Source organism: Molossus molossus, unplaced genomic scaffold (genome assembly GCF_014108415.1).
Source record: "Molossus molossus isolate mMolMol1 unplaced genomic scaffold, mMolMol1.p scaffold_m16_p_21, whole genome shotgun sequence".
Taxonomy (NCBI): Eukaryota; Metazoa; Chordata; class Mammalia; order Chiroptera; family Molossidae; genus Molossus; species Molossus molossus.
In genome coordinates this window covers 16,125,510-16,267,893 of record NW_023425357.1, presented here as the reverse complement: position 1 = coordinate 16,267,893, position 142,384 = coordinate 16,125,510, and the positions used below count along the sequence as shown (strand labels likewise).

General features: G+C 46.6%; 3 protein-coding genes, 1 non-coding gene and 1 pseudogene across 6 annotated transcripts; 3 read left to right on the top strand and 2 right to left on the bottom strand.

Moving 5' to 3' along the window:
• Positions 1 to 24,644: 24,644 nt before the first annotated feature.
• On the top strand, positions 24,645 to 94,014 carry GARRE1 (granule associated Rac and RHOG effector 1). Of its 3 annotated transcripts, none has more exons than XM_036274422.1 (16): positions 24,645 to 24,745; positions 26,414 to 26,528; positions 32,155 to 32,209; positions 40,857 to 41,092; positions 65,291 to 65,500; positions 72,225 to 72,365; positions 72,576 to 72,671; positions 72,797 to 72,958; positions 74,561 to 74,719; positions 76,823 to 76,920; positions 83,513 to 83,638; positions 84,750 to 85,783; positions 87,787 to 87,952; positions 89,024 to 89,161; positions 91,554 to 91,632; positions 92,570 to 94,014. In XM_036274422.1, the coding sequence occupies exons 3-16, from the start codon at positions 32,158 to 32,160 to the stop codon at positions 92,876 to 92,878; spliced, it is 3,006 nt and encodes a 1,001-aa protein (XP_036130315.1). In that variant the 5' UTR covers positions 24,645 to 24,745; positions 26,414 to 26,528; positions 32,155 to 32,157; the 3' UTR covers positions 92,879 to 94,014. The 3 variants fall into 3 exon arrangements, with proteins under 3 accessions (XP_036130315.1, XP_036130316.1, XP_036130314.1); XM_036274423.1 differs by having other exon boundaries at positions 24,649 to 24,749; XM_036274421.1 differs by lacking the exons at positions 24,645 to 24,745; positions 26,414 to 26,528; positions 32,155 to 32,209 and having other exon boundaries at positions 40,975 to 42,107; positions 92,570 to 94,012.
• On the bottom strand, positions 68,124 to 68,669 carry LOC118638744 (annotated as a pseudogene).
• LOC118639636 lies at positions 90,647 to 90,753 on the bottom strand. Its single transcript, XR_004961216.1, has one exon. It is a non-coding gene; the product is annotated as a U6 spliceosomal RNA (small nuclear RNA).
• Positions 94,015 to 103,104: 9,090 nt separating the features above from the next.
• Positions 103,105 to 126,327, top strand: GPI (glucose-6-phosphate isomerase). Its single transcript, XM_036274372.1, has 18 exons — positions 103,105 to 103,297; positions 104,317 to 104,407; positions 104,709 to 104,777; positions 106,141 to 106,260; positions 109,381 to 109,464; positions 109,596 to 109,742; positions 110,461 to 110,532; positions 111,014 to 111,058; positions 111,697 to 111,750; positions 121,653 to 121,713; positions 122,079 to 122,122; positions 122,251 to 122,403; positions 123,354 to 123,483; positions 123,621 to 123,697; positions 125,237 to 125,365; positions 125,589 to 125,664; positions 125,749 to 125,815; positions 125,913 to 126,327. The coding sequence occupies exons 1-18, from the start codon at positions 103,176 to 103,178 to the stop codon at positions 126,046 to 126,048; spliced, it is 1,677 nt and encodes a 558-aa protein (XP_036130265.1). The 5' UTR covers positions 103,105 to 103,175; the 3' UTR covers positions 126,049 to 126,327.
• A 3,321-nt stretch (positions 126,328 to 129,648) lies between these two features.
• Positions 129,649 to 140,623, top strand: PDCD2L (programmed cell death 2 like). The gene is given in 9 exon segments (XM_036275109.1): positions 129,649 to 129,669; positions 130,863 to 130,929; positions 130,932 to 130,981; positions 131,094 to 131,260; positions 131,405 to 131,465; positions 133,664 to 134,034; positions 135,930 to 136,040; positions 137,885 to 138,033; positions 140,454 to 140,623. Coding segments are annotated over 9 exon segments (1,128 nt in total). The 3' UTR covers positions 140,585 to 140,623.
• Positions 140,624 to 142,384: the final 1,761 nt, after the last annotated feature.

The window sequence follows — 142,384 nt, the reverse complement described above, 5'->3', positions numbered from 1 at the left end:
GCAAGACCTGTACTCGCAGGAGCCAGTCCCTGAGCAGGGCCTCTTCTCTCCGCAAGGCCTCGGTCCTGTCTAGGCCTCTGAGCCACAGGTCTAAAAATAAGTCACAGGGCTGTGAGCTAGCAGGGCAGCTGCACACCTCTGGTTCTGTGGCTAACTGCTTGCTATTGAGCAGTAGTGAGTCCAGATGTCCAGCACTGCCATTGCTCTGGGCAGCCTACAGATGTGGCTCGGCTTCCCACGAGGTCCCAGAGCTGCCCCAGATCTGGCACTGGTCTTATCTCTGGGCTGTGAATGATCAGAACGCCAGGCCTGTTCTCTGCAAGTGTCTAAAGGCTTCTTGACAAAGCAGGAAATGCCCAGCTTACCCATACTTAGTACAACCTCTCCCTGGATGTACCCCTGGGTCAGATGCCTCCCTGTGTGTCAACTCCAGACTGTCACTGGACTTGCTCTACAGCTTTCACCATCCTAGGTCACGACTCTGCTCAAAACATACCTGGTGTCTGGGCCAGCTTTTCTCTTCCAGCTGCTACTCGGTTGGCATATGGAAATCCTGTCTTTAAACTGCCATCGAACTGAGATGGGACTGTCCTGGTGTCTCTCCATAGCACAATCAGAAGATGGCTGGTTTTTCTTGACCCAGGAATGAAAAGGAGCCGTCAGACATGCTCATTTTTGCATTATTCCAACTTGAACTTACCTTCTCATTTAACTTACGGAGTCAGGGAAGTATAGAACCAATATTACTCAGTGCTAGGAATGTCTGTCACAGCCAACTATCAGAAAAGGGAGCCAGAGGACCTAAGAGACTTGGTGAAATACCTGACAATACCTCCACAACTGCCGGCATGCTCCCAAGGTGCCTCCTGGAGTAGGCTGATACCTTTTCACATTTGATTCCCCCACCACCACCACCACCACCAAATGAACAAACTGGTTGTGCACACAGTCTTCAGCCTTTCCAAAAGAAAAAGGAGACGAAGAAAAAAAAAATCAGCACATTAGGAATAGATGGAAATCTCCCTAATCTAATAGAGGATATTTACCCCAAAATGTACAGCCAACATGATGTGTAATGGTGAAATATTGAACTCTTTTCTCTTGAGACGGGTGTCAAATCTACAAACTACTATAGTTAAAAGTGAATTATCAACATATACAAAAATCACTTGTTACTTTAATTTTTCAATTTTTAAAATTTATTTTAGAGACAAACATTGATTGGTTGCCTCACACACATGCCCCGACCAGGGATCGAACCTGCAATCTGGGTATGTGTCCTGACCTGGAATCAAACCCACCCCCTTTTGGTGCATGAGATGACTCTCCAACCAACTGAGCCACACTGGCCAGGGCCAAAACTAACTTGTTTCAATGTACAAGCAAAAAGTAATTGGAAAATAAATAAAACAATTATTAAAAAGAAAATATTAATAAATTGGACTTCATTAAGACAAAAATTTGTTTATCAAAAAACAGCAAGAGGCCCTGGCCAGTTTGGCTCAGCGGTTAGAGCGTCGGCCTCCGGTCTGGAGAGACCCGGGTTCGGTTCCCGCTAAGGGCACGTACTTCGGTTGCAGTTTGTCCCCGGCCCTGGTTGGTTGTGCGGGTGGCAACCATTCGATGTGTCCCTTCACGTCGATGTTTCTCTCTCTCTCTCCCTTCCTCTCTCTCCCTCCCACTCTATCTGTACAAAAAATGGAAAAATATCCTCGGGTGAGGATAAAAAGAACAACAACAACAAAAAAAAACAGCAAGAGAATGAAAATGGGAGCCACAGCCTGGGAGAAGATATCTGCATTATGTAATATCAGCCATCAAAGGGCTCATAATCCAGAACATAGAACTAAAAATCAGTGTTTTAAAGAAAAAGGACCAAGAATTCAATTTTTAAAAATCTTTAACATAATAAGTGAGGATATTCAAATATCTAGTAAACATATGAGGTTCTTGACACTTTGTCATCAAGGAATGCAAATTAAAACCACAAAGCGACACCATTCTATCCCCACAAAAGTGACTGAAACTTTTCTAAGAGACTATACACGTGGGTGAGGAAGTGGAAGAACTGGAACTTAAACGGCAGGAGTGTGCACAGGTACAGTCACTTTGGGAAACCAGTGGGCAGTATCTACTAAAGCTAAATGACCCAGCATTTCCCTATTGGGTACATACCCGATAGAAGTGATTGGTTTATGTCCACCAAAAGGCTGGGCAAGAATGTTCATAGTAGTCAATAGCCAAAACCTGGAAATAATTTCGAATGTCCAGCAACAGTAGAATGAACAAATAGTGGTATGTGTATCAGTGGAATACAAGTGAAAAAAATATAAACTTGCTACAGACAGCATGATGAGTGAAAGAAGCCAGACACAAAAGAGTACATACCGTGGGATTCCATTTACAGGAAACTCAAAACTAGCCTATAACGATAGAGATGAAACAGTGATCCACCTTTGGGGGACGCAGGGCCGGCTAAATGAAGTATTTTATGTCTTGATTGGGGTAGAGGAGATAGTATGTCTGTATACATAAGTGAGAATTTCAAATGTGTACTTAAGATTTGTGTATTTTATGTAAATTAAATGTCAATATAAAAGATACATGGAAGGGGCCTTGATTCTCCATTGCTCGGCCCCTCCGGCATCACCCACAGACTCCTGAATGCCTTGCTAACTCCCTCTGCTTCTGCCCTCCCCACCCCAGTGCTACACAAACACACATTTTTGCATCCAACTCTTCAGTGATTTTGTTTCTCTTAAGAAAGAGTTCTGTCTTTTCCATCCCATCGTGTAGGAATGACCTGTTCCCTGGGGACTCCCTTAGCCTTCCCTCTGTGCCTAAAAGAAACCAAATCCTTTCTTGCCTCAGGGTCTTTGCACAGGGCAAGTATAGAGTTAGGGGTTCAGAGAAGGCTTCCTGGAGGAGGAGGCCCAGGAGGGTATGCTTTCAAACAACTTAAAGAGCCCCCCAACCTACAGAGAACAGACTGATGGTTGCCAGAGGGAAGGGGGGTCAGAGGATGGCAAAAAAGGGTGAAAGGATTGAGAAGTACAGACTGGTAGTTACAAAATAGTCACCGGGGTGTAAAGTACAGTATAAGAAATAGAGGCAATAATATTGTAATAACAAGCATGGTGTCCAGTGGGGACTGGAAATATCAGAGGGAACACTTTGTAAATAACCACTATGCTAGATGCCTGACACTAACAAAAAATAATATTAAATGTAAATTGTAATTGAAAAAAATAATCAAAAAAAAATTTTAAAAAGAGTTCTCCAACCAGGAGCCTGTTCCGGGAGGAGCTAAATCTGGGACAGCTTCTGGACTTGGGTCTTTTGGATGTGCCTGTGACTGCCTATGCAGATGCAGAAGCAGCTTGACTTGCTAAATTTATGAAATCAAAGGATTTCTGAGGCGTGATCTCATTTCTTCTTACTGATCTGATAGGCTTTATGGGAGGTGACGTTATACATTCAGGGTTCCTCCATACACACACACACACACACATATATTTAATATGTTTTTATTGATTTTTAGAGACAGAGGAAGGGAGAGAGTGATAGCAACATTGATGTGAGAGAGACACATCAATGGCTGCCTCCTGCACGCCCTCTACTGGGAATGGAGCCAAAAACCCAGGCAGATGCCCTGACCAGGAATCGAACCAGGACCTCTCAGTCCATGGGATGCTGCTCAATCCACTGAGCCACAGCGGCCGGGCTCCTCCACATATTTTAAGGCCACCTGGTCCCTTTCAATAAACCAGACTCCTTAGTGATTCTTCATTTTTTTGGTGCAAGTTTTATATAAACTTTATTGTTGCAAAATGGGTCCTACCAAGCAGGGCCTTATAAGCCAAAATAGGTGGTCCCAGGATATCACAATGAAGAAACCAAGAGGTCATGATTGCAGAAGAGGTCACTGTAACTGAAGGCCATGATCCAGGGGAGGCCGGCCAGGAATGCAGCAGACATGATCAGGACAGGTGGGGGTGGTCAGGTCACAGGGTGAGGGAGAGGACAGCCCCCTTCACTTCCACTTCTTGTGGCTCTCCGGGTGAGACAAGACCCAGCCCGCTAGCAAGAGGACACACAGGAAGCAGGAGGTGAGCCCAGTGGTGATGTCCATGGTGCTGAGCTGCTCCACGGGGGCTTGGAATGGACCTGGGCACGTGACACCAGGAGCCGCAGGGCCAGGCCAGCCAGGCCCCTCAGCAGGTGCGGTGTCAGTGCAGACATGACCGCTCAGAATGGACTGCAGACAGCTGCCAGTCGGAGCCCAAGGTCCTCCTTAGGGAATCTTTTTTATTTTTTTGCATTTATCTTCAGATAGAGTGGGAGGGAGAGCGGGAGAGAGAGAGAGAAACATCGACGTGACAAACACATTGAGTGGTTGCCACCCACACGACCCCAATCAGGGCTGAGGACAAACTGCAACCGAGGTGTGGGAACCGAACCCGGGTCTCTCTGGTCCACGGGCCAACGCTCTAACCGCTGACCCAAACCAGCAAGGTCCTTTGGGATTCTTCTAAGTGTTAGCTGGTAGGAAGCTCAGAGCAGGTAAGTGAAAGGGGGCTTTTCGTTCCATCGGCTCCTTCGAGCCTCCCTGTGACCTCAGAACTGGATGGTGTTGCACACTCGCTTGTTGCGCTGTACAGTGACCACCGTTCTTTTTCATTTCGACAGCAATGTTTCATGGTAGTGAAACCCCTGGCGGTTAGGAGCCAAATTTTAGTTGATAATTTCCTCAAATATTTCTGGTAACTTGGCTTAAAAATGTCATTTAGTTCTGCCCAGCTTCGCTCCTCAATGGGAGATACGAGTATTTGGCAGCAATGTGGGTTAGGGTTAGGGTTAAGGCACAACATTGTGGGGCAGCGAGGAGGCCAGAGGTCTGGGCCCTGAGCCCATCTCTCTCTGTGGAGTGAGTAGGTGGGGGAAGAAATCCTTTTCCCCACTCACCACTCTCACACACCCTCTGACCTAGCTGGACTCCTGGTCCCCGAATTCCACGTGGGAGGCAGCCAGCTGTGTGATGAAGGGGGAGTCTGTTGTGTGGGGTCCTGCCATCCAGCACCCATATCAAACATAAGTTGAGTGTCACAGACCTCTTTGGGAGGAAGTCCCGGCTCTGTGTCCAGTCCCCAAGGTTGTACAAGTCACCAACCAGTGCCACCATAAACTCAGCTAGGGGCAGCTCTACTTCCTGCTTTCTAGCAAGTGAAGACCCCAGTGGGATGCTGACTACACTATAACAGGGGCAGGCACCTGTAAACATCTCTGCTTGGAGCCATAGGGCAACTTCAGAGCTGTTGGGTTGGAGGACTCTGGCACAATGCATTGAAGCAATGAAGACCCAGCCCCTGAGGCCCTTCTTCCCACTGTACCCAGAGGGAACAGCCAGGCAGCAGGTGGCGGTCTGTAAGTTACTCCCAGGCATGAGAATGGCAGCCAAGGCATTCTAGAGGCCACAGTGTTCCTCTGTTAAGCCTAATAAGTCCCCTCTTGTTTCTGAGACAAGGTGTTGGAGTTACGACATTTCTATAACCAAAAGGAGATCACCTCAGGAGAGGGGACAGCATTCTGGTTTCTTCACCCAGATGACTTGAGAGCGTCTCTCATGCTCCTCTATCTTGGCCCCTGGAGAATTTGCAAATCTGAAGGATTACTCATATATTTAATTGTTCAGCCCTGGCCAGTTTGCTTAGCGGTTACGGCACCGGCCCGCGAACCAAAAAGGTGCGGGTTTGATTCCGGTCAAGGGCACATACCTCTGTTCTGGTTCGGTCCCTGGCCCTGGTTGGGGTCCTGCGGGAGGCAACCGGTTGATGTGTCTCTTGCACATCAATGTTTCTCTCTCTCTCCCCCTCCCACTCTATCTGAAGATAAATGGGAAAAAATATCCTCAGGTGAGGATTTTAAAAAAAAATTTAATTAGCCCTGGCCAGTTTTCTCAGTGGTTAGAGCATTGGCCTGAGGGCCAAAGAGTCTCAGGTTTGATTCTGGTCAAGGACATGTACCTTGGTTGTGTTTGTTCCTGGTCCAGGTTGTGCGGGAGACAACCAATCAATGTGTCTCTGTCACATCGATGTCTCCCCCCCCACACACACACTGTCTGAAAATAAATGGAAAAATATCCTCGGGTGAGAATTAAAAAAATAATAATAATAATTGTCAGAACTCCAACAAGTGTTCAAGTCCAAACTCTACATGACCACAGAACTGACTCACAATACTTGGGAGACACATCTTGCTAGACCAAGACCACAGCGTAGACACTCAGAGCTAGGGTGGTGCCGTGGCCAGGTCCACATACTTGAACTTGAGAAGAGCAGGGCCTTGGCTCTGTTGGCTGTGAAACAACTGGACCTGCCCTTGGCTTTCTGGGTAGCTGGACCTCAGGGCCTCAGCCCCATGGCTCTACCAACACCAGAACCTTGCCTAGTTCCCTCCCCAGCACACTGTTCCTTTCCTGGTCATAAGCTCTTGGAGCCCTGACAGGCCAGGGAGCCTGGAAAATATCCCTCTCCACTATGTGACCTTCACAGCTGACAAATGGTGGGCAGAGCCTCCAGGGTGGTCCCTGGTCCATCGGGCAGATCCCCATACATCGAAGTACCTCTGCTTCATGGAACTCTGAGAGCCCTCAGGGAGTCCCTTGGCAGCTCCTCCTGCCTGTATCTTACGTGTTCCCTAAGGGGGTACCAGGTTCCAGGGGAAGGAGCCCAAAGTCCTGCAGTCCAGCCCACACATCAGGGACCTCCCAGCCCCCTGGCCAGCCCCAAACCCTCAAAACAATCCATGGTAACCTGGGTGAGATAGAAGTGGATGTCTCTGCCTGGCAAGGGCCTCTTGGCCACAGCACAGCCCTTCCCAGCCAGTGGAGGGTGGAGTGGAGAAAGGATAACAGGATGCTCAAATAGTTACATTCAGGGGAGAGGGAGGGGCGAGGAGTGACTTCCTCAGGGAGACAGTCTGGAGACTGACTGAGGGAGAAGTTTCCTCTTCAGCACATGACCCACACTGCCCTCACCCCCTTTCCTGCCTGGGCCACACCGCCCCAGCTAAACCGGACTGGCCTCGCCCCAGCCTCTTCGCATTCAGCAGACAGACAGCTGCTCTGTGTGCAGACTGTCTGGCCAACCCTCTCCAGACTTTCTTCCAAATACTGCGGATTCTGGAATGCAGCTACACCTCCTGGGGCTCAGGGCCCATCTCGCAGTCTCCACATTCCGCCCCAGGGAGACCGATAAGGTAAAGAAGAGAAGTCACTCTCTTTCTAAACTCAGGCCTGTCGCCCCTCTTCCCCCTCCCCCAAGGGCACCGGGCTGTGAAAACTCCTCCGCTGAAGGCTCCTCTTTCAGACAGGCCCACGAAAAACCAGCGTGTGAAAGCCTGGCCTCGAAGCAAAGGTGCACAAGCTCACCACAGGAACTTTGCCTGCTTAAGAAAACCAGTTCTCGCCCTGGCTGGTTTGGCTCAGTGGTTAGAGCGTCGGCCCACAGACTGAAGAGTCACGGGTTTGATTCCGGTCAAGGGCACATACCTTGTTGGGGTGTGTCCCCGGCCCTGGCCACCCAGGTTGTGCACAGGCAGTCAGTTGATGTGTCCCTCTCATGTCGATGTTTCTCTCCCTCCCACTCTACCTGGAAAAAAAAAAGAAAAGGAGCCTTGGCCGGTGCTCAGCGGTTAGAGCACCAGCCTGCAGTCCAGACAGACCCGGGTTCGGTTCCCGCTAAGGGCATGTACCTCGGTTGCAGTTTGTCCCCGGCCCTGGTTGGGTCGTGAGGGTGGCAGCCACTCCATGTGTCCCTTTCACGTAGATGTTTCTCTCTCTCTCTCTCCCACCCTCCCTCCCACTCTATCTGAACAAAAAATATCGAAAAGTGTCCTCAGGTGAGGATTTAAAAAAAAAGGAAAGAAAACCAGTTCTCTAATCCCTTGTGAGCCTCTCTAGGTGGGATGTTTATATTCTGCAGCCATTCTGACATTAGGAATGGGAAGACCTCATGGCCATAGCAAACCTGCCTTAATTTTCTCAGTAAGAGGAGGCACCTCATGCCAAGGTCAAGGTGCACTGTGGCCCACCTCACTAATGCAGGGCTCTTCAGTCACCGAGGAGCTTCTGTCTTCTCGCGGGCAGTGACCCCCAAGACTCTCATCTCTTCCACAGGATCTGGCTCCAACTCTGCCTCTAACCAGATACACAGGGCGCCGGGTGGATTCAGGGAGCGACCCTGTTCCCTGCCCTGGGCCTTCTTGGCCTCCTAAGTGGCAAATTGAGGTGTTGGTCTGGGTATCTGGGGTGTCACCCCATCCCTGTGTGCTTCTAACCTCTCTGGAGACCACAGCTTGTCCCTGAAGACAAGAGCTCCAGGAGGGCCCAGCCCCCCATCTCCAGACTTTGTGGGCTCCAACCTCTTTTCTTGGCACTCTGGTACAAGAGAGCTTGGAATAGAGGTGACATGAAGTGACAACTGTCCCAAACCTGTGTGGTGGGCACATGGATGTTTTTCCTCCTCCTTCTCTATATCAATGTGTGTTTGATGGATGAAAACAAATAGTTCAAACCTCTAGGAGGTGGGCATGGTAACTGTAGATATGCTCACCGAGAAGACTTCGTAAATCCACAACACAAAATGTCCTCAGAGCTTCACAGAGGCCACCCAAGGTTGGCAGCGCTCACACTGAGCTCCAATAAGAACAGTATGTATGGCCGAATGGGCCTCTAGCACCTCCTGGCCCCGGACTGAAGTCTACAGAAGGGGCCCCAAGGGTGCCAAGCACAAGTAGTTTCTGGCATCGTACTCTGCAACCATGATGTTTGGAGTGAAGTGGGCAGCACTGGTTGGGAATGTGGGTCAGAGGAAGGGGTCCTCTTTATTTTTTGTTAATCCTCACCCAAGGATATTTTTCCATTGATTTTTGGATAGAATGGAAGGGGGAGGGAGGGAGAGAGAGAGAAACATTGATGTGAGAGAGACACATCGATTAGTCGCCTCCCACAGGTGCCCCTGACAGGGGCTGGGGATCAAACCTGCAACCCAGGTACGTGCCCTTGACCGGGAATCAAACCTGCGACCTGTTGGTCTGCAGCCGGATGCTCTAACCACTGAGCAACCTGCCAGGGTGGGAAGGGGGCCACTTTAAAGTCCCATTTGGTGTTTAACAGGTGCCTCTTGGCATGGACACTGGGTTTCCAGGGCCAGGAGCAGGAGCTAGGACCTCCAAATATGAGACCGGCTTGTCCTGAGATTGCAGGAGCCACAGTTGGTCAGAAGGCAGCCACCATCATCTCTGGTCCCTTTTCCAGCCTACACAAGTAACATGGCACCGGCACCCAGGACACTTCCTCCCAGCCAGCTGTTCTTGTTCACCCACATCCCTCCTCCCGAGGCGTGGATTCCACAGCCCACTGCACCAGTAACACTGCACCTTTCTGTCCCTCAGCCCCCAGGGGCATCCTTGCTCCACCTTTTTCGCTTTTACCTGAAAGCTGCTGGGGCAAGCCACTTCGTCAGAAAGAGGGTTCTGTTCTGAATTCATGGTTCTCAACCTGAGAACTTAGAAATTCTTCCACATTTCTCCTGTCAATTCACCTTTCTGCTTTCAGAACTTCCACTCTGCACACCTCTGTCCCCAAGCGCCCCTCACTCACTGCCAAGCGTTTTATTATTATGTTTTAGATAGGATTTGTGTTTTTCTTATTGTTTTTTTTTTTTTCCTTTATTGATTTTAGAGAGAGAGGAAGTGAGAGGGAAAGAGAGAAACATTGATGAGAGAGAACATTGATTGGCTGCCTTCTGCATGCCCCCGACTGGGGATCGGGCCCACAACCTGGGCATCTGTCCTGACCGGGAATTGAACCAGCAACCTCTTGGTGCATGAATCGATGCTCAACCACTGAGCCACATCAGCTGGACAATAATAATTTTTATTATTACTATTTTTTTATTATATTAATTTGAGAAAGAAAGAGAGATCGATTTGTTGTTCCACCTGTTTATGCACTCACTGGTTGACCTGTATGTGCCCTGACCGGGTATCAAACCTGCAACCCTGGCATATCCAGACGACGCTCTAACCAACCCAGCATTTCAGATCCCCCTCCAGCCTTTTCAGAATCTCACAAGATGAACCAGATCATCTCTCTCCTGTATACTTATTCTCTTTTTGTCAACCAGATCTTCCTCTCTGACACTAAAACATGTTTTTATCTCTTCCACCTGAAAAAACCAACCACCAAATAGCCTCCCCTCAATCTACACCCACCCGCAGCTCCTACCCACAGTTCAATGACCACCTAAGCGCCAGTGACATCCCCAACACTCTCCTAAACTCCAGATCCCCATCCCACTTAGTACCTCCTCTCTGATGTCATGCTCACAACGGCAGTCATAGCCTTTTTCCTTCTTTGACCCTTCCTAATGAGGTCTTCTGCAGGGGCTTCCCACCACTGTGTCACCACTACAATGGCTGGTTCCGGAAACTAGGAGGGACTGAGGATTCCCTCGCCTTCCTGACCCTCCATATCTATTTAACCATTGACTTTATTCCCCATTGCCACTACCACAGTCTGTGAGTGGCTTTCAAACTGAGGTTCACATACTCATCAGTAGAAGGCAATCTACTGGGAAACAGGAAGAAACTATTAGAACTCTTTTTTTTTTTTTTTATCCTCACCTGAGGACATTTTTTGCATTTATCTTCAGATAGAGCGGGAGGGAGAGAGGAAGAGAGAGAGAGAAACATCAACGTGAGAGAGATACATTGAGTGGCCGCCACCCACATGACCCCAACTGGGGCCCAGGACAAACTGCAACCAAGGTACGTGCCCTTAGCAGGAACCGAACCCGGGACTCTCTGGTCTGCGGGCTGACGCTCTAACTGCTGAGCCAAACTGGCCAGGGCTGTTCCACTTATTTATTTATTTATTTTTTTCCTCACCCGAGGACATTTTTCCATTTTTTGTTCAGATGGAGCGGGAGGGAGAGAGAGGAACAGAGAGAGAGAGAAACATCGATGTGAAGGGACACATCGAGTGGCTGCCACCCGCACGACCAACCAGGGCCGGGGACAAACTGCAACCGAGGTACGTGCCCTTAGCGGGAACGAACCCAGGTCTCTCGGGACCGCAGGCCGACGCTCTAACCGCTGAACCAAACCGGCCAGGGCTGTTCCACTTATTGATGCAGTCATTAGTTGATTATGTTTTTAATATTTTTTATTGATTATTTTAGAGAGTAAGGGAGAGGGAGAAACATCCATGTGAGAGAAAAACATCAATCAGTTGCCTCCTACAAGCTCCTGCATGCTCCCTACCAGGGATGGAGTCTGCAACCCAGCAAGTGCCCTGACCAGGAGTCAAACCGGCAACCTTTTGGTGCACAGGATGACACCCATCCAACTGAGCCACACTGGCCAGGGCCATTGGTTGATTCTTGTATGTGCCCTGACTGGGAATCGTAAACACAATCTTGGTGTATCAGGATGATGCTCTAACCAACTGAGCTACCCAGCCAGGGCCTATAACTCATATGTACTTAAAAAAAATATTTTAAAATTATTTTTATGTATGTTTCATAATGCAAATAGCATATTAGTGAATATATATAATTTATAAATAAAACCTAGGTGATAGTCAAACTTTTATCTGATGGATGTTCAAGAACAACAAATGTGGAGATTCTGGTCTAAATCAGGATCACCTTTTGCTTGGACAATCGAAATAGCCTCCTGACTGATCTCTACCTTTATTATTATTTTTTTTAATCCTCACCCGAGGACATTTTTCCATCTTTTGTTCAGATAGAGTGGGAGGGAGGGAGGGAGGGAGGAAGGGAGGGAGAGAGAAAGAGAGAGAGAGAAACATCGATGTGAAAGGGTCACATCGAGTGGCTGCCTCCCTCACAACCCAACCAGGGCCGGGGACAAACTGCAACCGAGGTCATGCCCTAGCAGGAACCGTACCCGGGTCTCTCTGGACCACAGGCCAACGTTCTAACCACTGAGCCAAACTGGCCAGGGCTCTACCTCTATTGATTGGTTGAGGTAACAAAATATACATAAAATGTACAATGTAACCATTTTTAAATGTATAGTTTTGTACATTCACCTTGTTGTGCAACCATCACCACATCCATCTCCAGGACTTTCTCATCTTCCCAACCTGAAACTCTGTCCCCATGAAAGACACCTCCCCAGTCTTCCCTACTTGGCCACTCCCATCTTACTTTCTGTCTCTATAATCTTGACTATTCTGGGTTCTTCATATAAGTAGAATTATAGAATTTCTTTTTGTGACTGGCTTATTTCACTTCTGTCTTCACTGTTTATTAATTTTAGTATATGTCAGAATGTCTTTCCCTTTTTTTTTCTTTATTGATTTTTTTTTAGAGCGAGAGGAAGGGAGAGGGAGAGAGACAGAAATGTCAATGAGAGACACCATCAACTGGCCACCTCCTGCACAGCCCCCACCAGGGATTGGGCCCACAACCTGGGCATGAGCCCTGACCAGGAATGGAACCAACCTCTGACTTCTTGGTGCATGGGTCGACACTCAACCACTCTGCCACACTGGCCAGACAGAATGTCCTTCCTTTTTAAGGCTGAATAGTATTCCGTTGTGTGGATATACCACATTTTGTTTATCCATTCATCCATCGGTGAACACTTGGATTGCTTCTTCATTTTTTACTATGAATAACGCTATGAACATGGGCATCCAAATCTACATCCACTCTTGCCTCCCACAATATAGCCCGAGCAATCCCTTTAAATCCACAAGTATGGTAAAAATCACCCCTTCCTTAAAACTCAGTTTTCCAATGCTTTCAGGTAAGACCTCCCCACTCTACTTCCTTGAATCCAATGCCCTTGAAGACACCTGCCGCTTCTCCTGCGGAAATGCCCTTTTCTCCCAGCTTCTCCAAGTTTTTCTTCTTCTTCTTCTTCCCTTTAAGACCTCAACTCCTGCTCATTTTCTGGGAGAAGAAATTCGTGATCACCCGCCTTCTCTAGGTCAGGGGCCACTCTCCCTCCCTCTTCCACTTTCCCCTCCTACCACTTATCACAATTGGCACTATGTCATCGTGCGTATTTTTGACAATTTTATTGTTTCCACCACCAGAGAATACATCAATGAGGGTGAGGGCATTCTCTGGTCTTACAGCGCCCGTCAGGGCTTGGCATCTAGTAAGCGCTCAGTATTTCAGTAATGAATTGCAATAATAATAAATCCTGGAGGACGCAGCTGACCCCTCCCACCCGGAGGCCGAGCCACAGGGCAGGGCGGGGGTGGCCCTGCAGGCTCAGGTCACCTGTCCTCGTTCCCCGGCCTGGCTGTCCCACGTGAAGGTCCTCGGCCCCTAGAGAAAGAGGTTAGGGGTCACCTCCGTCCGGCTCGCGCAAGCCGGCTGCTGCTTGGAGGGGCTGGGTCCGCAGCCACACCGGCGTCCGCCGGGGCCGGGGGCGGGGCCGGCCACGAGACGTCACTTCCGGTGTACACAGCCGGTCCGGGCGGTGCGCTGGGGGCCGGGGCGCGTCGCAGGTGAGGAGCGGGCGCGAGCGGGCACCTGGCGCGGGCGGGAAGGGCTGGGGGGTGGCCGGGGCTGGAAGCTGGACGAGCTCGCAGGGCACCGAGCCGTAGGCGCCCGCCCCTTGCCCGTCCGCTGCGGAGGACGCCGGGTTCTGGGGGCGCTGGCCGGGCGGACGGAAGCCCGGAGGGGCCTCCTGGCTCGTGCCCGGGCCCGGCGGAGCGGCGGGGACCCCGAGGACGCGGGGCCAGAGGGGCGGGGGTAGGAGCTCACTAGGGCCGGCGCTGAGACCGGCTCCCGAGAGCCCTCGGAGCGGTCGGCGGCCTGTGGGAGGCCGGGTCCGCCGGGGCTGGCTGGGGACGTGGCCCTCACGCCGCCCCGCGGCTGCCCGGCCGGCTGCGCGCACCTTCCCCGCGGGGCCGGGGCCGGGCCGCCCAAGAAGACCATTTTCCGGCCTGGTTGAGCCCGCTGCGCAGTCGGGCTGGGGGAGGTTCCGCGGGGACCCCGGGAGGACCGGGGCCGAGGAGGATGAAGGACTCACGCGCGTGCGGCGAGCGCAGGGTCAGGGGTGTGTCTCCCTGCTCCGCGCGGGGCGAGGGAAGAAGCACGCCTGCTCGGCATGATAAGAATTTTGTTTATAGTCCCTATAAAATGTGCCAGCAAAACACTCAGCTTGGGGAGGGGGCGATTTGAAAATAGCTCGTCCCCCCCTTCCACCGTTATAAAAGCAATTCTCTCCTCACATGCAAGGCAACACAAAAAGTATTGTGACAGTACTTTTTAAAATGACAGCCATCCGCCAGCCTACCGCTTGGTGACAACCATTGCTAACATTTTGGTGATATCGATAAATACAGACATGTTTTATCATTTTTACGTACTTAATAGTATACCGTTGCATATCGTAAATTTAACCAAGTCCTACAGATTAATGTTTAGATTGTTCCCAGCTCGTCACAAGATAGACAGTTCTGCCAAAAAGATTTGTCTGGTGGTTGTTGTAGGATAAATTTACATCATGGAAAAGGTGACATCCATTTAAAAAATACGTAGTATTTTTTTTTCTTTCCATTAGTGACATGTTTGAAAAATTCTCCTCCATCCCAATGTTTTAAAAATTCCGTCGTGTTTACTTCTCATTTGACAGGCTCTTGTTTGTTGGTTTGCTTCGTTGTTTTTTAACTTTTAGCCATTTAATCTACTTAAAGTTTGGTTTTGGTTTAAGATATGAAATATTTTCCAAATGGGTTAGTTGTCCTGATTTTATTGAAAAGTTTTAACTGCTATTTTATCATAGAGACCAAAAGTTCTGAATATGGTTTTGTAAAAGGAGTATTTACAAATTTGATATTTCGATTTTGTGTACATTGTTTTTAAATTCCATTCACAGTATTTTTAAAAACCATCTTCTTTTACAAGTCCAGGAAACATTTCATGTTTGACATTTTTTTCTTCTCTTTCTCTTTTAAAGTAAAAAAGTTTAGTTTATTGCTGTTTCATTTGCTTTCTTGCTGACAAGATAACAAACCATATGAAGAGTTCAGGTTTGTTGTGGCAACTTTTCAGTCTGGCATTTGAGATTCTAATCTTCCTCTATTTTTGCACACGAACACGTAGGTTAGCATTGGAGACCAAGATAGAAAAGTTCTCAGATTCCCTTGGCAAGCCTAGATTTTTCAATCTAAAATTATCTCTGGATTTTTGGAAGACAGCATGTTTTAAGCATCTTCTTTAAAAAAATTTAAACAAGTTGCACATGATTCTTTTGAAAATTTTACTAAGTGTTTATTCTGTTGAAAACCTGAAATCTAATACACCAGCTTTATGTTAAGTGGGTCTTCCAAGTCTATAGGAAAATAATTGTATCTGAGAGTTAGTAGTCTGGGGCATCAGATGGGTTGGGTGTCCACTGTCTCCCTTTCTCCCTCCTGTGACTTTGTCCTTAGTGGAAAATGCTGACCTTCCTAGGTAGACAGTGTTGGCGTGAACAAGGAATTGCTTTATTTTGGAGTTACGTAAAAAGCACGATGCCATTTTATCTTAGTGTAAGTTCACAGAGAGCCTGAATGTGTCAGGGGTTGTTGTTCAGATGTCTTTATCTCTATTGAAACTGCCCTCTTGAGGGCCCCCTCATTGCTAGATGCAGTGGCTGCTGCTTACTCATTTCCCTTGACCTTGACCATAAATATTTGGCATGGTAAGCCATACTTTCTTGCTGTTATGAATCTCCTCTTGGTTGGCCTTCTTGACTTGGAGCTGTTGTGGTCATTTTTTTAACTTTGTGCTGGCGCTTTTTCACTTGTCTCTGCTGCTTCTCTTCTTCCCACATTTGCCTGGGAGCATTTTCTAAGGCTTAGCTTCGTGTCTCTACCCCTGTCCTTCCCACTCATTCAGTATGTGACTTCTAGGTAGAGATACACTTCACCCCCTCACCCTGCCTCCACTTAGTAACCCCAACTCAGACTTTGCTACAGGTGATTTCTTTATCTCCCTCTAACTGACCCTGGACACGTTCCTGAGGCTATACTTTCTCCAGGTGATGGAGCCCTTCATTGCTTCCCAAGGTGGCCTGTCTTTCATGACTCTAAGATTCCTTTTGCATTTATCTTCAGATAGAGCAGGCACGAGAGAGGGAGGAAGAGAGAGAAACATTGATGTGAGAGAGACACATCGACCTAGTTGCTGCCCACACGACCCCAACGGGCTGGGAATGAACTGCAACCAAGGTACGTGCCCTTAGTGGGAACTGAACCCGGGCCTTTTTAGTCTGCAGGCCAACGCTCTAACCGCTGAGCCAAACCGGCCAGGGCTCTAAGATTCCCTGCCCCCTTCATTGATTCTAGAGAGAGAGGAAGTGAGAGGGAGAGAGAGATAGAAACATCGATGAGAGAGAACATTGATTGGCCCCTCACTGGGGATTGGGCCCACAACCTGGGCATGTGTCCTGATCAGGAATTGAACCGGCGACCTCTTGGTGCATGGGTCGATGCTCAACCACTGAGCCACACCAGCCAGACTCTAAGATTCTTATTAGCTGACATATCACATCTCTTCTTCCTTCTTGATTTGGGTTATATTTGCCATATGCTTTCTATTCCTACAACTTGATTTAAACTTTGTACTTTTGCTCAGGGACTTCAGACATAATCTGTTTCCACCCTGGATGAGAATGATGAAATCCAATGAATTTAGTTAGCTTATGTTCATGAAGTTTTTGCGGTATAGGCTAGTTACTGTACTAGAAGATTGGAATTCAGAGCCATAAGGTTCATCCTGTGGAAGAAAACCGAGTAAGTGATTGCCATAAAGCATCATAAATGTGTATGCATAAGCTTAACCAGGTTTTAGAGATCTTGCTGTTTCATTCACTGCTGTTATCTCTAGGGCCTATAGAACACAATGTTCTGGGAACAATGACGTTTTTGTTGAATGAATGAATCGGTGATCATCCAAGAATGAAATCAGAATAAATGTTACACAAAACAGCTATCTATAGAAAAGATATAAGCCAAGAGACATTTTGTAAATGTAGTTTGAAGAATTTCAGGAAAAACTTAAGTTCAACCAAAATGACCCAGTTATAACCCCAGGAAAGCATGATTGGAATGTGTTGTAGCCTGAATGCTTAAACTTAATTTTGTGTCCTCAGAAGAAAGACTGTTTTTTAGAAGGAGGGAATTGGGATGGTGGGTCCAAGGGAGGAATTGGGTGATATGTCTGTAGCACTGTCTGGGGGCCTTGAGCAGAGCAGCTGTGTGTAGTTCCCCACTGGGCCTCTGCACTGCCAGATGGGTGCATCCCTGTTGATGCCTTTAGCCAGGAGAATTTTTCCTTTGTTTTGCTTCCATGCTGCTAATACCCTTTGATTAGAAGATGGCTTCACATGAAGATTTCCTGCCAAGGAGAGAATGTGAGTTGTTGATACCTTTGCATCTAGACAGATTGAGTCATGTCCCAGTCTTGGGATGTTGGCTAATCTGTTTCCCCATCTGTAGAATGGGGATAATAGTAACACCTTCCTCTTTGCTGCCTTGGCACCTTCTAAGTGCTCAGTAAGTAATAGCTCTTATCAGTATTTATAAACTTAGTATCTGGCCTTCTGGTTAATACATCAGTCATCTTTGAGCTTAGACAGCCTGCATCAATCCCCCTGAGCCTGGGTGCACTGACAAAGCTAAGCACCATATGGTGGAAGGCATGACAGATAGGCTCTTCCCAAACTGATCATCCAGAGAATCCAGCTGCGGTTGTTAGGGAAGACTTTCCTGGAGAAGATTGTGCTTGAGCTGAGTAGTGTGGGGAAAAGTGAGTCCAGCACACTTAGGCTGGGCAACAGCAGGTAATGCAGGTATAGATGTGAGCAAGCATGAGGTATGTGAGCTGCAGGAGATTTAGGGTAAAGGGTCTACAGGCACGAATAGAGAAGTAGAGGGAAATGAGATTGGAGAAAAAAGTGGGACCAGCTCTTGAAGAAATAATAGCAAGATCTAACTTATTGGACACTAACAGTGGCTCAGGTGCAATATTAATCTCTTAGAATCACTGTGCTAGTCAGGTTTTGTGCTAAGTGCTTTGTGTATATTACCTTGGCCCTGGCTGGTTTGGTTCAGCAGGTAAAGCATCAGCCCACGGACAGAAGGGTCACGGGTTCGATTTCCAGTCAAGGGCACGTACCTGGGTTGCACATGCGACCCCCAACCCCAGTTGGGGTCGTGTGGGAGTTAACCAGTTGATGTGTCTCTCTCACATTGACATTTCTCTCTCACATCAATGTTTCTCTCCCCCCATCTTCACTCTGTCTAAAAAAAATCAATGAAAAAATATCCCTGGGTGAGGATTAACAACAGCAGCAAAAAAAAAAAAGTGTATATTACCTTATTTAGTCCTCATAACAATCCTATGATATAGATACTTACATAGGAGAAGTGACATATTGAATGTCACCTAGTAGGTCTCTGTTGATTTATCATGCACATTTCTGAAAGGCTAACCTTTGATGTCTATTGTACACTTAAAAGCCTTTATGTGACTCCTATTTCCTGATGAAGCCCAAGCCCACCAAGATCCTCTGACTTCATGAAACCATTTTGAGTAGAAATGTGAAAATACATGTATCTTAAAATTGAATAAAACAGCATGGGTGCAGATATGCACCAAGCTCAGAGAAGTATCATTCAGTGAGAAAGGCAAGATGCAAAACAATATGTATATGTACCCATTTGTATAAATAAAAAAGAAAGGAAACAAAGAGACCCGAAATAGGTTTCTAAGTGCAAAAAATTATGGAATAAAAAAAAGAAACAGTGGTTACCTTTGGAATAAGGCCCCAGAAAGCTAGGTTGTTAGACTGACCTAGCTTGCCTGCCTTCCTTCCTGCCTGCCTGCCTGCCTGCCTTCCTTCCTTCCTTCCTTCCTTCCTTCCTTCCTTCCTTCCTGTTAATCCTCATCCAAGGATATTTTTTCCATTTAGAGAGAGAGAGAGAGAGAGAGAGAGAGAGAGAGAGAGAGAAACATCAATGTGAGAGAGACACACCAATTGGTTGCCTCCTGCATGTGCCCTTACCAGGGGCCAGGGATTGAACCTATAACCCAGGTATGTATCCTTGATCAGAAATCGAACCCAAGACACTATAGTTTACGGGCTGACACTCTAACCACTGAGCCAAATCAGTTAGGGCCTGACCTAGCTTTACTTGTGTACTCTTGTACAGAATGAATATTTTCATTCTGTATGTGTATTGCATTTCAGTTAATAATTAATTAAAATTAAAATGTCTGCTATGTAGATAGCAGTCATTTAGAGAGAAACTGTAACATGGAGGTTAAGAGCAAGGACTTGATCCATATTGCTTGGGTTCGAGTCCTGCCTCTGCCATTCACTAGTCACTAACCTCTAAATTACAACCTTTCTTTACCTCATTTGACCCTCTCTGGAAATGAGGAGGTAATAGTACCTACCTCCTGGGGTATAGTGAGGCTTAAATGAGTTAAGTCTTTAGAACAGTTCCTAACAGATGTGATTTTGCTGTTGTTAGTGGTGGTGGTGGTGGTATGTCCCCGTCTGTGCACTGCAGTGACTGTGAAGATGGGTCCAGCCTCTGTTTCTGTGTGTTTACAATTCATTCGGAAGGGGAAGGCATGCGAAGCTAAAAGGAGCAATGGCAGTGGGGGCTGCAGGAGCTCAGGAAAGGCTCCATGTGGACTGAAGGGGCCCAAGATGGTTTAATTGAAACAGTGGGTCTTAAATAAGAGTAACTTCTAGAAAAAGTTAAAGGAGAGAGAAGGGCACAGAGAGGCTTATTCCGAGGGTGATGTGTGTTCCAGATGGACTGAGGTAGAGGAACGAGACATGAAGGAGCCTTGAGGGAGAGTGAAATTGGGATGTGCTGTGCGATTTTGGGCCATCGTCATATGGCAGAGTTTTTCTTAGCATATATAAAACAGTGACTTATAAATGTAACATCTTAGGCTTGTGGAATGTGGCTTTACCTTGATCTTTCAGATGGTAGGTGTTTCTGTGTAATTTATTTAATGATTCCCTTAATGCAGGACATGTAGGTTAACTCCAGGTTGATGCTTGTAAGCAGTGCTGCCAGTGAGCATCCTTAATGCAGGCCCCCCTATTTCCTGAGTCTGTTTCTAGGATTCTTTCTGCCATTTTTTTGTAAACCATTTTTGACTATGTTCCTTGTGTCTGGGCCACTGTCAGAGATGTGCTTTTTCAAATTGGTAATTGCAAAGAATCATAATGGAAAAGACTCTGAGTATGGAACTAAAGCTGGAAAAAAATCTAGTTTTCTTATTAAAAATGATTTGAGGATTGGGTGCTAGTGAGATGGTAATTATGATTGGGGAACTTGGGAGTACTCGAGTCTTTTCCCATCCCGCTCCCAGGTCCCAGCGGTGGACGTGTGCGCCTGAGAACAGGCAGAGGAAAGCTGGCTTGGCTCCCAGGCTTGAGTACTTGCTGCAGCCTGTGGTAACCTAGGCAGGGAGAGGCGAAAGTGGTCCCTCTCACCTGCTCACAAGGACCTGCCTGCTCTGCCCCTGAGTCTCAAGGTGGAGAAAATGCATACACCTTAAGTAATTTTGTAATTCGAAGTGATCCTTCCTGGGCTGTGTCCCTGTTCTTCTAACCTGGGGCTGAAAGAGGAGGGAGTGATGGGCAGGGAAATGGGAGGAGCTGTCACCTCCTTCCCCTCTGGAGGACACCGGGCAGCATTCCTTTCAGTTTATTTCCAGGACTTTGGGAGTTGGGGCCAGAGCTGCAGGAAGGTAAGTACTATTTTTTGAAAGTTGTTGTAACGCCCTGGCCGGTTTGGCTCAGCGTTAAAGTGTCAGCCTGCGGTCCAGAGAGACCCGGGTTTGGTTCCCGCTAAGGGCACCTACCTCTGTTGCAGTTTGTCCCCGGTGGTCGTGCGGGTGGCAGCCACTCGATGGGTCCCTTTCACGTCGATGTTTCTCTCTCTCTTCCTCTCTCCCCCTCCCACTCTATCTGAACAAAAAATGGAAAATGTCCTCGGGTGAGGATTAAAAAAAAAAAGTTGTTGTAACTATGCAGTAGATTGGAGAAGAGGAGAGTTTATTATTTATTTTACTAATGGTAGGTCAAAATGAAGATTTTCAGTAGAAGATAAAATGCTGTCCTCTGACTAGTTCCTGGCTTCTTCAGAGAGGTAGCTTCCCTTTACTGAGTGAGACTCAGGATATGCCAAGTGCTGTCTTATGTGGATTTAATCCTCAGCACAGTACTGAAGAAATTGAGGCACAGGAGTTCACGTCACTTGCCTAAGGTCATAGAGTTATTAAGTGCTATTATTCAACTGACAATTACTGAGAGAGGAATTCTTATCTGGGTCAGTCTGACTCCCAGACCCATAACCATAACTACTGCACTCTGGCAGTTCCTGTTTCAACGAAATCTCTTTGTAGTGGAGCATTTTACCTACAAAATAAGAGCATAAGCATTTTCTCCTTTTTCTTCTGCTAAGGCTGTAAGTAAGCTCCTAGAGAGCAAGAATTGTGTCTCACTCACAACTGCACCCCCAGTGCCTGGAGCAGTGCTGTGCACATAGTAGGACCTCAGTAAATGCTCAAGTATGTGAAGACTTGTGGCCTAGATGAGTGACATCCTGGAAGCTAGTCTGGTGATCCACTGCAGGACTGCTCTCTACAGCTCTCTTCCCTGCCTGTGGGAGGGGTGGGGAGGAGACTCCTCAAATGTCCTCATTGCTAAATATTTGACCTGCTGGAATGTTTGTGGGGAAGAATGGACTCGGTAGCTGTTCTTTTTCAGACATGGGAATGCTTGCTGGGTATATAAAATGGGAGTCAGTGTTCCAGCCTGGAGGAGGGATCTGCTACAATTATCCATTGATAAAATTTTTATAGGTGCCTTGAATTTTCAGAAATGGTCCTGGATCTGAAGTGTATTTATCTAAAATTTATATAATTCCTCTCCATAGTAAGATAATTTCCAAGTTACCGTCTGATTTACCCATTTGTATATATGCTTCTTGATAAATACTTGTTTTTCCCATTTGAGGTTAAGTTTGGGTAGATTCCACGGTGCAAGTTGTTAAGAATGAGTAACACTATAGAATTTTAAGTTTTCTTTAAAAACTTTCTAATGGATACATTAGTTTTCACTAGTTCAGCTTGCTTTTTCAAATTTGGAAACTTTTTGGATAACTGGGCTAAAACTAGGCTGAAACAGAGCTGAATGAATCAAGGCTTTTTCATACTGGGACACACTAACAAAAATAAACTGCAGGTTTTTAATAGATGTAGATTTTTTGGAAATTATTTTTTAACAAATTGGGTTTGAAAAATTATGTCAGTGCTGCCCTGTCCAGTGTGGTTCAGTTGGTTGGGTGTCATCCTGTGCACCAAAAGTTGCTCATTTGATTCCTGGTCAGAGCACAAGCCTGGGTTGTGGGCTCGATCCCTGGTAGGGGGCATGCAGGAGGCAGCCAATCTATGTTCCACTCTCACATCAATGTTTCTCTTCTCCCTCTCGCTCAAACATCGATAAAAAATTTTTTTTAATTACATCAGTGCTTTGTGGTTTAAATTTTTTTTCTTTATTTATTTTTAGAGGGAGAGAAAGGGGGAGGAAGAGAGAGAAACATCGATGAGAGAGAACATCATTGGTCACCTCCTGCATGCCCCCCACTGGGGGTTTGGCCCACAACCTAGGCATGTGCCCTGACCAGGAATTGAACCAGCAACCTCTCGATGCATGGGTCAATGCTCAACCACTGAGCCACACCAGCCGGGCTGCTTTGTGGTTTTAAGAAATGATTTACTTTAAAGTAGTTATTTTCACTCCTTGATTTACACTAGAATTTCCATCAAGCAGCACAATTTATATTTGAGAATGTTTTCATCGTGCTTAGGTGCATTTGATGTGAAATGTTTTTTTCTTGATTGATTTTAGAGAGAAAGGGAGAGAGAGAGAAACATCAATGTGAGAACATCGATTAGCTCGCTCCTGCATGTCCCCCACTGGGGATCAGGCCCACAACCTGGGCATGTGCCCTGACCAGGAATCGAACCGGCAACTTCTTGGTGCATGGGTCAACACTCAACCACTGAGCCACACCAGCCAGGCTGATGTGAAAAATTTTTTTTAATCCTCATCCGAGGACATTTTTTTCTGTTTATCATTAGATAGAGTGGGAGGGAGGGAGAGGGAAGGGGGCAGGGGGAGAGAGAAACAGAGAATCATCAGTGTGAGAGAGACACTTCAACTGGTTGCTGTTTGCAGGACCCCAACCAGGGCCAGTGAGGAACTGAAACCAAGGTATGTGCCCTTGACCTTCTGGAATCGAACGCAAAACTCATTGTTCCAAGGGCCAACGCTCTAACTGCTGAGCCAAACCAGCCAGGGCTTAACCTGTATTGTTTTGAAACTAAATTTCAACTCTGTTGACTTGTGGTAAGAAATTTCTTTCCTTCTGCTTAAATGGAATTATCCATAATTTTTAGATGACCAGATCTGCTAATAATAACTTGCTTTGTTTTGTACAGGAATGTCGTCTTTTGTGGTGATAAGTTATTATAGAGCATGTGTCAACACAAAAGGCAGTCAGGTGTCACCGTGTGGAGGCAGACTAAAAGCTCCTTGACAGCCGGCCCTGTTAGCCTCTGTGTTCTGGATGCCTAAAGCTTTTAGGCCCAGTCACAGGGTTGACCGAGTTGGTGGGGGATGGGTATAGAAGCACCTTTATTTTAACTGTGATAGATTCAAGCTCTGATTAGAATTATTTAGAATTCTATGATTAAAAATTTTATTAGTGTTTTTTCTCTCTACTTGAGTTTTTATAGCTCAGTGTAGGATAACATGGGCTTTAGATTTTGTCAACTGATCAGTTATTTAGTAACTTTTTATTTTGTTTTGTCTTAACAGCAGTTTTAGTAGCTACTTCTTGACTAGAATGGAAAAAACTAGTTTAATCTTAGCTTCCTTAAAACTTTTTCATTGACAGTTTTTACATTGCTAGGACTTAATGTTTCAGGAGTTTACATGTGATTCTTTAAATTAACATGTTTTTAATGAATTAAATTAATTCCTTGGAAACTGTTTTTGTATAATGAGCTAGTGTCTGGTTTTGCACATATTTTTTGGGGGGGCAGTCTGGGCTTGGTGGACCCAGAAGGGTCACTTCCTTTCCTCTGGCCTTGGCTCTCCATGCCTGCCTTCCGCTTTGATGTTTTAATGATATCCTCCCTGTTCAGTGATTTGTGTTCAGGAAGCTGGGCAGTGATTACTTTTGTTTCTACTTTGCAAACTTCCTCCCCCACTTCCTATTTTTACTGAGCAACTACAGGAAATGAGGCAGTTTTTGGCTGGCTGCTGCTAAGCACTGATTTTAGGTGGGCGAGGACAAGGCCTTCAGGCCTGAGCCATTGAAAGCATTTTCCATCTTTGTCTTTTCACTACCTCCTTCCTGTAGGATCATAGGAGCACCATTGGGTTAATACGATGATATGTCCTCTTCAGCTTCGGGGTGGGAGGCAGGTGCTGCTCAGCTGGAGGACCAAGCTTCTGTGAAGTAGGTGAGGGGTTTTCCAGTGGTAACAGTAGGGGTGGGACATAGTGACCCTTTGGACCAGCTGCGGTTGTGTTGATACGATGATATGTCCTCTTCAGCTTCGGGGTGGGAGGCAGGTGCTGCTCAGCTGGAGGACCAAGCTTCTGTGAAGTAGGTGAGGGGTTTTCCAGTGGTAACAGTAGGGGTGGGACATAGTGACCCTTTGGACCAGCTGCGGTTGTAGGTGAACAGTGTGGCATGAGGAAAGGGTGTGTTGAAGGGACCTGTTGCGAGTAGGGCTAGAAAGGTGGATTGTGGTTACTTTGGGGGGCTTGACTGGCAGGCGTGGAGTGAACTGAGAAGGCACCCTCAGCCTTCCATGCTTGCTCTGCAGGGCTAGTTTCTTGGAAGCTGCACAGTGTGATGTGAAAGAGGGAATGAGAGGCATTTTAGGGTGAAATGGTAATGGCTAACTAATGTTTATGGCCGGACTCAATGTAAGGGATAGAAAGGTAAGGGAACAGAGATAATGACAACACCTTAGGTTTAGGCTCAGGACTGGCAGTAAATACAGCAGGAGGAGCTGGGGATGGAAGAATGACTAGGTAAATTTGAAGGACCTGAGGAGATGTTTTGAGTCTAGTCTTGGGAGAGAGAGGTCTTGGCTGGAGAGTTGAACTTGGGTATCATCAGCAATACAATGGATATGATCTTCTAAAGAGAGATCACTTTTCGTTGCTACAGTTCATCTTCTTGTCAATTTTAAGAAGCCTACAGCTTCATTTAAATAATCTCCTCAGAGTGAGAAACAGAATGTCTTTGGCTAGGTGTTTGACAAAGGTGGAATAGCACAGTAATGGAGCACTCAGCCTCTGGCGGCAGGCAGCCAGGCCCCAGATCCAGCTCTGTTGGTGACTACTACCTTATCCAAGTGGCATGAACTTGAAGGACGCACTTAACCTCTTTAGATGCCTCGCCTTCCTCCCAGGGTCATTGTGAGCATTAAATTAGGTAGCAGGTGTAAAATGCTTTGCACAATGCCTGGCACTTAGTACCCATTCAGTTAATGCCAGCTGGTTTTATTTTACAGTTCTAGTGAATATTAAAAATGAGATTATATATCTAAAGCTCGATTGTAGTCATTTAATGAATGGTTCATTTTGTTGAGAAGTACTTGTGTGAACATGGTCTGTCATCGGTCATTTTTTTTTTCTCTATATATAAAGTAGAACCTTCTATCTAGCATTTAACTGCTGCCTCTGTGGATGGGAAGGCTGACTGTGAATGCTGTATAGAAATAGCCATTAAATAATACTAAGAATGAACTAATCACTCACCAAATATCTGTTGAATGTTTGCAGTGTGCTTAGTACTTTCGAATATCTCAAATGAGCTCTGTGGTATTGGAGGCTGGAGGCGGCAGGGAACCTGGCAGTTGTAACACAGTATGCTACGGCAAAGATAATACTAAGACGGGAATAAAAACAGGGTGTTAGGAGAGCACATAGTTGCTCCTAACTGTCTTTGTCAAGGTGGCTTCCCAGAGGAGGGGCTGTCTGAGTTAGACGTCCAGAGAAGTGCGAGTAAGCCAGGAGAGCCTTCTAGGCAGAAGAATGAATGTGTAGATGGCGAGAGAGAGGCTGGCACAGCAAGAACCGCAGTGTGGGGCAGAGATTGGGAATGGAGGGTGTAAGAGAGGTGGGAAGTGGAGTGGAGAGCCATGAGGATTTTAAGCAGGAGAGTGGCATGATTAAACTGGCTCTGGAACAGTCACACAGCAACCAGAGGGGAGCAATCCGGGCATTTGGAAAAGCACTCAGGAGGCTCTCTGTAATTCAGGCAAGAGATGAAGATGGTCTGAACTTTGGATTGGCAGTGAAGATAGAAGGGAAAAGACCTGACAGATATTAAGAAGGCAGGAAGCATATGACTCAGTGATTAACTGGATGGAAAGGTGAGTGAGGAGTGGAGGATAACTCTCAGGTTTCTGGCTTGTTCAGGTAGGTAAGTGGTGATGCCATTCACTAAAACAGGGAAGGAACATGGAAAGACTGGAGAGAATTGGTTTGGACATTTGACTTGGAGACCTGTTTAGTAGGGATCTGGATATTTGGGATCTGGAGTACAGGAGAAAGATCTAGGTTAGAGAGGTAGACTGGGGAGCCCTGCCCAGGGAGAATATGTTGATCTTAGAAACAGACAGGGCACAGCACGGAGTTCTGAGTAACTTCAGGTCTGTCGGGGCGGGGGTGGCTCATAGAAGCAACTGAGAATGGCCAGAGGGGCAGGGGGAGAGCTAGGAGAACTACCATTTTTTCATATCACTCTTTTTAATGTGGTAACATAAAAGAGGAGCCAAAAAAGGAGAGTCCTAAGAAGAGAGAGAAGAACTGAATCTTTCAGGCATTTTCTCTTGCCTGGGTAGATATTTTTAATTTATGAATGTTGAGAATAAAAGTCTTGAAAGCATTTTTCCAGAGTGCATTTCTAAATATGGCTTGTGTCATTCTGAACTGCCAAAAAAACATAGAAAAGCTTGGGCTTTGAACTTCACTAATTTCCCTAAAGAATTTCCTGTAGTATCTCCACATAACCAAGGATAGATATTTAAGTTTACATTGTTGTGGACTAGAGAGGAAATACTTTCCTGTATTTTTTTTCTCTGAAGAGGGAATTGTTTGTGGAGTTGTTCATGTATTTTTTTAAATAGCAACTTTATTGAAATATAACTTACATATCATATAATTCACTTTAATTAAAGTGTATGATTAAATGATTTTTAGTATATTCACAAAGTTATACAACTACCATTACAATTAATTTCAGAACATTCCATTACTGTAAAAAAAAAAAGCAACCATATTCACTAGCAGTCATTCCTCAGTCTTCCTATCCACCCATCCCTATGCAGCTATTAATCTACTTTGTTTCAGTGGATTTGCCTATTCTAGACATTTCATATTAATGGAATCATACAATATGTAGCCTTTTGTATCTGACTTCCTTCACTTAGCATAATGTTTTCAATGCACAATTTATGTCATAGCATGTATCAGTACTTCATTCCTTTTTATGCCTGAGTAATATTATTCCGTTTTATGCCTATATTACATTTTGTTTATCTATTTATCTGTTGATAGACATTTCAGTTGTTTCCTCTTTTTTACTATTTTGGATACTGTTGCTCTGAACTTTCATAGACAGGTTTTTGGTAAACATACGTTTTTCATTTTTCTTGGGTCTGCACATAGTTGTGGAATTATTTAATCATACGGTAATTCTGTGTTTGACCTTTTAAGGTACTGCCAGACTGCTTTCCAAAGTATCTGCATCATTTTACATCCCCACAAGCAGTGTAGGAGGATTCCAGTTTCTCCACATCCTTGCTAACACTTGTTATTATCTGTCTTTTTTATTATCGCCATCCTAGTGGTTGTGAAGTGAAATCTTGTGGTTTCGATTTACATTTTCCTGATAACTAATGATGTACATCTTTACATGTGCTTGTTAGCCATTTTGTGTATCTTCTTTGAAGGGTTCATCTATATTTGATCATCAATTTTTGCAAGGTAAATTTAGTTGCAAAACCTGAAGCTGTAAAAGAACAGATGAACATATTTGACTAGAGAAATGAGGAGAGTGTTTATGTATTTGTGTGTGTGTGTGTGTGTGTAGTGAAAGATGCTGTAAGCATATAAAAGATAAAGGACAGGCTCCCCAGAGAAATAGCCAACACTCTCCACCCATGTCAAGCCAGAGCTTGAGAAACAGGGTGCCTGATGATCCTGTTATGTAGCTGTGACTTTGGAAGTAGAGACCATGATCTCTGCTTTCTTCCCCATAGCAGCTATCCTAAGGCCACAGTTACTGCAACCACTGCCAGGTTTTTGCAAACCAATGGCCTGACAAATAGAGAGGTAGCTCGCTTCATGGGTGAATGTAGGCTCATCCATACCAAAGCACGTATCAGAATTTCCTTCCCTTTTAGGCTAAATAATAGACCATTGCATGGTTATACCACATTTTGTTTATCCATTCATTCGTCGATGGATATCTGGCTTATTTCCACCTTTTGGCTACTTCTGCTATGAGCATTGGTGTACAAATAACTGTTCAAGTTCCTGCTTTCCTTTTGTGTGTATACTCAGGATTGGATTTGCTGGATTATGTGGTAATTATATATTTACTTTTTTTGAGGAACTGCCATACTGTTTTCCACAGTGACTCTACCTTTTTACATTCCCACCAGCAATGCAGAGGGTGCCAACTCTCTTTTTTTAAAAATTTTTTCCCCCTTTACTGATTTTAGAGAGAAAGGAGGGAAAGGGAGAGAGAGAGAGAAATATTGATGAGAGAGAACATTGATTGGCCACCTCCTGCATGTCCCACGCTAGAGATTTGGCCTACAACCTGGGCATGTGCCCTGACTGGGAATCGAACCGATCACTTGGTGCATGGGTCGATGCTCAACCACTGAGCCACAGCAGCCAGGCAAGAGTTCCAGTTTCTTCACGTCCTTGCCAATGTGTTATTTTCTGTTTTTGTTTTTTGTTTTGTTTTTATGATAGTGATCTTTTTTTTTTTTTTTCATGATAGCCATCTTCATGAAGTGGTATCTCATTGTGGTTTTGCATTGCATTTCCCAAATGAGTCACGATGTTAAGCATCTTTTCATGGGCTTATTGGCTATTTGTCTATTTCTATGGACACAGTTTTTTAAATATTTTTTTTCTTTATTGATTTTAGAGAGAGAGGAAGGGAGAGGGAGAGATGTAGAAACATCAATGAGAGAGAACATCGATCCACTGAGCCATACCAGCCGGGCATCTTTGGACACATTTTTATTCAAGTTCTTTACCAATTTTACAGTTGGACTTTTTTTTTTTTTTTTTTTTTTGATCCAGTAGCCTGTGATCATGAGTTATAGAAGTTCTGTATTTATTCTGGATATTAATTCCTTTTCAGATATATGATTTACAAATATTTCTCTCCCATTCTATGGGCTGCCTTTTCAGTCTGTTGATAGTGTTCTTTGATGTACAAAAGTTTTAAGTTTGATGAAGTCTAAATAGCCTATTTTTTCTTTTGTTGCCTGTGGTTTTTGTGTCATAGTCAATAAATCATTGTCAAGTCCCAACTCATTAATTTTTATATATTTAATGAATTTTTCTCCAGAAAAATTATTCTTTTTGATGCCTAAATTGTCCCATTATTGGCCATTAATAGAGCTTTTTCTTCAGGCTGACTCTGGGTCCCTTTGACATGAGCCTGGTAGTATTAGATGTGTTCCCTGCTTCTGGCCTGATAAGAATTCCTGGGCTTGCCCTGGCCGGTTTGGCTCAGCGGTGAGAGCATTGGCCTGCGGTCCAGAGAGACCTGTGTTCGGTTCCCGCTAAAGGCACGTACTTTGGTTGCAGTTTGTCCCCAGCCCTGGTTGGGTTGTGCGGGTGGCAGCCACTGGATGTGTCCCTTTCACGTCGATGTTTCTTTCTTTCTCTCTCTCTTCCTCTCTCTCCCTCCCACTCTATCTGAACAAAAAAAAAAAAGGAAAAATGTCCTCAGGTGAGGATTTAAAAAAAAAGAATTTCTGGGCTTATCTTTTTGTTTCTGGCCCTGGATCTAGAATCAGCCGTTTCTGTAAGGAGCTCTTGATTCCTTTCGGTGGAAAATCATATTGGGGCATTTGTTGCCATTGGAATGTGAATTCTAGGTCTTTTCTGTAAAGTAAGTATGTATTTTTTGGAAAGAAAAAGATAAATCATGATTTCAGGCTATTTCAAATTCAAATAAAGGATGGAAGTATTTTTATTTCTGTGATTTCATATCTATATCTCTTCTCCTTTGTTGACAATAACACCAGAGAGGTACAGTCCAAACACTGTTTATTTGAAATAAACCTTTTCTGTATGGTTATGCCACCTACTTGAGAGTTTGGGTTCATTTGTCTGTTTTTCATTTTTAGGGCTTTTTAAAATTTACTTTTGAAAAGTTATATACAATATTTACATGGTTCTAAAGATAAAACTGTAAACAAGGTAGATTGAGAGAAGTATGGCTTACTTCCCTGCTTTTGTTCCTGTTCATACCTCATAGAAAAACATTCTTACTGGTTTTTGGTTTATTCTTCCATTGCTTAATTTAAAAAAATATAACCGTGTGTATGTGTATCCCCTATAACCTGCTCCACTCCCATTTTATTTCTTTTTTTGTTTTTCATCTTGGCAACCATATTTCTTATTTCCAAGAATTCTTTCCTGATTTCTGCTTCCTTTATGATTTGCTTCCTTTGTGATTTTGCTTGCTTCTCAAATCTGTAGTCCTGGCCTGTCTGGCTTAACGGTTAGAGCATCAGCCCTCAGACCGAAGGGTCATGGGTTCGATTCCTGGGTTGCAGGTTTGATCCCCGACCAGGGTCAGGGATGAGCCGCAGCTGAGGTATGTGCCCTTGACCGGAATCGAACCCAGGACTCATTGGTCCGCTAGCCGACGCTCTAACTGCTGAGCCAAACTGGCCAGGGCTGTTTATTTTTTTATTATATACTTAAATTGAGCACTTTAGAAAATATAATTACAATTATTTCAAAATGCAGTCCCTGGATTCAATAAATATTCTCTATAATTACCTTCAATCAGTATGTAGACACTAAGCTAACAAATCAAATTAGTAATGATCTACTTTTCCTCTTAGTTGACCTTTTGGTCCTCTTGGCTTTTTCCAACTATCTGGCAATCCTTGTCAGTGAAGAACTGAGCTGATTCTGTAGATAACTGAAAAGAGGTTCCTGTTCTTCAAGGGTTCTCTTGCCTAAATAGGAGTTGGCTGATTCATTGACCAGAGTGAGAAGTATGGAGAAGATCTGGTAGATGAACCTATTTCCCACTGATTTCTGTACCTGCTCACTCAAAGCAGGGCATTTCTCCAGCTCTGCCAGGAAGAGGGGCTCTGCTCTGCCTTTCTGCCCACCTTTGACTCTGCATGTTCTGGGACGTGCCTAGCTGTCTCTGGTCTGTCTTATCAATCAATTAACTGCTTTCTCTCCATCTTCTAGAAAGTGGCCAGTATTAAAATAGACTCTATCCCTCACTCAGCCCTTCTTATTACTGTTGTGAACGTCTTTACTGTTATGCCATTGGGATTTAGGGAGGATGGGGAGGTAAGTACATGAGCCTATTTATTTAACCTGTCATCTAGACATGAGGCTACTTTGTGCTAACCATTGCTGTCAATGGGACTGCTTTTCAGTTTACTTTGTCTGTTGGCTTAATAACTGAAATGGATTTAAAATTTGTTCTCTGTGTTCACAAACTATAGCTATATTTCACTGAAACGTGATGCAGCCTGTCCTACGATACATAGACTTCTACTCAGTTCAGGGATTGGGTGACTTTACAAGACCATTCTTGTTTGTCAGTAACTTTTTTCTGGAAAAGCAGAGGTAACAAGGCCTTATTGTGTGGGAATGATAATAAGATCAAACATACAGTGCTTCATATGTGCCAGGCATGATTCTGAGTGCTTTATATGTATACATTTATTTAACTCAATAACAGTAGTTACTGTTATTATATCTATTTTACAGATAATGCAACTGAGGCACAGAGAGGTTAAAGAACTTGCCCAAGGTCACATAGCTGGTAAGTGGCAGAGCCAGGATCTCTCCCAGTTAGTCTGCCCCAAGGCCACCTTTTATCCACTATACTCTCTAAAGGGAAGCTCTTCAGATTTTCTCAGGATGACCACATTTTATATCTTATCAGTTATGGGTATAAGAAAACCCTCTTTACTTAAACTTATGTAACATGTTCTTTGAAATAGAAATTGCTGATAACTTGGATTGCAGAAAGAAATGTTTTATTTATTTATTTATTTATTTATTTATTTATTTATTTATTTTTCTTTATTGATTTTAGAGAGGAAGGGAGAGGGAGAGAGAGATGGAAACATTAACGAGAGAGAACATCGACTGGCTGCCTCCTGCATGCCCCCCCCTGGGGGTTTGGCCCACAACCAGGGCACGTGTCCTGATCAGGAATTGAACCGGCGACTTTTTGGTGCATGGGTCTACGCTCAACCACTGAGCCACGTGGCCGGGCAGAAAGGAATGTTTTAAATGATGTAATGAGGTCTGAATTCAGTTTTAATCTACTGAGAACTTTTTCAAATTATTGTGTTGCAAAACTGTAACGTCTACTGAAGTGTCCTTTTCTGCCATGTGTATGAGAATCTTAGGCAGCAGTAAAACTTACGCACATCTTTCAACCCTTTAGGCAGATACATATGGGGTGGGGGAAGCATTAAAAGTACAGTAAGACAAGATTTGAGAAGAATTTACTTTTTTTATTATTTATTTTTTTGTTAATCCTCACCTAAGGATATTTTCCATTGGTTTTTAGAGAGAATAGAAGGGGCAGGGGCGAAAGAGAAACATTGATGTGAGAGAGACACATCAATTGGTTGCTTCCCGTATGACCCCATCCAGGGCTGGGGATCAAACCAGATATGTGCCCTTGACTGGGAATCAAATCTGAAAATGCTTTGGTCCTTGGGTTGATGCTCTAACCGCTGAGCCTGGAGGAAAATCCCAGGCTTAACTGTGGGACATATGTGGTCTTCTTAGAAGCAATTATGATACAAACAGAAATTTTCGTTGAGTTGTCCAACCAGCCCCTTGGTTCTCAGAAATGGTCATTTATCACAGGGGCTAGGTGGTTCCCTTTCTGGATTCTTTTTTTTTTTTTAAATCCTCACTGGAAGATATTTTTTCATTGACTTTTAGGTAGAGTCAAAGGCAGGGAAGGGGGAAGAAAGAGAAAGAGAGAGAGAGAGACAGACAGACAGACATTGATTGGCTGCCTCCTACAGGACTCCGACCAGGGTCTGGGGATCAAACCAGGTACAGTTACGTGCCCTTGATGGGGAATTGAACTCTCTACCCTTTGGTCTGTGGGCCTACGCTCTAACCGCTGAGTAAAACCACCTAGGGCTCTTTCTGGATTCTTGAATGAATAGGAATATTAGTGAAATACCTGAGTTGCATTAAGTGGTGTTCATGTAGTCAGTGACTGTGCTCAGGTGCCCTCAATCCTTATCACTTTTAGCAGGTTTTCAACTGAGCATTTTGGTTCTCAAATCATAGCATGTATCCAAATCACCTGGGAAGCTTTAGAAAAACACATATTCTCTGCTTCTACCCCCAAAGATTGATTCTTTAGATTTGTATTGTATGCCAGGGATCTGCATTTTTATTTTTATTTTTTATCCTCACCCGAAGACTTTTTTGCATTTATCTTCAGATAGAGCGAGAGAGAGGGAGAAAGACAGAGAGAGAAACATTAATGTGAGAGAGACACATCAACTGGTTGCCACCTGCATGAACCCAACCAGGGCCAGGGACAAACTGCAACCAAGGTACATGCCCCTAGCGGGAACCGAACCCAGGTCTCTCTGGTCCGCGGGCTGATGCTCCAACCACTGAGCCAAACCGGCCAGGGCAGGAATCTGCATTTTTAAAAAATATATTTTTATAGATTTTTTAGAGAGAAAGGAAGGGAAGAGAGTGATAGAAATATCGATGTGAGAGGGAAACACTGATCGGCTGCCTCCTGCATGTCCCTCTTTTGGGGATTGAGCCCTCAATCCAGGCATGTGCCCTGACCAGGAATCCAACAGGGACCTCTCAGTCCAGGGGAGGATGCTCAATTCACTGAGCCACACCAGCCAGGCAGGAATCTGAATTTTAATAGTCTTCCCATTAAGTGTAGCATTCTGATTAAAATATCAGGGAAGGAAGTCCTTCAGCCATGATTGATTTTCATTGGCGTCTTTCTTTTCATCCTAGTTAAGATAAGGTTAATGTTAATATGGCATCTTGTGAAAAACTTGCTTAAAAAAGTTTCCATTCTGCCCTGGCCAGTGTGGCTCAGTTGGGTGGAGCGTCATCCAGTACACCAAAGGGTCAATGGGTTCAGTTCCCAGTCAGGACACATCTCCAGGTTGAGGCACATATGGGAGGAAACCAAACAACGTTTCTCTCTACGATCAATAAAAAAACATATCCTTGGGTGATCATTAAAAAAAAAGTTTCCATTTCGTAGTAACATGTTTACGGGCCATTATGACCACCCCTGTACACTGATAGGACGTATGGACAGACTTACTCCAGTACAGGTGCACTTTGGTCCTGGGCAATTCAATTCTGATGCTGATGGTCTAAGGACAACACCTTGAGAATTTATAGCTGAATAGGTTGTGAGTGGTATGGGTGTAAAAGGTCCCAAGTGTATTTCTCTTTGGTTCCCCTTAATGCATTAGCCTGAGCCTTAGGCCTCCACTTGGTTGTTTATGTGCTGGACCAACACTAGATGCAGAAAGTGAGACTCAGTTTTCATGAAGTCACCTGTTGCCTGCAGCTTGATGTAGGGGAAGGGAAGCACAGGGATTGTAGAGGGCAGGTGGTTCTTCATCTAGGGCTGCAGTGCCAAGAATGAATGGCAACTTTGAGGTTTTGGATATATATTTGACTAAGGAGTGTTCTTTCATCAATTTCTCAAAGGAATCTGTGACCGTTCCCTCCCCAGCGCCTTCATTCCTTCACTCTGCGTACATACACACAACAAAAAACCACGTCCTGGAGCAGCCGGTGTAAGTCATCTGGCCTCTGGAAAGTAGCTGTGGGGCCCTGGCCGGTTTGGCTCAGCGGTTAGAGCATCGGCCTGCGGTCCTGAGAGACCCGGGTTCGGTTCCCGCTAAGGGCACGTACCTCGGTTGCAGTTTGTCCCCGGCCCTGGTCGGTTGTGCGGGTGGCAACCACTCGATGTGTCCCTTCACATCGATGTTTCCCTCTCTCTCTCTGTTCCTCTCTCTCCCTCCCACTCTACCTGAACAAAAAATGGAAAAATGTCCTCGGGTGAGGATTAAAAAAAAAAGAAAGCAGCTGTGGGGACTTCACAGTATAATACAGCCTTTCCAGGGTGGAATCAGAATTGCTTTTACCATCTGATCAAAACTTTGCAACACACAGCTGAGCTGGGTGGACAGCTGTAGCCACCTGTAATGCGTTCTTATTATTCCGCATGTCTCCCTACATTCCGCAGCCTCTCTTGTAGTTACATTGGCACTGAGTGACTAAATCTGGCCAAAGGGCTTTGAGGGAAATGATGTGTGCCACTTTAGTGGGAAGCAGTAAAGAATGGGTATGAGTTTTTTTATGTTAAGGTGACTCTGGAAAGCAAGTTCCATTGATGTCTCTACAAATTGAAGAAGGGCTGCCAGACCCACATTGAACTTCATGTCAGCAAAAAATAAGTCTTTATTGGGTTAGGCCATTCGTTTAAGGATTTGTGACTGTATCTTAGCTTAATCTATATCCAGTCTGGGTAGTTCAGAACAGAACATTTATGTATGTGTTTGGAGTTCTGAGATTCAAGATACCCAAGTTTGATTTTGACACTGTGGTCTATGCAAGACATAGTATCTTGGGATCCCCACCCCACCCCCCATCTGTAAACTGAAGGACTTAAACTAGATAATCTTTAAGGGACAGGCTCTGGATAGCAGCATTCAAATACAGATTTCTAGTTGAATATGAAAAGGAGACTATGTCTGACATTAAAGGTATCCCTATGAAACTTATTTTTATGTACTTATTTTTATTTACGAAGGATTTATGTGCCCTTTGCTGTTAAATAAGAAGTTACATAAGGAAAATGGCAATGAAAGATGGAGATATAAGTCACGTACCTTAAGTGTTTTAGTATATTCAGAGTTGTGCAACCATTACCACTATCCAGCTTCAGAATCTTGTCATCATTCCAAAAAGAAACCCATTAGCAGTTACTCCCCATTCCATAAATTTACTTTCTGTTTCTGTGGCTTTGCCTATTCTGGACAATCCATGTCAGTGGGATCATATAATATATGTGGCTTCATGTGTCTGGCTTCTTAAAAGTAGAATTGCTTGCCCTGGCCTGGTAGCTCAGTTGGTTTGAGAGATGTCAGTATATGTCAAGGTTTCGGGTTCAATCCCCAGTCAGGGCACATTACAAGGAGCAACCATTGAACTCATAAATAAGTGGAACAACAAATCGATGTCTCTTCTGTCTGTTCTCTCTCCCCCCTCCCTCTCCCTTGTTTCTTCCCTCCCCCTTTCTCTCTCTCTCTCTCTCTCTCTCTCTCAAAAAACACAAAACAAGCCCTGGCAGGTTTGGCTCAGCAGTTAGAGCGTTGGCCTATGGTCCAGAGAGACCTGGGTTTGGTTCCCGCTAAGGGCACATACCTTGGTTGCAGTTTGTCCCCGGCCCTGGTTGGGTCGTGTGGGTGGCAACCACTCAATGTGTCCCTTTCACGTCAATGTTTCTCTCTCCCTCTCTCTCCCACTCTATCTGAACAAAATATGGAAAAATGTCCTCAGGTGAGGATTTAAAAAGTTAAAAAAAAAACCAAAAAGCCACAAAACAAAACTAAAAGGGTAGCCCTGGGTGGTTTTTCTCAGTGGTTAGAGCATCAGCCTTTAAACCAAAGGGTCTCAGGTTCGATTCCCAGTCAAGGGTATGTACCTGGGTTGCAAGTTCAATTTTCAGACCCGTTTGGGGTTATACAGGAGGCAACCAATCAATGTCTCTCTCTCACATCGATGTTTCTCCATCCCTCCCTCCCTTCCACTCTGTCTAAAAAAAAGTCAGTGGAAAAATATCCTCGATCGAAGATTAACAAAAAAACAAACAAAAAAAGGTAGAGTTGCTTGGTCATATGACAGTTCTCTGTTCAGCATTTTGAGGAACTGCCAAACTGCTTTTCACAGTGACGGCATCTTTTTTTTTTTTTTTTTTTTATCCTCGCCCAAGGATAAATATTTTTCCATTTTTTGTACAGATAGAGTGGGAGGGAGAGAGGAAGGGAGAGAGAGAGAGAAACATCGACGTGAAGGGACACATCGAGTGGCTGCCACCTGCACGACCAACCAGGACCGGGGACAAACTGCAACCGAAGTACGTGCCCTTAGTGGGAACCAAACCCGGGTCTCTCCGGACCGCAGGTCGATGCTCTAACCGCTGAGCCAAACCGGCCAGGGCATGACGGCATCATTTTGCTTTCCCACCAGCAATGTATGAAGGTCCAGTTTCTCCACATTCTTGCCCACACTTATCTTCTGTTCTGTTTTTTGTTTGTTTTTATTGTAGCCATTCTAGTGTTGTGTGAAATATGACTTATTGTGGTTTTGATTTGTATTTCCCTAGTGATTAATTGTGTTGAGCATTTTTCATTTATTAGACAGTTTATATGTTTGAAGAAATGTCTGTTCAGATCCTTTGCCCATCTTTTAATTGGGTCATTTGTCATTTTATTGTTGAATTTTAAGAGTTCTTTATATGTTCTGGATATATTGACAGATATACGATTTTTCAAATATTTTTGCCCATACTGTGGGTTGTATCTTCACCTTGATAATGACCGTTTTTTAAAAACAATATGTTTTTATTGATTTTTTTAGAGAGAGAGAGAAACATCGAAGTGAGAGAGAATCATTGATCAGCTGCTTCCTGCACACCTCCTGATGGGGATCGAGCCCACAACCTCGGCATGTTCCCTGACCGGAAATCGAACTGGGATGTCTCAGTCCATGGGATGATGCTCAGTCTACTTAGCCACACCGACCCAGCTATATATCTTTCTTTATGCCAGTACTTCACTATCTAGATTTCTTTAGCTTTATAGTAGGTTTTCCAATCAGGAAGTGTGAATCCTCCAACATATTTTTTTAATATTTGTTTGGTCATCTTGTGTCTCTTGCATTTTCATACAATTTTTAGGATTAGCATGTCCATTTCTATAAAAAAGGTGGTTCAGCCTGGCCGGTATGGCTCAATGGATTGAGTGTTGTCCCATGCAACAAGAGGTTACTGGTTCGATTCCTGATCAGGGCATGCCTGGATTGTGGGCTCAGTCCTTCAGTAGGGGCCGTGCAGGAGGCAGCTAGCTGATCAATGTTCTTATCGATGTTTCTGTTTCCTCTCTCTCTTTCTAAAAAATCAATTAAAAACATATATTTTAAAAAAGAAAAGAAAAAGAAGGTGGTTCAAATGTTGATAGAGTTAGATTACATTGAATTTGTAGATGAATTTGGTGAAGTGGTATATTTTTAATCATTCTAAGTTTTTCATTTAAATAAACTTTGGAAACATTTAAAGTAAAAAAAGTTTATGATGCTTCTTAAAAGATTAGGTAAGCCCTGGCCTATTTGGCTCAGCGGTTAGAGCGTTGGCCCATGGGCCAGAGAGTCCTGGGTTCAGTTCCCGCTCAGGGCACATACCTCAGTTGCAGTTTGCCCCTGGCCCTGATTGGGGTCGTGTGGGTGGCAACCACTCGATGTGTCTCTCTCACGTTGATGTTTCTCTTTCTCTCTTCTTCCCTCTCTCCTTCCCACTCTATCTGAAGATAAATGCAAAAATGTCCTTGGGTGAGGATAAAAAAATTAATTAAATAAATACATACATACAAAAAATAAAAGGTTTGGTAAGTAGCCCTGACCAGTTTTCTCAGTGGTTAGAGCGTTGGCCCAATGAGTCATGGGTTCAATTTCAGTCAAGGGCACATACCGGTTGTGGTTTGTCCCTGGTCCTAGTTGGGTCATGCAGGAGGCAACCAGTCGATGTGTCTCTCTCACATCAATGTTTTTGTCTCTCTGTCCCTCCCACTGTATCTGACAATAAATGGAAAAAATAGTCTCGCTGAGGATTTTTAAAAAAAGTTAGGTTAAGTATGTAGTTCGTACTTGGCCTTCTGGGACTGTCTGGCAGAGTAATGGGGGTGGACGCTCAGAGCTAGAGGCACTGGTGTAGAACACAGAACAAAGAGGAGTGCTAGGGGTTGCTCACGACTCCTTATGGCCAACTCAGGGCAATGGCTCTCCTTCACAGACCACACTGTTCATGTGAACAGCCTTCCTCCAGCATTCCTGCTGGGCACTTCTGTTGTGCATCAGTTTGTAAAGCCACTTTGATTATAATGGAGCACTTGGGTAAGGATAGATATGATTGCCTTATTGCCATGAATTTGAAAGAAAGAACACTTATGGACATATTCTTACAAGTAGCTGTTTGCTATGTTGTTTCTTGAAAAGTTTATGAGATTTTGAATAAAGACTCTTGAACACAGAGCTATAGCTGGGGGCCGGTTTAGTTTCATTTACATGCCAGCTGGCTTAGGGTTGCTATACTTTTAGAGTATGTTTGTATCCATAGCACTTTTCTCATCTCTTGCTCTTTAACATACTTACTTTACTAGGTTCCTTAATGCAATCACAGAACCGTAAAGGAGGCTGGTCATGTATGACTCGTATTTGTTTTTAAAATAAGGAAAACAGAAAGAAAGGAAAACCCGTTATCAATAAGTAGACCAACTATATGCAGACATCATACAAGTTGAAGTTTAATATAGACTAAATATGACACTCGGTAAATATATTTGAACTCTTGCTATGTTTAGGAAAACAGATAGTCCAGGCAAGTATGAACCCTGTTGTTAGCTGTGTGTGAATTACACCTGTTTTAGGTATCAGTAACTGCAAACAGAAATGCCCAGATATTGTTATTTGAACCTGTCCAGAGCCAGGGGTTTTATAGAAGTTACCCAAGAGTGTAAGACTGGCACACTGTGCCAGGCTTCCCTTTAAATATCCAGGGAGGAAATTGGTACTGGAGTGAGGACTAGAACAATCCTGTCTACAAACCTCCTGCCAGCCTCCCACCTCTCCAGGCTCTTTCTGTCTGCTTCACTTTGGTTCAGCAGGGTATGCTGATTAGATCCTGTGCCACCCTGCTTTAGGGCCTTTGCTGTGGTGGTCCTTTCACCTCATGAGTCCCACACATCCCTTTTGCACCGTCATAACCTGTCCTCCAGCTGAAGCCTACATCAAAATAACATTTTCTTCATAACAGCCTTCCTGATTTCTCTCAGCCTTTGCCCATCACTCCCTTTTCGAAATTCCCTTAAAGTTTTGTGGCTGCTGAATCCAGGCCCTGCTCCATGTGTCAGTTACTAGCCTTAGCTTTGGAATTATTGGTATGGAATCAAACATTTTTGGTTGCGTTATTTTCGTACAACTCAAGGAATTTTCTGGCAGTCATCATGTCATAGTTCAGATCTCACTCTTTAATAAGTTGTAATATGAGTTCTTATGCATTTGTAGCTCACCTTTGGATAATAGCATTTCAGAAGTTAATGTTCCAGGGTTACTCATTGTCCTTTAACTTTCCTAACATGATCTTATTTTTGCTCTTACAGGAAATGACTTAGAGGCCTTACAATTACATCTGTGCATTCTTACTTTGGACTTAACAATTGAGGGCCAACCCAGTCTGGAAGCACCTCTTACTAATGTTACAAAGAAACTGCTACCTCAGCAAACAAAAGGAAAGACGACTTATAATAACAAATGCCATTTTTTAAAAAAGAAAAATTTGTTTTCAGAAAATACTAAAGGAAATTGGAATTTTTTTGCATTCAAAAGAAGCTTTCAGGTAAATGGATTTGGCAGGCAGGCTCTGTCGAAATTCTGCAGAGGTTTGATCTTCCTTCTTGAGGACTTAGTGTGAAGTAATTCTGTATGGCTTTTAAATTGCTGTTGATCAGCTTGTGGGTTTTGGGGTTCTAACTTTTCTGGTATATTGAAGATACATTATATTACATTTTTAAAAGTTAAGTTATTTTTCTGCCATTGTAAATATAAGTATCAAAATATTCTTGCAAAGCAATTATAGGTAGGCCTTTTAAGAGAGTGGAATGCTAACAGTTCTTACACAGCACTTTGGACACAATTTTATTTTCTGTCAGAGGTCCTGGCTAAACTGAAAATATTAATTATATAAACCTGTTGTCCTCACATCTACATTGGATTACACGGTCACCTGCCTCATGGAAATGCCTTTTTTAAAACTTAGATTTTCAGAACTCCACTATTTTTATACCTAGCTACAGTCTTGGAAAAAAAGACTCAGAACCCTGACCGCTCACAGTCACTGGGACAATTCCCTCTCCCGCATGTATTGCTGCAGTGCCCAAGACAGTAAAATGGACTATAAGCGGCGCTTTCTGCTTGGCGGGTCCAAGCAGAAGGTGCAGCAGCACCAACAATACCCGATGCCCGAGCTGGGTCGAGCACTAAGTGCTCCCCTGGCATCTACAGCCACCACTGCCCCCTTGGGCAGCCTGACTGCTGCAGGCAGCTGCCACCATGCCATGCCCCACTCCACTCCCATCGCCGACATCCAGCAGGGCATCTCCAAGTACCTGGACGCCCTCAACGTCTTCTGCCGTGCCAGTACTTTCCTCACTGATCTCTTCAGCACCGTGTTCAGGAACTCTCACTACTCCAAGGCAGCCACGCAGCTCAAAGATGTGCAGGAGCATGTCATGGAAGCAGCCAGTCGGCTGACTTCAGCCATAAAGCCTGAGATCGCCAAGATGCTGATGGAACTCAGTGCCGGGGCCGCAAACTTGACAGATCAGAAGGAATTCAGTCTCCAGGACATTGAGGTAGTGTATCTTCTGTGTCATAATTCAGTAGGAAAATGTATTCCAAAGGTAAGTGATATCATTGTCTTAGTTTTTCCCCAAGTCACCGTAATGATGGTCTTTATCCTCTTTCTGTTGATACTCTCTCCTTGTAAAAAATTTGTGTATGACAGGTTCTGAATTGCTTTCATTTCAAATTAAGTAGGTTAAAAGATTATTAAACAAACAAATCAACTTCTATTTTATGTTCTTTAAATGTTCAAAGTGTAACTTAATTTCCAAATAACATACTGTTAAAAGTATAGGATGGCGACTGAGAATTCTAAATATGATTATGAGCTTTATTTGTAAATTGTCATTATATAGAACCATTGGTTTAATGTGTGAAGTTCCACACATGTTTAAATTATTTTTCCAGTTCTAAATTCACAGCTGTTCACAATTGGATACATTTGATTATTTTTCTTTGTTTGTTAATCCTCACCCGAGGGTATTTTTCCATTGATTTTTAGATAGAGTGGAAGAGAGTGGGAGAGACACATCGATTGGTTGCCTCCCACGTGACCCAACCAGGGCCGGGGATCGAACCTGCAACCCAGGTACATGCCCTTGACCAGGAATCGAACCCGAGACCCTTCATTCCCTAGGCTGATGCTCTAACTGCTGAGCCAAACCAGCCAGGGCTGATTCTTATTCAATACATTTCTCAGGGTATTTGATAGTTAATATGAAATTTCTCCCTCTTTCTAGGCTCTGGACTACAAATTTCATTCAGAATAAAGATGGCCTTTTCCTTCCTTCATTTAAGAAATGATTTATTTAACTGTGATCTGTTATATTATTGTCACTGCTAGATTTATTTTTTTATTGATATTTTTAGAGAGAGAGGAATGGGGGTAAGAGTGAGAGAGAGGAAAAAAAACATTGATATGTTGCCTCCTGTACACACCCCATATGGGGATCAAACCTGAAACCTAGGTATGTGCCCTGACCAAGAATCGAACCCATGACCTTTCAGTGTATGGGATGATGACTCCAACTAACTGAGCCACACCAGCCAGGGCGAGATTTTTTTTTTATCTGTACAGAGAGTTCTTCTGAGTTTGAGTTTCCCATTGTACATTTTAGCTGCACATTATAGCTTAGGTTCCTGGATGTTAGCAAGAGTGTCCTTTTCCCCATCCTGGGGCTGAATTTGATTTTAGGAAATCACTAGTCTTCTAAGGCAAATCTGAAGATGGAGTGAACTGAATAAGCTACCTTACACTGCATGTGGGTTTAGGGGGAAGAAAAGGGTAGACTGTTAAGTAATACAACTAATTTTTATTGTATTTAAAAGTGATTCTGAAGACATTTCCAAGAAGAATTTAAAATTATTTTTAAAAAGGTACAGTATTCTTGGTGTAAAGCAGGAGTCATCAGACTTTTTCTGTAGGGGGAAACTGTAAATCTTAGGCTTTGTGGGCCACATGTGGCCTCTGTTGTTGTTCTTCTTTTTCTCCTTCTTTCTCCTTTCCTTTAAAAATGTGAAAATTAGATTTACCTTGTGCCTGTCAATTGAATTGGATTTGGCCTATGGGCTGTAGTTTGCTGAACCTGCTAGTATAAATGTAAAACTTCCTTGGGTGGTTCTATTTTGAATCTATCTAAATATATTTATAATTTCTGATTATTTCTTTGTTCACATTTTATATCCAAGGAAATTATTATTTTGAACTGTTTTTAAAATGGCTTGTCATGGTTTAAAGTATTTTAAAAATTACACATGGAAAGTGTATTTTTTTTAATGTACTTCTCAAAAGACATTCAAGCAAAACTATTGCTTTACTCTCCCATCCCATCTTTTTTCCCATAAGTGACCGCCACTCAGCAGTTGGTGAGCCATTCCAGACTGTTGTCTCTGCATGCACAGATAAATATTTGTGTGTGTACAAATGCACAGCTTCAGCTATTGTTTGTTTTACAGGAAGAACCAAGTTGTTCAGCCAACAGTGTGCCTGGTCACTGCTTTGCAGAGATGTGACAAGAGCAGTTATGGACTGTTTGCCCCCTATTGAACAATATTAGATCCAGATTGTTACAGCTATCATCCTATAATGACATAAGCACTTTTATCTTTATTTAGAATTTTAGACAAGAGTGGTATGAAAAATAAGGAAGGCCTTTTTTAAAATAAATGATTCATTAGATCTTTTTAGGACAAATTAATCTTTTAAACTAACTATAAGAAGGAAAGCCTTTTAGTTTATTTTTAAATTTGTTTTTATTGAATTATTTATTTATTTATTTATTTTTGAGAGAGAGAGAGAGAGAGAGAAGAAGGGGAGAAAGAGAGAAACATCGATGTGTGAGAGAAACATCAACCGGCTGCAGCTTGGCCGAAGGCAGGCTTTCATTTTAACCTGAGCATTATTGGGCTCTTCAAGCCATGCCTCCAGGTGCTGGAGGAGACAGAGCTAACCTGCAAGGCCATTTGCCCTCCAACCTTTCAGGGCAAGTGCTATTGTTCCCCAAGTTAGGACAACTCAAGGATGAACCAGCCATGTGGAGTTGGGGGTTAGTAAACCACTGAGGCACAGTAGCACCTCCCTTGTCCCTTCTGCTTTCTGGGGGCCAGCATGGACCACTTGAGCTGAGAAGGGGACTATTTCATTGTTGTTGTGGTTTGGAATTTTGACTTAGCTTTCTCCACTGAAATGTGATTAGGGTAGCTGGAAGGCCACCATGTTGTTGTACATAATGGGTGAACAACATTGCAGAGTCTAGACTGGAAACTAAGTGCTGTTAATGGGTGTTAGAATCTATGAGTATATTTTAAGTCTCAAATAGTCGACCTCTAAGTTAATTCTGAAATGCGATTGCCAAGTGTAGGCCTACAGAGTTAACATTTTGCTTTTTCTACAGAGCAGTATTTGTTGTTTCTAGAATTTATGTCCTGCCACGGGCCAGTAAGGGTCTCCGAGTGCTCATCAACTCAGATGAACTGGCTAGGTATGGGATTTTTTCCTGTTGGTCTTTTTAGGGTTTTGTTAGCAAGGTACTGAGAGGGCTCTTTAACATTCATTCCTGGGGAAAGAAGTCAGTGACCTAACATTGCTGAATTTGACTGGCTAGTCAAGGACTACTCAGGAACTGAACCCAGGGCTGGGGGTACGAAAAGCCTTGAATTCAGTGTTCAAGTGCTTAACCATTTTATTTCATCTTTTTTTGTTTTCTCATGGATCTTTTTTTTTTTTTTCATCCTCACCCGAGGACATTTTTCTATTTTTTGTTCAGATAGAGCATGAGGGAAAGAGAGGAAGAGAGAGAGAGAAACATCGACATGAAGGGACACATCGAGTGGCTGCCACCCGCACGACCATCCAGGGCCGGGGACAAACTGCAACCGAGGTACGTGCCCTTAGCGGGAACCGAACCCGGGTCTCTCTGTACCGCAGGCCGACGCTCTAACCGCTGAGCCAAACCGGCCAGGGCTGGATCTTTTTTTTAAAATTCTTGCCCGAGGACATTTTTGCATTAATCTTCAGATAGAGCGGAGGGAGAGAGGGAGGAAGAGAGAGAGAGAAACATCCATGCAAGAGAGACACATCGACTGGTTGGCACCCACACGATCCCAACTGGAGCCGGGGACAAACTGCAACTGAGGTACATGCCCTTAGCGGGAACCGAACCTGGGATTCTCTGGTCCGTGTGCCGACTAACTGCTGAGCCAAACCTGCCAGGGCCCTCATGAGTCTTTTGAAAGTAAAGTGTTGTTTTTTTAATTTTTCTTTATTGATTTTTTAGAGAGAGAAGAAGGGATAAGGAGAGAGATAGAGACATTGATGAGAGAGAACATTGATTGGCCGCCTCCTGCATGCCCCCCACTGGGGATCAGGCCCACAACCTGGGCATGTGCCCTGACTGGGAATTGAAGTGACATCCTCCTGGTGCATGGGTTGATGCTCAGCCACTGAGCCACGTCAGCTAGGACAAATGCTTGACCATTTTAAACATAAGACAAAGTACCAGTCCCACTGTTCTGCCCTCTAGGTGCCCAAAGCATACTCCTAATGTGTCCTTATTTACAGCCAGGCTCGGGGTTGACAGATCCTGAACTGCAGTTGCCTGCTGTGTGCTCTAGGGTAAGGCTGGGTATCTGTGAGCCCTGTCATCTGACTTTGCTCCTATCCTGGGTGGTTCACCCTCAGTTTCACCGATTATGATGTTTCACTCGTTAACTAGTGCCTGTGACAGTTTGTCCTGGGGCATGGAGTCAGAAGATCTGGGTTTCAAATATAGCTCTGTTTTTTACTGACTGACTGGCCTTGAGCAAATCTAATGTCTCTAAGCCTCAGCTTGCCCATCTATAAAATAGAATTACCACCTACCTTCTAGAGCTCTTGTGAAGATCAGAAGCAACTGGTGTGTGTACCCAGATAGTTGTCATCATCATCATTTGTTATTATTGCTCTTAACATGGCTTGAAAGGTGCTATTAGCCCTTGTCTGAAGTGCAGAGCACAATGTGTACAAAACCAACATCAGAGAGGTGTGCAGATTATTCTTCTGACTGGAAATCTTTTAGGTAGGAAAAGCTACCACTCCTAGAACATCCGCTCTGCGCATTGCTTGCCTGGTTCCTGAAGTAGGCACTCCCTTTCTCCTCTGTTATCTTCTCTTTTGGTGCTGTAAGGTGGTGGTAGTATTACCTGTCTGATGGAACTGTCAGGACTTCTTCAGCATCAAAGCCTGAGAGAACCTCATCCACCAGTAGTTACTGCTCTGTTTGCCGTGCGTCTAGAACGGGGTGTGGGGAAAGGAGTGTGTGGGCGTGGGGGGAGTGGTTCATTGAGTACGCTTGCCGCTTGCCGTAGCTGAGAACCTTTGGACAAGTCCATTGACATTTTTCCTCACTGGATTTATGGAAAATGTGTAGTTTACATTGTATATGGACATTTTTGTCCAAAATGAGAAGTATGATCTCAGTCAAGTACTTCATGGGATTTCCTTTGTATAAATCTCACACTGTCAGTCCAGCCAAAATGTGAATTTGGGGAAAATATGCTTTCCCATATTGAATTTTTTTTCTTGTATAAAGCTTTGATATGCTACCCTATTGTTTTTTAAAGGTACACTGCCCGGGACCAGCTCTCTGTATATTTTCTTTTGGAGTCTAGAAGCATCTCCACTAGTCGTTTTTATTATTGTGTCAAGTCCAGTGTTCCTATAAAATGCCAGGCTAGCTTGATTGAGTGGCTGATTTCTCTTTGATTTTGTCTACCTCAGTTTCATTTGTCCTCAAAATATGTCATCCTGACTAAGGATCATTTTCAATTAAAACATGTAGTTCATGTTCAATAATTATAGACAACCCTGTAACTTGGTTTTTTATTTATTAGAAAGTCACACATGCCTACCTCTTTTTATAACTGTCTTTTATAATTGTCTCAAGTAAAACTACTTTTGCAGTGCAAATATAAGTAAAAGAGTCAAACGGAGCCCGGCTGTTGTGGCTCAGTGGATTGAGCGTCACCCCATGGACTGAGAGGTCCTGGTTCGATTCCTGGTCAGGGCACATGCCCGGGTTGCGGGTTTGATCCCCCAGTAGGGGTTATGCAGGAGGCAGCCAATCGATGTTTCTCTCTCACACATCGATGTTTCTCTGTCTCTTTGTCTTCCTCTCTCTATAAAGTCAATAAAAACATATTAAAAAAAAAAGAATCAGCCCTGGCCGGTTTGGCTCAGTGGTTAGAACATCGGCCTGTGGTCCATAGAGACCCGGGTTCGGTTTCCGCTAAGGGCAAGTATCTCAGTTGCAGTTTGTCCCCGGCCCCAGTTGGGTGGTGCGGGTGGCAGCCACTCAATGTGTACCTTTTACGTCGATGTTTCTCTCTCTCTCTCTTCCTCTCTTTCCCTCCCACTCTATTTGAACAAAAAATTTGGACAAGGATAAAAAAAAAAAATCAAATGGACTTGTTATTCATGTGTTTATTCCACAGATATCCATTGCACACTTTATTTGTGTCATGTACTGTTGCAGGCACAGGATACGGTGATGAACAAGACAGAAATTCCTCCCTTTGTATAGGCAGCAGAGGATTGCAGTCTTAGATAAGACACTTGTCACTGAGAAGGGGACATTTGAATAAAGACCTAAAGGGAGTGAACGAGTAAGCCCTCTTGATAACCAGGAAAAGAGGACTCCAGGCAGAGAGAACAGCTAGTGCCAAGTTCCTGAGGCAGGAATGACCCTGACTATTTGAAGAGAAGTGAGGACCTATCGTGGCTGAAACAGTGAACCCAATGGAGAGTCCTAGGGGTGAGGTCAGAAAGATAAAGAGGTCAGCCTCTGAAGGGAAGATGAAGGGAGGCCAGCAGGACAGGATCTACCATCCCTGTGCAGTGAGCAGTGATGCCACGTCTGCTCTTGCTTGCTTTCTTCCTCTCTTGACGATTCCAGGGCTCTGGTCACACTGGGGCCTCACTGTTGGGAGACAGCCTTCTGGGCAGGTGCTCTGTACAGGCGTCCCAGAAGCCCAGGGCAGCTACAGGACTCCCAGAAGTTTTATGTCTTTAAGGGGACTATATTTTATCTTCCAGCATTTTTAGTGGCTTTCTAAGTATCACTACCTTGTAAATAGACAGGCAGACTTAAATCAAATCTTTGTCTTTTTTTTTTAAGAATAGTTTATTGATTTTTAGACAGAGGGAGAGAAACAGTCATGTGAGCACATAACATCAATCTTGATCGGCTGCCTCCTGCACAGCCCCCACCAGGGATTGAGCCCGCAACCAGGGCATGTGCCCTGACTCGAAATCGAACCGTCTTTTCAGTGCATGGGATGATACCCAACCTACTGAGCCACACTGGCCAGGGCAAATAAAATCTTTATGTAATTGAACCTTGGCTCTCAATTGATGCACTGACAGATGTCTTTTGTATACTATGTAATTACCTGTGAAACTGTTTGAAATAATTTGTGAGCACTGACCAACTCTTAAGGACCTTCATTCTGTCATACTAACATTTATTTGGGATAGATATATGCAAAACATACCGCAGAGTAACACTAATGGAAAACATTAGAAGCTTGTTTCAAAATGTGGTTTTCATTAACCTTAATGAAATTAAATTTGCATACTGTTCCTTTTTTTTTGGCCTAAAGGTAAGATTCAGTCTTACTTTTTTCTTGTTTTGACTAGTAGTAGATCTTTCATAACAGATTATGGAGTAAATATTTCCTAACCATGAAAATTCAAATTGCTGCAATTAATCACAAAGTATAGTTCACTTTATAAAAAAGCTTGTATGAATGCATTTTCAGGCTGTTGCTAATTTCTAGTCATTCTTTTTGGCTTATTCTTTTAAGGTGAATCTTTTATTATCTAAATTATCTTCGTATTTTAGCCTTTAGAAGACCCTATAATTAAGTAAGTAGTTGGCATTTGGGTGAGTCTATAAACTTCATGGTGAACAACAAACAAGATTTGCTGTCTGCCCAGACCATTCTTGTGAGTAGAAGCCAGTGAAGCCAGAGGGCATGTGCCACTCTGGGGAGACTGGACCCTTTGACGTGGATTTGTCAAGACACACTGTGCAACAAACTTGTTATCCCGAGAATTGCTCATTAAAAGGAGAAAATAAGAACTTAAGCAAATTGCCTGCTTCTCTAGTACAGACTGTTTTTCAGGGTAACCAAATAGCCCCAGTGGATGAGATTCTTATAGTATTTAGAATATACTGTAGTGTATTCTACAGAATATACTATAGTATACCACACAGAATAATACTGAGATCTTTCTATTTAGAAGTAGAGGATAAAACCATTTGGTGAAAGGTCCTAGGGGAATTTCATAAGGGAGGAATCAGCCATTTCCCAGCCAAATCCATTGATCAACCTCAGCATTACTGAATATGGAACAACCAGGTGATCATGTCTGTTGATAAGAACCACATAAAATATTCTTGTACTTCTCCTTCCCCCCTCCCCCCAGGGGAAAAAAAACAAATTCATCAAGCTTCTAGAATGAATTCTCGGTCTGCAGGAAACGTGAGGCATACTGGGACAAGTTATACAACACCAGGAAGCAATCAGATAAATCCAGAACATGGTGTATTGTACGGGCAGTTGACCTGATTTGGTCAATAAGTCAAGTAGCATGAAAAAGAATTAGGTAGAAGGAACCTAAATTAAAAGATAGGAGATATCACAACCAAATAAAATGAGCCTTTTGGGGCTGGGATTCAAACAACAAAGATATTTTAAAACCTAAATTAGGAAGTTTGAACATGTACTACGTCTTGGTTGATTGGGAATTGCTTCAAAACATTTCAGCAAAAAGTGGAATTGGGGAAAAGGATTTTTAAAAATGACACATTGTTGGTACTTATCCAAGCTTTTTGATGGATACGTGCGGGGGGGGGGGGGTTGTTACACTCTATTGCTGTATATATTTGAACATTTTCCAAATTCAAAAAAAGGGAGAGGGAAATTTATGACCATATGATAGGTGTAATGTATGAGAGATACCCAGTAAGTGATTCTGTTTCATGGAGGGATTTGAACACGTGAAGTGGTATTTTAATAGAAAAGGGAGTGTTTAGGAAAACTTGTTTTCTGTCTATTCACAGAATACTACACTTCTGATTACCAGGTGTATGGTAGAGGTTTTCCCCAGGCAATCTGGGTCATTTCTGACACTGCTGATCTGGAGTTAGATCAGATCCCGCAGGTTAAATGCTCACTCCCACAAGACTGCCCCCTCCCCTTTAGATATCAGTCATAAGTCCTGGGTGTTGTTACCTGTCCTGACCGACTGACTAGGAATCAGAGGTTCCCATGATTAATTTGCTAGAGCAGCTCAAAGAACTCAGAAAACCATTTGATTTATTAGAGCATGTGAGGATATAACTCAGGAACAGCTGAATGGGAGAGATGCACAGGGCATGATACGGGAGAAGATGTGTGGACGTCCATGCCCTCTCCGGGCCGGCCGCCCTCCTAGCACCTGCATGTAGCCACCATCTTGGACGCGGTCTGAACCCCTTCCTTTCGGCTGTTGGGCTTTTTGGAGGTTTTATTACATGGGTGTGGTTTGATTAAATCATTGTCCGTGGGTTATTGATTCTGTTCTGCCTCCCCAGAGGTAGAGGGCTGAAAGTCCCAACCTCTGATCCTTTGGTTGGTTCCCTGGCAACAAGCCTCCATCATTAGAGGCTTTCCAGAAATCATCAACATAAATTCAGGTTTAGATGAAAAAGGTTTGTTATGAATAACAAAATATATTTTATCTCTCTTGTTACTTAGAAAATCCCAAGGGTTTTAGGGGGCTGTGTGCTCGGAACCTTTTAAGAAGACCAAATATATATATATTTCTTACTATAAATCACATTATCACAGGGAATATTATTGAGTAAGGTAAAATGATGAAAAGCAGAAAAATGAAGAAAATAGAAGTGAATCAAGGAAGAAAATGAGAACAGAGAAAAGACACCTCTGAAGGCAGGACCCCAGTAGCAGGTGTTGGAATCAAGGAAAGAATTGTGTGCTCCTAATTTTAGTGACTGAAATGGCAGTGTTGCTTTCTTTTAGGAAAATGTGATTTAAAATTTCATGGTTTAAGAGATTTGAGTGGTCACAAGGGGAAAGTTAGGTTTGGTGGGCAAATCAGAAGGAAACAAATACAAGATTTCATGGAATGTAATTTTATGTAGAACTAGCTTTCCTGAATTATTTCCTATTCTTTTTTTTCCTCCCCTTTATTGATTTTAGAAAGGGAGGGAGGGAGAGGGAGAGGGAGACAGAGACATCAATGAGAGAGAGCATCAATTGGCCGCCTCCTGCATGCCCCCCACTGGGATTTGGCCCACAACCTGGGTGTGTGCCCTTACCGGGAATCAAACTGGCGACCTCTTGGTGCATGGGTCGAAGCTCAACCACTAAGCCACACTGGCCTGACCTGAATTATTTCTTATTGTAAATGTTTATGGTTGCTGGTCAGTTTGTGAAATTTCATAGGATTGTTTTGGCAGCCTCTCTCATCTTTACTAATTAGGAATCTGAGCGCTTGAGAAACAACATTTGCCTAAAATCCTCTGAGACCAGCATACACAGGGTGGTGTCCTGCACCCCTCCACCGCCTCAGGCCAGTGCGTCTTTCTGCAGAGGGGCTTGTTTTCAGTGTCCATCCCCCTGTGTGACTGGCCTTGCTGACCTCCAACTAATGCCAAAGTGTTCAGAGCCAGGAAAGTGGAAATATTCTGATGTTGTGGAACCCTTGTGAGTCCTTAGTCACTCCAGGACCCCTCCTCAGGACCATTAGCTCCAGGAATAAGCCCAGGTTACCTGGCCTGTTTCCTCTTCACGGAGCTGCTGCCACCTGGATAAAATACAGATGAACTGGCTGCACACTGGCAAAGAGGAGTGAGGACAATCAAAAGTGCTCCAGGCCTGGTGGGCAAGACTGATAGATAAGTAAACTGTGACAACCATGTATGATGAGTGCTGTGGTGCATTGGAAAATAGTCTCAAGCCTGATGTGATTGGTTCAGTCCCCACCCAACTCTCTGTGACAGGACTCAGCCCCATTCCAGAACCTCCTACCCACCTGGTAGGTGAGGGCAGAGCAGAGAACCTTGTAGGCCCTGGTAAGAGTTTAGATTTTATACAGAATGAGATGGGATTATTAAAGGGGGATTTTGAGCAAGAGACTGATAAATAAATGTAAGTTGTTTTTAAAAATCACCACAGCCACAAGTGAGAGAAACCAAACTTGGAATACCTTAAACAACAACAAAAGTAAAAAGAAGCGAATAGTTACATAGTACTTATGTCATGCTCTATTCTGAGACTCTACACATTTTTTAAAATTTTATTCAACTTATTGGGGTAGCCCTGGCCAGTTTTGCTCAGTGGTTAGAGCGTCAGCCTGCGGACCAGAGAGTCCCGGGTTCGGTTCCCACTAAGGGCACATACCTCGGTTGCAGTTTGTCCCTGGCCCCGTTTGGGGTTGTGTGGGTGGCAACCACTCGGTGTGTCTCTCTCACATCTATGTTTCTTTCTCTTCCCCCACTCTCTCCCTCCCCTATCTGAAGATAAATGCAAAAATGTCCTCAGGTGAGGATAAAGAACAGACAAACAAAAAATAAACTTATTGGGGTAACTCTGGTTAATAAAATTATAAAGGTTTCAAGTGTACAATTCTATAATATATCATCTGTGTATTGCATTGTGTTTTCACACAAAGTCAAGTCTTCTTCCATCACCATATATTTGACGAGACTATACACATTAACTTACTGAATTCTATTAAACTTTATGCATTAGATACTATTCATAGTCCCATTTTATTGATGTGGAGGCTGAGGTGTGGAGAAGTTAAGCAATTCATGGAAAGTCTCATGACATCCAGACTTTAGACCAGGCAGTCTCACTTCCAGAGTACACACCCGACCGGAGCTCTGTGCTTCCTCAGCAAAACACGCACTGTAGCCAGCCCTCCCTTATACGTGATTTCACTTTCTGCAGTTGAGTTGTTTGGTCCAAAATATTACACGGAAACTTCCAGGAGTAAACAATTCACAAGTTTTAAATTGCATGTCATTTGAGTGACCTGATGAAATCTGCCTCCCTGCTTCATCCTGCCTGATGTGTGAATCATCCCTTTGTCCAGAGTAGCCACACTTTATTTATTTATTTATTTTATTATTTTTTATCCTCACCCGAGGATATTTTTCCATTTTTTGTACAGATTGAATGGGAGGGAGAGAGAGAGAGAAACATCGACGTGAAGGGACACATCGAGTGGCTGCCACCCGCACGACCAACCAGGGCCGGGGACAAACTGCAACCGAAGTACGTGCCCTTAGCGGGAACCGAACCCGGGTCTCTCCGGACCGCAGGCCGACGCTCTAACCGCTGAGCCAAACTGGCCAGGGCCAGAGTAGCCACACTTTATACGCTGCCTGCCCATTAGTTACTTAGTAGCGTCTCTGTTATCAGGTGGACTGTGTGTTCCCGCAGTGATTGTGTTCAAGTCACCCTATGTTACTTAGTAACGGGCCCAAAGCAGGAGAGGGGCGATGCGGGGGCCACAGATAAGCCGGAAGGTGCTTGTTATGTACCGTCAGCATGTCACTGTGGTCAAGTCCCCATGCCTGTGCCATTCACCTCACTTCCTCTTACATGCGGGAGTCGTGTCATCTCACATCCCAAGAGGAAAGGTGGGTACAGCACAGTGAGATGCTGTGAGAGAGACCACGCTCCCCTCACTTGTATTGGAGTGTGCTGTCATAATTGCTCTGTTTTATTATTAGTTGTTCAACTCTCACTGTGTCTAAGTTAAACTTTATTGTAGGGATGTATATGTATAGGAAGAAACTGTGTAAAGGATTCAGTGTTATCTGCAGTTTCAGGCATCTACTGGGGGATCTTAGAACTATCTCCTGCGGATAGAGGAGGAGGCTGCTGTGTTCACCTATGAAATGAAAGAAAGCTCTTTAGGTGTGGTTGGATCTAGGGGCTCACTCAGTACTGCACAGACTCAGCCTTTGCCTTTTCTCTCTGCCTTCATTTCCAGGCAGACTCTCCATGCCAGAGTCCCCAGCCACTCAGCAGAAAGAGCACCTCTGCTTTTCCTGACGTTCTCACTGAAGTTCTAGAGTTAATGTGGATGGCGTGGCTTAGGTCACTTGCTCATCCTTGGACCCTGTGGCCAGAAGGGTGAAACTAAGCCCTGATTGGCCGCTCCTGGGGCTGGGGTGCAGGCAGAGCAGTGCAGGAAGGATTTCCCGAGGGGCCGCTTTCAAGCAGCAAGGACTGGATGTGGAGGAGGCTGCCATGCAAATGCCAGCTGGAGAGGGTGAGGGGCGAGAAACACAGCACCTGGGTACATGTTGCTAAATTGTTTAGTTTTTCAGGCTTTTAGCCGTTTATGCTGTCTCTCTGTGAAGCCTTCTGTTAATATCTCTTAGTAAAGGTTTATAGTTTCCTTTCTAGTGACTGTGTATTCTTAAAATTAATAATTTTAGTTGCTATAATGAATGAAACAATATTTAAAATTTTTTTCTGTAATATAGAAACATTATTGATTTTTTTTTTTTAATCCTCACCCAAGGATAATTTTCCATTGCTTTTTCAGATGGAGAGAGAGAGAGAGAGAGAGAGAGAGAGAGAGAGAGAGAGAGAGAGAAACATCAATGTGAGAGAGACACATTGATTAGTTGCCTCCCGCACGACCCCTACTGAGAGATCAAACCTACAGCCCAGGTACATGCTCTTGACTGGAATCAAACCTGTGACCCTTCAGTCCATGGGCTGACACTCCAACCACTGAGCCAAACCAGCCAGGGCAACATTATTGATTTTTATATCTTTATCTTCTCTTCTGCTATGTGACTGAAAATAATTATAATGTTTTATTTAGTTTATTTGTTATTTTTTTTATATATGTGCTCATGTCATGTGCATGTCTATTCCCTTTCCAGTAGTTATATATCTTGATGCTTTGACCATAGTTTTAATATACAGGCACACCTTGTTTTATTGTGCTTTGCAGATACTGCATTTTTTTACAAATTGAAGTTAAGACTTCACCATCAAAAAGATTATGACCTGCCCTGGACATTTTGGCTCAGCAGTTAGAGCATTGGCCCACAGACCAAAGAGTCTCGGGTTCGATCCTGGTCAAGGGCACGTACCTCGGTTGCAGTTTGTTCCCCAGCCCCGGTCAGGGTCGTGCAAGAGGCAGCCAATCAATGTATCTCTCTCATATCAATGTTTCTCTTTCTCTCTCTCTCTCTTTCCCCCTCTCATCTGAAGATAAATGGAAAAATATCCTCAGGTGAAGATTTATATATATATATAATGACTCACTGCATTCTTAGATGATTAACATTTTTAGTGATAATGTATTTTTAGAATTAAGGTGTATGTGTTCACTTTGGCAATAATAATTTAAGGTATGTACTTCTTCTTTTTTTTTTTTAGTAATAATGCTATTGCAAACTTAATAGGCTACAGTATAGTGTAAACATAACTTTTACATGCACTGGGAAACCAAAAAATTCATGTGACTCAGAATGGTTTGAAGGAGGAGTATGATAGGGTGAAAGGAATTGGACTTGCTCTGAAGCAATCAGAATTTCACTGACTCACAGTGCTTTGGGAACAATTTGTGTCATGTTTTAGGATCTTTCTCTCTTGGCTTCTGACCAGTATCTCTCCCCACTACTCAGTACGTATACACTCATGGTCGGATGGTGTTTCTTCATAAAGTATGGAACATTAGGTGACTAGACTCAGGCCCCATGTCCTGAAAGACAGACATTTGCAGGAACGCAAAGCTCTATTTATTTGAAGAAGGTGGAGTCGAGATATTTCTCTTCTCTGTAGCGTCCAAGTTGTGTTTCAGTCCTGCCGCAATACAGATGCCTGGGTGCTGAGAAGCTTCCCTCTGCTGCCACATTCGAGCTCTAACGCAGTTACTGTGTCTCAGAAGTCATCCAAGGAGGAAGGGATTACTCTCTGCTTTGTTTTTGACAGTAAGGATTTCAAAATTTATTCAAAACAGTATGATCTGAGTGATTGTGGTAGCTGCATCTTCCAACCAGTGCCGCTGGCATCTGGTAAGTGGGGGCCAGGGATGCTGCTAACATTCTACAGTGCATAGGACAGCACCCCGCCCCTCACCTCCCCCAACACACACAACAGGATTCTCTGGCCTCAGATGTCAGTAGTGCTGAAGTTGAGAAACCTTGAAGTCATGGAATGTGCTTGTGCAAAAGACTTAAGATGGGATCTTTTCTTAAAATATTTGAGGAACAGACTGGCTGGTGTGGCTCAGTGGTTGAGCATTGACCCATGCACCAAGAGGTCCCAGTTTGATTCCTGGTCAGGGCACATGCCCAGGTTGTGGGCCAAATCCCCAGTGAGGGGCATGCAGGAGGCGGCCAGTCAATGGTCTCGTCAATGTTTCTCTCTCTCTCTCCCTCTCCCTTCCACTCTCTCTCAAAACAATAAAGAAAAAAATTTTTTTTTTAATATTTGAGGAACAGCAAGAAGGCCAGTGTGTCAAGGGAGAAGAGAGAGGAAGGATAGGAATAAGTTCGGAGAATAGACGGGCCAGATCATGTAGGAGTTTGCAGGACACCGTGAGGAGTTTGGGCTTTATTATGATTGTAATGGAAAAGCATTGGGAGATTTTGAGCAGGGGAGTTAAATAACCTGATTTCTGTGTGATAATCAGGCTTCCGGTGTGGAAAGGAGCCTCTAAAGCAGCGGTTCTCAACCTTTCACAGGGGTCACCTAAGACATAACAGTGGCAAAATTACAGTTATGAAGTAGTAACGAAAATAATTTTATGGTTGGGGGTCACCACAACATGAGGAACTGTATTAAAGGGTCGCAGCATTAGGAAGATTGAGAACCACTGCTCTAAGGAGAGAGGAGAGACCACTAGTTTCCTCCCAATATACAGTCAGTCTACCCTTCTTCCTGGGGTTGGAGGTGGTGGTGGTGGTGTGTGTGTGAGAGAGAGAGAGAAGTCAAAGACGACCCCAAGGTTTATGACATGAGCCACCTGGATCACCAGTAGTGCTGTTAACTGATCTGGGGAGCAGTGGGGAAGAGTAGGCTAGAATAATAGCCTACAAGACATGCACTGCCGCCCTGGCCAGTTTGGCTCAGCGGTTAGTGTCGGCCTGTGGTCCAGAGAGACCCGGGTTCGGTTCCTGTTAAGGGCACGTACCTCGGTTGCAGTTTGTCCCTGGACCTGGTTGGGTCGTGCAGGTGGTGGCCACTCAATGTGTCCCTTTCACATTGATGTTTCTTTCTTTCTCCCTCCCACTCTGTCTGAACAAAAAAATGGAAAAATGTCCTCAGGTGAGGATAAAAAAATATTTTTAAAAAGACACGTACTGCCTTTTGGACATCCTAGAGGTGATGTCAAGTAGATCATTGGATATACAGTGTTGGAGTTCAGGAATGAGGTCCAGACTTGAGATGTGAATCTGAGAACCATTAGTTGGTAGATAGTATTTATAACACTGGATGAGGTCATCAAGGAAGTGAATGTAGCTAGAGAACCAAAGGGGTAATCTAAGGATCAGTGAGTCCTGGGACACCCCGACATTTAGAGGTCAAGAGATGAACAGGAAGCAGCCAGAGAGTGAGGGAAAAAATGGAGCAAGTGTAGTGTCTTGGAAGCCTAGGAAAGCAAGTGTTTCAAGATGCTGATTGATGAGAGGGGGTTTGAGAGTCCCTTCCCTACCTCAGTCCGAGACTTCCCACAGTGATCACCAAGTGGAATACCTTGTGATAACAGTGGCTGGAAGTGCCCCAGTCAAATGGGGATGGTGATTTGTATTCAGTGAAGTAACACCTGTGATGCATCTAGTACCATGTCACCTAAATGCAGAGAGCCAGCCCCTCCTAAGTGATGAAGATCATGTTTATGGAGTCAGATTTCCACTTGTGAATTCTTTCTGTCTTTTAGTCCATTTATCAGTTGTGATATTTTAGTATTTTCTTCTTGATTCAAGTGACAATTTTTAATAAAAAACACACTCACATAAACAAAAAGAATTTTCTAAATTCGTGTAGGCTCCAAGGTCATATGCTGTCTGGATGACTTAAATATATTTTTATCCCTGCCCTATATAAACCCACAGTATTAATTTGCTCATCTGCTATAACTAATGTGTACCTAGTTACCTGGAGTTGCATTTAACTTTTTCATATCCTGGATGATACTTTATAATTATCCTTATTAGTTAAGATTTATAGCAGTGTAGCTGAAATACAAAACTTCCTATGTGTTTTGGCATGGTAATAAATTTTTGACGTATGTATTTTATTTTGCAAAGCAGGCCATTAAACAGAACACACAACATGATTAAGTTTTTCCAAAAACCATCTACAGGTCCCAATGTAAGCTGTATAAAGCACGCAATCAGTGGTTATTCTACTTAGCAGTATTTGGTACATTTACGTATTTATGTAGCCGATCTCCCCCCCCCCCCAACTTAGGTGAAAGGTTTTGTGCACCACAGTGGTTGGCGTGTGAAGTAGGAGTTCAGAAACCATCTGTTGATATTTTCACCAGCAGTAAAGCAGCATGTCCAAGGGCAGAATGTCATTTTGTCTGAATGGTCAGCATTTGGTGTTGGCCCAGCCACCCTTGGGCATGTGTTAGCTCTTCTTCCTTCCCTGGTTCTTTCTCCTAAACATGGCATGGCAGCGTCTTTATGCTCTAGGTTAATACTGACTGCAAAGAACTTATAGTTTTATTTGTTGCTTTTTAATTTTGAAATATGTAAACACTCACTGCAATCAGTTTTTAGTTCGGACTATACATGGTAGTTTCCGTAAGCTTGTTTTTTTTACATTTTCATACTGTAATCTAATTTTCATAAGGCACTGTCCGCAGTCCACGCATGGCCCTCTGCATTCTCTATCTCTCTGGAGAGAGATTGAGGTCTTGTATCACATTCTGGTATTTTGTTTAGGTCATTATGTAATGACTCTGGAATTATCATAAGCACAAAAGAGCAAGGTTGAGGACACTTGGAAACAAATGTAATGTTTGAGGTGTACATAAGGATTGAAGAGAAAGACATGATCAAATGACTTTGGAATTTCTTTTTTTTTTTTTTCTTTATTGATTTTAGAGGGAGAGGAAGGGAGAGGGAGAGAAAGATAGAAACATCGATGGGAGAGAACATTGATTGGCCGCCTCTTGCATGCCACCCACTGGGGATCGGACCCACAACCTGGGCATGTGCCCTGACTGGGAATTGAACCAGCGACCTCTTGGTGCATGGGTCGATGCTCAGCCACTGAGCCACACTGGCCGGGCTGGAATTTCTAATAAAAGCAACCAATTCGAATCGACTTCATTTCATTCACTCTAAACTTTTTTTTTTTCCTTCAGATTGAACGGGAGGGATAGAGGGAGGAAGAGAGAGAAAACATCAATGTGAAAGAGACATATCGACTGGCTGCCACCCGCATGACCCCAACCGGGGCCGGGGATGAACTGGAACCAAGGTTCAGGCCCTTAGCGGGAACCCAGGCCGGGACTCTCTAACCGCCAACACTCTAACCGCTGAGCCAAACCGGCCAGCGCCACTCTAAATTTTTAAACTGATGAGAAATAAATGCTAGAATCCCTGGAAATGTTGGACAGTATGGCAGGTGACAGTTTTACTTCTTTACTCCACTGCGATTGGAAAAGACATTGTCAAGTGAGGTTGAGCAGAAAATGAATTTAGTGAGACATAGTGTGTGTTGATGTGAAGATCACAAGGTGTGTTGGGAGATGGGGTGGTCCTAGGCACTCTGTAATTCCAACAAGCAGATATTAAAGGCTGAGTCAGGCCCCAGCTCTAGGAGAGGAAGACTGAAAAAGAAATTGTGAAATATTCTAGGAAGCCGAGTTGAGTTGGTCTCAAAAACTGGTGGTGTGGAAAGGATAGTCTTTCAGGGCTCAAAACAGGATGACCTTAAACTAAAATCTTTGTAATTAATAAGATATAGAAATTACCAAAAAGAAAGTGTTTTCTGATTATACCCATGAACACAACACCTTTAGAAGCAGATGTACATATACAGCGGAATGGAAAAATGAATCTGTATCCTTTCCCTCCACCATCAGGGATTCCCCCAAAAGATGGTTTCATTTTAGCAGATCCTTGATTGCTGTTTATCATCCAGAATGTTCCATGGAGGCAAACAGGAAGGGTCACTAATTGTCTATACTCAGAAATTGAGTCTTTATGAAGAATTGAAGTCACACCAAAAGGTTTCTCCTAATGCAAACGTCTGATAATGATCTGTTGTTACCTGAAATTCTGTCAATTTGGGCTGCATCGGGAGTGAATGGGTTTATTTTTTAAATGCAAATGCCAAGGGTGAGGTTAAATCCAATTGCTTCCTTTATAATTTTTAAATGAGACTGATGTGCTGAAGAACTGGGCAGGTGTTTTGGAGTTTGAAATTACTCAAGAGGTAGAAGCTGCTCTTTCCCAAGCCTCATGTGCCTTCCCCCTGTTGATCATTGCCTTTGCCAGCCAGTCTTAGCAGCTGTTCTCTGCTGTGGAGCTCTGTGGAGATCATGCACTATGAGACATGCCACACGGGAGCCCCACAGGCCACCCCACTTGTTACTCTTGCCCCAAACCCTTTCCCACTGTCAAGAGAAGACTGAGCCATGCCTCTCTGTCTCCATGCCCACCTCAAGGCCTGACACTGTACAGAGGATGTCAGGGTTCCTGTCCTCTTTGTTTCCACCCGCTGTTGTGGCCACATCCCAGATATTGTCATAAGAAGACAGAGCAGCCTTATGGTTAGAAATACAGCCTTTGGGGTCAAACAGTCCTGGCATCGGGTCTCCACTGTACAGGTTTCTTTCTCTGTGGGCCTCAGTGGTGTCATCTGGAAATGGGTGGATTGCTTTCACCCCACAGAGTTGCTCCACTGCATATAAAGTGCCCTCAGTAAATGGTAGTTGTTGATAGAGCTGTAACTATAGCTCCACTGACCTGTTAAATTCAGGTGTCTCTCTCTCTGACCACTCCCCTCATTGGTTTGATTGGCTTTTAATGAATTGTTTACAATACAAATATTTCATCACAAACATGTTTGGATTGATGTTCCATGCATCATGAGTAGGAGGAGGGAGGGGCTGAGTTCTTGTTCTCATCAATCCTTATATATAGGGAAGAATTTAGATTAAATGATTCATCCAAGGTCAAACATGCAGTAGGTTAGTGGAGACAACATACCAAATGTCTGCCTTTTAAAACTGTGCAGCATTGCCCTGGCTGGGTTTCTCAGTGGTTAGAGCATCAGCCTGCAGACCAGGGAGTTGCAGGTTCGATTCTGGCCAAGGGCACATACCTCAGTTGTGGTTTGTCCCTGGCCCCTGTTGGGGTTGTACGGGTGGCAACCAATCCATGTGTCTCTTTCATATGGATGTTTCTCTCTTTCTCTCCCTTCCACTCTATCTGAAGATAAATGTAAAAAAAATAAAATAAAACTGCAGCATCTCTTCCCACCCATATTCCTCCAGCAGCACCCTCCTCCTTTCACTGCTCTGCCGCTCAACAGTAAGAGGACTCTCCCAACCCCATCTTGCCATTGACCAGCACTGTCAGAAAATGTCCTATTCTGCACCTGCTCCGGGCCTTCTGAGCCCTTTTCCTGACGTTTCCCTTTTAGAACAGGGTGGTCCTGTCTTCAGGAAGCCTTTCCCTTCCCACCTCCCATTTAGCATCTCTCCTGCAGTAGCCTCTGACGTGGCATGCCTACTTACTGGTTTGTTCCCCACCATGAGAAGGTAACTCTCATGAGCACAGGGGCTTGCTCATTGTCTTTCTTGTAGTTTCTTCTGGCCCTTTTTGTGCTTTGTACACATCAGATATTCACATATATAATGTATTGTTGGAAAAATGAATGACTCAGTTGTATTGGTCAGAAGCTGTGAGAATGTGATCCCAGAGTACATGGTGTAGAACATCTCCACTTCCCTTCCTCCTTTTGCCGGGAAGCTGAGGATGGAGGAGGAGGAAGAGCTCGTGTGCCCAAGAACCCAGCTCTCCTCCTCCTCCTGTATTTATATTGTGTGGAGCTTCGGAACACCCTCATTCTGGCGCAAGCTGGTTAAGGTTGAGTGTCTGTCATGTTTCTGGTCTCAGTGAAACCAGTCCACAGCAGTATTCAGCTGTTTAGAACATGTTGAAGGCAGTGGTGAAACCGGACAACAAACAGGTCCAGGCCGCCTGTCACTTTCGAGCCAATTAAGCAGAGACAAGGTTGCATATGTGAGCGTTTGTTCCAATAATGCCAGTTATAGGAGAGCAGCAGGTCATCCCGTAAACCAACTGCTTATACTGGAGTAGAAGGACAAAGATTCCGTGGGGGAAGTAGGCAAAGGAATGACAGTAGGTAATGATTATAGATTACAGGCATGGGGAAGTAACGTGGGCTGGGGAATGTGGGCTGGGGACCAGGAAGGGTTGTCTCCAGTGCACTGCCTCCAGGGCTCCAAGGTTGTTAGTCTTTCCGTGATGTTGAGCAGTTTTCCCTTGTTCTCAGGTAAGGAGAATGGACCGCGTTCCTGAGGAAAACTCCCAGGGCGTACACCTCCCAGCCAGTCAGAATGGGCTTTCTTTAATCAGAACAAAGCAATCATGATTAACAGAGCAAGGATGATTAACATTTCTTATAACTATGGCTAGCACCCCACTGTGATCAGTTCTCTATTCCATTGTTCTCTCTCACCCCTTTCAGTGGGGCACACTGGCTAAGGGCATAGACATTTGAGTCATGTGACCACTGTCACATCCAGTTTGTGTCCCCTTGACAAAGCTTAAACCTTCCGGTGCCTTGGCCTTGTCTGTAAATTGAGAATTACCTCATGCAGTTGTTGCCAGTATTAAATAAGACGATCCATGTGAAACCTTGAGCATAGGAGAAATACATGCTGAGCATTTAATTAAAGCTGGCTCTTATTATGTACAGTCCTAAGTAAATGCCGTTTATTCTGTTCATGTCTCATGTCTCTAGGTTGCTAAGTTCACTTCTGTGTCCCTCACCCTGCCCCATGTGCCACGGATCATTGCTGGGGTACAACTTTGAGGGAGGTGTGAGTAGAAACCCAGGACGTTTGGATGGAAGTTTAGCATGTAATTCTGATTGTTCACTATAGAGGGTGCATACTTTGGTGTGAGATTTCTTTGAGTTTGATTTAGTTTGGTGTTGGTGATTTCCACAGGGGAAAATAATTCAGAGGCATTAAGTGTCACCACTGGGAATTTGCCTGACTCTCTCCAGGAAGCAGAACTCTCATCAGTGGGGATGGAATAGGGCAGCATCTGAAATGTGCACTAGGAAGTGAGCAATCCAAGCTTGAGTCTTATTTTCGGCTGCTCCAAGGAACAGAACTGGGCCAGAGGGTGGGCACTGGGGTCAGATTTTAGTTCCGTGTAAAAGGTAATGGAAACAGTTCCCCAAGCTTCACCACCTCCCCAAGGCAGTGCACTGAGTGCTGGCAGGGAGGGCCCTCTCAGCTGTGCTCCTACCAGTGGGGAAATTGCAAACTCAATAAAGAAAGTACATTTTTGTAAGTAACCTACTATGTAAGACAATGAAATTTGAAATACATTCCATGAAAAAAATTGACTGTTGCGGAACATGATAAAAGTTGCAAAAAAGTTTTCGTTGTCAAGCAAATTTGGTATGTGCAAAACAACTGTAAAAGATTAGGGGGAAATGTCAATAACCTGGAAGGACTCTGCTCAAGTTGCTTTTCAAGTGGCAAGTTCTTGCTCTCCTTTAAAGAAAAAGACCTAGTTAATCATAGAGAACACCTTGTAGCCGGGGTTAACTGAAGCATGCAAACAGGGACCAGCAAGGTCAGAGAATAGCTTTAGCCAGTGCCAGAGGCTTACAGATAAACACACTTTCATATCTTTTTAAAAATGTTTGTGGCATGTAATATTTTTAGTATATACATTATTATAAGTACATATTAATAGTATATGTTAAGATAGTGTTATGTATATGGTATTTTTAAAATGAGTTTCCTACTTGAACGGACTACTCTATCAACCAGCCAACTACTAGTATGGATCAGGTGAGGGTTTCTGCCGTACTAACAGATGGAGTGGTCCAGTAGGTTTTGTTGACTCCTAGAAGACTGGTCTGTCAGCTTTGTTTCGTAAGAGTAGAAATATGACACAGCTATGTTAATAACTATGTTAATAACACTGTTACCAAAATAACCTGCATCTTTGGATTCCATTTCCCATAGAATGTCTTCTTATAGTCAAACTGACTTTCCAGAGTTTTGATCACGTGGCTTTTACTCTGCCTTCTGAATACTGTGTAGACATAACTGGAATTGTGGGTTGCTCTGGTTTTCCCGGAGCTCACAGGCAGAGGAGGGGAGTGGAGAACAGGAATGGAGGAGGCTAGGTGAGAAGTTGGAAGGCACATTTGAACCTTGGGGCTTGCTATTTGGTTGACTTGTAGGCATCAGGCATCCAGGTGCAAAGATGGGAACAAATGCAGATCCTTCTAAAACATTGGTGACTTTTAAACTTCATGTAACTTTAGATTTCCAGTTAGTTGTTACCTTCTATGCAAATTGATGGTTGAGAATGCATCGCATTAATCCCGTAGCAACCCATAACCTGAACACGCCTGGCTCTTGTTTTCACAGGTGCTGGGGCGATGTTTCCTGACTGTGGTGCAGGTCCACTTCCAGTTTCTGACCCAGGCGTTACAGAAGGTCCAACCAGTGGCCCACTCTTGCTTTGCGGAGGTGGTTGTGCCCGAGAAAAAGAGCAGCAGCAGTGGCGGCAGCTTGCCCGGCATGGGCCACACACCTGAACTGGAGGAAGCTGTGCGGTCCTGGCGGGGGGCTGCTGAGGTAACCCTGGCCTTGGGGAGATGGCTGCCCTGTGTTCACACAGGAGAGGCCTTTGCCTATGGTTCTTAAAGGAACCTTTTTATTTAGAAATGTGAGTTTTAAACTGTTATCAGTAGCTTGGTCATTCATTTAACAGTGAATGTGTTTGTAATGCCCACTTTGTGTCAGGCATGCACCAGGCACTGGGGTGACAGCCTCTTTCACATCCTCTTGGAGAAGGGGCTTCCAGAAACTGCTGAAGGGCTGTGATGGAGGTACTTGGGAACCCAGAAGAAGGGGCCTGCCACCAAATAGGATCAGTGCAGCAGAGCTTCTGGAAAGAGGGACCAGGGAGAAAACTGGAGCTTCAGTCTGTAAAGACAGGCTAGAGCTGGCTGCAGAGGGAATGTAGGCAGCTAGGCAGCTAGGTGGAGATGTAGTTGGTGAGAACATGTTTCTTGTAGGCATTTTAATATTCCTTGTTTCCAAGGCAGAGGGGGAAAAACCCCTTTTCTTGTTTTGTTTTGTTTTGTTTTTGTTTTCTTTTTGCACAGATAGAGTGGGAGGGAGAGAGAGGAAGAGAGAGAGAGAGAGAGAAACATCGACGTGAAAGGGACACATCGAGTGGCTGCCACCCGCATGACCAACCAGGGCCGGGGACAAACTGCAACCTAGGTACATGCCCTTAGCGGGAACCGAACCCGGGTCTCTCCGGACCGCAGGCCGATGCTCTAACCGCTGAGCCAAACCGGCCAGGGCTTGTTTTGTTTTTTAATCCTTACCTGAGGATATTTTTCCATTTATCTTCAGGTAGAGTGGAAGAGAGAGAGAGAAACATCGATGTGAGAAAGAGATATCCACTGGCTGCCTCCCGCACGACCCTGACCAGGGCCGGGGATCGAACTGCAACCAAGGTATGTGCCCTTGACTGAAATCGAACCCCTGACTCATTGGTTTGTGAGCCGAAGTTCTAGCCACGGAGCCAGACTGGCCAGGGAGGAAAAACCCCTTTTCAAGTCAAGGCTTAAACTAGCACTTAGTTTTGTTTTACAGAGTAAAAGATAATTTATAGTTAAGGAGTAGTATATTGATTTATTATATAATAATCGGTTTGAATCATTCCATAATTTGATGAGCTCTTTCATTTTATGTTTTAGAAATCTTCTTTAATCAAATTTGTAGATGTGATCTTTTTACATCTTAACATTTTACGTTCTCTGATTTTCTTGATTTTATGCTCTTCTGCTGTCTTGTAATTTCTTTTGAATTTTCTTCTAATTTTGTTTGTTTGTTTGTTTGCTTGTTTGTTTTGGTCTCTCTCTTATGTTAAGGGCTTTTCTTGGACTTTATCAGAGCAGCCCTAAAATGCTCATTGGGGATCAAATGTGAGAGTGGGACCTGTTGACTTAATTGCAGGAGGCTGGGCAGCAGGGTCCAGACATTTATCTTGTCATCGTACATACTTGTGTGTCCTGCTGGCTGCTGGGCTTCACCTCCTGATCATGCAGCTCACACTCATACCCTCAGTACTTGGCTTTTGGTCTTCTTCACTCCACCTGTTGGTATCATTCATGCTGGGAATCCAGCCTACATGAGGCCTCCTGGTGGTCCCTTGACCTTCTCACCTTGATCTTTTCCTTCACCCATGTCAGTCTTCCCAGGCCTTTCTGCCTTCCTTCCTTTGCTTCCAGCCAGTGACAGAACCCCACAGTACGCTGAGAAAATAGAATCCCCTTGGCAGCGGTGCCTCCTCTTCGCACCACCAAAACGACACCCCTCCCCCTCTTCCTTCCTCTTCATTGTAGTGGAGGAGGTGCCCTCACCTCCTGTCCAGGGCCTGCTGTCACCACCCTTCTAGGCTTCTGTGGTGGAACCTGTGTTTTCTCCCTCTCAGCGTGCTCCCACCGGCACACAAGCATGCTTACAGACCCAGAAGTCCGCCCTGCCCTGCCCAGTTTCTCTGTTCGTTTCACAGCCCACTTCTTAGAATTGCTCACCTCACCTTTGATTCATTGTAAAAAATATTATGAAACACTTTAAGCTTATAGTAAATGTCACATATATCCGTCTATCTTCCTTTTAGCTTTGTCCAATCAATCTTTTTGCCACATTTGCTTTACACCTTTTATTTTTCATAGAGAAATATCACAAATTCAGATGAATCCATTTTGTTCCTCTTGGCTATCTTATTCACATTCCTTCTTCTCTAGAGATACCCTCTTCAATGTGGAGTTTGTGACTCCTGTGCATATTTGTATATTTTTACTCTGGGTGCATGCATCCATAAATAGTATAAGGTATTTTATATAATGTGAAACTCTATGAATGGCATCATTCAGCTCACTGAAACTGGCTTCCACTCCTACACAAGGACATGCCTTCTCTTGTCAAGGTCACTCTGCCTTCTGTGTTGCCAAGTCCAGGGAACCCTTTGACTCCATTCTGCAGCTCAGGGCAACATGAGCGCTTGGAAAGCCTCTCTTGTGGCATTTCTTTTTTTTTTTTTTTTAAACTAAAGGAGTTGACAATTTTAATTTTGCATTTCATAATACAAATGAAAATTGCTATTTTTGGTCCCACTACTTTCCTCCAAAACCATTCTGTCTTTGATAGGAAGAGGGAGTGAGTCTTCCGTGTCATGCTGTTAGAAAACACCCAGAGCCACAGCACCTCGGTTTCCTGGTGAAGCAGACAAAGTAATATAAAACTGATAGAAGAGGCTCCCCTCTCGAGTCATTCCTGGGCGAGTGGGCACCATCATGGGACAGGCGGGAGGTCTTATCCTTGGGGGCCCAGACATCATTGGCATGTGCCCTCCCATAGACGGCCTCATTCCAGGAGCAGGTCCCATGGGCATCATCCCAGGAGGCTAGGGCCCATCATTGGCATTGTGGGAGGGCCCCCATATGGGGTGCTGGCATCATACCAGGACGAGGAGGACTGGAAGACTAGGGGGAGGTGGGATCATCGCCCCTGCATGGGGAAGAACAGGGAATGGAGTAGGAGGCGTCTTTCCTGCTGAAATGCTGCAGTGGTTTTGTCAGTCAGGCTCTGAGCCTGCTCTTCCATCCATCTCTGACAGCTGTCTTTCACATTCTCTGTGTTTCCTACCACTGTAGAGTGTCTGTCTCACAGATGGAGAGTCATGGGTGAGGTGTGTATCGCAGTAGTCACACTAAAAGTTGGGCATGGCCGTGCCGGTTTGTCTTAGCGGTTAGAGCGTCGGCCCGCGGACCAAAGAGTCCCGGGTTCGGTTCCCACTAAGGGCACGTACCTCAGTTACAGTTTGTCCTCGGCCTGGTTGGGGTCATGTGGGTGGCAACCAGTCGATGTGTCTCTCACATCCATGTTTCTCTCTCTCTTCCTCCCTCTCTTCCTCCCTCTCTATCTGAAGATAAATGCAAAAATGCCCTCGGGTGAGGATATAAAAAAAAAGTTGGGCCCTGGCCAGTTTGCTTAGTGGTTAGAGCATCAGCCTGCAGTCCGGAGAGACCCAGGTTCAGTTCCTGCTAAGGGCATGTACCTCAGTTGCATTTTGTCCCCTGCCCTGGTTGGGTCGTGTGGGTGGCAACCAAATATCGAAAAAATGTCCTCGGGTGAGGATTAAAAAAAAAAAAAAGTTGGGCATGTTCTGCAGGCCATTGGCTGCTCCGTTGCACCAGAAATGACCTTCTTATGGCATACCTTTTACCTCTCAGGCCATCCTCTGCATCTGCTTTGCTAGCTTCTCCTCTTCAACAAAACCTATCAATGTGAGTGTTTCAAGGCTCAGTTCTCAGTGCCTTTCCCTCTAGGGAGTCTCTGTCTAGACTTAGGACTTTAAAACTGCCTGTGTACTGGGGCCCTCAAATACGTGTGACCAGTCCACATCTCCTGGAGGCCAGGCCCCTGTGTTCAGCTTCTGCTTGCCTCAGGTCTCTAGGTGTCTTAGGCTAAACTTTTCCCACAAATCTGTTCCTCCCCAGATCTTCCCTGTGCTAGCAAGCGGTGCCATTCCACACTGGGTCATTCATGCAGTAAGCTGAGATTTATCCTGCAGTTTTTCTGTCGTGTTTACATCTAACCATAATGAAGGCTTATAGGTTGTACCTCCAAAATATTATCCCAGACCTGTCCCTTTGTTTCCATGTCCACTGTCACTACCCTAGTCCATTATGCTCTCCTGACCCCTGTAGTAGCTAGACTCCTTTCTTCCTTTCTTGTCTGGCCATCCTTCATCTCTTTCCATGTAAAATTGGGTGATGTTGTGCCCCATTTCCTTAGGGTCAAGTGTGGGCCCTTCGCTATGACTTTCCTAGTTCTGTATAGTCTGGCTCCTGCCTTGCTCACCAGCCTGTCTGTGGTCACTGTCCCACTCGCTCACTGGGTTCTAGTTCCTTTGCTGACATGTCTGCCTGTCCTACCCCTCACCCCAATCTTCCTCGACTACCTCCTCCTTCTTAAACTTTCAGCTCAAGTGCTGATTTCTCAGTATCTACAGTGCTTTTGTTACAGTTCTCTGTTTCCCTCTGTGTTTTTCTCCATTTTTAAATTTGTTAGAGAAATATCTTTTTTTTAATCCTCACCTGAGGACATTTTTCGGTATTTTGTTCAGATAGAGTGGGAAGGAGAGAGAGAGAGAGAGAGAGAGAAACATCGACGTGAAAGGGACACATCGAGTGGTTGCCACCCGCACAACCCAACCAGGGCCGGGGACAAACTGCAGCCGAGGTACATGCCCTTAGCGGGAACCGAACCTGGGTCTCTCCGGACCACAGGCTGATCCTCTAAACACTGAGCCAAACGTGCCAAGGCAAGAAATATCTTTTTACTTTTTGTTTTGTTTTGTTTTGTTTTTTGAGAGAGACAGACAGACATCAATCTATTCCACCAACTGAGCTACCTGGTTGAGGCCTTCATTTTAAATTTTTAAATGTTTTATTTCTTTATTTACTTTTTTTTTTTTTTAGAGAGGGAGAGAGAGAGAAAAATAACGATGTGAGAGCAAACCATCAATCTCCTGCCTCCTGCACACCCCCCTCTAGAGATTGAGCCCAAAACCTGGGCATGTACCCTGACTGGGGATCAAATTGGCAATCCTTCAGTGCCTGGGGACAATGCCTAACCAATTGAGCCACACCAGCCAGGGCTGAATGTTTTATTAGTCTGCCCTGTTGGTCCATGAAGCTGTTGCCTCCAAGATGGTAGGGACCAGGTTTTGTGTTTCACTGTCTATCCAGTGACACCTAACAAGACCCTGGGGGCTAAATATTTGATGGAAAAATTCTTAGAAAGAGAGGCAAATGTTTTTACTGTGAGACTGCTAGGGTTCAGGGAATGGCTGGAGGTGGTATACATATATACTTTGTTCAGCACTGGAACTCTAAAGCACTATAGGTGCTCACTACTTTCCCTTAGTCCTGCAATTTTGGTAAAACTCTTACACTAGCTTAGAAGAACAAAAATTAACTATTAAAAATGTTATTTGGCCCCGGCTGGTTTGGCTTAGCGGTTGGAGCATCGGCCTGTGGACCAGAGAGTCCCGGGTTTGGTTCCCAGTAGGGGCACGTACAAAAAAAAATGTTATTTGTTGCACAAATACTATGGTAACAAAAACAGACATTAAAGAATTGAAAAAGAGTTCATCCTGAATCTCTCCTCCTATCTAATAAATCAAATATATGTTTTTCTGTACTCTCTAGTCCTGAACCATATGTGTAGATAACTTACTTTTTATCACTTACATTTTATCACAAGACACAGATTAGTTTTTCTTGTTTTTTTTTCTCTTGTTTATGTACTCCTCATAAACATAGTTAATGACTGAGGGGTAAGTGTTTAATTTTTATGTAAATATTTCAGAAGCTCTGTTTTTCCTTTAATGTTTCAGTGTATTGTTTTTTTTGGTTCTGTATTGGTGTGTTTTTACTTTGGTAAATAGGAACACCCAACCATATACATTCTTTTTTTTTTTTAAATCCTCACCCGAGGACATTTTTCCATTTTTTGTTCAGATAGAGTGGGAGGGAGAGAGAGGAAGAGAGAGAGAGAGAAACATCGACGTGAAGGGACACATCGAGGGGCTGCCACCCGCACAACCAACCAGGGCCGGGGACAAACTGCAACCGAGGTACATGCCCCTAGCGGGAACCGAACCCGGGTCTCTCTGTACCGCAGGCCGACGCTCCAACCGCTGAGCCAAAACCGGCCAGGGCATACATTCTTTTTTTTTTTTAATTCTGGAAACTCCAAATGCCAATATTCTAAGTTATCTGTCATTTTAAAGCAGATATATATATAAAATAAGTCAGGAAGTCTTTTTTTCAGGGTTTCTTAAATCAGGTAGTACTGTGTCAGGTTTGCATTTTCTTCAGGATGCTTGATGTAGTCTTTCAAAATTTCTGGCTGCCAACTTCATAATCTGACCAATCCAGAATGTCTGGCTTCTATGTAATACTTAGATGATTTGTTTTTTAATTTTTATTTATTGATTTTAGAGAGAGAGGAAGAGAGAGGGAGAGAGAGAGCAACATCTCGATGAGAGACAACATCGACTGGCCACCTCCTGCATGCCACCCATTGGGGATTTGGCCCACAACCTGGGCATGTGCCCTGACTGGAATCGAACCGGCAACCTCCTGGTGCATGGGTTGATGTTCAGCCACTGAGCCACGCCGGCTGGGCAGTTGTTTTTGTTTTTTATTTTTTGTATTTTGCTAGATCTGTAGCATCCCCTTTAACCTACCGGTAACTATTTATGTTACAGGCAACATCTAGACTAAGAGAAAGAGGATGTGATGGCCGCCTGGCAGGAATTGAAGTTCAGCAGCTCTTCTGTTCTCAAAGTGCAGCAATTCCTGAGCACCAGCTAAAAGAACTGAACATAAAAATTGACAGTGCTTTGCAAGTAAGTTTTTCAGAAGTGGCACAGTGATACCAAAGGGATAGGAACAAGGGAAGGAGTTATCGTTGTGATAGTGAACCATTTGGAAAGAGTAATAAAATAGTTGGCCTTTAAGTGTTTTAAAAACTATAGAAATTTTATATTTCTGTTTTCATTGGACTTTGTCGTTTATAATCTATATAATCTTGATTTTTGAAAACAATTTCTTTGCAGGCATATAAAATAGCTCTGGAAAGCTTAGGCCACTGTGAATATGCGATGAAAGCTGGTTTCCACTTGAATCCAAAGGCAATTGAAGCCAGTTTGCAGGTATGCTTTTCCTTCTTGTAGCTCTTGGGAGCTGCGGCATGGCAGTCTCTCCATACCAAGTGAACCAGGTGTCTTGACAGATGAGCAGTGGGTCACCTCTTCTCTCCCATCCCAACCTCTTCCAGGGCTGCTGCAGTGAGGCAGAAGCACAGCAAACAGGGCGGAGGCAGACCCCGCCGCAGCCCATGCAGTGTGAGCTTCCTACTGTCCCTGTGCAGATCGGATCGCACTTCCTGAAGGGCGTCTCCTTCAACGAGTCAGCTGCTGACAATCTGAAACTTAAGACGGTAACTTTCCACTGGATTCCAACAATCTGGGTATTAACTTGAAAACAGAGTTCTTAAGGAAACTTGAGGGCTTATAAAGAATATAGATTAAAAAACAAAACTAAAGTTAAGGCAGGAGGCATTAACCTTTCCCAGTAAACTGGTATCAAAAACCAAACTGTGGTACTTTTTGATTTCTAGAGAGAGGGGAGAGGGCTAGAGAAACCTTGATGAGAGACAGAAATGTCGATCAGTTGCCTCCTACATGCGCCCTACTTGGGGCTGGGGAGCAAACCTGCAACCTTTCAGTGTGTGGGACAATACTCCGTCCAGCTCGTCACTGGCTAGGGCTCTGGTGACTTTTTTAATGAGACATTTCCCAAGTTAATTTTATTTATAATTCTGTTCAAGTGTTTAACATAAAGGGTTTTGAACACACAGTATAAAATACTGTTTATGATGAATGTTTCAGTGGACTTTCATGAAAAAATAAGAGGAGAAATCTTGTCAAAATACAGCAATAGCCCTGGTCAGTTTGGCTCAGCGGTTAGAACGTTGGCCTACAGTCCAGAGAGACCCGGGTTCGGTTCCCGCTAAGGACGCGTACCTCGGTTGCAGTTTGTCCCAGGCCCTGGTTGGTTGTGCGGGTGGCAACCACTTGATGTGTCCCTTTCACGTCAATGTTTCTCTCTCTCTCCCACTCTGTCTGAACAAAAAAATGGAAAAATGTCCTCAGGTGAGGATAAAAAAAAAATACAGCAATAATTATGATCATTTATGGAGCATCCTGTGTGCCAGGCATTGTGCCAAGCATTTCACACGCATTGTCTCCTTGAATGATCACTCATGAATATACCCTTTTCCCCGTTGGAGAGACAAAGGAGCTAAGGCCCACAGTCACACAGCTAGAAAGTAGTAGCTTGGAATTTGAGTGTGTGCAGTCTATTTCCAGAGCCTGCATACCTGACCACTTGGTCATCCAAAATAAAGTTGAGGTTTTCATTGGTATTTACTTCTACTGGATGATTCTGTCTCCTTATTTAGAGGGATTCAGAATTCAAAAATTCTCAACCAGTTTGCATTAGCAAATTGCTAAATAATGCCGCTTTTTTTTTTTTTTTTTTTTTAATCCTCACCCGAGGACATTTTTGCATTTTTATTTTGAGATAGAGAAGGAGGGAGAGAGGGAGGAAGAGAGAGAGAGAAACGTCAACGTGAAAGAGACACGTACATCGAGTGGTTGCCACCCACACAACCCTAACTGGGGCTGGGGACAAACTGCAATCGAGGTATGTGCCCTTAGCAGGAACCGAACCCGGGCCTCTCTGGTCTGCATGCTGATGCTCTAACCGCTGAGGCAAACCAGCCAAGGCAATAATAATGCTGCATTTTAAATTAATTAATGTGTTCATGCACATGCATCTATATCTAACCACTCACAGGCTTGAGTAAATCTCTGAGGGTATCTGAAGAAATTACTTAAGAAATAAAATTCCATTATTTGGAGTACTTAAACAAAATGCTTTTCTTTTAAGGATTATTGTGTACCTGTAAATGCATTTTAGTTCTACAGATTTTAGAACTTTGTGTGGCTTTATCATGCACTCTGTTACCCTTTTATAGCATACAATGTTACAGCTGATCAAGGAGGCAGGCTGCTATAATGGAATCGCACCAAGGGACAATTTTCCTGTAACTGAAGTACTGAACCAGGTGTGCCCATCCACATGGCGCGGCGCCTGCAAGACTGCCGTACAGCTGCTGTTTGGCCAGGCTGGACTGGTGAGTGAATATGCGTGATGGCGGGCAGACAGAACAGATGACGTTTCAAGGATGTGAGGATGTGGTATGGGCATGTGTGAAAATACCAAATTATTTTAAAAGTTCTTTGGTACTACAGAGTTTAGACCAGATAGAAAAAGTAAAGAAAAGAGCAGTATTAAAAAACCTTTTTCTAATAGATTAGTAATATGTTTTGGCAGGGAACCTACTTGCAATATGATTCTGTAGGCAGGCTGTCCTCATTTTAAGGAAACCATCACATTACTCTTTTGACCTGGCCTGACTGCCCAGGAGCTACAGTGGACGTCTTTCTGTTGCTCAAACACGCCAAGCTTCTCCTTGTCTTAGGACTTTGCACTTAATGCTCCTTTTACCTCAGAATACTCTTCTCTGGTTATCATGTGACTCATTTCTTCTCAATCTTTCTCACGTGAGCTCAACTATTACCTCTGAGAGACCGCGATGGTGTAAGTAATGCCCCATCCAGTCCCTTTGTATCGCAGCTCTCTGTCTCTGTCTTATCAATAAAATAACAATGGCGACTCAGAAATAAGTTTGGTCTTTATTACCATTGGAGAGGAGAACTTTTGCCAAAGTTGGATGGGCTCAGCATCCGAAGTCACCATTTAGCTTTTTGTTTGACACCGCTAATCCACATATCCTTATGCATTTGACCCCACTTTCTAGAATTAAATGACTACTTTTTGAAAAGATAGAGCATTTCAGCCAGAGGCAAAAGTGAGTTAATTAGCAATCAAGAAAATTGAAGAACTGTTTCTTAGTCTAATTTCTACCCGATGGAAGTAGTTGTTGGGAAATGCTTTCTTTTTTTTCATATGGGCAAAGGCTCTGGTGGCCGAGCCCAGGATGGTGCTGCCTTGCAGAGCCAGGCAAGGGCCCGTCCACAGTGGTGAGTTACACTTCATTTAGGGCCTGTTTCTTAGTAGAGGAGCCCCACGAGAGGCGGAAACTGGAGATGCCCTGCTGAAGTACGGCCAGCCCACTGTCTTTAGGAGGTTAAGCCATACTCCCAAAGACCTGCTAAGACAGGGAGAAACGTGGCAACACGTTCTCCAGAAAGGAGTGTGCAGAATAAGGCAGAAGGACACACGGGCTGTTCTGAGACAACATTGTAAGCTTAAAAAAAAAAGTTCCATGTTATTGAAAGATCAGAAATTTATTCCTCAATCCCTGCTCCTTAATCCCAGGGTACCTTTGTACATGGCTGACAAAGAACCTTTAGATTATGATTCTGGTGTTGGGAGGAGAGAGGAAACACCTGCTTGGTCCAACAATGGCTATTACGTGGACAGGAATTCTTTTCCAAAGGACGTTGCAGACCAGCTGTGGGAATCTGTTTACCATAGTGGAAATGAGCTCCATTACAGGCTGGGTTTGGGTCATCATAAGCGATTCTGCATGGCTTTACCCCTCCTGATATGTTACAGATTTGATTTTCAAGTGATTTATGGTTATCTTCTTAAAATTATTTTAGTTATTTGAAAATGTATTCATCACTTTGTCAAACTCTAAATTATGTAGGATACTATATCATTGTGTAATATTAAAGACTGTCCTCCAGATAAGAGGAAATCATTGAAGGAAGGGCTGGTTCTTTATCTTTCCTGAAGTGGTTCTATTTTTATTGATGGTTGAGAATAAAATGATCTATAAAAAAAGCTTCATCCATTTCTGGCTTATATTCAGTCATTACAAATGGGCTTTTCTACAGCTTTGGATTGATTTTCTTGTGACATTTTTACCTCTTTCAAGTACATACTTTTAAAAAATACTGAAATAAAGGAAACAAAGTAATTCCTAACTAACATTAATAGTTTGGAAGAAATGCCACAAGTGCTGGCAAAGTTCAGCATATCCTGCACCCAGAAGATGGTTTCTGTGTATTGAAGTATCCCTGTGTTCGGTCATTTTTATTACCCAGTGTTGTCTCCATAGGGCTTCCTGACTGGCCTCTGCAGGCCTGCCTTGCCAGGGGAACAGTTCTTGCCAGAGTCACTTAGCATGCATGGGTTCATGTATTGGGTTTGTTTTTTAACCGTTTTTTTCTCTGATTGCTGATTGTTACATTTGTTTCTCTCTTAGGTGGTAGTTGATACAGCACAGATAGAAAATAAAGAAGCCTATGCCCCCCAAATCAGTTTAGAAGGCTCCAGAATTGTGGTTCAAGTCCCGTCCACATGGTAATGTGACTCTTGCATGAATACAAGCCTAAGCTCTGATAGAAGTTTGCACATCTTTGAAAATGTCGCTGTGTCTTAGACAAACCCCCTGCTAGCTGACAGGACACGCCTTCTGCTTATGTGGGTTTATGTTAGTGCCATGTCGTGATTATCAGTCCATGATGAGGAGGTCAAGGGGCCTAAAGCCAAGTCTCATTGACCAGTAATATAACTAAAATGTTATATACGCAGGAATCATAATGACCAATCTTATCTTTTCTTTGTTACTGCATCCACAGCTTTTTTTTTTAATTTTTTTTTTCTTCATTGATTTTAGAGAGAGAGGAAGGGAAAAGGAGAGGGAGAGAGAGAGAGAGAAACATCGATGAGAGAGAACATCAACTGGCCACCTACTACATGCCCCCCACTGGGGATTAGGCCCATAACCTGGGCACGTGCCCTGACCAGGAATCAAACCAGCAACCTCTTGGTGCATGGGTCAATGCTCAACCACTGAGCCACACCGGCCAGGCCGCGTCTACAGCTTTTAAACAGAGTATATCATTTTCTCTAAGTTACCCAGTATTTCTGTAAAGCTGAGTCCAGAACGTAAAATTTCTTCTCCACCTTTGTTCCAACAACAACTCTGGTGATCTTAAGTTCATATCAATACATATCCAGTATCATTGCAAATCACGGGACAGACTGAACTGTTTTTATTTTTAATGCTCCTACAAATCAGTAAGAAAATTGGTAAGGTACATGAACAGGTAAATCAGGAGGTGTGGTCAACAAATACTTGGAGAAAGTGTGTTACCTTGTCGAGTAAAGAAACAGTACGATGCCGTTTTGCCCATCATGTTAAATTATTTTAGAATAATAATACTGCATTTGGGCCAGACTATACAAAAACAGGCACAGAAGTTCTTGAGTAAATCACACAGCCCTTCTGGAGGGCATTTTAATATATCAGAGGCCTCAAATATGGAATATGACCTCAGCAATTTCACAATTCCACCTGTAGGGATGTATCCTGGTCATGTCCATACAAATTCAGTTATAAGGATCGGCATCGTAGCTTTATCCTTTATCAGTAAACAGCAGAAATGAAGCATCTATCAGAAGACCTTTGCTATTAACATTATCATCTGAATGAACAGTTGGCTGTACAGAAAGTATTTACAGCACATATGTAGGAATAGTAGAGGTAGTAAGGAACAGTGTCTGTTGGTGCCTGTATGGATGAAAGTGAGAACTGCATAACACAGATTGTGTTTAGACCACTTCTTCTTGAATGGTGAGGGCCCAGTGCCCAAAGTTCAGAACTAGTTGATGTATCAAGTAGGCGTTGGCACATTTCATGTCCCCAATCTCCCATCTATGTATTGCCTCTCACCAAAATTTATAATTTGATTGTTCAGATGTTATACTGTTTCCTGAAATGAATAGTAATTTATATACATGTTTTTATTCCTATCAAACAATTTTTTTTTTTTTTTAATCCTCACTTGAGAACATTTTTTGCATGTATCTTCAGATAGACAGGAGGGAGAGAGAGAGAAAAACATCGAGGTGAGAGACACTCATCCAGTGGTCGCCACCCACACAACCCAGCTGGGGCCGGAGACAAACTGCAGCTGAGGTACGTGCCCTTAGCAGGAACCCAACCTGAGACTCTCTGGTCTGTGCCGATGCTCTAACCGCTGCGCAAAACTGGCCAGGGCCCTATCAAACAAATTTAAAGCTCACTTTTCTATAAGGTTTTTGTGTTCCCCAATTCTTAATTTATTTTCCAATCCAAGTTCTTATTGAAAAATATTCAATCAAACAAATTTAAAGCTCACTTTTCTATAAGGTTTTTGTGTTCCCCAATTCTTAATTTATTTTCCAATCCAAGTTCTTATTGAAAAATATTCAATCAAACAAATTTAAAGCTCACTTTTCTATAAGGTTTTTGTGTTCCCCAATTCTTAATTTATTTTCCAATCCAAGTTCTTATTGAAAAATACTCAATTTATCCTAGCCAGGTATCTCAGTGGGCTAGAGCGTCACCCCTATACGCCAAGGTTGTGGGTTCAGTCCCTGGTCAGGGCACATACAAGAAGCAACCAGTGAGTGCATAAATAAGTGGAACAAGTTGATGTCTGTTTCTCTCTCTCCCTCCCCCCCCTTCTTTTCTCTCTGAAATCAATCAAGTTTTTTTAATTCTTTTCTTTTTTTAAGGTTGTTGGCATTTATTTATTTATTTATTTATTTATTTATATTTTCTTTCTTGATTTTTAGAGAGGGGGAGAGGGAGAGAGAGATAGAAACATCGATGAGAGAGAACATGGATTGGCCGCCTCCTGCATGCCCCCCATTGGGGATCAGGCCCACAACTGGGCATGTGCCCTGATCAGAAATCGAACCACCAACCTCCTGGTGCATGGGTCGATGCTCCACCAACCACTGAGCCACACTGGCCGGGCTGATTCTCTTTTTATAAAAAAAGAAAGATAAATATTCAATTTAACCCGGATTCTCATTTTGAAAAAAACAGATTGAACTTTTGTATAACTGGGGTAAATATAAACAGCTAGTACTGAAATGGTTAACACTTTAGTTTACTTCAAAACTGTATGATTGATTTCCTTTGTAATTCATTTTACCTCCTTGAAAGACCTTCTGGGCTATGATTCCTTGGAGAGGCTCCCTCTGCTGGTTGCTTTTGGTAAAAATATGAAGGTTTCTTGTTTATTTTAAGTTGTAAAATATGTGCTTGTTCAAAAAAAAAAAAACAGAAAACAAGCCCTGGCTGGTTTGGCTCAGCGCTTGGAGCATTGGCCTATGGACCAGAGAGTCCCGGGTTCGGTTCCCACTAAGGGCATGTACCAAAAACAAAACAAAAAAAACAACAAAATATGTGCTTGTTGAGACAGACTGACTCAAACAGAAGTGGTTACCTTACTCCACTGTCAAGAAAATGAAATTGTTAGCAAAGCCAGTCAAGATTTTATTATATTCTTTGCTGCCAGATGTTTTCCCCCAAAGTCATACTTTACTTAGATCTTTAAACTGTCATATTTAAGCTATCCGTTGTTCTTTCAGTAAGTACTTACTAAATACCTACTATGTGACAGACACTGCCTGGGCTCTGGGAGTTTAATCATGAGCAAGAAAGACAGGGTCCCTGCTTGTAACTGAGCTTTGTAATGGGGACGGACGAAAGAGCTAATAAGCCTAAGAGTGAAGTTCAAACACTGGCAAGTGTATGAAGGGGGTAAGAGTAGAATGATGTCTTTTGATAGAGAATAACTGGGGTAGAGATGGATAGGGGAGACTATTTTGGATGAGGAGGTCAGTCATGAAGGCTCTCTTTGAGGATGTGCCATTTAAGAGGAGCTGGCCATGCAGAGAGTAGGTGGGGAGAAAGCATTGCAGGCAGCAGGAACAGTAAAGGTCTGAGGGGTGACCCAGCATGGCTGAAGAGATATGGTGGGTGATGACGGCGGGGGGTGGGGGGGTGCTGGATTCATAGCAGCCAGGACTTGCAGGGTCCTTAAGAGACTTGGATTTTTATCTAAGAACAGGCAATAGGTTTTTTTTAATTAAAAATATTTTTTCTTGCCTGGCCGGTTTGGCTCAGCAGTTAGAGCGTCGGCCTGCGGTCCAGAGAGACCCGGGTTCAGTTCCCGCTAAGGGTGCGTGCCTCAATTGTGGTTTGTCCCCGGCCCTGGTTGGTCGTGCAGGTGGCAGCCACTCTATGTGTCCCTCTCACATCGATGTTTCTCTCTCTCTCTCTCCCACTCTATCTGAACAAAAAATGGCAAAGTGTCTTCGGGTGAGGATAAAAAATATATATATTTTTTTTATTTATTTATTTTAGATAGAGAGGGAGAGAGAGATAGAAACATCGATGAGAGAGAACATCAATTGGCTGCCTCCTGCATGCCCCCCACTGGAGTTTGAGCCTACAACCTGGGCATGTGCCCTGACCAGTGACCTCTTGGTGCCTGGGCTGATGTTCAACCACTGAGCCACACCAACCGGGCAGAATAGACAAGGGTTTTTAAGCAAGTCTGAGTGATCCGTGAAAAGAATGGGTTTAGTCTCTTAAAGGGACTACTCTCAAGACCGATGAATAATTTGTTGATTTTTCCGAAAGAGAAATTATTATCACCAGGAACTATAGCACTCCTTTCTGCATGACCAGCAGATGCTGTCCTCGTGGGCAAACATATGTGACCAGCCAAATCACAAGCAGAAGTTGGCTTGGGAGCACAGAGCAAGTGTGTCCTAATAATCAGTGATCCTAGGCTGAGAGAATTTGGTGCCTGAACCTTGGCCTGGTCCACTGGCCAAGATTCTCTCAGGAATCCAGGGGCTGGTGGGGCACTGTCAGAGCTTGCCTCGTGGCCTTTTCCAGTGTTCCTGAAACTGCCAGCTCACAGTCTCACAGATATATTTCCTCTTATACCAAAGTCACGATGGAGAGTGCTGCTGTCTTCTTAGGGTGGCTTCGCAAGTGTTGATCTCACTGTTCAACTACCAGGGTGCCCAGGAGCAGACAGACGGCCTCTTCCTGGTTTCCCTCTCGGAAAAGGTGTCTTGGTGGAGATACTCTGCATGGGCCCTGGGGACCTGAATGGTGAGGAGTGGCTGTCAAGGGAGAGCAGTCCGGGAGAAGGCAGCAACAAGAGCAAAGGACCTGAGATGTGGACGAGCCCAGCATGTTCAGGGAGTGAGAGAAGGCCTTGTTGCTAGGCCCAGGTGAATGTAGGTGACAGTGAAGAGAGGTGTGAGCAGAGAGTCAGGAGAGGCCAGGTCCCAAAGAGCCTTGAGAGCTGTGTTTCATCGTGATAGGATGCCAGTAGAGGGTTTTAAATGGGAGCGATGTGTTCTGATTTGTGCTATAGCAGGTTCACTCTGGCTGCCTTGTGGAGGCTGGGCCTTTGGAGGGACCAGAGAGGAAAAAAGAGACCAGTTGGGAGGTTGGTCCTAAGACACAGATGGTGGTGGTTTCTTGAAGTAGAGCAGTAATAAGAGAGGTGGTGAGAAGTGCTTGGAGGCAGACTACGTTTTGGAAGAAGAGATGTCAAGATTTGCTCAAAGATCGATGTGGGATATGAGGGAGCTAGAGGTGGCTTATAGGTTTGGGGTAGACTTGCTAAGGAAGTCTGTAGGCATCAGAATGGGTCTTTCGGGGAAGAGAGGTATCAAAAGTAGTGCTGACCAGGCTGCCTTTGAGCTGCCTGTTAAGTGTTCAAGGAGAGATGTCAAGTGTGCGTTAGACACATGAGAGTGGAGTGCAGGAGGAAAGTCTGGGCTGGTGAAGGAAATTTGAGAGTCTTCGGTGCAGGGATGGTCTGTGAAGCCGCAGGACCCGCTGCAGCACTCCAGGGAGAGGACAAGGCCTGGAACATGCCACCATGCAGAGGCAGGAGAAGGAGGAGCAGGAGGGGTCAGCAGAGGAGACCAAGGGGGAGCTGCCTGATAGGTAGAAAGAAACTCGAGCAAGTTTGGAGTCACTGCAGCTGCAGGAGACAGGGATCCAGGAGGAAAGAAACATGCAGTGTTGCTGAGAGATGAGTGAGGTGGAGACTCATGGAGTGAGGTAACTGACCTAAGCTGTGTGATCCAAGTTATTTTAGTGGAGCGATGGGGATGAAAGCTTGGTCAGAGTGGAATGAGAGGAGAAATAGAAGGTAAGGAAGAGGAAGAGATTATGTGTTTTGCTAAAATGGTGAGCAGAGAATTGGGGCAGTGTTTGGAAGGGAATGTGGGGCTAAGACAAGGTGGTTGGTGAGACTGGTTTGTTTGCCCAAGTGAATATCACAGGGGAGACATGGGTAATTGCATGCAGGGGTCCTTGGGAAAACCAGAGGGCAGTGTGCAGTGCTCAGGCAGGAATCGGCCTGGGGAAGAGCAGAGCTCGTGTCCACTGTGATGGGAGGGACAGGCAGGCTGCACGGGCAGGGACACGGGAGAGGTGGTGGAATCAGTGGTGAGGGAGGCAGATCTCATCTGTCTGTGTGTTCTCAGTTAAGGGACAGTTGAGATAGGAGGAAAGGGCGAGTTGGCGGGGACAGCAGAGTTCTGAGGAGAAACGAGGGTGGTGAAACAATCATCCTGGAAAAGGAAAAAGTTAACTTACGGGAAGCTGTGTTTGTAGCTTACCTGAAATTTGCAGTGAGTCCAGGGGGCATACCGTGCAGGTTTGTTCCCTCTGTTGACCCTCAGTTTCTTGGGTGCAGGCGTGAAGAGCTGTAGAGGAAGTGGGGCAGGCGTGTTGTAGAAAGAGTTTGCAAAGGGCTAGACATCGTGCCAGCCCACAGAGTCTCAGCGGGGCGGGGGTTGGGGGGGGGTCGGACCAGAGCCGGTGTTGGACAGGGAGAGGCCATTAGGAATTCTAGGTAGTTAGAGATCCACAGACACTCCAGACCCTACTGCTCCTCCTCCTCTTGCAGAGCAGCGTGTTTCAGTGTTAGCCCTGTCATTCTCTAAATGTTCTTAGTTTCTGAATTGTGATTCAGTGCACAAGTGTGGAAAAATGGGAGCCTTTCGTATGAGGCCTGCTTGAAACACCTTTGCCGAGAAGTGCAGCGCAGACTGACGCAGCCTGGTTTGTACCTAGGTGCCTGAAAGAAGACCCTGCTACCATGTCCCTGCTGCAGAGAAGCCTGGATCCCGAGAAGACCCTGGGTCTGGTGGACGTGCTCTACACGGCTGTGCTGGACATCAGCCGCTGGCGGGCCGGCAGGTCGGTGTCTCTGCCGGGCACTGGAATGGGTTTGAATTCAGGTCCACACCTAGGGACAGTGTTCCCACATCCAGTTTCATGTGATACTGTGATAATACACATACTGATAGTGTGAGATTACATAAGACGAGAGACTTTTGGGTAACTTTTGGCGGGGGGATAATTTCAAACTTAAAAAAAAGTTACAAGAATAGGCCAGATAATTTCTCTGTGCCCTTTACTCAGACTCCCCATTCTGTTAATATTTTTACCTTCATCTGTTTTATCATTTGAGAATGAGTCCACCAAAAGGATTTTAACCCAACTCTCATTCTCCTTACAAACTAAGAGCAAAGAAATGTTTAGAAAATATGCTTATATCCTGCGTGAACTTGATTTATATCTGAAAGTAGCTGACAGTTGCAAAATTATCTCTTTGTAAATTGTTAACCTTAGAACAGGGAGGGACATTAAACATCCAGCCATGTGTCCTCCCCCTTTCTGAACTCATGCACGAGGAGGTCCAGAGAAGTGAGGCGGCTTATCCAGGGTGGTGCACTAGCCACCACCTGCCTCTGCTCCCACCCAGTGCCCTTTCTGTCTCCAGAGCTCTCTTTCAGTCCTGGAAAAGGGTGCTCGTGACACTTTGGAAGTAACAACCCTCAGTTCTTGGCACTGTCTGTGAATCAGTTCCAAGGACAGCAGGGCAGCTGAGCCTGCCCACTCACTCCTCTTTGCTGTGTGGAGTTGCCCCTTGTCCCTCTGCTGCATCTGCATACTCAGTCTCTGGTCTCCAGGCACACAGCAGGCCTCTGCCAGTTGCATCCTCACCTCTAGCCTTGCTTTGCTGTCCTGTTCTGCAGTTCAAGGGTTTTGCTCAGAATCCTCATGTGGTTTTCGGAGCCCTGTGTTAGACACTATAGATTTTTTTATAATAAATGTAGGTAGTCAGTACTTAAATTATGTACACTTAAAATTCTTGGGTGTTCATTTACTTATCTATAAAATAAGTGAACCTAATACCACCCAAAGAGATCTTTTTTGTTCTTCAAGTCTTTCTTAAATACAAAGGGATCCATTTCATTGTCCAAGTTGTATATTTGTCTTTTTAAAAATATACATTTCTGTTTAGGGAACAAGCTTTACCCTGCATACAGATCCAGCTTCAAAGGGAGATCTGTGATTTTGGGAATCAGGCTGACCTGCCTTCTGGAAATGGAAACAAACCCTCGGGGGGCCTGCAGAAGACCTTCTCCAAATTGACGTCCCGGCTCACTAGGAAAGCATCATGTACCAGCTCCAGCAGCAGCACAAGTTACTCCATCCTAAGTACCCCTTCCAAAAATACCTTCATAGCTGGGTGTGCAGAAGAGAAAGCCAAAGTGCCCAGTAATATTGATTCAAGGTTACAAAGCATTTTGAACATTGGTAATTTTCCCAGGACTACAGACCCTTCACAGTCAGCTCAGAATTCCAGTAATCAAATGGCCAATGGTTTTCTCATGGAGAGGCGTGACAACTTTCTGCAAGGGGATGATGGCAAGGACGACAAGGGTATGAACTTACCAACCGATCAGGAAATGCAGGAGGTGATAGATTTTCTCTCGGGCTTCAATATGGGCCAGTCACATCAGGGCTCCCCGTTAGTGACAAGGCGTAATTCTGCTGCCACAGCCATGGTGACCGAACAGAAGGCAGGAGCCATGCAGCCACAGCAGCCACCACTGCCCGCGCCCCCTGCACCGCGGCCACCCCAGGCTGGGGCGCACACACCTCTTACACCCCAGCCAGGCCTGGCACCTCAGCAGCAGTCCCCAAAGCAACAACAACCCCAGGTCCAATACTACCAACACTTGCTCCAACCCATTGGACCGCAGCAGCCCCCACCCCAGCCTCGGGCTCCTGGGAAATGGGTGCATGGCTCATCCCAGCAGCCAGCACAGCCCGTTGGAGCGGGTCTGTCTCCTCTTGGCCAGTGGCCTGGCATATCTGATCTCAGTTCTGACTTGTACAGCTTGGGTCTGGTGAGCAGCTATATGGATAATGTGATGTCAGAGGTTTTGGGGCAGAAGCCTCAGGGACCTAGAAATAACACCTGGCCAAACCGTGACCAAAGTGATGGAGTCTTTGGAATGTTGGGAGAGATTCTGCCTTTTGATCCTGCAGGTGCGTGAGTCCCCCTCCTCTCCTCAGGGTTGTAACATAAATGTAATCACTGAGTACTTCCTAAGGCCGCCTGCCACAGCCTTACTTGTTGGGAGGAGTGACTTTAAAGACCCTTTCACCTCTCCCACATTGATGTTTCTCTCCCCTCCTCCGTTTCTCTCTCTCTCTCTTTTTAAACTTATCTTTATTATTGAATGTATTACAGTGGTCCCCCGTTTTCTCCCCCATTGACCCCCTCCTTCCCAATCCCGCTCCCCCTCCTGCCTCCCCCCCACACTGTCTGTGTCCATTGGTTATGCATATATGCATAGTAGTTCTTTTTAAAACAAGGGAAATAAGAGGGATAGCTTCAGAAAAGGATGATAAAATACATCTCTTTGCTGGCAATAGAATTGGTCAAAATAAACAAATTCTAGAATCAGTAAACAAATCTGGTAAGGTGGGTAGTTGCAAGATAAGTATATAGAAACTACTTTTTTCTCTAATTTAGCAAAAGGTATATAGAAATGGGAAATATATTTCATTGATAAGGGAAGTACTGTGAAATACTGTAAATAAGTATTAGCCACCAGGAGAGGAGATTCCCTGGTGAAACAACTCAGCATTAAATGTTAAAGGGCAGAAATGTTTTCTTATGTCTCTGAAGATTTCTCAAGCTGCTGCTCCTGCTTTTCTTGTTCTTGTAGGCCTTGGGTGGGTGGATGTGGGGAACCTTGTACCCTGGGGCACAGGAAGGGCAAACAGCTCCGCCTGCTGTGGAGGAGCAAGCCCACCTTGGCACTGCGGGGTAGGCATGGCACATTTTCTTGATTGCTGAAAACAGTGTACATTTTTGACAGTCATATCATTTTGACAAAGTATAAATGGTGTTTGGCAGAATTTTATCACGGTTGGTACCTACTGAAGCCCAGACTGTCTTTCTCTCCTTAGCCTACGACTCCTACCAGCTTTTCCTTCTGGGTATTTCTTTATGACCTTCATGTCTTTAATGTAGCTTTCTGCAGACCCTGCCCCAAGGGCAGAAAGTCTGTATAGCCCTTATTGCAAATTGAGGAAGGGTACTCCACTGGACAGGTGACTTACTGAAGGCACCCTCTGGACAGGCACACACAGCCCCAAGGGGCATGGCTGGACTCACAGGGACAGGGCCTTGATTTCAGCCCCTACTCGCCCCTCTTGTGGGCATGTCCATAGTGCACAGATGGCACGGTTTCATGCAGTGGTCCTGTGGCAGTGCCCTGAGAACAAGCTAACAGTGGGATTGTGCTTTAGTATCTTTCCCAACCTGAAGCTAAAACATACACACTGCTGAGTCATACTCAGTTTGTGACCCATAGATATTTTCCTGCCATCGTTTTTGTTGGACTCTCTCTACCTTTTGTGCTGTTTTTTCTCCCACTTTTACTGCCCTGAACATCCTTACTCAGCTCTGTCCAGTGTGTTTAATACATTTCACGTTATTACCAGTCCTGTTATCTTCAGACTGAATGAGCAAGTTTGCCGTCCAGTATCCAGGAAACTATGTGATCAGAGTTGAGCCCAAGTGGGAATGGCGTATATTCTCTGTCTGGCTGCCCTGATGCTCTGATAACTTCCAAGTTCTCAGTTCACTGGTCATCATCTGATTTTCCAAGTTGTTACGTATGTAGCCTTAGACATTGGAAAATCGAAAGTTTTTATCTTTAGTATTCAGCCATGGGTAAAACAAACCTTTTGTGTTCTCTCTTTCTGTCTTCCATTCACATTCAACCTGCCTCTGTCCTGGGCATAAGCCTTCCTGACAGCCCCAAGCACACACCAGAGGTGAACTTCAGACCTGTGTGCCAAAGCCCCATGTCACCATTGCAGACTGCCAGGCACATCCTGCCACCACCTCGGCCACAGGCTGGCAGCTCCTCCCCACTCTTCACTGTGTGTGTGACCAGCAGCACATCCTCAGAATGCAGCAAAGGAATGAGGTCAATTTGGCTCCAAACTCTGTTTATCCCTTTGTCTTAACACAGTGGGTTCGGACCCCGAGTTTGCACGCTACGTGGCAGGAGTGAGCCAGGCGATGCAGCAGAAGCGGCAAGTCCAGCATGGTCGCCGCCCAGGCAACCCCCGGGGACACTGGCCCCCCATGGACGATGCCCATCGGACCTGGCCTTTCCCAGAGTTCTTCACAGAAGGGTGAGTGCTGGGCGTGGCGGTAGAGCCAAGTTGGGGTCTCGGTGTCCCCCGTGGGGCCTCTGTGCATGCCTGTCAGGCAGTTCAGTTCCAGGCACACACGTAAGAGTGACACACGGACAGATCTTCACAGGGCAGAGCTTTTTGAGTGACTGTGGGATGCCAGGTGGCATGAGGTGTCCCTGTGAACACACCATTGGTGTAAAATTGATTTTCAAGACAGACTCTACCACCCCTAGACAAGGGTCTTATGTGGTGGTGCTTAGAAAGACACCGCGTGTTTAACATAGTCTTTCTGCTGAAAGGGGCGTGTCTGTGAAACCCATGTGATTTATGGAATGTGATCCCTACAGCTTACAGAAGGCAAAGGTATATGGTGCAGATTCCAATGTATGGGGAGAATTGTGGATTTTCATTCTAAATCAACTGGGACTTTTTCACATCTCATTGCTACCTGGTTAATAAATCTGGATAGCTAAAGACCACCTCAACTCCTTGTTTGCTCTCAAATGAGTTTCATGTGTAAGCTACAAGCTCCTGAGAGGAATGAAGGGCAGTGATGCATGTGCAATACAGCCGAGCCCTGAACAACTGTAGGGACACCAACCCACCACACAGTCACAGGTCGGCATGTAATTGAAGTTGGCAGACCTGCGGATGAGAGACAAGAAACCACTGGCCGGTTTGGCTCAGCGGTTAGAGCGTCGGCCCATGGTCCAGAGAGGCCCAGATTTGGTTCCCACTAAGGGCACGTACCTTAGTTGCAGTTTGTCCCCGGCCCTGGTTGGTCGTGCTGGTGGCAGCCACTCGATGTGTCCCTTTCACGTCGATGTTTCTCTCTCTCTCTCTTCCTCCCTCTCCCCCTCCCACTCTATCTAAAGATAAATGCAAAAAAAAAAAAAACAACCATGTCCTCCGGCGAGGATAAAAGAAGAATCCACTATTTGGCTGTGAGAGGAGTGCAGGGTAAAGACTGTTCTTTCAGAGCTTGGCTGGGGCTGGGGGCTGCCTCGGCTGTCTAGCCAGGCTCTGCGGCTACAGGAGGCCCGGGGCCCTTCTCTCTTTGCCTTTCAGGGATGGCCTGCACAGCGGCTGGTCGGGTACTCAGGGAGACTCAGCCAGCTCTAGTGATGAGACGTCCTCTGCCAACGGAGACAGCTTGTTCTCCATGTTTTCAGGGCCTGACCTCGTTGCTGCCGTCAAGCAGAGAAGGTAGGAAGAGATTTCTAAATCAAAGGACAGAGGGGCCCGTGAATGGAATCCACAGCTTCTTCCCCTGGACAGCTCAGGAGCCCATTGTCCCCAGCCAGCCTGGTGTGAAAGAGGCAGAGGGCCTTTTCCCACACTGTCTTGCTGAGGCCTCTGTGGGGCTACCATACGGGCTTGGAGCCCAGGTGACTTAACATTGGGTCGAGTTTTTGTTGGCAGAACAGTCTTATGCCAGTGGTACCCAGAAAATACCAGTATGGCAGACAAGGGAGGGTTCGGAGACAGGGTCTGCCGGTGTTGGTCTGTGTCTCGCTGGAGGCAGCCTTCTGTGTGGGGAGAGCAGGACCAGGATGGCCATGTGGTAATCAGGACTCACTGATGGGCTGTGTAGCTCCAGACAGAAGCCTGGCCCAGACTCCCCCTGTTTCCTTGGAAAGGTGGAGCTGGATAAAATGACCTCTGAATGGTTTTCAAAGTTGAAAAAAATAGTAATATAGTATATTCAGATCTAAGAAGTTTGCAAAAGGAGTCACAAATTAAAATGGACCCTGAAATAAGAGGAGAGTTTGGTTACAGAGAAGCAGAGACTGGGGGTGTGAGGAAGCAGAGGCGCAGAGGCGGCAGTCTAGAGGGTGCGGGCAGGAAATAGCATTCAGGCTGCCTGGGCTCAGCAGCGGTGCGGGGGCGGTGGAGAGGTGCGCAGCAGGGTCAGGCTTCATGGGTAGCAGTGGGGAGTGGGTGGACGGAGAGGGAAGGGTAGCTGAGTCAGGACGCCCAGAGTGTAGCAGTGGTGACGGCGCTGACTGCTAACACAAGAGGGTGCTCTCTGGGTGCCAGGCCCAGGTAAGCATGTATGTGCATTTTCTCACTCAGTTCTCACAACCACCGCCTTGATTTGCTAGGGCTACCGTAACAAAGTACCACAGATGTGTGTGGGGGGGGGGCCTTACACAACAGAAGCATATTTCTCACAGCTCTGGAGGCTGGAAGTCTGAGATCCAGGTGTCAGCAGGGCTGATTGCCTCTGCGGCCTCTCTTCTTGGCGTGCAGATGGCCGCCTTCTCCCTGTGTCTTCACACGGTTCTCCCTGTGTGTCCACGTCCTCACCTTCTCTTCTTATAAGGACACCAGTTCTATTGGATTAGAACCCATCCTAATGACTTCATTTTAACTTAACTCTGTAAGCACCTTATCTCTAAATACACTCACAGTATGAGGTGCTGGGAGTTAGGACTTCAGCATATGAATTTGGGGTCCATATGACACAGTTCAGCTCATAGCAACCACCGTATTATACAAGTACTGTTTTACCCCCAATTCATAGGAAGAAACAGGCGCAGGGAAGTTAAAGTCATTCATTCATTCATTCATAATTCATTCATTCATATCTGTCATGTACCAGGCACTGGTGATGTAGCAGCAAACAACAAAGTGGAATTTATATTCTGCTGCGGGAAGGAAGATTTATTTTTTTATTTTTATTTTTTTATAAATATGGACCGCTTCACAAATTTGCGTGTCATCCTTGCACAGGGACCATGCTAATCTTCTCTGTATCAGGAAAGGAAAATTTAAAAACAACAACCAAATATGTCAGGTTGAGTTAGATTCTGTGAAGAAAAATAAAGCCAGGTTTGCGGTCAGGGAGTGCAGGGGACAGATGGATTTTCTGTTTTCAGAATGGGACAGGGAGGTCTCTGTCCCATTCTGAACACAAGGAGGGAGCAGCTGGGGAGGTGTTGGCAGTGGGGTGTGTGTGAGAGAGAAAAAGCAAGGATGATAGGCAAGTTTTTGGCCTGAACATCTATCTATGTGTGTGAAAGAGGGTGCCGTGAGCCAAGACTGGGAGGACAGCAGGATGCAGCCAGGGTGGAGTTTAAGACTTCTGTTTGAGACGTGGGGAATCGGAGAGGCCGACTAGACGTCTAAGAAGTCACCTGTAGTGCCACCTTTGCAGACCGTGGTCTGCAGGCAGGAGCGCTGTGGGCTGCTTTTCCTGCCTCGGAGCCTGCTGCGTACAGCCTGCCTTCATCAGCATTAGAACATGCTTTCACGTCGGCTGTGAAATGTAACAGGCTTTTAGTTTGTAGCCGCATATCCATACCGTGTGGTAAATACCCAGTATCTGTTGAATAAATCAACAAAAGGCCAGAGAAACAGCCAGTGCTTGTCCTGGTGCCTGCCACCCCTCCCCTGTCCCAGCCCTGTGATGGCCTCTGGGAGTGCACTTTCGATGGTGACTCACCTTATTCCCCTGCACGCTGTGGACCCAAGCACCCCCGCATACCCCTAGAATCAGTGCCGCAGATGCCAGAGCCAAGTGGACCGGGTGCCCCCTGGAGGTAGGCTGAACAGGAAGCCAGACTGCACTGCACTGAGCTCTTGGTTCTTTCAGGAAACACAGCAGTGGAGAGCAGGAGACCGGCACACTGCCCTCACCGCCTCTTCTTACCACAGTGGAGGACGTCAGTCAGGTATCGTGGGCTCTGCTGTGGCCACAGAGGGCTGTCTCTGTGGGATACAGACCATGAGCAAGGTTCCCAAGCTGAAGTTTTGATTTTTTTATCCTCACCTAAGGATGTTTTTACTGATTTTTAGAGAGAGAGAAACACCAGTGTAAGAAATAAACATTGATCAGTTGCCTCCCGAATGCACCCCATCTGGGAATCGAACCCGCAACCTTTTAGTGTACGGGACGATGTTCCAGCCGAGCCACCCAGCCAGGGCCCAAAGCTGAAATTTTAAGAGGGCTTCAAAAAAATGATGGGATCTTTGTGGTGAACGACGTTTTTTCCCCCCATAATTTTGTCTAAATGATTCACCAACTCAGCTGACTCAGAGCCATGTGTAGAGGAAGCTCTGGGACTGTGCTGTCCAATATGATAGCCAGTGGCCACATGTGGCTATTTGAATAGAAATTAGTATAAATAAAGATTGAGTTCCTTGCCCTGGCCAGTTTGGCTCAGCAGTTAGAGGGCCAGCCCTTGGATTGAAGGGTGTGGGTTTGATTCCCAGTGAGGGGCACATACTTGGGTTGCAGGTTCCATCCCCTACCCGGATAGGGTCGTGTGGGAGGCAACCAGTCAATGTGTCTCTCACATTGATGTTCTCTCTCTCCCTCCCTCTCTCCCTCCCTCTCCCTTTTCCTTTCTCTCTCTTCCATGCCATCACAATGAAAAAATATCCTCGGGTGAGGATTAAAAAACAGAAATTGATTCCCTTGGTTGCATAGCCATAACTGGAGAGTGGCTACTGTACTGAACAGTGCAGACATTTCTGTCACTGCGGGTTCTCTTGGATGGTGCTGTTGCAGGCCATGGGAAAGGGAGAGGCTCTCACCCTGACATCTGGGAGGTGGGAAAGATGATACATTGCCAGAAATGCCACTAAGAACCTTCTTCTGTCTCTCAGGATAACAAAACCAAAACGTGGCCACCCAAAGAACCCTGGCAACACCCTTCTCCACTGCCCAGCACGCTGCCCAGCCCAAGCGCACCGCTCTATGCAGTCACCAGCCCTGGCAGCCGGTGGAACGACACCATGCAGATGCTGCAGTCCCCAGTGTGGGCTGCCACCAGTGATTGCAGCGCCACCTCCTTCACCTATGTGCAGACCCCACCACAGCCCCCACCCCCACCAGCACACAAGGCAGCACCCAAGGGCTTCAAGGCCTTCCCCGGGAAGGCTGAGCGCAGGCCAGCCTACTTGCCCCAGTACTGACCCAGGCCAGCCTGCCTGCCCACCCAAAGCCGCTGGGGCCAATGTCCCCATCCCAGGGCTGACTAGCTGGCACCAGCCCCCAAGAGGACCAGTGCACCCCTGTCCCAGGATCCTTGGGGATGGGGGTGGTTGGCTGTTCCAAGCCTTTAAGGCCTAGCTTCTCAAACTTAGGAGACATCAGACCCCTGGAGGGCCAGCTGAAGACGGAGGTCTCTGACCCTTCTCAGGGAAATGCTGGGATCTCCGAGCTTAATAAGCACTTCTGGTGATTCTGATGCAGTTGGGCCACAGGCCACACTCTGAGAAACACAGCTTTCAAGTTTGTAGTCTCACTGTGTGGCTGGGAAGGCATCAGGCCTGAAGGCTGACTGCAAAACCGACCATTCTGAACCCTTCCCCTCCTTAACACGTTGAGTGATGACCACACCAATCACTGTATTTTACAGCTGTTTTTCAGTTAAAACATCTCCTGCCTAAAATGCATTGAAGTTTTTAAGATAACAAATGTAGCAGCTGGAGGTTTGTTCAACACTATTTTTATTTAAGCTTATACAAAATGGGCAACATATAGAATATTTGTTATCAGAAGCAGTCTCCTGGGTTTTCTGTGCTGGGCAGTCCCTCTCCACCCTAGCAGCACCTGGGGAGTGTGGCCTTTATCGGATTTACAAAAGCAGGATCATAAAACTGGTGTCAGAGGCATCTTCCTGATGGTGCGTGGAGATGAGCCAGCTGGCTGCTGTCTGTGCAGGGTAAAGATACAGGTGGCCCTCGGGTCCTTCCACGCACAGCCAGAGGCTTCAGTGCAGTCTCAGATGTGGGGGGTGGCCAAGGGGCTGTGCAGAGACACCTGTACTTGAGGTTACAGTGACTTTTGTGAGCTGGCTCAAGACAAACCAATTAAGATGTAGATAGGAATTAATTTAAAGTATTTTCTTAAATAACAAAACAAAAAACCCACCTCATTTTCAGTTAACATGCCATTAAATAGATAACATCCTGTGGATTTAGGGATATTTTCCAGCCAGAATGGATCCAGAAGAATTGAATGGTGCTTAAATTGAGAAATAATAATAAATATATCTATATAGAATAGACATCCCACTGTATATTAATTGAGGTTACAGAAGTTCTTTATATAAAACTTATTTAAATTTTTCATATTTCATCTTTGAAAAAGTCTAATTGAGAAAAATTCGTAATATTTTCTGGTATGAAAGTTTGACAGTATTAATATTTTTTTTATATTTTCTTAAATCATTAAACCATTTTAATATATGTTAACTACTAATAAATGGTTTATTCTTTCTAACTCCATATAACCTTTTCCAGCAAAGATTGTAATAACACATTTATGTTCTCATTTTTCTACAGATATAAGTAAATTTATATTTTAAAAATACCAAAAAGAAAAAAATATATATATATGTATGTATACACACTAATTATAGAGGGCCCTTAGGGTGTCTGAGCCCAGCCATCTGAATTTTCAGTACTGTCGCCAGGCTACTTCCAGGCCTCGGGTGTTGTCTTGTGCTGTGTGGGGACGCCATTGCTGCCTGTACTTAGATCCTTCACCGTGGGTTCTGAACATTCACCTCACCATGTTTACAGAGAACTATTTTGTACATAGACTTTTTCAGGCACGTGCTTTGCACCAGCCCTGCGTGGCTCCTGTCTGTGTTAGCTGTCACAGTGTGTACACTAATCTCTGTTGATGTTGTTTGTGGCTGTTTGACTTGTAAGATAGTTTTCAATTTCCTCCAGTAATGTGTCCACAGTACCTCGTATTTCAAGTTCTGTTATACTGAAGTACTCTTGTTTTGATAGTGCCTCCCCAAGACCTCACCCTGGTCAAAGGTCAGTCCTTGATGCCCCAACGCAGCTAACATCGACATTGCTAATTGTCCCATTGAGTCTGTTTTTCTTAAGACGTTTTGTAATTGCATCTCCATGGGCTGTGAGACTGTGTGAAGCCGTCTGTGTGATCTCCTGGTAGGTGCTGTGTTCTCAGCACCGCCTTGTTCTGAACACTGGTAATTCCAGGTGCTGCGCTTGGCAGAGGATTCTCTCCAAAGCGCATGTGTGTGCCTGTGTGAGTGTGTGTGTCCTCTGTGTGGCCGGGCGTGGCCGCCTTGCTCAGGCATCAGCAGGACATTGTGTGAATAGTTACAACGCTTCCAAACTGGAACTGTACGTTTTGTATCTTACTTTTAAAGCTCCTATAAGTAAATTAACTATTGGCTTTATTAAAAATATACATTTAATAATATATTTTGTATGTGTTTTTTGTTGTTTTGTTTTTTAAATATATTTTATTGATTTTTTAGAGAGAGAGAAACATCCATGTGAAAGAGAAACATCAATTGGCTGCCTCCTGCACGCCACCCACTGGGGATTGAGCCCGCAACCAGGGCATGTGTCCTGACCGGGAATCAAACCGGGACCTCTCAGTCCATGGGATGATGCTCAGTCCACTGAGGCACACCAGCCAGGCTGTATAATCTGTTTTAAATGAACTGCAACAGAAACCATGTCAGAAGCCCTGCCTGATTCATTACTTTGAGAAGCTGCACCTGAGTGGGTTTTCAGGTCACTCTGTCATCTGATTCTGAGAATTTGAAAGGGGAGAGACCACTGAAGGTATAGGGTGAGCTGGGGTGGGTGAGCAGGAAGCAAGACGACCTGCCACACCTTTCCTACTGGCCTCCCCAGGGCCAGAGCTTAGGCCTCTGGGGGGCGGTGGGGGGCGGTGTCATGGTGAAGAACACCTGGAAGGATACAAGCTCTCCTTGGACTGTGGTTTGCCGACACCCACATTCCACCAAGCATATGTGCCATCAGCTGCCCAGGCAGCCTTTCGAGGCAACAAACCCAGGGATGAGGGACCCAATATGTAGCAAGACTGTAGCTCAGAGGGACATCTCACTGGATGACCATCCTCCTAAGCAGAAGAATAGATTGTACACAGGGAACCACAACTAGATATTGGGTTACAGAGGAATTTCAACTCATTTTCATTTACAGCAATACAGCACTTCATTGAAACTTTTTTCATGAATTTAGGGAAACAAAGTATGTGAGCATTAATATATAATCTAACAGTGTGAGCGCCACTCACACTTCTTTCTGCTGAGATCCCTAGAAGCTGAGCGTGGGGACCTGCACCTCGGGACAAGATTGCTTAGTAACAGCCATGTTGAATGAGTATGTTAAGGAAAGTTCACATTCAAAGCTAGCTGGAGCCCTGGCCGGTTTGGCTCAGCGGTTAGAGCATCAGCCTGCAGTCCAGAGAGACCTGGGTTTGGTTCCTGCTAAGGGCGTGTGCCTTGATTGCAGTTTGTCCCAACCCAGGTTGGGTTGTGTGGGTGGCAGCCACTCGATGTGTCCCTTTCACGTGGATGTTTCTCTCTCTCTCTCTCTCTCTCTCTCCACCCCCCCCATCTGAAAAAAATAAGTAAATAAATAAAAGCTAGCTGGAGCCCTGGCCAGTGTGGCTCAGTGGTTGAGCGTTGACCCCATGCACCAAGAGGTCATCGGTTCGATTCCCAGTCGGGGCACATGCCCAGGTTGTGGGCCCGATCCCCAGTGGGGGGCATGCAGGAGGCATCCAATCTCATTGATGTTTCTGTCTCTCTCTCTCCCTCTCTCTCTAAAATCAATAAATAAAAAAAATAAAATTATGTCTCAATAAATAAAAAAAATAAAATTGTGTCTTCTCATCAAGAACCGTATAAAAAAAAAAGAAAGCTATCTGGGAAAACACATTTATCCAAGCGTGTTCCTATTTAACACGAGCACCTGGTGCTGTTCACTGACCTGATTCACAGCAGTGGTGGAGAGAGGAGTCGTGTAGCCCTGGCTAATGTGCTGGATGGGTAGTAATGGAAGCAGAACAGACATTACACCTGAACCCCTCGAGGGTCCTTGGAGGCCTCAGCCCAGTTGAGAAATAGAAGGGGACATACAGGCAAGTGAGATCCTTGTGAGGTTGATATTTTCTCACTTGGGGTATCCTGGGTGGGGCATCCAGCTCTAGGAGTGTAGCTGAAATTCTGAATGCCAACCATGGTCCTGGAAGGGGATGGCCCTCTGCACTGCGTAGCTCCTATTGTGATCTGCTTCCTGATCTAGAGACAAAGAGGAGCTAACCCATTCCAATGGCCAGGTGCTCAACTGCCAAAAAGCACTGTACGTGGCCAGCATGCCTAGCAGGCGCCCTACATACGTGCCTGGGAGTATGAGGACCCTCCAGGGGCAAGCTTCTGGAAGTAACACAGCTGGCTGGGCCCAGGCTTCTGCATGGCTGTGAAGGGACTGAACATGGCTTTTATTGGGAATGAGTTGGGCATATGGGCTGAGGAGGAAGTATTGTTTCAGGAGTGTTGTGTTCATTTCAACATTTATTAATGTCATCTAGGAGCCAGGACTGCAAAGGAGAGGCAGTTTCTGCCCATAAAATTCAGCCTTTTAGGGGAGACAACTCCATATTTCCCATCAACCATCCATCCTCCCAGTTTCTCAGGCAGAAATCCTAGAAGGCAGGATTAGTCTCCTTATCCAATGCATCAGGATGTCCTATAAGTGTATCTTTACACACATTTAAATCCTGCCATGTTCACCCTGGCTGGTTTGGCTCAGTGGTTCGACCCGTAGGCCAGAGAGACCCAGGTTTGGTTCCTGCTAAGGTCACACACCTCCGTTGCGGTTTGTCCCCCACCTCAGTTGGGGTCATGAGGGTGGCAACTTGATGCATCTCTCACAGCGATGTTTCTCTCTTCCTCTTCCTCTCTCCCTCCTGCTCTATCTGAAGATAAATGCAAAAATGTCCTCAGGTGAGGATTAAAAAAAAAAATCCTGCCATGTTCTTACAATCCCATTGCCACCAACCTGGTCCTCAGCTGACTCCTGCCTCTCCCTCTGGCCTCAGGGTTTTCCTTACACCCCTGCTCCCTCCACATCACCTTGCCTGTTTCTCCTGGGACTGCTCCCTGCTGGGGCCTCTCCATCAGCTCTCTCAGGCTCTACCCTTTTTTTCATTACAACAATTAGCACTTCCCTGGAATCGCGTGTTCACATTTATTTGTCCCTCACTAGAACCAAGGGTTCAGGAGAGGAAGAAGCAAGTCATTCATGGCCACATGTCCAGGGTGCAGAGCGGCGGGAAGCAATTCCCCCACAAGCCTGACGAAAGGAAAGGTGTTGCTGGGAACAGAGGCCAACTTCTAATACCGAGCAAGAAAATAGAACTAGACTTAAAATGGAATCGCCTCTCCCTTTGGACTAAAATACTTGATGGCCAGAGATTGTACTACCATCTCAAGGAGGGACTGACATTAGGAATCGTGGGGAGGACCCAGGAGCCCTTTAGTAAGTATAGAGCTTTTTATTCTCATGGAAACCCACGCCAATGTGCGGGGGGAGGGGGGGTTAAACAGACCTAACAATGGATTCACAGGGAAGATGTGGGGCGACCTCCCAAAGGGTCACGGCTGTGCAGGACGAGCTCGGGCCTCCTGAGGGCGCTGACGCCCCCTCCCACTCTTCGCATGCGCGTGCGCACACAGAACCACCCCAGACGTGCAAACAGAGGCGTCTGCAAGTGCAGCTCCCGCACCCCTGCTCCCAGCTCGGCGCGGGGACATGCGCACATGCGCACCCCGGACGTGCGCGCCTACACGCAGACGCGTGCGGGTGGGGTCCCTGCCCACCAACCTGCCCGGATCCCCCTTCCCCGCGTGTAGACTCGTGCGCACAGCCCCTGGAGAGAGCGGGTGCAGCGCCAGGAGTTGCGGGGAGTCCAGGGGGGTGTGGTGATTAGCTCTCGCTCGCTCACAGTGACTCAGCATGCCCAGTGGGCGCGCCTCTCCGGAACAGGAACAGCTCATGAAAATTCGTGGGGTGGATCCCCTCACCCCGACCTCCTGCGGGCCTCTTCAACTCAGGCCCCAGAACACCGCCCCTTCCCCCAGTCTCTCTCCCTCTGCCTCCACCTTTACCGAGCGATCCTCCGGTCTCCCTCCAGGTCCTGCCTGATCCTGTCCAGCGGCCCCACGTTAAGGTTGAACTTACCCAAGTGCCTCTGCCTCAGTTTCCCCATCTGCACTACAGGGCTCTTGTTAGAACTTTGCCCGCCCGCCACAGGCTCACAAAGTGCTAGTTTAGCAAATACTCAGTGGAAGCCAACTGGTTCTCCAAGGCTGCTCTAGGCTATGAAATTAATCCTTATAGAAAGTTAAGACTGTCGCTGGATTTCATAACAAGCCCATGCTTTCAAGTCCACACCCCAGTCCTCTCTCTCCTCTCCGGGGCCAGACCTGCGTTCACTTGAAAGTGCGCCCCCACCCCGAGCGCCTGTGCTGAAGCTGGGTCTTGGAACGTTCTGAGCCAGGTTTTCTTTCCTTGGGTTTAGTTAGCCCCTGGGGTGGGCACATATGACCCTTGGGAGCTTCACTGCCCTCAGGATTCCTGGGGTTCTGAACCCTACACTTTGAGGTTTGCACACCAGGCTTGGTACAACATACGGTGCCGATTGTGGCGATGGTGGTAGAAAACTAAGTTTCACTTTTGTCAGAATATAAGATTACCTTCCATTGGTATTTTTGCAAGCTACAGATCCCTTCTACTCCCCAAGATTTGATCAGCGATGCCACCCTCACACTCTAGTCAGCGACTGATCACTCTCCGGCATACTGCACCTTCCTTGGTGGGTTTCTCCCTACTTCCCTGCACAGATCCGGAGACCTGGGCCCAGGGGAGCAGTGTTGATGCCGTGGCTGGATTCTCCTACCTCTCTGCCTTTGCCATGCGGCTGTCCTTTCTGTTTGAGATGCCATTCTTGGCCATCTCCACTTGTAAAATTCTACCCTGTCCATCAGAGGCCTAACTGATGTTAAAGCAAAACTGGGGTGATGGGGAAGAGCCAGGAAATGGCAGACAGGACAGGGTTTGATAAAGAACAGAGCTCAGGAATCAGGCAACCATGGGCTGATTCTCTACTTACTAGCAGCAGAGTGGCTGTTTTCAGATTTCTTAACCTGTTTGTTAAATGGGAAGTCAACATAGGGCTGCTTTAAGAGTTGCATTGGAGAGCCCGGCCGGTGTGGCTCAGCAGTCAGAGTGTCGGCCTGCGGACAAGGGGGGTGTCTTGGTTGTGGTTTGGTCCCTGACCCTGAGGCCCTGGTGGGGGTGTTGCGGGAGGCAACCAGTTGATGTGTCTCTCTCACATCGATTTTTCTATCTCTCCCTCCCATTCTGTCCGAAAATAAATGGAAAAACATCCTCGGGTGCAGAGCTCTGCACAGAGTAAACTGGCAGGAATAATAACCATGCCAGTTGGATGATGAATGTCTTTCCATTAATAACACTTTTCCTTTGTTCTACTCCTTTTAGTATTTTCTCTCCTTAGTTACTGTGACTTATGCTGTCCAGGTAAGAACGTAGTTTTTTGCTAATATACAAAATCCATGCAACTTGGGAATTTCAAAGTACGATGTTTTAAACCTCAAATATTATGAAGGAAATCCAGAAATAGTTGAAGCTGTTGGGAACCACAGAGGCTAACCTGAAGATGCACATAAAGGAATGTAAAAAAGATAACTTTAAAAAAGGCAATGATCAGAGGCCTCATCTCCTGCTGCTTCCTCAGTACCCAAAGTTGCTCCTATGGGCTTGGGTGGATGAGAGAGAATATTGGAGAAGACAGTGGACAGGTGAACACCCATAAGACCTTTGGAAAGACCTGAAGTTGTCAGTGACAGCTCAGCTCAAAACAACATCACCATTAAGAGAAGCCACCGATTGGTGTACCAGATGCAAACAGAGATGGCCCAGCCCCAGGAACCTGGGCCCTGTGAGATTCACTCTGGCTTCTGTCTGGGGGTCATTCTCTCCATTGTTTTCCTTGAGACCAGGGACCGATCCTCAAGTTTGTCCTTTCAGAAAGCCAACTTAACACTACAAAAAGCTAGTAGTTTCTACCCTGGTCAGGTTGGCTCAGCAGTTAGAGTGTCAGCCCGTGGACCAAAGAGTTGCGGGTTCGATTCCAGTCAAGGGCACGTTCCTGGGTTGTGGTTTGTCCCTGGCCCTGGTCAGGGTCATGTGGGAGGCAGCCAGTTGATATGTCCCTCTCACAGTGATGTTTCTCTCTCTCTCCCTCCCTCCCACTCTGTCTAAAAAAGCTTGTAGTTTCTGTTGCTTGTACCAGGGTCACAGAAAAAGACCCTGTTTGGCTGACTTAAAGGGTCATGTGCTCATATCTGATACAATCAGGGAGTCAGAGGAAGAAACACAAGGACAGGAGGTAGTGGTTAAGGACAAAGACTAGAGATATCTACCATAGTCACCAAAGACAGCCTACTAGAAAAAAGGAGTCAGTGGCTACTGTTGGGCTAGACATCATCCAAGGAATCCTAGGACAAGTGAATAATGGTGCAGTGGCTGCTGAGACTGGCTTTCCTGTAGGATGAGGTTCTGTTCTGAAACACAGGATTTAGGGCTGGAAGTGCTGTTCTGTGCAGACAAGTAACTGGCTTAGATGGGAAACTCTGGTTGGAGTGTTTCTCATGAACCTCCAGCAAAACAGATGCTGTTCAGAGCTGTAATGGTTGTGCTGGGTATGGGAAGCTCAGTTAAATCTCAGCTGTTATTTGACCCAAAACTCCTCTGGTTAAGTAAGGGCCATGTGGGCAGGGCTGTTCCCTGCAAAGTCCCGTGACCACTCATTTCAGTCTTCAGCCCCTCCCTATTTTCCTTCTTCATCTTTAGGACTCCAGATCATTCTGAGCAGGGAAAGAAAAGCCATTTGAAGGGCCTTGAGGTGGCATCGATAGCACAGAGCTGGGAGATGGGTGGTAGGAAGACCTATGCTTGGGCCTGCAGCAGGACAGGGCACACGCCTGGATGGCTGGCTACTCTGGGGGAACCCAGCAACAAAGAAGCTCAATTTGAGTGCCCAGTTCTTGGATTCTTTTCCTCTCTGACTATACTCACTCCCTCTCATCCAAACTCTCATCTGGAGAGTGTCATTCAAATGCTATCTAATCACTGATGATTCCCAAGTTCTTCCTCCAGCTCGAACCTTTTCTCCCCTGTCCTCCAGACATAAATACCCAACTCAATACCTCCACTTAGATGTCGAATAGATTTTGAAAACTCAGCCTGCTCAAAAACAGGATCATGATCTTCCCCACAAAACTTGCATCTCTGCAAGATGCAATGATGATTCCATTTTTCCAGTAATTCAGTTAGAAAACTGGATGTCTCCCTTGACCATTCTTTATCTCTCTCTCACCAGGAAATTATCAATTCTTTACTCACAATATATTGAGATCACCATGCCCAACTCCTGCTATCCTGACCCAAGCCACCTTTGTCCCTGGCCTACGTTATTGCAGTAGCCTCCTATCTGTTGTCCTTACTTCCATTCCTGTTGCATTGTGGGTCTGATCCTTTGTAAAACATGGGGGTGATGTCCCTTCTCTGCTGAGAACCCTTCAGTGGCTTCCCATCTCTCTGGGAATAAAAACTCAAGGTCTCACAATGACTTTACAAGGTGTGTGTGATGTTGCCTTCTTTCCCTTTCTGATCTCATCTTCTATCACCTTCCCCTCCTTCATTTCACTCCAGCCAACTTGCCTCCTTCTGCTTCTGAAACGTCTAAACATGCTACTCTTGAGAATATTGCAGTTGCTCTTCCCTTTGCTTGAACAACCCCCAGACACCCCATTGGCTCGCTTTCTCACCTTCTTCAGGTTTTTGCTCAAATGTCACCTCATTAGTGAGTTTTCCCTCGACCATTCCATTCAGAATTGCAACCCCCATTCCCAGCACCCTTTCCAGCTTTCATTTTCTCAGTAACACTTACCAGCATCTGAAATACCATACATTGTACGTATTTGTCACTTACGTATCCGCAGCGCCTGGAGTACTACCTGTAACACGGGAGGTGTTTGGAGTTGTGTTAAATGCATGTATAAATGAATCAATGCATGAAGCAGACTGGGCACGGAGAGCTCGGCCTCTGTCCCCCAGTCACGTCCAGGTAGAGGTCACAGCGCACAAGCGGCCACCTTTTTACTGGAAGAGACTAGCCCGAGGCCTCAGAGTCCGACTGCTGGCAAGGTCGTCCGGCGGACGCGGAGGGCGGGGCCTGGCGGGGCGGGGCCTGGCGGGGGCGGGGCGGGGCGGGGCGCCTGCGCCATAAAGCCCGCTGCTCCGGGATCCAGCTTGCAGCGCGCAGTCCGCCCATTTTGTTCCTCCGCCCTCCTCCCGGCCCGTGCACCCCGCTGCTCTCGCCATGGCCGCCCTAACCAGCGACCCGCAGTTTCAGAAGCTCCAGGAATGGCACAAGAAGCACGTCTCTGACCTCAACTTGCGCCGGCTTTTCGAAGGGGACAAGGACCGCTTCAACCACTTCAGGTGCGCGCGGGGCCACAGGCGGGCGAGACGTGCGGCCGGGATCGGGGCGCGCGGGACCGCGGGGCGCCGGCCCCCGCTGTGCAGGGCAAGGGCCGGGGGCCGGGCCGGCGGTCCCCGAGGACCCCGCCCACGGATCAGGGCCCAGGCCGCACTTCGTCCTTGACGCCTCCTTGAAGCAGGTTCCCGGGGACTCTCCGGAGGTCCCGGGAACCTGCTTAGTCACGAGAAGCGGCCCCTCCACGCCGACGTGCCCCCCAGCCGCCTCCTGTCCCCACCCTGCAGCCCCCGCGCTTTGAGAAGGGACTCCTTCCGCTGGGGTGCGGAGCGGCCCCCGCTGACGTAGCGAGCGGAGAAGGGCTTCCCTCTTCCACTCGCTCCCAGTGAGGGCTTGGGACCCTGTGCGGGGTTAGGGTGGGGCAGGCCCGGGGGATTGCGGGGAGCCTGGTGGAAGACAGGGATTGCGGGGAGCCAGTGTGGGGACAGGATTCCTGCGGAAGACGCTAGGTCTGGAGACGTGTGAAAGACCAGGAAATGAAAGGGAGTCTGTTAGAGAACACCTCGGGGAGCGGGAATGGGGCCGGGCGTGCTCTGGTGCAGGTGTGTTGAGGGGAGGTCTGTGGCTCTGGGCTGGAACCCCCGATGGCCCACCCTGTCATCTGGCTCCTTCCCTGAACAAGCTGAGTCCTAGAGTGGAAGCTCGGGGAGGGGCTAGTCACTCCCTGAATTAGGGAGGGACAGTGAACCTAGCCCTCTGCCTTCCCATCCCCCAGCTCAGTTTTAGCGGGGGGAGTGACACCTCACCTAGAGACATGGGTTATATTCAGAGTGGCTCTTTTCACGGTGCCGCTGCTGCAGGTCAACCTGGTGTGCAGGCAGGTGGCAGGCACCACCACTGTGCTGAGCAGCTGAGACCTGTTTGGGGTATGGCACAAGGAGTATGTTTTTTCTGGAAGCAGTTCTGGGCAGGGAGCAGGCTGGATCCTGGGGTGTGATCGATGGCTTCTGCCATCTTTTTGCAGCGTGACACTCAATACCAGCCATGGACGTATTCTGGTTGATTACTCCAAGAACCTTGTGACGGAGGGTGTGATGCAGATGCTGGTGGACCTGGTAATGTTCTGCTGTGGGAGGCTTGACCTGCGTGTGACCCATGGTGTGGTGGGCAAACGGAGCTCCTGGGAGTCCCCACATCCTTGAGCATCTTTACTTCCTTCTCTCTGTGGACCTCAGTGACTGCCTGTGTGCCAGTGTAGGGCTCTGAGCTCCTGGCCTGGGCTCAGGCTCAAACAGACCCTTCCTAGGCAGTGGGGAAGAGTGCAGTCACCTGGGGCTGCACCAAGTCTTGCTTGGGAGCTTGGACTCTTGGTGACTAATGTGGGTGGGACCAGGCTTTAGTGTCTTTTCTTTGCAGGCCAAATCCAGGGGTGTGGAGGCTGCTCGGGAGCGCATGTTCAATGGCGAGAAGATTAACTTCACTGAGGTGAGCAGGCCTGGTGGGCACCAGACTTCTTAGGTCCTCTAGGGCCTCTTCCTTCCCTTTGGAGTTCATCTGACCGTTAGCCTCACCGTGTCTTCACCCCTCGTCTTAGGCAATACTTTTGCTTAACAAGGGGCCTGAAGGCCTATTTCCTCCAGTAAGTTACCTGGCCTTGGGGTATGTCTCCCCCAAGACTGATAGTCTGGATCCAGTGAGTGTGGAATGGCTCCTGGTGTCTGCCTAGGGAGAACACATCTCAAACCTGCAAGGAGAGGGCTTCTCAAGGCGTGCTTGGAGAACTTAACTCTGATCTAGTTTTGCTGCAAGATTATTAATGAAAAGAAGACTCGTATGTCAAAAGATCACCCTCGGTGATAAGGGCAGGCCTTGGGGGTCCTGTTCCTGACTTGCTGTGAAAGCCTAGAGGCGTAATAATCACTGAGCTCTCAGAGGCTGGGCCTGAAGATGTTATTATTCTCATCTCATACACGAGGAATCGGAGGCTCAGGTCCAGTCACTTATCCAAGATGTCATATCTATAAGAGGCAGAGCCAGGATTCAAACACGACTTGCATTGCTGGGCTAAACTGAGAGAGGCTACAATCGAGGAGGCCTTCCTGGAGGGGTATATTTGCCTGTTGAATGTGGGACAGTAGTGGGGTCAGGCAGGGTAGCATGAAGCCCTCCACCTGAGTGAGCCTCTCCCTGGGTTGGAGTCCCAAGACCATCTCTTTCCTGCCCACCTGGCATCTTTAGACCTGTTTCCCTCAAGGACTGCTCTGCTGGCTTCAGCTTGATGAGACTGTTGCTCTCACATGACAAGGCCAGCTGCCTGGCACTTATCACACAGACTTAGGGTCCAGTTTGTTTCTGGCAGTTGGTGTGATGGGCTGCTTGGTGAGGGAAGCTTGAGTTGCCTGCTTTGCTTTACATTCAGGAGGCTGGGGGCCCTTTTCAAGAGATGTACTTGCATCAGAAAGATGAGAGATGACAGCTAGGCTTAATGAGCCCTAATCCTCTGACCTATGTTGTCACCAACCTCCACCTTTGCTCACTGTGTTCCTCTTTCCTTCGCTTTTCATGCCCTGCACACCTATGGGCGCTTGGGTCCTACCCTAGGCTTGTTCCAGTCTCCATCCCCCTGTAGCACATGCCTTGCTATCTCCTTGGGGCCTGGGGTAGCCCCTACTTTCATAAGCACACAGTGGTTCTCAGTAGGAGACCACGGTACTGACAGAGACCTCAAGGTCTGCATGTCCATTGGATAAGGGGTCAAGCAGACTCTTGGGGCCACACTGCACCGTGCCCAGCTGGGAGTGTGGCTGCCCTAGGGTGGGGATCTTCTCACTCTGACTCTTGTCCCCAGAATCGGGCAGTGCTCCACGTGGCCCTGCGGAACCGGTCAAACACACCCATTCTGGTGGATGGCAAGGATGTGATGCCAGAGGTCAACAGGGTCCTAGAGAAGATGAAGTCTTTCTCCCAGGTAAGCAGCTACTGGGCTGGACTTCCCTTTAGCTGTTTGTGTGCATGTATTTGGGAATTTGGGGGCCTTGGTTGGCTACCCCTCTGCTCTCTTTGGAGAGGACTCCAGCCCTCACTGCAGCCTAAGGTGGGGGTGGTCTGTGTGTTCGCTGGCCCTTGGGGGCACTGCTACGGCATGAACGTCCCTGACCCAGTTCTGAGGGAACCCGCCACTGGCAGCAGTGGAGCAGCTTCCTTCCGGAACGGCGGACACCTGTGGGCTCAGGGACTAGCTGCCAGGGGCCAAGATCCGATGGGGTGGGAGAGTGGGGAAGAGACTTGCTTTTTCTAATCTGTTTATTCATATGCCCTTATTGCCTAGTCTAGAACTAGATAAAATAAATGTTTTAAAATTTCTTTGACCACACCCCCAAACAACTCTCCAAAGGCTTACTATGCATGTACACATACATCTGTCATCTCCTCTTTGAAATACGCACATATGTGCCCTGGCTGGTTTGGCTCAGCAGTTAGAGCATCAGCCCGCGGACCAGAGAGGCCCAGGTTTGGTTCCCGTAAGGGCACGTACCTTGGTTGCAGTTGTCCCCAGCCCCGGTTGGGATCATTTGGGTGGTGACCACTCAATGTGTTTCTCTCACATCGATGTTTCTCTCTCTCTCTTCCTCCCCCTCTCCCTCCTGCTCTACCTAAATGCAAAACTGTTCTCAGGTGAGGATAAAAATAGAAAGGAAGAAAGAAATACACACATATCCATGCGTACGCACACGCACAGGTTCATTTTTACCTACTCTTCTGCAGCTTATTTGTACTCGTAAATATGTAAGCGATGTCCCAATGTCAGCATCAGTGTGCATAACTTCCTGAGTGGGGCTGTGGAGTGTAGCCTCAGAGACCAGCTAGAGATTTCGCCACATCAGCACTTGCCTCAGTGTCTGTCTCAGGGGTGATCCCGCAGAGGGCAGAAGATGTCCTCAAGCCTGGAGGACAAGGGTGATGTCTGTGGGCTTGTCTGTGTGGGTATGTGCACGTTCGTTACGTGTGCCCTGGGAGTGGCAATCTAGGCTCTGGTCAGCTTGTACCTGAAAACAGTGGCCCCATGTGGATGGGCAAAGTCTGGTTGCTTTGGCAAAGAGCCATTTTCAGACCTGAAATGGCAGGAGGTGATATGGGCATCAGTCCTAGAGGCCTGGCAGCCGAATGAGTAGTACTTCCTGGGGTGAGGAAGGCTTGGGATCCTGATGGGAATCTGGTTTCCAGAATGTTGTTTACAGTGGTCGGTGTGTGTGCTGGCTCCCGGCCGTGAGGAAAGGCATTTCCAGCCGTCTGCTGTGCATGGCAGAGCTGACAGGCCTGGGAAGCCTGCTGCCCTGTTTGCTGGACCCTGTGTGCTCGGGCAGGCCGTGTGGAGAGTGTGCGCTGGCTGTCCGGGAAGCTGTTTCCAGGGCAGCCTCCCTTCAGCTGGCTGCTGGGGTACTTACAGTGTAGAAAACCTGCGGACTGGCAGCGGTTCGCGGAGAGGAACCCTCCCCATGCCTATACTCTTAAAAGTTCGCCAAGTTTGGGTGAGGACGCCGTGACCTTGATTGTAGTGGCAAAAATTGAAAATAGCCTGAGCTCACGTATCAGAGGGAACAGATCAGTAAAATCAGGATATGTTCATACACTAGAGCAGCAGTTCTCAACCTGTGGATTGCGATCCCTTTGAGGGTCAAACGACCCTTTCACAGGGATCTCCTGAAACCATTGGAAAACATATTTCCGATGGTCTTAGGAACTGAGACACCGCTCCTCTGTCTCCGGGTGGGTCCGCCCACATGCAGATACGCCCACATACTACAGAGGAACTGTATTAAATGGTCGCAGCATTAGGAAGGTTGAGACCACTGCACTAGAGGAATTAGGAAACACCATTAGGAACTAGGGAGCTATGGTTGGCATTGACCTGCCATGCTGTTTAGGATATACTATGAATTTAAAAAGAAGTTACAGCCCAGCCAGTGTGACTCAGTGGATTGAGTGTTGTCCCATGGACTGAGAGGTCCTGGTTCTATTCCAGTCAGGGTACATGCCTGGATTTTGGGCTCAATCCCCAGTAGGGAGCATGTAGGAGGCAGTCAGGGGCATGTAGGAGGCAGGCTACTGATGTATAGCTCTCAGATTTTAAAAATCAATAGCCCTGGCCAGTTTGGCTCAGCGGTTAGAGCATCATCCCGCAGACCAATGAGTCATGGGTTCGATTTTGGCCAAGGACATGTACCTCGGTTTCAGTCCATCCCAGCCCTGGTCGGGGAGATGTGGGTGGCAACCAGTCAATGTGACTCTCTCACATCGATATTTCTCTCTCTTTCTCCTTCTCTCCCTCCCACTCTATCAGAAGATAAACAGAAAAATGTCCTCGGGTGAGGATTTAAAAAAAAAAAGGGCCCTGGCCGGTTGGAGCATCGGCCTGCGGACCAGAGAGTCCCAGGTTCTGTTCCTGCTAGGGGCCTTGCCAAAAAAGGGGGGGGGGGGGCTTGATGGGGGCTACGGGAATTGCTTCCAAGTGGCTCACTAGCAATTAGTACTGGGTTTTGGGAGCCTCTGGTTCCTCACCAGGTGGACCTCTTAACAAACAGGCAGCTGATTTTCCTCAGACAGATCCGGAATGCCTCAAGATCTTCTATGAGCTAGATCAGAAATTATACTCTTTGATATCTGTAACCTCCTGTTGGTTTCATAGGCCAACCAACTCTTCAAGTTTCTTTTAGGTTTTGCCCACAAATTTTTGGTTTTTGTTATGGCAATGTCCTACTTTCTGAAACCAAAATCTGCATAGTCTCTATGGGTCAGAAATTATGGGCTGGCTTAACTGGCTTGGGGTCTCTCTTGAGGTTGTGTGAAGATGTTTGCCAAGGCTGTACTTACACAATTCTGACAGTATTACTGTGAGGTGAGGATGTCATCCCACTGTGCTACAGATGAAATAGTTGGGGGTGAGTGTATCAGGGATCTGCCACTCAGTGGGCCCCTGTGAGGGCCTAAAAATTAGGACCGAGGTGTAAGGATGCAGAAGTGATGATGGCTTTAAGCAGCAACTTATCCTCGGGGATTTGGGCTGATCACCTCTCTCGCTCTGTACCAGCGCGTCCGAAGTGGTGAATGGAAGGGGTACACAGGCAAGCCCATCACAGACGTCATTAACATCGGCATTGGTGGCTCTGACCTGGTAAGGAGAGGACGGTCTTGGGATGGGGTGAGGGGTTCCATCTAGAGCCTTGGGTTCTCCAGTGATGGGACCTGGCTGTTCCTACCTCTTGGTTCTGGAATCTTGTTGTCTGATGCCGTGTCTCCCCACAGGGACCCCTCATGGTGACTGAAGCCCTTAAGCCGTACTCTTCGGGAGGTCCCCGGGTCTGGTTTGTCTCCAACATTGATGGGACCCACATTGCCAAAACCCTGGCCGCCCTGAATCCTGAGTCCTCCTTGTTCATCATTGCTTCCAAGGTATGGGCCTCTAAGCCAGCCTGGCTCCCCTGTGTGTGTGTTGGGGCGGGGGCAGGGCAGGGGACCCTCCCCACCACTTCTGATGAACTGTGCTTTGTGGATCGGGGCGAGCACTGTCTACCCGATGAAAGCCTGGACTCCAGTTTGAATCTTGGTCTTCAGGCCATACGCACTTGCTCTGTGGGATCTGTGTTCAGCCTAGGTCTGTTCTCATCCTTAGTGATCTGTCCGATCCTTTCTGATCCCAGAGCCATGCTCAGATAATGGAGGCATTTTACTTTCTGTCATTTGTGCCCTATTTACTCAAGTTAATAATGCATGTAGAATATTAAGAATTTCATCTGAGTTCTGATATACAGCTGAGCCTGGGCTGAAGGGACATTCAGGCCTGGCCATAGCTCCTCTCCTGGAAGATGCTTTGTCCTTTGACGTGTGGTGGGGATCAGAGGAAGGGAGGGTGGTTGTGGCTCTTATTAGGGGTCCCCTCTCTCTGGTTGTGAAGTTCTGGAATCAGAGGGTGATGCCGTTACTTCCAGGCCCTTTTTAGCCCCAGACACAGCCCCTCATCGTGGCTTTGCGGAACTGTGGGTGGAGGTTATGTGGAATCATGCACTGGTCCCTGTGACAACTGGGTATTCACATGGCCTCTGCTGCTCAGCCCTGGGTCGAGGCTGCACAGACCCTGAGCTGGGACCAACTGTGTACTCTCTGCCTGCAGACTTTTACCACCCAGGAGACCATCACGAATGCAGAGACGGCAAAGGATTGGCTTCTCCTGTCGGCCAAGGATGTGAGTGCTGGGTGGGCAGTGGGCGGTGGGCGGTTGTGGGCCAGGAAGGATGGGGTAGGGTTGCCCGTCCACCTGAGTGGCTGAGCCTGGCTCTATGCCCCTATTTCTATAGTAGGAGGCAGCCTCTCTAGTGCCTGCCTTTTCTGGTAAAGATATTTGGCCTTGCCAGCCCTGGATACACCAAACATGGCAGAACCTGCCTTCATTGGCTGAGGGCCCTTTCTTTAGGACCCCTTGGCTCTGCGGGATCTTCTCCACCCCTGGCCATACCCACTTTATAGGGAGGGCTGTTCCTGGGCCTTGTGTGCTGGTGAGGTAGGATGGGCCAGCTGGCCTCTGGCCCTCCATCCTCTCAATCTTGAAGTGGGACTTCTCCAGTAGCCTCCGAACAAGGGCTTGGTTTCTCTAGAAATGGGAGTGTCCCCTCCTGTGGGTGGCTCCCTGGGATGGATCCAGTGTAACTTGGCTCTGTCTCTCGTAGCCTTCTGCTGTCGCAAAGCACTTTGTTGCCCTGTCTACCAACACGGTAAGTGTCCATGTGGGTCCCCAGACTGCCCCCCTTCCCGGGAGGGTCCAGGCCACAGGTTTCAGAATACACATGCCAAGATGTGGTTCACAGGTTCAGGGACCGTGGCTCGGCTGATGGGATAGGAGGGTTAGCTGCCTATGAGGGACATGAGCTACAGACTCCCCTTGTCCTTTCTGCATTGCCCGATCAAGGCTCTGAAGTTACGGTGAGCGCTTTGCAGTCAGTGAGATCACGTCAACCCCACTCATTCTCCCAGGCCTGGCTGAGACTCAGAACACTCCATGCACATGGTCTCCCTTGGCCTCCGCTGTCCTGCCATTGGCCTCTCCCCAGATGGGAATGCTGGTCAGGGATGGAGGTTGCATCCCAGTTCTTACATAAGGCTTCACAGGTGCTAGGCCATGGGTGTGCTGGATTCCAGGTGGCCTAGTGTCCAGCTCTGGGAGTGGGCAGCTCTTGGTCCCTGCCCTGGACTCAGGCCGTTCAACCCCTACCCCATCTGGGGTTCTGCGGAGGGTGAGGGTGCTCCCATGGCTCAGATCGCACACTTTCATACCACAGGCTGGGACAAAAGCCCACATTCTTGTCCAGCTAATACGTGCTTCCTTCTTTCCCTCTTTCTTTGCTATTTTTAGACCAAAGTGAAGGAGTTTGGAATTGACCCTCAGAACATGTTCGAGTTCTGGGATGTAAGTAAAGGCACTTCCTTCCTGGGGTAGTTATGTGTCCTTCTCTAAGTTGTGACCATTGAGCCATAGATGAGGGTACTATGGGGTCAAGTCAACATTTACTGAGCACCTGCTGCATGCCTTGCTCAGAGAGGCCTGTGGGACAGAAGCAGCCCAGTCAGCATGAGGCCTCACTTCTGTCGAGGGCGAGCCAAGCTTGCAAAGCCATGGTGATACTCCCCTGGGTGCCTGCCAGCAACACCCACTGAGGGGTAACGGGAGCCTCCCCTCCCCTCCTCACGAAGCTTAGGTTATGAGTTATTCTCAGTGATGACCTTTCTCGGGAGCTACAGCCTCATTTGAAAAGGCCTCATTTGAAAAGGGCAGGGGAGAGACGGGGTGTGCCCAGGCAGGCCTGAACAGATGCTGCAGGAGCAGCTGGAGGGCAGCAAAGAGGAGGCACCAGGCCCGGACCTGGGTAGGGCCTTGGGAGGCAGCTTGCAGGGCAAACCTTGACTGTGGCGGACTTCAGGCCACTCCAACGACAGGTGGTCACATGGATGCGTCTCTGCTGGAGCCACAGCTGGGGCCACACTGTCCTCGCAGCCTGCCTGGGAACAGCAGTGGTGTGAGATGGGTTCTGGCCGTGGAATGCAGGGAAACAGTGCAGGGTGTGGTGTGGATGCTGTGACTGCAGTGGGCGTGAGCATGGCAGGCTCACCAAAGAGGGCTTGATCTACGGGGCTGCTTCCAGGCCTTTAGCTCTTTGCATGGTGGCAGCATTCACAGATGTAACCTTTGAAAGCTCTAAAGGCCTGGCATTTGGGGGAGAGAAGTCCTAAGACATTGACTGTGTATAACAAGTTAACTTCTTTCTAGAATGGGACTAGTTATGTACCACCCTTGGAAGAATTGAGAAGTCACTCAGATCATTTTCTGCATCCAGTGGCTCAGATGAGGAACCCCGGTCGAGAGAGACTGTGCAGCTTCTAACGAACGCTGCGTGCCTGATAAAGGGGGGAAGGCACCTTCCACCTCCTCCCTGGGATCTGGAGCCTGAGCAGGTGGTGGTCAGAGACATGTGGGTGCTCCTGCTAGCCAGGGAGCCCAGCAGAGCAGGGTTGTGGCCCAGCCTGGGTTTTCAGTGCCCGCAACTGCCCAGCATGCAGAGATGAGTTGGGGTGTGGCTTAGGGAGAGGCCTGTGTCCCCCAGGTAAGGCCTAGTAATGACACTTGGGCACAGGAACGTGGGTCTGGGGCTGCCTAGTGAGGCCTCGGTGGCCAGGCACAGCAGAGGCCTTGGGGCCAGGCCAGACATACCACATGCCACCGTAGCTGGATGAAGGGCCTGCCTGGTTCACTGAAAGGAGATATTGCTGGATTCAGACATTGACATCTGAGGAGCCAGGGACAGGGACAGGTGACGTTTCTGGAGTTAGGGCATCTCAGGTGAGGCAGAGGAGTCAGGACAGACATAGGGGTATTGCGTTGGCTCTGAGGTAAGGTTGGAAGAGTCCAGTTGGGCAGAGGTACGTAAAGTGATGAGGCCCAGCCCATTGGGGCAGCTTCATGTGTTGGGATCGGGCAGGGGCATGGAAGTACATCGTGAGCTGTCTCGGCTCAGCCAGTCAGCACACATGGAAGAGCTAATTTTGCCTGGTGAGGTCTGAAGAGCAACCAGGACAGGTCCAGGTGAGTTCCAGGAGGTGCCAGGACAGGCAAAGGTCCAGGTGAAGACTTTGAGTTCTGGAGGAGACCCAGGTATTTAGAGATGGTTCTATCCAGTGAGGTCTGAGGATCCGAAGTCACATACAGGTATTTAAAGCTGGATCTGTGAGTTGAGGTTAGATCTCTGGCATGGGACAGGTACAGACGTTGGGGTCTCTGATCAGTTCTGAGAGGTCAGCTTCAGATAGTGGGTGGTTGATCACTCAAATGAGGTGATTAGAACTCAGGATTAGACAAACACAGGTAAGTGCCCTGAGCCAGGTCAGCCACCTGGCTCTCAGCATCCTGACCAGGTGTGATGGGCAGAACGCAAGGTACTGCAGAGGCCTCTGAGGTTCTATAAGTAGGCCAAGGCATGGCCTGAGGCATTGGGGTCTGGCTAGGGTGGGGTTTGAGGAGCCCACATGAGAGAGAGGTAGGAATGCTGGTTATGAAAGGTGAGGACTGGGGAGGTGGGTCAGGTAAAGAGCAGAGGTGAATCGACTGAGGAGCTACATTGGTACGGTGTGGTCTGGGAGGCTCATGGCAGAAAAGGTCTAGAGACCCTTGTCTGCAGTATATGTCCAAGGTCCGTGACTCAGACACTCCTTGGCACAGTGGGCTCTCACCAGGTTTCTCTGAGGCCAAGGTAAGCAGCCAGGAATCTGTCAGTTTTGAGGGAAGTACGTGTCTGGTCAGGTTAGATTTGTACAGCAGTCCCCACTCGTCCACAGGGCCGTTCTGGGACCTCCGGTGGGTTCGGTGGGTGCCTGGAACCGCAGATTGTTCCGAACCTCAGACGTACTGGTTCTTTATATACGTACAACCTATGATAAAGATTAATTTATAAATTAGGGAGAGTAAGAGATGAACAACGGTAATTTAAGGTTGATGACAATCATAAAATAGAACAGCGATGACAATGTATCACAGTAAAAGTTATGTGAATGTGGTCTTTCTCTCTCTCAGAATTTCTCTTTGTATTCTACTCGCCCTTCACAATTTCATGGGTAGAAGATTTGTTCTTACTGTAGGTCTTAGTAACCTCAGCATGCCATTTTTTCTTCCCTTAATAAGGGGAGAACTTCCCCTTTTTACTTAAAGGAAGTACTTTATGGCTTCTCTCTGACATATCTGAGTTACAGGCATACTATGCTTGCTTTTGGGGGTCATTATTAAGTAAAATAAGGGTGGCTTGAACACCAAAACTGTGCGACTGTGACAGTCGCTCTAATAACCTCAATGGCTACTAAGCGACTAACGGTCAGGGAGTGTCTACCGCGTGGATATGCTGGACGAGGATGATTCGTGTCCTGGGTGGGATGGAGCGGGATGGCATGAGATTTCATCACCCTACTCAGAACGGTGTGCGATTAAAAATTGGTACATTGTTATTTCTGGAATTTTCCATTTAATAGAATGGAAAATATTAGACCACGGTTGACCATGGGTAACTGAACTTGCAGTAAGCGAAGCTGTGAGTAGGGTGACTGTGGAGTCGGCCAGGGATGGTCTGCAGAACCACATCTGTCTGAGGTCTCAGCAGCTGGAATCAGACAAGGTGTGTGTAAGTAGGTTTCTTAAGGAGGCCTGAGAAGCCAAGATTGGGTACATTAAGGTAGAAGTGGGTTGGTCAGGTAAGGACACTGGAGCTGGAGCCAGAGATAGGCAGAGACAGAGCTGAGTCTGACGGCCAGGCCGAGGTCAGAACTTTGTCCTCAGGTGAGTGAGGTCTGAGCAGTTCTGTGCTTGCCCAGAGGTCAGTGGTCTGGGTCGCTTGGGAGAAGACAAAGTCGGATTCAGGCAAAGGGATGTAGGACTGTACCCCTCTGGAAGGCTTGTGAATTCTGGGTCTGGCTCAGGTGTGTGGAGCAGGTCTGTCAGGTGCTGTCTGAGGAGTTGAGGGGAGATACACAAGCTAGTACTTTGGGTCTTGAACAGGTAAGGTCTGAGCTGCTGAGGTCAGGCCCTGGTTTGTGTTCTACGTCTGAGGAGGTGGTGTCAAGCACGGGTGGGTAGAGCTGAGTACTTCAGGTAAAGTATGAAACCAAGGACAAGCAGAGGTAGGCTGGCCTGAAAAGCCGTCGCTAGGTTCATTCGAGTCTGTCTCCCAGGTGAGCTCAGGCCCAGGTAGGCAGAGCAGATTTGTAAGTGAGGCCTGAGGAGCCAGGGTTAGGCTCATCTAGAAAGAACTGATGACCCCTGAGGACGTGAAGTGAAGACAGGTGTATAGAGTGAGATTTCGGGTGAGATCTGAGGAGCTGGGATTGGGTACAAGTGAGTAGCTCTGAACCTCCTAGGCAAGGTCAAGGTTGGCAGATAGAACTGCATCCCTGCCTACCTTGTAAGATTCCGTGTGAGCTTGAGGAGTTGTGGCCAGGTACAGGAATATGGACTTGAGTTTCTCAGGTGAGGTCTAGGGGGTCGGCATCTAGCATTGGTGTGTGCCCTCGGCTCTGTCGGTGTGAGTTAGCACAGGTGGGTAGAGCAGGGCTTGTCGGGTAAGGTCTGTGGAGCCAGGATCAGGGCAGGTTAACACAGTGGGTCTAACGAGTAAAATCTAAAGTCACAGTCAGACTCAGATAAGATGAGGTATGGGTAGGCAAAGATGCCTGCCAGGCATAGTCTTAGCAGCCAGGAGCAAGCACAGGTAGGCGGAACTGGCCGGTCGAGGGAGGCCTGAGGACACAGGGTCAAGAAGCACAGGTAGGTAAAGCTGGCCCGCCAGGTGTGTTCCAGGACCCAGGGGTAAGCACAGGTCGGTGGAGCTGGTCTGCAAGCTGCAATGTGAGTAGTCACGGTCATCTATAGGAAGAGCTGGCCTGCCGGGTTCAGTCTGAGGACGCAGAATCAGGCACAGGTAGGGAGAACTTTCCCACCCAGTGTGGTCTAAGGAGCAAGGTCAAGCAAAGGTCGGCAGAGCTGGCCCACGTGGTACAGTATGAGGAGCCAGGATCACTCACGTACAGGTAGGCAGAGCTGACTCATTGTGTACAGTGTAAAGAGCCAGGGTCCTTTCCTGGCTCACAGGTGAGGTCTGAGGAGCTGGGGTGAAGCACAGGTAGGAAGAAATGCCCACTAGGTACAGTATAAGGAGCCAGGGTCACATGCAGGTAGGTAGAGCTGGCTCACCAGATGCAGTTGGATGAGCCACGGTCAAGCACGGGTAGAACCGTCCCACCAGGTGTAGTCTGAGGAGCCAAGCTCAAGCACCAGTAGGCAGAGCTGGCCTGTTAGGTGCAGTATAAGGAGCCAGGGTCATGTACAGGTAAGTTGAGCTGGACCACCAGTTGTGGGTGGAGGGGCTTAGGTCAAGCCACAGGTAGGCATGTCTGACCTGCCAGCTGCTGTCTGAGAAGCCAAGCTCAAGCACAGGGAGACAGAGCTGGCCCACTAACTACAGTGTAAAATGCCCTGGTCGTGTGCAGGGAGGTACAGCTGGCCTACCAGGTATGACCAGAGGAGCCAAAGTCAAGCACAGATAGACAGAGTTGGCCCGCCAACTGCAGTGTGAAGAGCCAGGGGCATGATCTGGCCTGCCAGATTATATCAGAGGACCCAGGGTCCAGCACAGGTAGGTAGAACTTCCATCAGGCGTAGTCTGAAGAGCCCAGGTCAAGCACAGGTAGGCAGGGCTGGACCACCAGTTACGGTCAGAGGAGCCCAGTCAAGCACAGGTAGGCAGAGCTGGACCACCAGTTATGGTCAGAGGAGCCCAGTCAAGCACAGGTAGGCAGGGCTGGACCGCCAGTTATGGTCAGAGGAGCCCAGTCAAGCACAGGTAGGCAGACCTGGACCACCAGTTACGGTCAGAGGAGCCCAGTCAAGCACAGGTAGGCAGGGCTGGACCACCAGTTACGGTCAGAGGAGCCCAGTCAAGCACAGGTAGGCAGAGCTGGCCCACTCGATACAGTGGAAAGAGCCAGGGTCACATGCAGCTAGGAGAGCTGGCTTGTCAACTGTAGTCTGAGAACCCAGGATCAATCCACAGGTAGGTAGAGCTGGCCCACCAAGTGTGGCTTGAGGGACCAGAGTCAAAGGGCAGGTAAGCAAAGGCCTGTCTGCCAAGTGAAGTGTCTTAAGAGACTTAAGGAGTTAAGGTTGAACTCAGGTAGGTAGAGTTGGCTCATTCAGGTGTTGGATTCAGGCAAAGGTAAGTACCCCCTGGGTCTTTGTGGTGAGGCCTGAAGAACCAGGGTACAGTAAGTAGCCTTCCAGGTCACAGGAGCTCCAGGGGCTGAAGTCAGACATAAGTAGGTAGATGAGACTCTCAAGTAAGGACTTTGGAGCTAGAGGTGTGTATACCGGGATCCTGCAGGTGAAGTGCTTGGAGCATCATTTTGGCTCAGGTATTTGGACCCAGGTCGTAGAAGTTAGGTTTGGGGAGCATGGGTTAGTCACAAGTAGGTAGAACCACATCTCTCAGGTGGGGTCTGTGGAGCACAGGTATGCAGAGATGTCCGCGTCTGATGAGATCTAGGACTCAGTGAGGTCCTGGTGCTCAGGTTATGCAGGGGTTGCTAGTGCTGGATCTGTCTAGGTGTAAAGAGCAGAGTCAAGCATAGGGTGTCGACTTGGGTCTCTCAAGTTAGGCCTGGGAGCCCGTGTAGATAAAGCTGGATCTCAGGAAGGTGTGAGCAGTCTGAGTTGGGCTCTACAGGTTGAGATGCAAGGGTCAAGTCCAGACAGGTGTGTGAAACTTGGTCTATTCGCTGAGCTGTCTTAACTCCTGCCTCTGACAGATGTATAACCGTGCAGTGTGAGGTGCTGTAGTAAGACACAGAGGAGCCATTGCGTCTGTGCCCAGTGCTGGTTTTGTCTTCGAGTCTGTGGATCCAGGGTCACATGGGCAGAAGTGTAGAAATGTGATCTTAGGTGGGTTCTTGCCACCTGTATTCAGGTACAAATTGGATCCTTGGACTTGTTAGGCAAAATGAGTGAGCAAGATCTAGCCCATAAATGCATAATTGGTATGGCTGGTGCGGCCTGAGAAGGTGGGTCAGACACAGGTGGGGACTTCAGTGGTAGGACTGGATGTGGTTAGGTGGGTAGTGTGGGGCTCTCATCAAGGGAGAGACAGTCATTCTAGATATGTGTACGTGGGTCTGCCTGGGAAGGTCTTGAGAACCCTTGGGATCGGGTAGGACAGACCAAATGCCCAAGCAGTTCAGCGTCCTGGTCAGGTGTGCTGGGCAGAGCTCAGGGTACTGTAGAGGCCTGAGGATCTATAACTAGTCTGAGGTGTGGTCTGTTGTATTGGAGTCTGGTTACCCACGTGAGGAAAAAGGTAGGATTATGCCTTGTTAGATAGAGCTAGGTCTGGGGCACAGGTGAGGCATGGAAGGGTGACCAGACTTAGGAGCTACATCTAGGAGGTGTGGTCTAAGGCCCACTGTAGGTACAGGTGAGGTTTAGAGACCTGTGTCTACAGGTTGAGATTTCAGAGTCTCATGTCAGACACTGGCATTGCCGGGCTTTCCAAAAAAGTAAGGTCTGATGACCTAACCTCAGCCAAGGTCAGCAGCCTGGAATCTGTCAGTCTGAGAGCCTGTGTCAGGCATGGTGTGTGGCCAGTGGAACTGTGTCTGTCAGCTAAGGTTCCCCCAAACCTGGACCCTTTCCAGGTGAAGGTCCCCGCCATTCATCTTTCTTGCCTAAGCCAGAGACCTCTGGGCCACACTTGGTTCTCTCATTCTCCCCATTCATCAATCGATTGAACCGCCTGAATCTGCACTCCCAGGGTAGCATCATTCTCTGGATGGCCACTGGGGGGCGTAAGTGGTTTCCTGCTACCGTTCCCACTTCACCCACACGTCTCGGTTTTCCAGCTTTGCCTCTCAGCTTCTACCCTCCAGTCCCCACTCCTTCCTTCATCTTTTAGATGTTGTTATCCTTCCTCCTGGCCAGCCTGTCTCAGTGGGCTGCCAGTAGAAAGTTAAGCCCTAATGCCTCAAGGTGTCCATGAATGTAATGAAATTAGCATCTGCCCTCTGCATGTACCTTTTTTTTCTTCTTCTTTTTTTGGTACCTACCCCTAGTGGGAACCAAACCCAGGACTCTCTGGTCCGCAAGCTGAAGCTCCAACCACTGAGCCAAACCGGCCAGGGCTGCCCTCTGAATGTAGAAGGGTACTAGCCTTGGTAGAAGTGAGAAGTTAAGTCAAAGTATTTTCTGTGGGGATTCTCTCATTGAGAAAAGGCTGTTCTTGCCACAGGACCTTTGCATCTGCTGTTCTGGTTACTGGAATGCTTTTCCCTCAGTGCTTCCCTGGATAATGCGTGCTCTTCTTCAAATCTAGGCTCAAGCACCCCTCAGATTTTTTATTTTATTTTATTCATCTTAGAGAAAGAGAGAGAGAGATCGATGTGAGAGAGAAACATTGATTGGTTGCCTCCTACATGGATTCCACCCAGGGATCGAACCTGCAACCGGGTGTGTGCCCTGACCAGGGATCGAACCTGCCACTTTTTGGTGTACAGGATGATGCTCCAACCAACAGAGCCACAGAGGCCAGGGCCAGATTTCTTTTATAATTGGTTTCAGTACTGCATTTCCTTTTTCCCAAGGAAATCATTTTATCACACTTACTGGCATCATTGCTTCATTTACCTCTTTCTCTCCCATGCATTGCTTCCATTTCCTGTGCTGGGAACGTGCTAGGGGCTCCACAAGTAGTTGTTGGGAAGAAGTGAATGGAGTTCTGAGGATTCTGATTATACAGAGTGGGATCTGCAGTGTGCATGGAAGGCACAGTGTGAATGAATGGAGAGTAGGCCTCAGCGTGCCTTGGGCTGAGGCTGAGGCAATTGGCGAAGCGCAGGTATGCGCCGCTGGGCCTGTTGGTGTCCCAAGGGGCAGGCTAGGCACAAGGATGAGGCGCAGGGTCTGTGAGTGTCAGAAGGGGCAAGGCCAGGCCCAGGTGTGAGGCATTGGGTCGGTTGGTGTCCCAGGAGGCACAACCAGACACAGAGATGAGATTCTGATCTGTCATTATCCAAGGCACAGGTGTGAGGCGCTGGGTCTTTCTACATTCAAGGAGGTCAGGCCTGGCACAGGTGTGAGGCGCTGGGTCTCTCTGTCTGAGGAAGCCTGGCACAGGTGTGAGGCGCTGGGTCTCTCTGTGTCTGAGGAAGCCTGGCACAGGTGTGAGGTGCTGGGTCTTTCTACACCCGAGGAGGTCAGGCCTGGCACAGGTGTGACACAGGCTGTGGTCTTTCTACATCCTGAGGAGCAGCTGTACAGGAGGCCAGGTGTGAGGCGCTGGGTCTTTCTACATCCGAGGAGGTCAGGCCTGGCACAGGTGTGAGGCGCTGGGTCTTTCTACATCCGAGGAGGTCAGGCCTGGCACAGGTGTGAGGCGCTGGGTCTTTCTACATCCGAGGAGGTCAGGCCTGGCACAGGTGTGAGGCGCTGGGTCTTTCTACATCCGAGGAGGTCCAGCCTGGCACAGGTGTGAGGCGCTGGGTCTTTCTACATTCGAGGAGGTAGCCCGGGCAACAGGTGTGAGGCGCTGGGTCTTTCTACATTCAAGGAGTTCAGGCCTGGCACAGGTGTGAGGCGCTGGGTCTTTCTACATCCGAGGAGGTCAGGCCTGGCACAGGTGTGAGGCGCTGGGTCTTTCTACATCCGAGGAGGTCAGGCCTGGCACAGGTATGAGGCGCTGGGTCTTTCTACATTCGACTGGGGAGCCTGCTGGCACAGGTGTGAGGCGCTGGGTCTGTCAGGACTGAGGAGGTCAGGCCTGGCACAGGTGTGAGGCGCTGGGTCTGTCATTGTCTGAGGGAGCCTGGCACAGGTATGAGGCGCTGGGTCTGTCATTGTCTGAGGGAGCCTGGCACAGGTATGAGGCACTGGGTCTGTCATTGTCTGAGGGAGCCTGGCACAGGTATGAGGCACTGGGTCTCTCTCTGTCTGAGGAGACCGAACCTGGCACAGGTATGAGATTCTGGTCTGTAGTGTTTGGAGAGGGTGAACCTGGCATAGATACAAGGTACTGGGTCTTTCAGTGTCTGAGGAGACGGCCAGCCGGGAGAAGGTCTCCGATTGAGTCTTCGGGCTCTGGTCAGTCCCAGCACCTGGCCAGAGGTGGGTTGGGCCCAGACCCTCCGAGCTGCACCTGTGGAATAGCACTGCTCTCAGGGGGACAAGCTTTGTGGCAGGAGGGAGGGGGGCGGGTGTGCCAGCCCTTCCTCAGCACCGTTTCCTGTCTCTCTTAGTGGGTAGGAGGTCGCTACTCGCTGTGGTCAGCCATCGGACTCTCCATCGCCCTGCACGTGGGTGAGTGTGGATGTTTCCGGCTTAGGTGAGGGTGTCCTGTCACTGAGCACCCTCCTGTCCCCACAGGCCGCTGGCCTCGCTGCCCTTGGCCGGTGCATTTCTTCCGGGCCAGGGGGAGTAGACAGAGCATTCTTTGGGGTTTGCAGGTTGGCCTCTCCCCCTCACAACTGCAGTCTGTTGGTTTCCAGAGGGGTGGGGAAGTTGCCCACGTGAGGCAGGGTGGGATCCAGCTTTGCTCAGAGCCGACTGGGGGGCTTTCTGCAGGCCCAGTTCCTCCCAGGCCCTCCTTCTGCTGGCTCACACCCAGCCTTTCCCTGGAGGCTCAGGGCGCGGCCATTTCTGCTGACCCTGCTTTTGTGTCACAGGGTTTGACAACTTCGAGCAGCTGCTGTCGGGGGCTCACTGGATGGTACGTACGGAGGCTCGGTTCTCTGCCAGGCGTTGGCCAGAGACTTGGTAGTCCAGCTCCCTCCCCTCCTCCTCCCGCTTCCCTCCCTGGCAGCTGCTTGGCTCCCACCCACCCTGCTCTCATTTCAGGACCAGCACTTCCGCACGACGCCCCTGGAGAAGAACGTTCCCGTCCTGCTGGCTCTGCTGGGTATCTGGTACATCAACTGCTTTGGGTGTGAGACACATGCCATGCTGCCCTATGACCAGTACCTGCACCGCTTCGCGGCCTACTTCCAGCAGGTACCGGCTGCCAGGCCAGGCCTTGGGGTCAGCACTGCCTGTGGGGGGCCTGAGGGCCCCGTGGGCCCAGATACCCAGCTTCCTGCAGCTCCAGAGGCCTTTTCGCCGTTATCCTGGGGCATGACCAAGCCCACCTCTGCTCCCCATCTCAGGGTGAATCTGCATCCAGGATCTGTTTGGTCCATGCTGAGTTTGACTTCCTTGGAAGGGGCGTGACTGGTTGTCACGGTGCCTGGCCGGTCAGGCCCTGGCTTGGCTCAGGGCATGTTTCTCAGCTGAGTCATTCTTCCTTGGACATCACTCTGTGTGCCTCTTAAGGGTGGGGCCACAGGTCAGGACCCCTATGGCTTATTCTGCCTTTGTCATTCCAGAAAAGCAAGTTCACACACAGTTTCTGGTGCCTCTTTGGGCTACTCCAGAGCCCCCAGACCCTTTCCCCTAGTCCAGCTTCTGCTCCGGACAGGCAGCCCTGCCACATCTGTTCCTGCTTTTATTTAGCACAAACTCAGTCCCTGCCCTGCAGCCCTCGGGGCAGGCACTGCAGACTTGCACCAACACAGGACGTGACTCCTGAGCTTGGAGGAGGGGCAGGGATACCCCGAGGCCCAGCAGCTGGTGGAGGGGACAGCCCTCAGGCTGCACATGCTGGATGCCAGCCTCTTCTCCTAAAGACACCAGTTGAAGATGTTGTGACCAATTTCTGCTCTTAGGGAGGTCTTCCTGGACCCTTCACACCCCGCTTCTGGTCATGGTCCTTCCTGCAGATTGGGCTAAGCTAGAAAGTTTGTGAGCTGTGTCTTCATGGGTGAGGGCAGATAATAAGGACATGCCTGTGGCTGTCTCAGGCCAGGGCAGGGCAGATATGCCTGGTATCTTCCAGGCAGGATTGGGCACAGTGCACGAAAGAGTAACACTTGCAGATAGAGGGTGGGTTTCTGTCCACATTCCAGGGTGACATGGAGTCCAATGGGAAGTACATCACCAAGTCCGGCACCCGCGTAGACCATCAGACGGGCCCCATTGTGTGGGGGGAGCCAGGGACCAATGGCCAGCATGCCTTCTACCAGCTCATCCACCAAGGTAGGGCCCAGTTGGCCTGGGCATGGGTGCTGCTGGGGAGGGAGAGAGCCCACCAGCACAAACTTCTCCATTAGGTCAGCAGCGCTCTCCCCCGTGGGCTGGGGTAGATTCCTGACTGACTACGGTGCCCTTTATAGGCACCAAGATGATACCCTGTGACTTCCTCATCCCGGTCCAGACCCAGCACCCAATAAGGAAGGGGCTGCATCACAAGGTAAGAGCCCCCATCCAGACCCGCCTCACACTTTCCTCCGCTCACATACAGCCAGACCTCTTAAGACCTGATGCATTGGTTGGCAGTTTGACTAGCTTTCCATTCCTGCCATGACAAATTATCACACACTTAGTGGCTTAAAACCATACCCATTTATTATCTCAGTTTCTGTGCGTCTGAAGTCCACCAAGCTTTGCTGGGTCTCTGCTCAGGTTAGGACTGAGGTCTCACTTCCTTTCTGGCTGCTGGCTGGGGGTCATTCTCAGTTTCTAGAAGCCACCTTGGCTCCTGGTCCCTTCATCTCAGAATCATCAGTGGTAGCCTGAGTCCCTCAAGCTTCAATTCTCTGCTGTCACCTCTTCTGGTTGCATCTCTGTGACTGACTCATTTGCCTTCCTCATCCACTTTTAAGGGCCTGTGATTCCACTGGGCTCACCTGCATAATCTCCAGATCTTAAGGTCTATAGCTTTGCCTCCATCTGTAAAATCCCTTTGCCAGCCTGGCCGGTTTGGCTCAGGTGTTAGAGCGCTGGCCTGTGGACCAAAGAGTCCCAGGTTCGATTCCAGCCAAGGGCATATACCTTGGTTGTGGTTCATCCCAGCCCCAGTTGAGGTCGTGCAGGTAGCAGCCAATTGCTGTGTCTCTCTCACATTGATGTTTCTCTCCCCACCCCCACTCTGTCTGAAGATAAATGTGAAAATATCCTCGAGTGAGCCTTGGCTGGTTTGGCGCAGTGGTTAGAGTGTTGGCCCGTGGACCAGAGAGGCCCGGGTTCGGTTCCCACTAAGGGCGCGTATCTCAGTTGCAGTTTGTCCCCGGCCCTGGTTGGGTCATTAAGCAGGAGGCAGCCACTCAATGTGTCCCTTTCACATCGATATTTCTCTCTCTCTCTCTCTCTCTCTCCCTTCCACTCTATCTGAAAATAAATGCAAAAATGTCCTCGGGTGAGGATAAAAAAAAAAATAATAATGAAAAGGATGTGCTGGAACATACACGGGCATAGTAACAGCAGGGGGCGGAAATCCCAGAGCCCAGACCTTGCCTACACAGCAGCAAATGGGGAAAATCGTCCTACTCCCAACCTGACCAAGTCCTTGAAGAGCATTGGTCACGCCTTATCTGGGGTGTGCAGCGTAGCGTGGTTACTGCGGGCACCGGCTTTGGACTCAGAGACCTGGGTTTGAATTCGAAATCTTCCCCTCCGTACTTCTGTGAGTCAGTGCTGTTCACATGAGGAAACTAAGGCTCAACTACAAGAGAGAGGATGCCTTTCCTCCTCGGGATCGTAATAGATGTCCTTCACGTTCTTAGCAGGGCCCTTGGCAAATAGTACATGTTCCTAAGAGGTACTTAGCTACTTCCCAGTGTCCTAGATGTGCCTTGCTGTCCCCCCCTTGCTCCAACTGAACTCTAGAGTGGGGGCCGGCAGCCTGGCCCAGGCTGGGACGAACCGGGACTGCGGAGTGCCAGGCGGTCTTGTCCCTCTGCCTGAAGCTCAGACAGTGCTTCCGAGCATAACTGGATGTATCTCTCATCAGATCCTCCTGGCCAACTTCTTGGCCCAGACGGAGGCCCTGATGAAGGGGAAGTCAACAGAGGAGGCTCGGAAGGAGCTCCAGGCTGCGGGGAAGAGTCCAGAGGACCTGGAGAAGCTGTTGCCACACAAGGTCAGCACTTCGGAAGTGGGCTTTGGGTGGCAGACTGGGGTTGGGAGGGTAAAGGTGTGGGCCAGGGCAGGGACTCATGGCATGCCTGGCTTCTCCTTACAGTAAGAGGGGCCATCCTCCCTCTAAGACCTACACATCCCAGCTTCTGGGGCAGGGTGGGCCTCCCTTCTGAGGATTTAGGGATCACAACTAACTGGGGGACATTCCTGGGTGTTTTTTGAAGGTCTTTGAAGGAAATCGTCCAACCAACTCTATTGTGTTCACCAAGCTCTCACCGTTCATTCTCGGAGCCTTGATTGGTGAGTGAGGGGGAAGGTCCCGGCTTGGGGTGAGTTGTACTGGGCTGGTGGAGCCCTAACGTGCACTGTGTGCCACCTCTGCAGCCATGTACGAGCACAAGATCTTCGTGCAGGGCATCATCTGGGACATCAACAGCTTTGACCAGTGGGGGTGAGTTGCTGATTCAAGGGAAGGGTGGGAAAGGCGTGTGGATTGCACTAGCACTACTGGAACCTTCCTCATAAATTCTTTCTCCTTGTGCTGGCAGAGTGGAGCTGGGAAAGCAGCTGGCTAAGAAAATCGAGCCTGAGCTTGATGGCAGCAGCCCGGTGACCTCTCACGATTCCTCCACCAATGGGCTGATCAACTTCATCAAGCAGGAGTTTGCCTCCAGAAGCCAATAAACTCATGCTGGGCTGTGGTCCCTGTTGTGACTGTCCTCCTTGTCCCTCCTCACCAGAGTCTGCGCTGCATAGTCCTGCCCTGAGCACGCTCTGGTCTGGACTTAGACCACAAGCCCTCGGAAGAAGCCTGTCTGGAATTGTCACCCCCACCCTTCGTGTCCACACCCCTCTGACGATTAGCTGCCGTGTCTCAGTGCAGCTGATTTTTCTGGCCCACATTTACATTGTTCGTATACCAGGTAGAAAAATAAAGATGCCACAAAGGAGGTTGTAAGTTCAGCCTCTTGTTTCCTGAGATGGTGCTTTGTGCAGGAGTTAGAGCGCCTGTGGGAGGAGTGATGCGCCTTGATTGATGCTTAACTAAGTGGTGAGCATCCCCAGCATGGAGCGCGGTCCCTGGGAAGGAGTGTGTGGGGTGGGGCACTATCAAATCACAAGGGCAACTTGACCTCTATCAAAATCATTCTCCATCATCCACTCCTCACCTCTGTGGCATTGGAGGAATTGTGTACTTCTGTACACTGGATGATTTTAAAAACCGAATTGAGCCGGCTGGTGTGGTTCAGTGACTGAGCGTCAACCCGTGCACCAAAAGGTCACCGGTTCCATTCCCAGTCAGGGCACATGCCCAGGTTGTGGGCTGAATCCCCAGTGGGGGGCATGCAGGAGGCAGCCAATCGATGTTCTCTCTCATCGATGTTTCTATCTTTCTTCCTCTCCCTTCCTCCTCTCTCTTAAAAATTAATAAAGAAAAAAAAAAGAGTGATAGGCAGGTTGATGGGCAGGCTAACGGCTGAGCATTCAGGGTCTATCCCCTAGACCAGGGTACAAAATCCAGAAGGGCAACCTGCCGCCCTTGACCCCGCCATCTGGGCTGCCTTCACCCCATTCTCTCCTGGGTCACCCACTTGTGAATTGTACTCTGGCTTGGTCACATACCTTAAGACAGGGAAAACCCGGATTTAGATTTTTTTGCTCCTATAAGAAGGCAAACTGCACCCTCAAAGTCTAAGTGAGGAATACTCTAATTCCAGAAAGTGATCGTACAGGTGCAAATGTCCACTTGAAATGATACTCTGAAATTGGTGGCACTTCTCTCTTTTTCTAATGGTGAAGCAGGCTTTTTTTTTTTTTTTTTAATCCTCACCCGAGGACATTTTTCCATTTTTTGTTCAGATAGAGCGGGAGGGAGAGAGAGGAAGAGAGAGAGAGAGAGAAACATCAATGTGAAGGGACACATCGAGTGGCTGCCACCCGCACGACCAACCAGGGCCGGGGACAAACTGCAACCGAGATACATGCCCTTAGCGGGAACCGAACCCGGGTCTCTCTGTTCTGCAGGCCGACGCTCCAACCACTGAGCCAAACCGGTCAGGGGTTTTTTTTTAATTCCAAAAGTGAATGCCCACTTCTCTCCCCTCCTTTGCAGAGGTGACAGCAAGATGTTGACAGTTGCGCTCTGTTTAGGCTCCTACTGACCCATCTGCTTTCTTAATGTAGCTGATGAAAAGAGAAGTTCTTTCCCCATCAGAACCACTTCCTCTGTTACAAAATAACAAGCACAGCCCTGACCAGTTTGTCTCAGTGGTTAGAGCTTAGAGGGTCGGCCTGCAGTCTGGAGAGGCCCGGGTTCCCACTAAGAGTGCGTACATCAGTTGCAGTTTGTCCCCGCCCCTGGTTGGGTTGTGCGGGTGGCAGCCACTTGATGTGTCCCTTTCATGTCCATGTTTCTCTCTCTCTTTCTTTCCCACTCTATCTGAACAAAAAATGGAAAAATGTCCTCGGGTAAGGATAAAAAAATAAATACAATGTTAAAAAAAACAACAACAAAAAAAACAGAACGAGTCTGCAGACAGAATTCATTCAAGGTGGCCGACCCTCGGGCTAACTTGGCTTCTCATGAAAGATTTCTTAGCAGTGGGACCCTGAGCTCTAGGCCAGCTGCCAGGTCTCATGTCTTCTCTTATGCAGTGGCACATGACATTTGGCCACATGTCCCTTTGCCCTGTTTTGTTCTGCCCCTCACCATTCCCAGTATCATTACTTGTGGTTTTCACTTACATGTCCCATGGCTGCCTGTTGTCTCCAGTATTAAACAGTATATTCACTAGAGTTTTCCAGAGAAATAGAACCAATACGATACACAGTTATCTGAGATTTACTATGGGAATTGGCTTGTGATTGTGGAGGCTGAAAAGTCCCATGATATGCTGTCAGCAAGCTGGAGAACCGGGGAAGCCAGGGGTATAATTCAGTCTGAGTCCGAAAGCCTAAGAACCGGGGAAGCTGCTGGTATAAACCCCAGAGTGAAGGTCTGAGAACCAGGGGCTCAGATGTCTGAGGGCAGGAAAAGATGGCTGTCCCAGCCCAAGAAGAGAATTCTCACTTCCTCCTTTTCTAGTCCAGCCCTCAATGATGCCCAGCCACATTGGTGAGAACCATTTTTACTCAGTCTACTGATTGAAATGCTATTCTCTTCCAGAAACACCCTCACAGACAATTCCAGAAATGATATTTTACCAGCTGGGCATCCCTTAGCCCGTTACACACAAAATTAACCATCACAAATAGGTAGCTCTTCAGTGTGAGACTGAAACAGCTTTCAACAGCTTTATCCTGTATGTCCTCGTACAAAGTATCATAACTTGTTGATCTGTGTGAGTTTGTCATGCAGTCCAAACCCTCCAAAATCATAAATTCAGTCAGATACTTCAAATTGCACACATGCAAGCATTTTTTTGTTGCATTGTTCCAAGGATTCTGCAATGATGTTAATGTCAACTTTGATGTTAAATTGCTTCTGGAATTCCATTTTGAAAATTCATCTTGCCTGGCCTGTGTGGCTCAGTGGTTGAGAGTCGACCCATGTACCAGGAGGTCGCTGGTTCGATTCCCGTCAGGGCACATGCCCGCCCAGTTTGTGGGCCTGATTCCCAATGGAGGGCATGCTGGAGGCGGCCAATTGATGTTCTCTCTCATCAATGTTTCTGTTTTTCCCTCTCCCTTTCTCTCTTTCTAAAATCAATAAAGAAAAACAATTTAAAATAAAATAAAATAAAGCTACCAGTTTGGCATTGATAAACCAGGAGTAAACTGGTTTCATCGCCAGTCCTCTCTGGGGCTGGAGCCAAACATTGTGAGTCACCTGTGTCCTCCTTGGAGGTGTTAGGTAGGACAAAGGTCTCAAGGTCTGGGCAGTTCTAAACAGTTATTTTCTTGTTAAATGTTAAAATCTAGCAAAGTATTTTGCAGATGTAGCAGAAAACAGGATGAGCTGATGGGAACCCAAAATGATGAAAGTAGTCAACTGCAAAGAAGAAATCAACATGTAATCGACCAAATAGTACATATAAGCAATGGTAAGCCTCCCTTCCAGGAGACAGAGCTTTGTATTTTTGTTTGTTTTTTTGTTACGTGCCCCTAGCGGCAACTGAACCCGGGGACTCTCTGGTCCGCAGGCCAGTACTCCAACCACTAAGTCAAACTGGCCAGGGCTCAGGAGACAGAGCTTTGGATGTGAAGCTGTCTCCTTTACCTGCTGCAAGTAAATAAAACGACCTTGAGAAAACCATATTTCATCTTTGAATAGAACACCCCGCTATGGTGAACCCCTTGAATTTGGTAGCAGTGTGGGTCCTTGAAAACATTAATTTCTTTTGCACACTATGATATGAAGCCTTAAATACTGCTTTTGCAATATGTATTTAAAAAACATTTTTACTGATTTTTTAGAGAGAGGGCCACCTTTTGGTGCACAGGACAACTCCCAACAAAATGAGCCACATTGGCCAAGGCACAAAATGCATTTTTTAAAAGTCAGGTTTATTACATATAGTAAATTCACCTTACTTTGGTGTCCAGTTCTGAATTTTGACAAATGTAACCACACAATTGAGATATACAGCATTTTTATCACCCAAAAAAGTTCCTGGCACTCCTTTGTAGGCACTCCCTACCCCTCTCAAACTCAAATTCTGGCAACCATTGATCTGATTTCTTTATTTTTCAAGTTCACCTATTCCAGAATGTGGCCTTTTGTGCCTGGCTTCTTTCACTTAGTATGATTTTGAAGTTCACCTATGTTATGCCACAGGCATTTAAAAAACATTTTTAAATGGCACTGGCCAGTGTGCCTCAGTGGTTACAGCTTCCTCCTGCAAACCAAAGGGTTTCGGGTTTGATCCCTGGCCCTAGTCGGTGATGCAGAGGCAACCAATGATGATGTCTGTCTCTTTCTCTCTCTCCTCCCTCCCTCCCTTCCACTTTCTCAAAAAAAAAAAAAAAAAAAAAAATCAATGGAAAAAATATCCTCGAGTGAGGATTAACAACAAAAAAACTTTATTATAGAAAACTTCAAACATACAACAGACAGTATAAGACGTCCATGTGCCTGACACCAAAATTTCAATAATTATCAACTCATGACCTTATTTCATGTACCCCTTCATCATGTTTTGCCAAGTCTCAGATATATCACTTCATCTATAAGCATTTTGATGTGGATCTCTAAAAAGTAAGTATTTTCTTGTGTTTTTTTCCAATGTTAACCCTAATACTCTTATCCCGCTCATTTCAGGTAAAACTTGATGGCAATCCTGCTCCGTAGTAGAGCCTGCTGCTGCTCATCGCAGGGCACCAGGAAGCACACCAATGCCTCCGGCTCCTGGGTTTTGAGCCCAGCACAGCTGCAGCCGCCGGCCTGGCTCCGACGCCAAAGGATCTTGAGGGGGCGGGGCCGGCTCGCAGCTGGAGGAGGTGCGCGTGCGCAGAGGGGCGCACCAGCTCCGCCGCCGTGGTTGGTCTTTCCACGTGAGCGCTCCGCCCTCCTGGCGGCCGTTCGGAAGCCGGTACTGCTCGGACTTCCAGACGCAGCGGTGCGCGGCTGCCCTCGGGGCCGGGAGCCTGGACAGCTAGCAAGCTGGGCGGCCTTCCGGTGAGATGGGGCGCCGCAGTCGGGTCGGCGGGGGCTGGTGAGGGGTACGGGGTAAGGGAGTGGGCTGGGCCCCTGGGCAAAGGCAGGGTCTGAGCGCCGCCCCTGCCCTCAGGACGCCCTCCCCGCGGTAGCCGCGCCGAGGCCAGTGTCTGAACGTTGCCGGCAGCCGCTTGCCTTGGTCGTGCAGGTGTACTGCCCGCTGGAAGGCTCCCCGTTCCATCGGCTGCTGCACGTCCTCGCCTGCCCCGGCCCCAGGTGCGGCGGTGGCGGGGCGCGCAGGTACGTGGGGAGGTTCCCGCGCGGCCCCCGGGACTTGATACCGAGGGGCGGGAGCTGGGCCGTAGCGGGCGCACCTGGGTGGGTCCGGCCCGCCGGCTGGCAGTCCGGAACCGAGCCCTCACCGCACTTTCTCTTTGCCCGAAGCTGGAAGGTGTTCCGCTCCCAGTTTCTGCAGACGCGAGAGAAAGAGGCGCCGGACACTCAGGTAAAGCGGTTGTGCGTGTTAGGGTTTGCTGCGCTTTGAGGGTATTTTTCCAGAATATCTTTTAAGACAAGCGTTAAGCTTTGTTCTGTGAAGCACTTTGGCATGGGTTTTGCCCTTTTCTGAACCACGAAATGCTATTTCCCTAAGGTCTTGTTAGTTGTTTTCTTTTAATAGAAGGTGTTGAGGCACATAGCTTACTGATTTTTCTGTAAAAAGACTGAGTGTATACATGTACATGGTTGTCTGTAATACATATATGTATTTATAGGAAACATTCTAGCTGTGATATATATGTATATATAACTCATTTTATTTTTATTTTTTTTTCTTTATTGATTTTAGAGAGAGGAAGGGGGAGGGAGAGAAACATAAACATCGATGAGAGAGAACATCGATTAGCCGCCTCCTACATGCCCCCACTGGCCCACAGCCTGGGCATGTGCCCTGACTGGGAATCTAACCGGCAACCTCTTGGTGCATGTGTGGATGCTCAACCACAGAACCACACTGGCCGGGCTATAATTCATTTTAATAAGACAAAATCTTAATTTAATAAACCAAAAGTCGGGCAAGTTGGTAGCTGCAGAACAAAATAGCCTCCCTTTGCCTATAAATGCTACTTTATATATATGCTGAGCCCTGGCCGGTTTGGCTCAGCGGTTAGAGCTTCGGCCTGTGGTCCAGAGAGACCCAGGTTTGGTTCCCATTAAGGGCATGTACCTCGGTTGCAGTTTGTCCCCCGCCCTGGTTGGGTTGTGCTGGTGGCAATCACTTGATGTGTCCCTTTCACATCAATGTTTCTCTCTCTCCCTCTCACTCTATCTGAACAAAAAAAAAGGAAAAATGTCCTCAGGTGAGGATTAAAAAAAAAAAAGCATGCTATATATATATGCTGAGTTCTTTATGTGTCAGGCATAGTACTAGCAATACTGGGAATTAAAAGATGACTGTGGTGTCTGCCTATATTTTTCAGGAATCAGTTGCAGATAATAGAAAAGTACTTTGCGCCCTGGCCAGTTTGGCTCAGCGGTTAGAGTGTCGGCCTGCGGTCCAGAGAGACCCAGGTTTGGTTCCCGCTAAGGGCACGTACCTGGGTTACAGTTTGTCCCTGGCCCTGGTTGGTCGTGCGGGTGGCAGCCACTCGATGTGTCCCTTTCACATCGATGTTTCTCTCTCTCTCTCTCTCTCTCTCTCTCTCTTCCTCCCACTCTATCTGAACAAAAAATGGAAAAATGTCCTTGGGTGAGGATAATAAAAGAAAAAAAAAGACCTTCAAAAAAAAAATAGAAAAGCACTTTGAACTTTTTAAAGGTGAGACAGGCCCTGGCCGGTTTGGCTCAGCGGTTAGAGCGTCGGCCTGCGGTACAGAGAGACCCGGGTTCGGTTTCCGCCAAGGGCACGTACCTCGGTTGCAGTTTGTCCCCGGCCCTGGTTGGTCGTGCGGGTGGCAACCACTCGATGTGTCCCTTCACATCGATGTTTCTCTCTTCCTCCCGCTCTATCTGAACAAAAAATGCAAAAATGTCCTCGGGTGAGGATAAAAAAAATAAAAAAGTAAAATAAAATAAAGGTGAGACAGACTTAAAATTAAGGTTTTGCTAACTTACGACAGGCTGGAGAAGGCAACTCTGGGAATGACCTCCAGAACCACACCTCAGAACTGGCCTGTCAGGGTTCTGCTCTGCTACCCTTGCTGCAGTCAGGAAGCTGAGTGTGCTCTGGTGAACTGGAAGCTGCCCTTGTCAGAACTATTGACTCCAGAGTCTTGCTCTGTATCTGGCTCCAGCTACATACTTTTGCTTCATGGCCTCTCAAGTTTGTCTCTCTTTGTAGTGGACCTGATTAGCAAACCCCTCCTCATAGCTGGACCCCTAGCTGCTAAGGAGTCTGGGAAATGTAGTTCTTTCCTGCCAGATGCTGCAGTAAATGAAGCACAACTGAAAAGGTTTGGAAGAGGTGGTTGAAGATGACACTGTACTACATCTGCTATATTGCCCCTAAAGAGGAAAGACACTATTTGCCACTTCCAACATGCTTTTGAGTAAAGAGGGTCCAGGAAGTGAATCAGAGTGTGCCAGAGGGGAAGTAGCTGGTGTGAAGCCTCCCTCTGGGAGGTGAAGGGATGAATGGCCAAAGCCAAGGGAATAGATGAAATCACCCAAGTGTGCTTGGACCTCATTCACTGGGTATTCTTCCAGAAACAGGAAAATGGCCTTGCAGCTGCGGATTGGTGTGAAGGTGCAGATGACTGGGGAAGTGACAATGAGGAGGTGCCTTCATCACAGCTTACCTTGGATTTTGGAAACGATTCTAACAGTGCCAAAGACATAGACTGGACTGTTCAGCGCCAAGACCTCCGCCTTCAGGATACTGTCCTGGGTGCTGTTCTGCCTGTGCCTCCTGGGGAAGGGATGGCCTTGCCTTCTGTGGTGCCGCAGATCCTGCCCTACTATATCTGTGTGGTAGATGAGGGTGATTACAGAGTTGTCAGTCTAGATCATGCTCATAGCCTACTCAGGGAATATCAACAGCGAGAAGGAATTGATATGGAACAGTTACCTTCCCAAAGGTGAGAATGCGTGTAGCTGAGTTTAAGAGGTGACTTGAGCCTGGCCGGTGTGGCTCAGTGGTTGAGTGTCGACCCATGCATCAAGAGTTCGCTGGTTCAATTCCCAGTAAGGGTACGTGCCCAGAATGTGGGCCTGAACCCCAGTGGGGGACATGCAGGAGGCAGCCACTCAATATTCTCTCTCATCAACGTTTCTCTCTCTCTAAAATCAATAAAGAAAAAAAAAAAGAGGTGACTTGATCAGAAAATGGCCACAGTAGATACTCTTTGGTTTTACCCAAGTACCTGGAAAGATGTTTTTCAGGCAGAACTTGTGTGTATAGGACCTTTGTGCTTCAATCTATTGGATGAGAAACAGATGTAGAGTCAGGCCAGTGTGGCTCAGTGGTTGAGTGTTGACCCATGCACCAAGAGGTCGCCAGTTCCATTCCCAGACAAGACACATACCCAGGTTGTGGGCCCGATCCGGGGCATGCAGGAGGCAGCCGATCGATGTTCTCTCTCATTGACTTTTCTGTCTCTCCCCCTCATTTTCTCTCTTAAATCGATAAAGGAAAAAAAATTTTTTTTAAAGAGAGAAAGGGATATAGAGACCCTTGAGTTAACTTGGAAACAGAAGTTAGGGATACCAGCTATTTACAGAAGAAGATGTGTTCACTGTGTCTCTTTGTTTTCTGTTTCTAAATATACACCTGAGACAACTAAGTTAGAAAAATGCCATTTGTTGACTCTTGGCTATGGCTCAAAAACTGGCCCATGATTCAAGAGACCCTTACAGAGCATCAGGTTTTTTTTTAGTGAGGGCATTTTTTTTAATATGTTTTTATTGATTTTTTTAGAGAAAGGAAGGGAGAGAGAGATAGAAACATGATGTGAGATACATCAGTCAGCTGCCTCTTGCATGCCCCCTACTGGGGATCGAGGCCGCAACCCGGAATTGAATTGAATTGGGACCTCTCAGTGCATGAGACAATGCTCACTCCACTGTGACCCGTCCCGCAGGTCAAGCAGGAGGACTCTAGAGGGGGAGTGAGGATGAGGAGGGACAAGAGACACGAGAAATGGAGACAAGACAGGGCTCTGATCAAGTCTCATTTATTCAGGGGTAATTCATACAATATATAGGGCAAGAAGCACCTGTTGCCAAGCACCAGGCTTGCCCGAAGCAATTCTAGGAAATACTACAAAAGGAACAAAAGGTCAGTAAAGACTGGCTGATGAGTGAATGGTTACTTGAAGAAATGCAAAATGCAGAGATAAAGAAATGCAGAATGCAGAGATATCCTGCCTTGGGGCAGGCGATGGCAGAGCAGATTATAACAAAATTGACGCCATGCAAAAATCTCCCACACCACTGAACCACAGTGGCTGGGCCAGAGCCTCAGTTCTGACCTGTGAAATGGGAGTGATATTGATATCTGTTTGTCAATTCAGGTGGTTTTGGGGAGTCAAGTTAGAGAATATAGGTTTTGAAAGGCTATATAAACGACCTCTAAAGACGGAAGCATGATTATTTTTGTTATTATAAGTACTACAGGATTTGGAGAGATGACCTGGATGTCTACCAGAGCTTTTCCATTCATAAGCTTTTTCAGAATAATGTCGAGTTGCATCAAGACGTGTTGGTATTTTAAAATAATCCATAATGGAGAAAGAAATGAGAAGAGTTAATGGGCATAATGACTTTTTACATTGCGAATAATTATCCCAGAGTTGAAAATGGCTAGAGAGCAGGCCTTGGGAGAAAGGTGGGCAGGAGATTACTGTTATAAGATATTTAAATTGTTTGCATATGTTAACTTTGGTGAAAAAAATATTTAGTTACCTTATTTCCTCCAAATACTGTAATTCTCTGGGTACAGACACATAAAACTATTTTCTGCTTCTCTTTTTAGTCTTCCTAGTGATGGTAATGAAAAATATGAGAAGACCATAATGAAAAGTGGAGATAAGATATTTTACAAATTCATGAAGAGAATTGCTGCTTGTCAGGAGCAGATTTTGAGGTAAAGGTACATTTCTTTTATTGTTTCTCTCTTTTTAAAAATTTTTTTTATTAATCCCCATCCCAAGATATTTTTCCATTGATATTTAGATAGAGTGGAAGAGAGGGAGGGAGAGAGAAACATCAATGTGAGAGAGACACATGGAGTGGTTTCCTCCCACACACGCCCCAACCAGGGTCAGGGATAGAAACTGCAACCCTGGCATGTGCCCTTGATTGAGAATTGAATCCGAGACCCTTTGGTGCGCAGGCCGATGCTCTAACCACTGAGCAAAACTTGCCAAGGCTGTTATGTCTCTTTGATAATAGCCATTCTAACAGATGTGAGTTAATATCTAAAAAGTTTTTCTTGCCCTGGCCGGTTTGGCTCACTGAGTTTGGTTCCCGCTAGGGGCACGTGCCTCGGTTGCAGTTTGTCCCTGGCCCTGGTTGGTCGTGCGAGTGGCGGCTAATCAATGTGTCCCTTTCACGGCTAATCAATGTGTCCCTTTCACGTTGATGTTTCTCTCCCCCCCCCCCCCATCTGAACAACAACAACCAAAGAAAATGGAAAAATGTCCTCGGGTGAGGATAAATAAATAAATAAATAAGAAAACAAATATTTCTTCTATCTTTCCTTCTTTTGGGACTCCAGTTTATGGTATATTAGATTATTTGAAATTGTCTTGTGGTTTATAAAGGTTTTTTGTTTTGTTTTAAATTGTTATATTTTTTTAAATTTTCACCCGAGGATATTTTTCTATTTTTCAGATAGAGTGGCAGGGAGGGAGAGAGAGAGAAAAATCCATGTGAGAAAGACACATCAACTGGTTGCCTCCGGCAAAACCCTGACCAGGGCCAGGGACAAACCACAACCCAGGTACTTGCGCTTGACCGTAATTGAACTGGTGACTCATTGGTCCGCAGGCCAACACTCTCACTGCTGAGCCAAACCGGCCAGGGCTAAATTTTCACTTTTTGTTTCATTTTGGATATTTATATTTTCTGCAAATATACAGATATTTTTGTTGTTTTCAGTTTACTCATTTATTAAATGAAGGTACTTATTTCTGATATCACATGTTGGTTTCAATTTCTTGTAGATTCCATTTTTGTGCTAAATTCCTCATCTGTTTATGCATGTTCACCTTTTCTGCTGTGTTCTTTTACATGTGTATTATTGATATTTTTTAAATTTAATAATTTTTTTTTTTTTAGACAGAAAGGGAGAGCCAGAAATACCAATGAGAGAGAAACACTGATTGGCTGCCTCCTGCACTCCCCCTAGTGGGGATCAAGCCTGCTACTCGGGCATGTGCCCTGACCAGGAATCTAACTGGTGACCTTTTGATGCATGGGACCAGCCCTGCTTATTAAAGTCTTTGTCTGATAATACCATCATTTTGTGTGTGGGTCTCCTTGTATTGACTTGCTTTATGGGTTAAATTTTTCCGCTTCTTTACATATATGATAACTTTTTTAAAAAGTTGTTAACCAGAAATTGTATGTTGAAGAAAGGTAGATAGTGAAGTAAATATTTACTCCTTAGAAGGGCATGCCAGTAGTGAGGAGGTCTCAGTCCGTTTAATTTGCAGTTGAGCTGAATCTGGGCTTTGTGACATTTTAGTTATTCAGTTCCACACTGGCTTTAGTGCCTTCATCCAAACTGTGAATCAGGCATTGATAAAACTGCAGATATCTTGCCTGCTTTACAGGCTTGCTGCTAGTGTTTTGAGCCTTTGCATTTTCCCCTCTGGTTTATGCCTGGTACTCTGCAGGGAATAAACAGAGTTGGCAAAGTGAACTCTTAGATGTGGAAATGTGACTTGTATGTGGTCTTGACTGTTTTTTATTTCCTTGCCCTAGGTATTCCTGGAGTGGAGAACCACTGTTTTTGACCTGTCCTACATCAGATGTCACTGAGCTCCCAACCTGCAGCCATTGTGGAGCCCAAAGGATATTTGAGTTTCAGCTTATGCCAGCTCTGGTCAGCATACTAAGAAGTGCTAATTTAGGTAGTAAGCCCTTTATTGATTTGAGTTTGTGAATTTATGGCACCAATTAGGATTTTTTTTCATTCTCTAAACCAGTGGTTCTCAACCCTCCTAATGCCGTGACCCTTTAATACAGTCCTCATGTTGTGGTGACCCCCAACCATAAAATTATTTTCATTGCTACTTCATAACTGTAATTTTGCTACTGTTATGAATCGCCATCGGAAATATGTGTTTTTCGATGGTCTTAGGTGACCCCTGTGAAAGGGTCATTCAACTGCCAAAAGGGGTCGCAACCGTGAATTTAGTGCAGGCTCGATCCCCAACAGGGAGTGTGCAGGAGTCAAACCGGCCAGGGTTATTCTTTATTTTTTAAATGTCTAGCTTTTATTTTTTTTCCCCTCCCTTTAACAGCTTTGGTTTGCTCGTCTTCTTTTCCTAGTTCCTAAAGGCAGTGATTTTCAACCAGTGTGCTGCAAGAATTTTTAAAATATGCAATACTTGACTGTGTAGGTAGGGGCACTGACCTCTTTTCCCTTAGATTGTCAAATAAAAAAAAAAATAACAGCCAACACAATAACCATCTGGTGTAATGCCCTGTCTTGAACCATAATACTGTATATAGGTCATATAATAGAGTTGCATCTTACTGGTCACGATGTATAATAAGATTGCATGTGATTGGTTAATTCTTGGTAGCAGAAATCCTTTTTATGTTTTTTATTTTTTTTTTTAATTAAATTTTATTTTATTTTTTTATCTTCACCCGAAGACATCTTTGCATTTATCTTCAGAGAGAGCAGGAGGGAGAGATATCTCTCGTTGCCACCCACATGACCTCAACTGAGAGGGGGGACAAACTGCAACTGAGGTACGTGCCCTTAGCAGGAACCGAACCCAGGACTCTGGTCTGCAGGCCATGCTCTAACTGCTGAGCCAAACCAGCTAGGGCAGAAGTCCTTTTTTAAAAAAAAATTTTTTTTAATTGATTTTAGAGACAGAGAGGAAGGGAGAGGGGGAGAGAGAGAGAGAAACATCGATGAGGGAGAATATCGATTGGCAGCCTCCTGCACGCCCCCCACTAGGGATTTGGCCCACAACCTGGGCATATGCCCTGACTGGGAATCGCAGGAATCGAACCGGTGACCTCTTGGTGCATGGGTCGATGCTCAACCACTGAGCCATACTGGCCAGGCGATAACAGGAATCCTTATATACAAAGTACAGGCACCTGATTATTTATTTATTTATTTATTTATTTATTTATTTATTTATTTATTGTGGTTATGGTGGGTGGAAGGGTAGTGGTGGGGGCACTCGATTTTTTAAAAAGTCATTTTGGAGCAAAAAGGGTAGGCAGTTGTTAGAAAGTATTTCAAATACACTAGGTTATTTCTCCCAAATCAGCTCCATTTTGGCCTTCCTTTATCTGTCTTTGACCATATTTTTTCTCCATTATGCCTGCCTACATTTTTTCCCTTGGCTGCTTCAAACCAGTTACCCACCTCATGCTGTTGTCCTGTATTCTGTTCTGATATCAGGAGTTGTTGCTCGTGGTTTTTTGGTACCATTCTTCATGTCTCCCTACACTGATAAATTTCTGTAAACTCTTAGGATTTATTTTCGATTTTTTGCCTGAATCCTTTCTTGGAAGTAGTATGTTCTGTTAGGGAGATGTATTTTTAAATGCTTTTCAATGTCAGATGGTCTAGACCAGCGGTTCTCAACCTGTGGGTCGCAACTCCTTTGGGGGTCAAACGACCCCTTCACAGGGGTTGCTTAAGACATAACAGTAGCAAAATTACAGTTAGGAAGTAGCAACGAAAATAATTTTATGGTTGGGGGTCACCACAACATGAGGAACTGTATTAAAGGGTTGCGGCATCAGGAAGGTTAAGAACCACTGGTCTAGACAGTCGTAAAGAAGACTTGTTTAGATTTTTATTTATTTTTAAAGTATATGTTCCTGTTAAATCTGCTTTTTGTCATTAGTGGTCACTTACTGTAGGAAAGAGTGTGATTGTATTGTGACTGAAAGTTAGTGAGCATTGTTTTTGTTTTACATAACTAGTTTTTTAGCTTGTAATTTAAAATCACTCCTTTTGTATCAACACTAGTTATTCTGATATTGAGCCATCTTTCTCCTTTCCTTCTATTGTCCTCTAATTACTTAACCTCTTTGGCACTGAACACAGGAGGTGTGCCAGGCTCTGTTCTAAGACTCTTACATGGAGTAGTTTACTTAGTCCCCTGACAGCAGTCTTGTCGTTATGATGGATTCAGTCATTGTTACAGAGGGGTGAAGTCACTTGCTCAAGGTGATGGAGCCTCAAGGGTCTTGTTCCAGAGTCTGAACTCTGTCCACTAAGCAAACTCAAGTATTGAGTGTATCTCATAACAGTTGCTCTTTGCTGGAATCCTGAATGTGTTAAATTTTTCAGGTCTTTCTGTGGAATTTGGAACAGTTCTAATTTACACATGTGAGAAGAGTTGCTGGCCTCGTAATCAGCAGACTCCCATGGAAGAATTTTGTATTGTACAAGAAGACCCAGATGAATTATTATTTAAGTAGAACATTTCCCTTTTTTAATATAAATTAAAATAAATTTTAATGTCCAGATTTGTGTTTTTACTTCATTTTGACTTATAAGTTGTTCACCCTTGTTTTTAAGCGTTGCCTTGCTTTTTGGCACTGTGCTGGGACTGAAGCGAGATTTAGAGCCCCTGGCTATGGGCTGGTCACCTTCCGGGTCAGTGGTCTTTCTCCACAGTGGGAGCTTGGAATGAAGCTCCACTGTAGCCCAAATTGTTACCAGAAAGGGGACCTGGCAGTGTGTGGGTTCTTGACTTCGTGTAGGAAGTTTCACAACAAGAGTGCAGGTGAATTTTATTATTTATTTATTTTTAAATATATTTTATTGATTTTTTTTTTAGAGACAAAGGAAGGGAGAGAGAGAGATAGAAACATCGATGTGAGAGAGACACACCGAATGGCTGCCTCCCGCACACCTCCCACTGAGAATGGAGCCCACAATCCAGGCATGTGCCCTGACCAGGAATTGAACCAGAACTTGCCTAGGATGAACTGCTACTGCCCATTGCTTTCCTGGTTGTAAGCATTTTGGGGTCCCTTAAAGTTTAGAAGCTGTGTGCCTGTGGTGGAAAAAGTTGGGGGCGGGGTGGGGGGGATGGCCTGGGTCCTTTGTCTTGAGAGACTTTTTTTTTCTTTATTGATATTAGAGACAGAGGAAGGGAGAGAGAGAGAGAAACATTGATGAGAGAGAACATCGATTGGCCACCTCCTGCGTGCCCCTAATGGGGATCGGGCCCACAACCTAGGCATGTGTCCTGACCGGGATTCAAACTGGTGCATGGGTCGATGCTCAACTACTCAGCCACACGGGCCTGAGGAGGCTATTATTTCTCTTTTGCAGGTGGGAATCTTAGGGGAGGGTTTCAGCCTAATATTCATCAGTTTGCTAGCTGTGTGCCTTCAGGGTCAGTCTTCACTGATTGGCCAGTCTCAGGGCAGGGGGTCATTAGTCACTGCAGCTGGTCCAGATTTTGCCCACCTGGTTTTTCTGCTTTTCTGGATCTGGGGCTGAAATTCAACTGAGGCCTACCTAGATATTATTTCTAGGGACGTGACCTTCTGTATTTGCTGTAAATTGCTGTCAGTTTGTTGAACTATCTGCCTCGGTTTCTCTATTCCACTTGTCCTGGCTTACTGACCTATCTCAAGAGGGCAGGTGTTTCCTGTACTGGCAGCTTGGTGGGCATTCTAGGAGGAAGAGCAGCTATCAGCCTCTGATTATACCTACTGCTTCTGCACCTCACTGGACTCTCGTCCCTGGACGCTGCCAGATCAAGACACTCCACCTGCTCCAGCTGCTTCAGGCTCACAACCTGTGACAACTAGCTGTTTATACCTTCCCCATGGTCCCCTACCTCAGGCTCCCTGCCCTCACCCATTCCTACTGTGGACAAAAAAGGGGGCCACAGCCCTGTCCGGTTTAGCTCAGCAGTTGGAGCATCAGCCCGAGGACCAATGAGTCCCGGGTTTGATTCCGGTCAAGGGCACGTACCTCGGTTGAGGTTCTTCCCCAGCCCCTGGTTGGGGTCCTGCAGGAGGCAACTAGTCGATGTGTCCCTCTCATGTCGATGTTTCTCTCTCTCTCCCTCTTTCCCCCTCTCCCTCTCTCCCACTCCTTTTGAAGATAAATGGAAAAAATATCCTCGGGTAAGGATTAAAAAACAAACAAACAAAATGGGCCCCATACTAAACCTGACAAGCTCACACGAGGCTTGCGTGGTGGGCCTTACAAACTCAGAGACTGAAAGTAACCACATAGGATGGTCTGAACGTAAAATG

Bases quoted from the DNA above. Each gene is read 5' to 3' on its own strand.
- GARRE1 (XM_036274421.1), top strand. From the start codon at position 41,613: ATGTATTGCTGCAGTGCCCAAGACAGTAAAATGGACTATAAGCGGCGC. The intron at 74,720-76,822 runs GTGAGTGAATAT...TTTCTCTCTTAG, and splicing joins TGTTTGGCCAGGCTGGACTG to GTGGTAGTTGATACAGCACA. The intron at 83,639-84,749 runs GTCGGTGTCTCT...ATTTCTGTTTAG, and splicing joins AGCCGCTGGCGGGCCGGCAG to GGAACAAGCTTTACCCTGCA.
- GPI (XM_036274372.1), top strand. From the start codon at position 103,176: ATGGCCGCCCTAACCAGCGACCCGCAGTTTCAGAAGCTCCAGGAATGG. The intron at 104,778-106,140 runs GTGAGCAGGCCT...TCTTGTCCCCAG, and splicing joins AGAAGATTAACTTCACTGAG to AATCGGGCAGTGCTCCACGT. The intron at 123,698-125,236 runs GTAAGAGCCCCC...ATCTCTCATCAG, and splicing joins GGAAGGGGCTGCATCACAAG to ATCCTCCTGGCCAACTTCTT.